General features: G+C 48.7%; 5 protein-coding genes and 1 long non-coding RNA gene across 6 annotated transcripts; 4 read left to right on the top strand and 2 right to left on the bottom strand.

Moving 5' to 3' along the window:
* The first annotated feature begins 8,495 nt into the window (after window positions 1–8,495).
* On the top strand, window positions 8,496–17,609 carry DRD4 (dopamine receptor D4). Its single transcript, XM_054276133.1, has 4 exons — window positions 8,496–8,726; window positions 15,969–16,081; window positions 16,429–16,976; window positions 17,407–17,609. Exons 1-4 carry the CDS (start codon window positions 8,496–8,498, stop codon window positions 17,607–17,609), a joined length of 1,095 nt encoding a protein of 364 aa, XP_054132108.1.
* Window positions 17,610–20,524: 2,915 nt separating this feature from the next.
* Window positions 20,525–39,510, bottom strand: DEAF1 (DEAF1 transcription factor). Its single transcript, XM_054275523.1, has 13 exons — window positions 39,279–39,510; window positions 38,405–38,502; window positions 37,929–38,058; window positions 36,943–37,089; window positions 36,001–36,140; window positions 35,346–35,411; window positions 34,288–34,414; window positions 32,287–32,415; window positions 31,467–31,595; window positions 29,320–29,570; window positions 23,458–23,523; window positions 21,686–21,775; window positions 20,525–20,655 (listed from the first exon to the last, which is right to left on the bottom strand). The coding sequence occupies exons 1-13, from the start codon at window positions 39,469–39,471 to the stop codon at window positions 20,551–20,553; spliced, it is 1,671 nt and encodes a 556-aa protein (XP_054131498.1). The 5' UTR covers window positions 39,472–39,510; the 3' UTR covers window positions 20,525–20,550.
* Window positions 39,511–42,112: 2,602 nt separating this feature from the next.
* On the top strand, window positions 42,113–45,836 carry TMEM80 (transmembrane protein 80). The gene is made up of 4 exons (XM_054275765.1): window positions 42,113–42,339; window positions 43,559–43,652; window positions 43,754–43,846; window positions 44,769–45,836. The coding sequence occupies exons 2-4, from the start codon at window positions 43,637–43,639 to the stop codon at window positions 44,972–44,974; spliced, it is 315 nt and encodes a 104-aa protein (XP_054131740.1). The 5' UTR covers window positions 42,113–42,339; window positions 43,559–43,636; the 3' UTR covers window positions 44,975–45,836.
* Window positions 45,837–49,951: 4,115 nt separating this feature from the next.
* On the top strand, window positions 49,952–97,040 carry EPS8L2 (EPS8 like 2). The gene is made up of 21 exons (XM_054275695.1): window positions 49,952–50,307; window positions 68,412–68,476; window positions 69,468–69,523; window positions 79,686–79,750; window positions 83,740–83,901; window positions 84,173–84,322; window positions 84,449–84,528; window positions 84,661–84,800; window positions 86,226–86,305; window positions 86,781–86,907; window positions 87,235–87,323; window positions 88,746–88,820; window positions 89,448–89,596; window positions 89,741–89,867; window positions 90,240–90,355; window positions 92,199–92,310; window positions 93,193–93,300; window positions 94,154–94,295; window positions 95,363–95,546; window positions 95,950–96,082; window positions 96,420–97,040. Exons 2-21 carry the CDS (start codon window positions 68,433–68,435, stop codon window positions 96,489–96,491), a joined length of 2,211 nt encoding a protein of 736 aa, XP_054131670.1. The 5' UTR covers window positions 49,952–50,307; window positions 68,412–68,432; the 3' UTR covers window positions 96,492–97,040.
* LOC128936622 (uncharacterized) lies at window positions 95,349–98,576 on the bottom strand. Its single transcript, XR_008482992.1, has 3 exons — window positions 98,220–98,576; window positions 95,487–95,626; window positions 95,349–95,400 (listed from the first exon to the last, which is right to left on the bottom strand). It is a non-coding gene; the product is annotated as an uncharacterized LOC128936622 (long non-coding RNA).
* A 15,039-nt stretch (window positions 98,577–113,615) lies between these two features.
* On the top strand, window positions 113,616–119,901 carry LOC128936668 (uncharacterized). Its single transcript, XM_054275810.1, has 4 exons — window positions 113,616–113,780; window positions 114,142–114,259; window positions 114,748–115,607; window positions 115,638–119,901. The coding sequence occupies exons 3-4, from the start codon at window positions 115,085–115,087 to the stop codon at window positions 117,164–117,166; spliced, it is 2,052 nt and encodes a 683-aa protein (XP_054131785.1). The 5' UTR covers window positions 113,616–113,780; window positions 114,142–114,259; window positions 114,748–115,084; the 3' UTR covers window positions 117,167–119,901.
* The last annotated feature ends 3,571 nt before the right edge of the window (window positions 119,902–123,472 follow it).

Consider the following 123,472-nt stretch of genomic DNA (forward strand, 5'->3'; position numbering starts at 1 on the left):
AGAGCCCATTTCCTCCTCTGGAACCTGCTCTGGTCCAGGCATTTCCCAGCCACTTTCCTCTCCTCTCTGAACCTGCTTTCTCCATCTGCAGCCTTCTGCCTCTGCTTCTGCCTGCAGTGGTGCTGGCACCTTCAGGTTTATAAAAGAGGCTGGACAAGATGTAGGGAGGTAAAAATTACTAATGTGATTTTCCTTCCTTTGCAGACAACCTCAGTGGGTCTGAAATGCCTCCAAGCTCTGGGGAAACTCAGTTTGCCACGAGAGGACAGAGAAGAGGTTGGAATAACAAAGTGGCCCCACGATGGCAGCAGAGGGTGTATGACAGGACGCTAAAAGGTTCTGGGGACTGGAAGAACATGAAATAAGTAACCTGATTAACTATTTTGCCACAAAAAATAGAGTTTGCCTCCAGCAGCAGGGGCAGAGTGAAAAGGTGATAGGGTAGAAAATGGTGTGGCTATGTCCAGCACTGCTGCAACTTAATGCAGATGACAAATGTGGGCTCGAGCTCTAGTGCAGCTCTGAAAGCCCCTGATGAGGATATTCAGGGCCATGAAGAGACTCAAAAGCATTTTCAAGCTGAAATTTATAACTGAATAAACCAGAGCCCAAACCAATTCCTCAGTCCTGAAACAACATTTGATTCCCCTTAACCAGAATTTACATCAAACTCTCATCAGGAGACATTATGGAAATAGGAGTAATAAAGAATCCTGCCTAACAATATCTGTTGAAAGGAGCTTTGTGAATTTGCACCTTGATTCTCCATTTGTGTGAACACTGCAAGTCCCAGCAGGAGAGTGGAGATTCCCTTTGCCTGCATCCAGCAGGCACAAAGCAGGATTAAATCACCCATTTAGATGAAATCTATAACCCATTATCTATGTGCAGCATCACTGCAGAGAAAAGCTTTCAGCTATTTTCCAGCTCTAAGAATGACAGAGGAAATGAGTGGCCTCACCTGATCCCTGCTGCTGTACCACTGCCACGCCTGCAGGTGTGGGAAGTCTGGGCTGGACTGACCCCAGCCCCTGGCTGCCCTGACTGACCTGTCCATGGCACAGGAATTTTAACAAAGTGCCACAAACAGGTGACACTGAGCAGTGCTGAGGCTGTGCACACATACTCCTTGAAGACAGCAGGGAGAAATGCCCCAGGACAAGATGGAGAAAGGATCTGTGAGCTTTGGGGCCATCCCTGAGCTGCCCTGGGGACGCTGCCAGGTATAAAGCCATCAGGATCTTTGTGCAGTCACTTGTGCTTAGGCTTGACACCGACTGACATGCCCAGCATGGAGAGGCCTGTGATGGGATGCATTAAGTAAATCCAGTTGCCATGGGTGCCAAGGCTATTCCCAGGAGCCACGCTGATGCCTGGGACACCCTCGTGCCAACAGAGAGCAAAGATTATGAAACACAGGGACCACCCCCCTTCAACACCCAGGCTCTGGTTACTGCTCTGTCTCAAAGGCATCAGAGCTGAGAATGGAACTGAGGAAGGTCTTTTTCCTCCTCTTTACAGTGGGAGGGGTCACCAAACCAGCATCTTAGAGTCATGTTAAATGCTTTAGCCCCAAATCTGGCAACATTTGAGAGAACATGTGAGCCTAGCCTTTTTTGATGTTGGAGGTAAATACAAGAAACTGCATTTCAGAAAAGAGAGGATTTCATCACAGAGCTATCCTAGCCCATAGCACAGGGAGGATGCAGGCAGACTCTCCAAAATCAGCACTCAGAGCTCTGGGAGGGGGGGTAATTATGAGTCGTGAAGGGGAAAAATTCCCATTCAAAAGTAATTGATGCAGGAGATCAGAAAATGTTTTTCTCTGGTGAAGAAGTGTGGGTGCATCCAGAGGCCTCCTCTAGAGAGCATTAAGAACATGCTGGAAAAATGCTGCTATAGTCAAGTGGACATAGTTGCTCCTGCCTTGGACAAGGAAAGCCCATCCAGCCTTTGGGATTGCTGTTTATTCAGGGCAATCCTTACAAAGTTTGCCCAATCCTTGCCAGCCTGTCCAGAACCCAAGACCCCAGGATCTGCTGGAGCTTCTCTTCTTCCTAGAGACACCTTGACCGGCCAAAACACATCCCAAAATCTTACAGCCATGCTTTACACCCTGGCTTTGGTATGGTAAAATGCACAAGGGTTAAGCCAGGCCAAGAAGGCTGTGGAAGGACCATGTCATGCCCCACACATGTCCAGCAATGGTGTCCCAAGTCCTGATGGAGCTGTCCAGGTGCAGCTGACCTTTGGGGAGCCCAGCACAGGCTGTGCCCCATGCAATGGCAGCACCAGCCCATGGCAGGGGAGTTTATTGAGGTCAGATGGGTCAGATGGTACTAGGAACTGCATGGCTAAATCCTTCCTACGTAAAATACCCTTTAATCAGCTTACAGGGTGTTCAAGAACTTCTACCTCCCCCATTCCTTTTTTCCCCTTCCTGTGTCTGTCAGGCCATGTGGGCAGTGGGGATTGGCTCTGTGTGTTTGCAGGTAAGCCTGGCCCACGCCACTGCGATGACGGCGATGCTGCTCCAGCTGAGAGCAGACTGGAGGTGATTCCTTGCATCACTCCCTGCTCTGTAAGAGAAAGGACCCTAATTGGAATAAAGGGATTGGAGGATTTAGCCTTCTAAATGCTCCTTTCTTGCACAGGATGCTTTCAGGAGTGGTTTTAATCTTTACCACCTGATTTCATGATTTTGGCTGTAAGAGTGAAGAGTGGGATGGAAGGAAGAGGCAAGTAAGGCAGCCCAGGTGGGCTTGGAAGAAGGAGGAAAATCACAATGGTCATGGAACCTCAGAAAAACACTTACCCCAATCTCAAAGGGGCAAATTAAGCTAAGAAGGTGTGTAGATCCAGGATATGTGTGTCTCTCTGTACCTACTTGCTCCTGAGGTGGCTTGGATTGCCTGTGTCTCTCCCCTGCTTTGTTTGACTGAAACATGTGGCACCTTTCTGGATTTGCACCAGTTTAAAACAAAAACCAGATGTGAGGGACAAAAGCACAAAATGTCACATACCTGGAGTTGTTCCTGCTTGGCCTGAAGTCAGGAGGGAAGGTGCTGAACATGCTGGTGACATCCACGGCTGGCAGCATTATCCAGGGGCAAGGACAGCAAAACATTTGTCAAGAGCTCTGGGTTGCGCTGGAGCAGATCTCAGTCATTTTGGTCAAAGCTGTATCTGCTTCCTGCCAAACCATTGGGTAAAATCTGCAGTAAAGCCCAGCGCTTTTGAAGGAAAAAAAAAATATTAGGTGTTTGGCTCATACTGAAAAAAAAGAAAAAAGTCCCCAAATGCTTGAAACATTTTGCTAAGAACCGGGAAGAACAAGGGAAAAAGTATCCTGTTGGTGCAGGAGCGGTACCTTGGGTGCTGGCAGGGTGCCTTGGCTCTCCTGAGTACAGGATAAGAGATAAGAGGTGCTTTGCAAGAGAGAAGATCCCTCTGAAGCAGGGATACGTGCAAAGCCAGAGGGTTCCCTGGGATGCCTCCCTAGGGATGCTGGATGAACCAGGCCCATCCTGCAGCAGAAACACCTCTGACAAGCCTTGAACCTGGAAGGGCTGCCATGAAGCACTCCCCTCCTACAAGCAAATCATAGAATCCTGGAATCACTGAGGTTGGAAAGGACCTCCAAGACCAAGTCCAACTGTGCCCGTCATCCACCCCATCACCCAGCCCAGAGCACTGAGTGCCACATCCAGTTGTTCCTTTGACACTTCCAGGGATGGGGTCTCCACCACATCCCTAGGCAGCCCCTTCCATTGCCTGGCCACCTTTTTCATGAGGAAATCCTTCCTGAGAAGAAATTCTTTCTGCCTGCTTTGGGAATGGGTACTGTAAGGGGAAAGAAGGGTTGGCCTACTGTGGCTGGCACTGTGATCCAGAAAAGGAAAAGCCAAGCTCAGGGCACAGCTTTTTTTACAGGAAGAAGGGAACTCTGTTTTCCAATCCTATGAGCGCATCATGGCTCTTTCCCTGTCACCAAGGAAGCCCAAAGTAGTTTTTAAAGACTAGCTGCCACCCCCATCAATCACCTGCTGGAATTTTACACCCCATGGAACTCCTTCCAAATCTCCCCAGGTTTCCCAGCCCAAGTGGGAAAAAAAATACCTTCCCTCTGGTTATGTTCCCAGGGTGGAACAACACATCCCAGTGCAGGCGCCACCAAAACTGCAGGAAAACCAAAAAAACTCCCCAGCAACATTTTTAGTGTTAGACAATCAAGGCATTACTTCATTCTGGTCAGGATGTGCAGCAGAAAAAATTTCATCCACACATTGCCTGGGTTGTGCAGAGAAAGCCATGCTTTGATCCTTTAACACAGGGACATGAGCACAGAGGATTGGTTGGCTTCTCCCCAGGCTGCTCTGGCCACGCTTGCCCTGCTGCCCAGCGCTGCCTCCTGCCCGGCTGGAAGCTCCCTGTACCTGCAGTGCACGAGCACTGAGCGCGCTCACACTTCCCTGGTGTCCTGCCTTATCACGGCTCTAATTGGCATCAGCGCTGTAATCTCAGCCTCCAGCTGTTTGTGTGTCTGGGAAGAGGAGAAAGCACTTCGGGGAATTAGTTTGAATTAGAAGAATTAGAATGTGCACTGTGGCCAGCTGCCCCAGGTGTGCCATCCCAGCAGTTCCTGACAGCTGCCTGGGCTGCATTTCAGCTCATCCCTCCCTGGCTTTGTCAGGGACCTGAAGGGACACCCTTTCCAGTAAACAGGAGCGGGCTTTGCCAGGATGAGCATGGAGGGAGGAGCACTTACAGGTGCTTGCTGCTCCCAGTCACGCCTTTCCCTGCCTTTCCTGCTTGTGTTGTCTTCCACTTCTCCCCCTGCCCAGGAAGTTTTTCCCAACAAATGGGTCTAATAAGCTCAGGGATGTTTTACACCCAGTAGGAGCTCTTGAGTTATATTATTTTGATCTGTCCTGTGGCACAAGCCCTTGTATCTCATCGAATCACCCTTGTGTGAGATCAATTATGTGGTTAAGCTGAAACCAGGCATCCACAAAAACATCTAGTTTTGACTCCAAGCAAACAGAGATGGAAAATGCAGCCATTTTCTCCATAGTTTCACCCCCCACAGATAACCACCAGCATTAGTTTTTACATCTTACATGGGTTTATCATAACTTACCAGAATGGTAAATGTCAAGAGATCCATTCAACATGTAAATAAATCCCTGCAGCTTCTTGGAGTCTGGAAAGCCCAGAGAGCTGAGCCACCTTCTTCCCTCCTTGCAAAAGCTCACCTGAGAGGGGGGATGCTGCCTCTGCCTCTTTTTTGAGAAATGCATTACAGGAGATTGGAAAGCAGGATGGCTTTGTTGCCTGTGAGTGTCTCACAGAAAATTGCCAGGCTGAATATAGCAAATAATAGGAACACGATTGGCCTTGAAAGCTCTTTGTTTTCCTCCCTTTGTCCTGAACCCGAAGGCAGCCAGGAGAGCTGATGCTATCAGGGCACTATTCATCAGCCGACTTTGGCACATCTGTCCTGAAACTTTGGCAGCCACATTGTTCCCCTTTTCTATTTAAATTTGTAGTGCCTCAGGTGTGAAAAATTATGGTGATAAAAGTTCCATCTCCTTGTGGAGACTCTGACAGATGTCTCACTCCGTAAACTTCCTGATCCTTTGAACTGGCTGGAAATCCAATCCTCCATTAATTTATCCTGGGGGAGTCTCTGCAGGACTCCTCCTGGCTCCTTGGCAGAAGACCAGCTTCCTTTGGTCAGGGACCAGCTCCACCACAGCCATAAACCACACTGCTTATCTCCTGGAGTTTCTTTTCCAAACACTCCAAAACACTCCAAAAAGGCAGCTCTCCCACTGGTTTGTTGGTTTGGGTGTTTTTCTGGTGCTGCCCTCTTCCTGATACCAGAAGCAGCTGTGGTGCTTCCACAGCTACTGTCCCAGTGAGATGGGGAATGAGGACACCGCAGGCTGTGCATCCAAACAAAAAAGGGTTGTTCCAAAACACCAACACATCAGACCCTCTCCAAAGGTGCTCTAAGCATTCCCAGTCCATCACTCCAGCAAAACTCCTCCTGCTTTCCATGAGGGTGACCCATGACTCTGTCCTTTGTCATCTGTTTTTTGTGCAGTGACATGACTTTGGATATGCTGATGTAAGACACACTTTCCTTCTCCTCTGCTAGGAGAGCAGCTCCTCTTATCCAAGAAAGGAATTGTGTTTAATATCTGTAGCGTGTTTGCCATGGAAGCACTGTCCTAATTAGTGGTTTGCATGGCTACTCACTTCTGGAAGTCAAAAGCACTATTTCACATTAGTTTAACCCACTCCAGGATTAAACTAGTTTAGGATTAAGGCCCTGTTAGTCTGGAATATGAGCTTCCACACTGAGAATTACGAGTCATTCAGCACTAACTCACAGGGAAAACTGAGATAATGAATGTAAATTAACTGTTAAAGGGGATTAGAGGAATGCCACTAATCCCTGTGGGAAGGCAGGAGGACAGCAGTCACATTGCCATCTTGCTCTCTTGGCTGTTCGGGTGGTTTAAACATAAATAAATTAAAAGTATTTTGTCCACACAGTTTCATTAATGAAACTGGGGGCCTCCTCCATTAATGAAACTTCAGGACCTCCTTTTACTACTTTGAGTTCATTTCTCAGAATAAAAAGGGCTCTAGTGAACATGCTTCTGCTGTCCCAGCCCCTCACTGAAGGAGGGCTGTGTCAGGAGTCAGTTCCCTGTTTAGGCAACAAAGCCAGATAGGAAAAGCTGTGACCAGATGATGGAAACCATCTTCCTTGTTTGAACTTGCCAGCAGATGAGGTATCACCGAGCTTCAAACCTGGCAGATGTGCAACCATGCTTGTGTCCACCTGAGTCCAACAGAAACCATTCCCAAAAGGAATGTAGAGATACAGGTATGTGAGTACCTATTCCAGTGCTGGTGACAGACAGATCTAGAGCAAGATGTGGTCTCACTCAGGCCAGGTGGAATTGTCTCTCCTGTCTTTGTACACTAGAAGAGGGAGATGACTGGAGAAACAAATCCACGGGTATTGGGATCAACATGAGGATGGGCAGCCTTCACTAGCATGGGAGAGAAGGGTGGTACAACTCTGTACTTACTAAAGACATGGCATTCTTGCTGGCTTTAGAAAAGACCTGGAAGCCCCATGTCTGGAGGCAGAATTTAGCCAACCAGACTGTTGTCCAAGTGCTTAAACCAAGGGAATTTTCTCCTACGCATGTATGAAATTGCAGAGCCACAGCAGCTGGGCAAAACAGACTGTGTGGATCAGCTGCTGTTAGTCCAGTCCAAGGAAGGACATGCTTGGATCTGTGTCCCAAGGCTGACACCAGGGCTGTGGCCTTTCCACACTGCACATGTTGGGGGGTAACTGTGATCCTTTCCAAAAAAGAGTAAGAGAACTTGGGGCAGCAGGGGTAGGGTTTGGAGAGAGGATTTCTACCCCAAGTGTCAATAGTTTGGGTGAAACTCTGATAGCTGCAGCTTATAAACAGATCTTAGAAGCAATTTGTCTCATAAAAATCTTCCAATAATGTATTTTTTTTATTTTATACACAGTATAAATGTCCTTTTACTGCTATGCCTTCTCTTCCCACCACCTTCCACAAACACCAGGCTGACCTGAATGCTTACCTGGCATTAACATCTGGGCTGAGGTTTAGTGGCACAGCTGCAGAGATGCCCACAGGGTCTGTATCAGCTCCCATATCTCCCAAGTCATCTGGGCTAGAAATGGAAGGTCACACCTCCCCATACCTCCTGATCCTGCAGGTGCATAGGTACCCCTCAAAGAGCATTTTTCTCTCATTTTCTGCAGTAAAACATCCCAGCCCCCATGTTCAGCTCACGACCTGCCACCCCATCTTTGCTCCCACACTTGCTGCCCATCTGGTTCCTTCCTGTATCCTACATTTCTGTAGTTGTTTATTCCTGCCCAAGCATGGATAAAGTGCAAAATTCCTTTTGAAGAGCATCCTGCATTTGCCAGCTTATTAAGAGCACTTTTAATCCCTCCTCTGTCTCCAAGACACTCTCAGCATCCTGTCTTGGCACTGTCTTTAAATTTCATTATGGACTGTCTGGATCTTCACTCAGCTTAATTACAAACTCCTAAACATTACCAGATTCCACACACACATCAGAATAAAATTTCCCAGTTATTCACCCGACCTGTACTAATTCCAATTCTTTCCTCTAACATTGCTTAAGAGAACAGCCCCGTGTGAGAAGACAACAAGACCATGTGAGAACGCAGCAAGACCTCTGCAGCGCTCGGGACACCGGGACACCGGGAGCCGGGACACCGGGAGCCTGCCCCCCCCCCCCGCCACCCCTTAAGCCGCTTGGTGACCCAGTTGTCCCCGCGGGGCCGGGACCGGGGCCGGGCGGGGCGGCGGCGGAGGCTCCTCCCGCGGCTCGGCGGGCAGCTCCCGGCGGCCGGCCCGGCTCCGTGCGCGGGGCTGCGGGGGCAGCGCCGCGGGGCCATGGGCAACGGCACCGCCGGACCCCCGCCCGCCGTACCCGGCCACAGCATCGCCGCCCTGGTGCTCGGCATCCTCCTCATCCTCCTCATCGTCGGCGGCAACGGGCTCGTCTGTCTGAGCGTCTGCACGGAGCGGGCGCTCAAGACCACCACCAACTACTTCATCGTCAGCCTCGCCGTGGCCGATCTCCTGCTCGCCCTCCTCGTCCTGCCCCTCTACGTCTACTCCGAGGTGAGACAGCCCGGGGACACCGGGGCACGGCGGGCTGGGGCTTGCGTGCCAGCCGAGCCTGCAGGTTACGAGGCAGCGGTGGGGCAAGAGACCAAGTACCGAGGGTCCAAGCTGTTCTCTGGGTTTGCTCCCCACCGCCACCCCGCCGGCACGGGAGTGCTCCCCCTCCCGAGACAGCTTTGCCCCCGGGATGTGGCGGTCAGACCCCCCGGCTCTTACCTGCGAGCATCACGGCATCCCAGCGCTGCGGGACCGCGGGCGGCGGGGAGCGGAGCCGGCTCCGAGCGAGTTCCTGGGATCCCCGTGCGAACCGCGCCGAGTGGAGACGCCCCGAGCGGAGGCGCACCGGGGTGCTCTCCCTTGGCTTGCACGCTGTCCCTCGGCTTGTACGCTCTCCCTTGGCTTGCACCCTGTCCCTTGGCTTGCACCCTGTCCCTCGGCTTGCACGCTGTCCCTCGGCTTGCATGCTGTCCAGTATGCAGTCAGCAAATGGATAGGAAGAGACAGGTGCTGTGTTCTGTTTGGCACACAGTGAGCCTTGGTGACCAAGGGAGATCTTTAGCATCTTTAGCCAGGAAGCAACTTTCCATGTTGGCTGAGAAGGAGAAGCTGTCTTTTCCGGGGGCTGGGTGGGATTTGGTCACCCTGCACCAAGGTGGCTTTGGTTGGTAGGTTGTTGCTTGGCACAGGCCTGACGCAGCACGCGATGGCAGTCGTGGAGAGCCAGCTCAGGGACATGGGGCAGAGTTGCTGTTCACTCCCAAAACCTGTTCACCCCTAAGACTGTGTGACAGCTGAGGGAAAGAACAACAGGCACTCCTGAGGCTGAGTTCTCTCTGTAACATTTACTGCCAGGGACAAATAAACCATTGTGCTTGCAGGGGGATGTTTTAGAACCTGTTAGTACCAGCTGGTGGCTCTTCCTTGCTCAAGAGGCTGAAAGCATCCACTGAGCCAAATAGCAGGTTTTTCTACCCATGCTGGTGGTAGCTGGTAGTGTGAATCTTCTTCCCAGCTGTGGGACAGCATCTCCCCTCTTGTCCTCTTTCACAAGCCATGCAGAGCACCCCATGGCTCAGCAGGCCCTGACTGTGCAGGCCTGTACTCCCCTAAGCAAGGCAGGCTGCAGATTAGAGCTTAGAATGGTCTCTACCTCGTCCTAGGATTTTGCAGGACACTGTGACCTCTCTGGAGACAGGTATTGTAGAGCAGCAGGTTCATCTGGGGACCCATGAGAAAAACCAAGGAAGAACTGGAGCATTAGGTCCCTTCTTTTTCCACTGTGCTCTTGGTTTTGGTGGATTTGCTTTTCCTCATTACCTCTTTTTTTGCTGTGGTTAGAAAGGCATATTCTTCATCATTCTTCTCAGCTACTTTTTGCTAATTGGGATCCCTTTTCTTCCTTCCTCTTTCTGTTGTCTCTCGATGCTTTCAGTCCCCAGGTCTCTCTATGGGCATTCATGAACACCAGAGTGGTTTCCTTTTGCCTGCAGGTGGGAGTTTTGCTGGAATATATAAAATACAGGTTAACATATTCTGGGGTACCTCTGAAAATGCTTCCACTGGGGCAGGAGTATTTCTTGAATACCACAGACATTCCACAAGTTCTGGATTCTCAGGTAACAGGTATTCATACCTGTATGAGCTTTAAAAACTGGTGCTGTTCAGCTTGTGGTGACACTTGGTACATTCACCTCCATGGCTATTCATAAACATCAGTTCTGTGAGGGAATTCTTCCATGTCTCTGCTCCCAGGATATTAAACATGGAGAATGAAGGTGCTGTATGACAGAAATCTTTCCCTCCCATCCTCTGCAGCTCCTGCAGCCAGGCAGGCATTCAGAGGCACAAAACAGCACAGGCACCAGGATTTGCACTCCTGGCTCTCAGAGGGAATGCATGGAGCAGGTGAGGGAAGTGTGGAACAGCTACAGAGAGAGAGAGAGACAGAGAGAGAGGGAGAGCCTCGAGCAGGCAGTGGGGCTTTGATGTGTAGAGCAACCCCACATCTAGTGTTGCAGCAGTTCCCATTCCATGCCTGGAAGCTTCTCTGGGCTCAGAGCCTGCAGGTGCCCATTTTCATTTTAATTGTCTCCGGTACACTGGTGCAGGATTTCCAGCTCATTTTGTTCTGAAATAAGGAATAGGGAGAGTAACCACTGAATCCATGCCAGAGGACAGAATTTTTGTGGTTTCTTTTCTTTGTTTTTTTTCTTCCTCGGAGGCAAAACTCAGAATTAGATGTTGGGATGCAAGATGCAGCAGTGATTGCTCTTTAAAACTAGCTTGGTTTCAGCTTGCACTCTGTACCAAAAATGGTAGCCACTGAAAATATGTCCTGGACAGTCCTGAATGTTCACCTCAATCTTCATTCTTGGTGTGGGGTTTTTGTTTTGTTGTTTTAAACTTTAGTACAACTCCTGATACAGTAAAGGTGGACTCTGAGGGCCTATTGGAAAACTTGAAAACCAGCTGAGGCAGTGGGTTTTTGCTTTTTTAGCAAAACCCACTGAGTTTTGCTAAACTGAGCATTTTTTCATTCAGCAGAAACTTGCTTATCTTGTGCTGTTTTCCTGTGAGGTAGCACCTTGTGTTCCAGTTTTGGAAACATTCCTTCAAGTCAGAGCTTTAGAAGACAACAGAAGGGACTTAACTTTTGAGGTGACATCTGACATCCTCACAAACAACAGATCTCCTCCAAGCCCCACTGAGGATGGGATTCCTTCCTGTGGGATGTGGGTGATCCTTTGCTGCTGTTCACCAAACCTGGAGCACAGTGGAGAGTCCTTGATCTTGGCTTTTATTTCTGGTTGTTAAGAAAGCTCATTTCAGACACTGGCAGCAATTATGGACACACACTCTCCTTCCACTGGACTCATCCAAATGTGGAACAAAGACATGTTCCAATGTTTGCAGTTGCAATTACCACACAGCTGCCTGCCCAGGTGGGCAGAAGGCACTTACCTTCCTGCCTGCTTGGGAATCTGAGGTCTTAGCAGTGTGATGGGGAGAGGCAATGGTAACTTTCACGGGGAAGTTGCACTGCTCTTCTGCCAGCCTTGGTTTTCTGATGAATGTGTCAAGTGCTTTCCAGCAATCAATCCTGTGCCAGAAAGGCAGGGGTGATGGGAAGCAAGGGGGAAGGAGATGGCCTGGAGCACTCTTAGGCATTAACTATTATTCCTGAAGAGCAGAGTTCTGCTTTCATGTGAAGAGAGGCCAGGAGAAGATCCCAGCGACTCCCTGGAGCATTGGTAGCACTGAAACAGGGGTTACCTGAGGAAGCAGAGCTGTGGAGTTACTGCAGGATATCACTTGGCTCTGGGTGGCTTTGGGAGGGAGCTGCGTGGCTCCACAGGCCTGCCTTGTGAGGCAAGCTTCCTCTTCCCAGAGACTGTGAAAATGGCAGGAGTCCCAAAGACTCTGGGATACTTGCATCCAGTCCTCACCAAGTGGAGGCATCCCAGCAATTATGGCAGGCACCAGGACAAGCTCCACACGTGGACTGTGCTGTGGAGCACACCTGTACCTGTACCTGCACCTGTAGCTGCTGCTCCTGTGCTCAGCTCTCTGCTAATCCCTGCCAAGCAGCAGGGCTGTGGAACAGGCCTGAGCCAGGAAGCTGCTGGCAGGAGCTGAGGGTGTTGGTTATGTAAACATCTTTGCCACTAAGACCTGTGTAAGTGATTACGGAAAAGAGGAAACAGTTTGAGGAGATTTGCATGTTTACCTGGCTCCTTCTCAGGTCAGGGAAGATGAGTGTTCCCAGCAGGCATGATGATGGAGCAGCCAGTAAAAACTTCATGAGCTATCTTTTTATCTTGCTGAGGGTGATGGGTTCTGCCCAAAACGTTCAGGGTGTCACTGGCTTGGTATCAAAACATCTATTTTGCAGTTTTTTTCTGTGTGCCTGTGATGGAGCTCTTCTAATAAGAGACCAGACCTCTACCCTCTCCAAATTTCCCCAGGCTCTCTGTGAATGCGTGTCAGCTTGTTTGCAGCAGGATTTGGGATTAGTCTTTCCTAGAATGCTACAGTTTTAGTGGAAATAGATGTTATTCTGGGCCTGGCTGATATCTGAGCCACACAAAGTACCAGAGAGGTGAGACAGGCCAGCAGTTACAAACCAGTGCTTAAGGGTTTTTTTCAGATACCAGTAATTGGGAGAGGTGTCCTGAAATTCTTGGCCCTCATAATGTCTCAGATGGATGATGAGGCTTTTTCATAATCTCTGAAAAACCTTGACCTCAATGATTTAAGAAACAACATCAGAGCAGACACGAGGCACCTCTGTCTTATGTCCCACTCCCTCTTCTTCCTCTCCCCTTGCAGGCTGCATTGTGCATTCTGGGGACTGTGACAGTTGTCACAACTCATGACAAAAAGCCCCAAGTCAGCTTCTGGTGGACATGGAGACAATTCTTTGGCTCTGATGCTGGCCTTTGCCCACTGGCAAGGACTGTTCCTCTTACAGCTCATGTCACAGCCTTCCCACTCCATGCCATGTCTTGGAGCCATGGCTGCACTGAGGCAGATACTTGTTCAAAGTCCAGATGGGCATCTCCTAATTCTCTTTCAGGCTCCTGCTGTTCCCTGCATGTGGCAGGAGTGAGACAAGGGCTGATATCAGAGGAAATAGAACTAAAACCTTTGGCTTTGTCTTGGGTCCTGCCCTCAGGAGCTCTTCTGGCATCAGGCTGGTTTAGAAGGCAGTTTTCCTTACAAATCAGCTGTGCTGAGGATACCAGAATGGGCTGACTAGGAAGGCAGCTGCAAGGGTTTGAGAAGCCAAGTCTGTCTCCTGCCATCCAGCATCCTATAAAAACTTCTGCATTGTATTCTGGAAAAGTGGAGAACCAAAAGAGCTGCTGGAGGTTCAGTTGCTCTGGAGCACTTAAAGGAAGCTTGAGCTGTTTGTGATCCCTAAATCTTTACACTGTGTACCTTGATGGGCTAATCTGCTGCAGCCTCCTGGAATTAGGTACTCCTTAATCACATGGCCCAGCAAAGCCTCTTATCCAAAGTTACTCTCCCATCAGAGGGGTCCTTGGCACGTTTTGCCAAGGTGGGCAGGTGACAAACACCACAGAATGGGAAGTTCTCTCCTAGCACCTCCTCCAAAGCTGAGTCTTGGGGGTTGGTGGGGAAAGGGAAGGGTTTCATAGCATTTTCCAAGTGCCCAACTTTAATCTCACATGATCCAATGGTGCTGCAAACTGAGAGCCTTTGTCCTTTTCAGAATCAATTAGTTCCCCCAAATCACAAATAGGTTTGGAAAACTGCAGCCCAAAATCAAATTTTTCTCTCTCATAAGCTGAACTGAACCTGTCAAGATCCCAGTGAGCTTGGCAGAAATTTGGCTTTTGATGATTCAGGTGCCAAATTCAGTTTGGAGTGTCTGCATTGTGCTAGAAAATAGGCTGACTGAAGCACTCAGGTCTGACTCCAGAGCTCCCCTGGAGGTATCTCAAGGAGATGCTGTACAAAAATAGCAAAACAGTTACTTCAGAGACTCCTTTGGCTTTACAGCTCCTCTAATCATAATCCTGTGCTTGACATCATTACTGGCTGATATTAATCCCTGCAGAGCTGCCTGCCCTGTGGCTGGCAGGGCCTGGGGTTCAGCACCTTCCAGGCGTTCTGTGGAGTGTGTTCCCCACATGGCTCTACTCTGTGCTGGGATGAATGAAACCAGAACTGTTGTTTAGCACCAGTACAGGAACAAATCCATACCTGCTTCCTGAAACCTGCAACATTAAAGGGCAGCAACATTAGACTCTATGAGCACTGGCTGGCTATTGCTATAGAGAAAAAGGTCCCTGGGATTTATATATATATATAATTTTTATGCAGCACATTTTCTGTAGATAAAAATATATAATAAATCATATATATTAGGTGATGCACATTATCTGTAGAAAAACATACATAGAAAATTAAATATATTACTTGCAGCAATATATATACTATAGCAATATCTATCACATATATTTTAATAAAAACCCATAGAAAGCACAGATAGTGCTTGGTATTTTGCAATATCAAAATAAAGTGTTTGAATCAGACATGTCAAGGGGCCATTGCTACTGAACACTTTTTTTTTCAAGCTAAAATCATACTTATTTGTACATTTTATTGGGTTTTTAACCTGTCTCTGCAGAGGGACCCAAAGGAATTTTCCTCACAGTCTCAAACTCTGAGGAAAAATTCTCTGCTGCCTTGTGGTGACAGCCTATTGAGCTACGTGGTTGAACCTGTGCAGGTGCAAGCAAACTGATAGGTCTCTGCCTCTGCTCAAGGAGCTCATGGGAATAATGGCACAGGAATGGGACTGAGGTGACCTATTTCTGCATCAGCCTAAAAAGTGCTTTAATGTTAAAAGAACAAGCTGGGTTTGTACCTGGTTGAGACAAGCACTTGATTGGAACAAAGTGTTGCAAGTAGTTTCTGGCTGTATGAGCATCAGCCATTGCTGTCCTTCTGTCTGTCCTGCTGCCTGTCCTGTGCTATGGGCTGTGCAGAGCTTGTGCTGGCTGGCTGAGACATGACCAAGCTGAAAATCACCAAGAATGGCAGAGTCAACACTTACAGGTGGTTTAGAGCACTGACACCGGTCCCTGCTGCTCTGCCCTGGTGCCTGTGACCATGGGGAGAGAATCAGAGGTTGTTACTCACTGCCTGGACCTGGTCTCCAGAGGCTGGACCTGTGCTTGGCCTGCCAGGGTGGAACAGTTGTGTAACAGAGAGAAACTCTTCACATAGTCTGCATGCAGGGGCTTGGAGTGGCTGGGACACAGAAGTGGAAGAGGAGCTTTGTGCTCTGTCTTCTGCTTGCTTGGGGACTGAGCTCAGGATGCTGTGCAGCCAATATTGCTTTGTTGGGGAGATCCTGAGGTCCTGGACTGGGGGTTTGAGGAGTTTGGGGGTACATGACCTCATCCAAGGCAGTGCAATGTCCTGTGTCCATTTCTCTGTCCAGCATCACTCACTTGGCTGTACTGATGGTCTGAGAGCTCAGTTCCCCAGACAGGCCAGAACCACAAGCCCTGAGCAGGCTGTGGGCTCTATGTGGGGCTGATTCCCATGTGTTGCTGCTGCACTGGGAGCATCGTGCTATGGGAGGAGCCCTCAGCTTTGGGCTGCTTGTTTGGAGCAAACATGAGTGGCTGAGGCACCCAGGCATGGAGGTGTTCCTGTCCTTTCAAAGGACACAGCATCTGCTGACCCCAGGGATCCTTTCAGTTCCAGGGAGGAGTGTGGTCCCTCAGCACAGTGCTGTGTGATGCCCTCATGACCATGGATGTGATGCTGTGCACGGCCTCCATCTTCAACCTGTGTGCTATCAGCGTGGATCGGTGAGTGGCTTCCTGCTCTGGCTGTGCCTGGGCAGCACACTGCTTCCGTAGGCCCTTTCCAGTGGAATCCTCCCAAGCAGGGAGGATTCTGCCCTCCCCTAAGGAGGCTGTTCTGCCCTAACATCCTCCACCATCAGGTTTGTGTCCCATGAGTGGTGGCCAAGCTGAAACTTGTGTGATGACCCAGAGCTGTCCCTTGGCTGTTGTGGCTGTAGCCCAGGCCTTGGCTGTTAGTAAAGTGAATTAATGGGGGGAAGGATGGTGGCAAGGAGTTTGGGGTCCCTTGGTTACATTACCACGATGCCACCACCACACCAGGACTGACTCACCCGGGGCTGTGTTGGCAGGTTCATCGCTGTTCAAATCCCACTCAACTACAACCGGCGGCAGATCGACCTGCGGCAGCTGATCCTTATATCCACCACCTGGATATTCGCCTTTGCTGTGGCATCCCCAGTCATATTTGGCCTCAACAATGTCCCAGACCGGGACCCCAGCTTGTGCCAACTGGAGGATGACAACTACATCGTGTATTCCTCCATCTGCTCCTTCTTCATCCCATGCCCTGTCATGCTGGTTCTGTACTGTGGCATGTTCCAAGGACTCAAGCGCTGGGAAGAAGCCCGGAAGGCCAAGCTGAGAGGCTGCATCCACGGAGCCAACAGGAAGCTCTATCACCCCCCAACCTTGATGGAGAGAGAGCAGACCCGGCTGGGGCTGCTGGAGTGCAGCCCCTATGCCCGTGCCGGCCTCCCTGGGGAGTGTGGGATGAACAGTGGGATCCAGACTGTGTCCTACCCACACCTCAGGTACCCGCACCCAGGGCACGGGCGCAAGCAGGCCAAGATCAACGGCCGGGAGCGCAAGGCCATGCGGGTGCTGCCGGTCGTGGTCGGTGAGTGGCTGTCAGGGATGGCTGGGGAGAGTGGGAAATGTGCCACCTTGTCATACCATAGCACTCAGACTGGCAGGGCCTGGGCCAATCCAGAGCAGTGCCAAAACTCACCACCCTTGGGAAAGAACACATACACATATAGACACATACAGTGTCTGTAACACAACCTCCCTCCAAGGCAAACCTGTGACTCCCAATATCTTACATTCAAAGCCAAAGCAAGACTAACTTAAGACTTTTCATCAAAGTTTAGGACAGGAATAATATCCCAATTTTTTGTCTGGGCATAAGCCCAGCTCCATGTGTTAGCACAACTGCTGCCTTTTCCCTGAGTGCCCAAGCTGTGTCTGTCTTTTTTGGCTCAGACTTTGTTAAATTAAACCCTTTTGAACATTCACATCACCTTCTCTCTTTATTGTCCTCCTGGCAGGTGCTTTCCTCTTCTGCTGGACACCTTTTTTTGTGGTGCACATTACCAGGGCGCTCTGCAAGTCCTGCTCCATCCCCCCTCAAGTCACCAGCACTGTCACTTGGCTGGGCTACGTCAACAGTGCTCTCAACCCCATCATTTACACCGTGTTCAACGCCGAGTTCAGGAACTTCTTCCGCAAAGTCTTGCACCTCTTCTGCTGAGCCCTCTGCGCAGGAGGAACCACTGGGTCATTTTTTGTATAGTTCATTAAAGATCTATTTCTGCCTCTGGCCTGCTGTCTTTGTTGGGGATGAGGGCCCGATGAGCAGAGCTGGCAGCTGAAGGAAGAGGCTCCCCAGGTCCTTGCAGTAAGGTGTTACAGGTGAGGGCCAGTGGATGCAGCCTGGATCCTCTTCCCAGCGGAACTGCCAAGTGTAGCCTCTTCTTTAGCAGTTGCTGTTTGATGTAAGCAGGGATAATAATTGTAATTTCTAATCTTCTGGCTTCTGGGGTGATATTAACAGGGCTGTGAGGTGACAGGGACATGAGTCTGGGGGAAAAAAAGGCTGTTTAAACTAATTTCCCAGACGTCCACATACCAGACAAGGGTACCAAGCTCATTTCCAGATGTCCATATGCAGGTGAGGGTGAATCTACCTATGCAATCTCTTTTCCCCTTATCCTTGATAATTTTAAACCCAAAACCTGATTTCACTCATGTTTAACAAGGGTCTTACAAAGGCATCATAGTGTTATTGCTAGTGCTCCAGAATTTCTTGTGAAGCCACACAATTCCTGCCAGGAACCATTTCCAGCCTCAGGAAAAAATCCTTCATACGTTTAGGTGAACCTGCATGCAGTGACAGCCACAGTGGCCAGTGGGACAGGTGATGCTTGTCGCTGAGGCTCAGAGGGGAGAAAAAGAATATTGCAGAAAATTACAGTCTTCTAAGTAATGATTTTGTACAGGATTGTTGTTTCCAGGAGGGAATTTGCTTGGAAGCAGAACGGAAAGGGTATGTCTAGAGTGTTCCTTTGACTAAAAATAGCAGGTGCTCAATTTCTCACCAGCAAACAGACTCAATTCCCACGATTGCATTGTGCATTTCTGAGTTGTTGCATGCTGGGTTGGGGCACAGCTGCCCCAGGTACCAGGGCACCGTGGGCTCTCCAGAGGTGCTGTTTCAGAGCTGTCTTTGCTGCATCTGAATGCAGGATGCAAGAAACCCTGTAAATGATCTGTGTTATTGTGGGCTCAATCAAGACTGCCTTCTCAATTAACTAACTGTCTCCAAGTTCTAGACAATGGGCAATCAGCATTTAACTGTGAGCAGAAACCATTCCCAACACTCAAGTATTACGTTGGAAAGCAGGAGTGAGCATTTTGCTGTGGGAATGGAAGGAGTTGCCTTTTCTTTCCTCCCCAGGAGTATCACAGATAATTTCTGTTCCCATCCTGCCTCAGTTCCTGCTTGATTTTCGTGGGAAGCATGGCTCCTTCTCGAAGAGCTGCACACTGTGGCCACCAGCTCCTGGTCTTCTATGGCACTGCAGTGCTGCCCCCTGGGCCTGCTCAGCTCTGTGTTAAGAGGAATAACTTTCCCAGGAAACAGCCAGGAAGTAACACTCACCACCTGCCACCGACTGTGGGAGCCCTGTCACCTCCCTCCATGGGAGATTGAGGACCAAAGTCCCTCAGGAGCTGGTGCTGCTGGCAAACCCACAAGGGCACTTCTGAGAGACGCCCCTGAGAGATGGAAAACCAGCTCCTGCTGCCTTGGAACACATGGAATGCAACCTAACAGACCTTTAAGATGTAAAGTGGAAGGAATAGATTTGTCAGAAACCTCTAGTCTTTTCCATGGCATTTTTCTCTGTTTTTAAGTTTCCTGTAAGTCAGGATAGAATTTTCTGTTTGACAGCGTGTGTGACGTTGGGTTGGGTCACTCTGTGGTTCAGGTGACCCTGCCTGGAGCAGGAGCTGAACAGCCATCCTCATCCACCATCACCAAACTGGAGCAAACAAGAGCCAGGACAAGTGACCCCTCGCAGGGACTGTGACCCCTCAACCAGAGCAAACAATAGTGACCCTTCATGGGGGTTGTGACCCCTAATGGGGGCTATGCCTGAAGCCAAGAACAAACCCAACCAAACAACCAGAGGCTTGTGCACCTGTCAAGACTCCTCTGAAATCTCCAACCACAAACAAAGGTTTAACTTAATTAACAAATAAAGGATTTAATTAACTATTAAAATAGTAGATTAATAATTAAAATTATTTTGTTGCAGTGAGCAAAGCCAGTAACTCCCTAATGGTCAGCACATCTCTAATTAGCAGCTCCTACAGGGCAGAGACAGGACAGCCCCATATCCACCTTTGCTCACCTTGGGTTTGATCCCATCTGACTCTGGCCAGCTGGATGCTATGAGTGACATTCCAGGCACACTGTGGAATGAAGCTGTGGAGAAAACACCTCCCAGGTAGACAGGGAGTACAGACACACATGCAGCTGTTGGTGCACTCACCTGAGCAGTTACCTGTACCACAAAGTGCTGCCCGGGGAATGAAGGGGAACAACTGGTCACACCTGTGCTTTCAGCCCATTTTATTTAACAACATGTTATTTTTCAACTACATTTAAGAGGAGAAGTCCAATGTGTTCCAGATTTTCCCAGCACAGAGGGAACACGGGAAACCCAAAAATTCTTTCAATGCCAAACTAAGAACTTGTACCGACTTTGTCAAGGCAATTAAATAAACCAACCAAAGGTTTGTTTCTCTTCTCTAATGAGAGGTAGGGAGGCCCCAGTAGAAGGAAGCACAGGCAGATCTCCTTGCAACACCTGCTTCAGATCCATCTCAAGAGAGATGAGGAGACTGCTGTAATCCACATGGTGGAGGATCCAGTCAGGCAAAGGCAAAGCCTCCCAAAGCCAGTCAGGGCTGGGACGGAAGGGAGAGGGTTCCAGATGAGGTTTTCACAGTCTCTGTATTATCCAAAGTTTTGGAAGGGGATTGGGAATAGACAAGTCCTGTCACAGTATCAAAAAATCAATGAAAAATGAGTCTGCTAGTGAGAAGAGTGCTGTTGGCACAGGACAGACCGTTCCCGCCGGTCGCCGATCCAGCCGTGTCCATGAACAGCTGCAGAGGTAGCGCCCTCACACGGTGACCTTCTCCATCACATTGCCTGGGACGTGCACCTCGTCCCCTTGCACCGTCACCGTGGTTGACTGGCCGCAGATGTGCTGGTGATCCTTCCAGTCCTGCCAGGGGAGAGCAGAGGGAAAGGCTGTGAGCAGAACAGGCCTTGGAGAAGGGCCCTCCCTGTGTGAGAAGCACTCTCTCTCCACAAACCAGACCAATGATGGAGGACAAAGGAGCCATGCACTGGATCAATGTAAGGGGTGGAATCGGACTAAGCAGAATGCTGCCACCTCCACACAAACCACAATCCAGGATATCAGTGTCAGTCAGATGGAAAATTTACTAAAACTGAGTCAGAATCTTGACTTAAAGCCTCTCCTCTCCTGAAAGGCAGCTCTCAACACCGAGTGCTCCTGAGGGACAGCGCTGTGCTGGATCTTAGCTCAGCTAGGACAGGAACAGACTCCTTCTGGAACTGACTGAATTCAGAAACAGCTGACTCAGCCTGAACCTGAACCTGGCCACCCAGCAGAGCTGTAATGGCTAAACTGAACCATCCTTCTCTCCAAGCAAGGGCCAAGGATCACTGTAAGGAATTGGTGTGAAACATGACACACAGCAGCTTCCTCCACTGTACTTCATACTGTTCCCACCTCCCAAGCTCACAATTGTAGAGTCTGTCCCACTGTAGCACCTGCAGCATCACAAATAATGGAAAGGAGAACTATGTCCTCAGTGCCACGGCAGGAGCAGCAGGGAAGGAAGGAAGCAGCATGAAGGGGCTGTAAAAGTGCTCCCATCTCCCCACAGATCCCAGTGAGGTGTCCATGCTTCATTTCTAGTGTTACTTGGATTTTTTGGGTCACCTTTAGGAAGGTGTGTGCAAACCTGGAGACCTTCTCTTCCCTTTTAACCCTGTCCTGCCTTGCAGACCTGCCCCATCACTACAGCCTTGTTGGTGATCCCACTGGCAGGGTGGGTTTGGAGTGCTTAACCCACGCAAGGCTCTGCTCTGACTGCATGGCTCTACTGTATGTTCCTCCCTCAGCACTGACACCCATCAGGTGGCAGCCCAAGCAGCCTGGCTGTCCCCAGGGTCACACAGCCCTCCCCAGGGAACTGAACCCCAAGTCACAGGCAGGCTGATACCTTCCGCTGGCAGAACGTGGAACAGTAGTTGACTTTGTGGCATCCTGTGCACTCGTTGGTGGCCTCCCGCCCGCAGTTGACGCAGGATTGCTGTGGGAAGGGATGGAGAGGGACAAGTCACACAGAGAAAAAACAGGGGCATCATCGAGCTGCAACAAGTGCTGTGATGGCTGGAATGCCAGAGCAAGCTCCCATTTCCCAAATTAGCCTCAGCACACAACCCACAACAAAAAGGCCCAGTGGCCTCTGGATACACCCTCAGAGACCCACTCTCCTTGCTCTTTTAGCAGGAAATGAAATTTCATTTGGAAAATGAAATGTACCTGTTTTTCTTTCTGTCGGGCAGGAAGCCCTCCCAGAATGTGTGTGGACACTGAGTGGTCATGGAAATCCATCCCCACCACCCCAGGGAAACCTCCCTCCAGATAGGTCTGGTATCCGTCAGTCAGGTAACTACAGGAGTCGGGTGTATCCCACCCAGACATGTCAGGCTGTGCACAGGCTATTGACACACAAGCTCTGAGGTTATCCCAAATTTAAAGGTTTAAAGGCAGATTTCAGTGGTGGTTTTGTTGGGTTTATAGTCCTGTGTATATCTAAGAGAAGGTCTGAGGAAGGACAACAGACTAAGAATACAGATGGGATCCTTCAGGTATTTTCCCCTAGTTTTAGGGAGGAAAAAGGCATCTGCTCATATGGGATATGTTCCTTGGTCCTTTCCCAGTCAAGACTATATAAGGAGAGTACCAAGAGGGAAACAGGAATCAAATTAAGAAGGCTCTAACAGAAGCCCAGGATTTAAATCCAGAAGCAAGGCAAGATGGGATACACAGGTGAAAAATCACACCTGCTTTTTAAGTGATGTTTTTGTGTCTATCGCTTTAATCTTATTTTGGTGACATCAATTAACATAACCTGTATATTTAGGTGGAAACATCATTGAACTACCACCAAAATAAGCACTTCACAGAGCATTCCACTTCCAGTTCATTAAATCCCTGACAAATCATTAGCACATCAGCAGCAGTGACAAGAAGTGTTGCTGGGCTGTGAAAGTATTGTGGGCTCATCAGTTCCTCCAGGCTTCTTCTCTCACTGAGCAAAACCACCCCAGAAATCAGGGCTCTGATTAACACCCTCTTTCACACCTTTCCATGTACCTGCAGCGAACAGCTGGTGACACTGAACTGTGTTTGTGCTCCTGATGTGCAGCTGTGGATTTGGAACACTAAAAAGGGCCTAAAGCTGTGATTTGGGACTTGCAAAGCCTGCCCTGAGGGGACACTTGACTGGGGCTGTTTGTAACTGGAAAATGTGGAAAATACACGGGGCATGGTTGTACCTGCAGATATGAAAGAGAACTGAGCAACACAGCTCTAAGGGCTTCAGTTATGGGTCCAGAGCTAACTCCCCTTCCAAATACCAGAGGAAATTGTGGAGTTATGAAAACCAGCTCACAGGACAGAAAGGAAGCAAATTCTCTTCCTGTCACAGCTCTGTGACAGCCACCTACCAGAGCTGCAGCACCACCACTCAGAGGTGAGGGAGACTGATGAACCTGGCCGGGTGAAGGAACACAGAAATCTGGAATGCTTGGGAAAGGGGAGACACTGCTTGGAGCACTGGCCAAGGGAAGGAAGGGCTCAGATCCTTTGCCAGAAGGCCAGACACAGAGCACAGGATTCCACAGCAATGACAAAACCTCTGAGTCTTTAAATGGAATAAGACAAAGACCAAAAGGCTCTTCACAACACGAGACACCGCCAGCCTACCTTGATGATGATTTCTGTCTTCCCATCCACATCCTCTGTTTGTTGGAATAACTGGCTCTGGTATTGCTGCAAGGAGAACACAGCAGACATGTCATTTCCCAGCCAGAGCACGATGTGAGGGGTTGGAAGGGTGCTGGGATGGAGGGTCCCCATGCTGAGCTGTGTCTGCCCAGCCCCACACTGCAGTTGCAAGAGGACAGGGTGGCCCCTCACTCCTCACTTCTAGGAGAGGGACACTGTCACCTGATGTGGAGACAGGGCAAGGAGCCTGTGAGAGAACAGCCTGAGGTGACAAACTGCCAGTTCAGTACAGCATTTCCTCCAAGCCCAGCTCCCCACTCCATCCAGCCACACACCTGCCCTTAAACTGGGGGGTTTAACTGCAACTCCCCCACACATGGGAACTGGAAAATCAGCACAGGAAACACGAGGAAAACACCAGGGTAACAGGGCCAAGTGGCAAATTCCAGGGCCAAATTTTGGGTCAAGTCCAGTGATCCTAATTCACAAAGAGGCAAAGGACTCTGGAGGGAAGGTAGAGCCCACCAAAAAGGATTAGGGGGAAAAATAAGCTGAACAAAATTAAGATGCCTTAGACTTTAGGAGCAGCACTAACCATAATCATTACTCCTCCTTGAAACAGAAGAGTGAGAGGGCTGTAGAACAAGTTGTGACTCCATCAGTCCTCTGGAGGTGATCAGAGCCCACTTTGGCTGCCTGGCAGAATCACTTCACACCAGCTCAAGCCCAACCAGGTGCTGCTGTACCTGCTGCAGCAGCAACACACTCAGCAATGAGGGACAGAAGTCCCAAACCAATGGCATCCAAACCCAATCCCAAATTAATTATGTGCTAACCCTGGCTTAAATGTATTTGGAACAGTTAAAAAGTCCAAAAAAGCTGAATCCCTTCCTCCAGGCCAAGCAGGTTCATCCAGGAGTTGACTCAACACATAAGGAGATTAAAGGCTTAATTTACAAGTATATGACCTGAGAGCACAGTATTTATTCTCCTGTGAAACCACAACCTTCAAAACCTTGATATTACCATGACAGAAATTAAATTAAAAAACTCCAGGCAGGCAGATGGAGGTGGAGGCAGAGAAGCCTCTTGCTGTGGCCTGCCAGGGGTGTGATTTGGTTTTGCCCTATTTGACAAGGCAATTCCAGCCATGCACAAACCATGGAGAAGGAAAAGGTGTGATAAGAGAGAGGAACAAGCCAGACACATTCAGATCTCTCACAGAAACAGCCCCACAAAATGCAGAATCTCCAATTCCCAAGAGTATCATTGCTAGTTTGGAGTACACAAGCCACTGTTTGCTGACCAGAGACTATTTCTTAACTGTTCAACCCTTTTTAGGTTAATTTCATACTCTCCAGCCCTGAATTGGTTTAATCTTTCTTAAAAAGCATTCAGATGCCCCAGCTGTTTGCTGATTTAATTTTCCACCTTGCTTTCAAACAGGCAGGGCTCCAGAAGCATCTCTGCTTTACAGAGGGCTATTCCAATTAAAACATTTGTGGGATTTCAACACTCATTCTCTTCAACTTATACAGAAAATACAATTAATACATTTCCTGAATCTCTTTATTATTCCCCAGCAATTCTGGCACAGAATTTAGTGAGTATGTGTAATGTCCCCATCCTAAAGTTTATCTGATATAAACACTGGATTAATGCACACTCAGAAAAATTACATTGCCCAAGCACACCAACATGTCAGTCCTGCCTTTAATCTCTTCATTTTGGGCCTGATCTGCAAATGTCAAATATCTATTGCAAGAGACACTGAGCCTTTGTTACTCCACTCACCCTAAATTCCCAGATGTCTTTCCCTTACCAAAAAATGCAGTAAAAACCAAATGGAGATATTAACCAGGGGATCAGACACTCAACCACAACCTAATTACTAATGACACTCCAGAACTGTTTCTTAACAGCCACATGAAATTCAGCCAGAGCAATTGTATTTAACTAATCCCACACAAAATGCTGCAATTCAGAAAAACCTTATAAATCTCTCCATATATCCATTTTTTGCAATATCATGAGGCATTTTGGAAGTTCATATAAACATGGAGCTGGAGGGCTCCTGGTTTGCTTTTCTTTTGGGATATCATTCCCCAGGACTTCTAAGTAACACAAATGTAACCTTACTCAGAGGCTCCTAACACTTTGCAAACTTGCACATGAGCTCTCTGGGAAGGAAGTGTTATTTTCATCTGAGGCACAGTGAGGCCAAGGACTTACCCAGGGACATCAAAATGACTTGTGGGAAAGATGGAAACAAAATTTAAAGGAGATCCCCTGTCTTGAAATTTGCTCAACAAACCATGACCCTTGAACAAATTTACAGAAATTAAGAAGTACAAAGAAAGCAACTGAGTGCATGTCACAACAGCCAAAATACTAAATTATGTGCTAAAAAACTTCCCTGCTGGTGAAGCCTTTATCTACAGCATTTGAAACAGTTCTTTCAGAAGGGATAAGGATGTTCCCAGCCCCTGACACAGGGCTGAGATGGTACAAGGTGGGAGGCAGAGTGCAAACCCCTCACATCAGACACACTTCAGAGCTGTGTGAGTCCCACAACCACCAACACTGCCCAGCACAGAGCACAGCTCCTGCTGTTTAAAGCTAAGGCAACCTAACTGCTGCTCTATGGGAGCAGGACAGCTCATTTGTGCTATTTAATGACTAGAAAGCTCATTAAATAATAAATATAATATTGAAACACACTATAGTGAGTTTCATATGTGAGAAACACAACGAGGCACCTAAGTTTGTGTATCCAGTTGGGAACCAGGCTGTTTCTATCAGATCCCTACAATACTGCTCTGTACTAAGTCACCCTTCCAGCAAGAGCTGAGTCTGCAGCTCTGTTACCATCTCATCTGCAGCCCAGCCTTGCTCTGCAGCTCTGACACAAGGACACCACCAGGAAAGGCTCCCCCTGTTTGCTCACCCTTGAAGTTCTATCAGTGGAATGAACTAAGTGCTAATTAAGCACCAATTTCCTTTGTAAAAAATGCCCTACCTGAAGGGCATGAAGGCCTCTCTGTCTGCCTCTCATATACCGTAACTGCCCAAAAAGCCACGGGACCACACACATACTCAGAGTGGGAAACTGAGTTACAAACCACTAGAAAACTGGGAAAGGCCCTTTGACCAACACAAAAGCAGAGAGCCAGTTCTTTGACCTTTAGTGTAATTGCTTCCCTGTATCCAGGAACACAGTTTTGTCCATATATGGAATTCACAAACAAGAATTAATTCAGAGATAGGTACTTGTGGTGCTTGTGATACTGCCTGGATGGTTCCAGCAGCCAGCACAGCTCAGAATGGTCTGGATGATAAAAAATATCAGCATGAGTATTGTGGTTTCACCACAGTGCACAAGTGTGGAGGTCCCCATTACACACAGAGAATGGTGAGACACAAGTGGTGTAACTGGGCATGCAGCAGTTCCTGGGAAAGGGGTTTTCTCTGGAAATCACGTGCTCATCCTTTCCATGTCAAGTCAGCTTTAGTCCATACACAGGAGGGATTCTAACTCCCATTCCCAGGACAAGAAGTAACTAGAAGAACATAAAAGAGAGCTGGTTTTGGATCAGAGGGTGTGGAGAAGGGACTGAATAACCATTCCAGAAACCACTGTGAGGATAAACAGAAGGGAAGATGCACATAGACTGGAAAAAAAGCAGAGTGAAGCTAAACACAAGCAGATGTTTATCACTCAACTGTGCCAAAGCTTCCAATATTTCAGTGTCCCACTCTGTGCAGCTTTCCAGCAGTAGCCAGCCCAAGCCTGGGCAGCAGCACCAGCACCTGTTCTGCAGGAGGGAGGCAGGGAAGGATTAGACTCCCAACATATCACACACCTGCACATCAAAGATGCATCGTATGGGAGAGTTTAGCATGACAAAGAATACCAAAGAGGCTGCAAGGACTGTCCTAGGGGTCCTCAGCTTCCAGCAAAGTCTTCCCACACCTTTCTTCCAGGCCTGTTGCTGCACACTCATGTCTATGGATTCAGTGGAAAACTGATGTTAGCACAATGCTGATGGCACCAGCAGGAAAGTGGTGTTTGGGAAGGGAGTTCAGCAGCAACTGATGGTTCCAACACTGCCCCCCACCTCTCTCTCCCTAGTTCACACCAGCTGTGGATCTGTGGGAAAGGGAGAGCACCTTCAGGATGAAGCTATAGTTGGGTGCATGCATGGAAGGATCCGAGATCCCTACCATGCATCAGTTACATAGAAGAAGAGCAAGGAGAAGAGGGCAGTCCTCGTGGATAATCCACAAGAGAGAGAAGATGGGAACCAGTCAAGGCTCCTGAGAGGACAGGCAGCCTGCCAGTCCTACCCCCAGGACTCGTGTGAGTCAGCTCTGCTTGCACAGTTCTCAGTAAAACACCTCTAAACTTTACTGCATATCTTTCTGAGAGGGATCAATCTGATTTTTATTTATGGTTCGACGTATGTTACACACGAAGTGAAGAATTCCTGTAAGGTATACATGTCTGTACACGTACTGGTAACCCTGTTCCGGCGAGGGCTCTGCCTGGCAGCCAATCAGGGCCGAAAAAACCTCCACGATCAGCCTGTCAGCGACCCGCCCCACTCGCCGGTAGGGCAAAGGCTCGGATTCCCATGAAGAATATCGGTACAATCGGGCTGTGGAAGGAGCCTTAGCACATAAAAGTGGCTAACTGTGACAAAATGGCGAGTCCTTTTGCTTTGGGTTTCTTGGAGGCATCAGGAGCTCGCTGGGAGAATCACCTTGGCCCTTCTTCCCCCCCACCCCTCACCTTTTCCTCCCTGCGGTCCTGCTTCCCTGCCCCTACCTGCTTTTGCCCTGCTTCTGCCAACCAGATGACCTTGTGCTCCGCTGCCTCCCCCACAGCCCGCTGCCTGCACCGCGCTCCCCAGGCACAGCTGCAGCCATCTGCACCGAGCCGCGGCCGCCGCGGCGTTTGCGCGCTGCCCGCCCCGCCATCCCGCCACAGCACTCAGCCCGGGAACACCAGCCCGGCGTCACCGCCTGCGCCCAGACAAGCCCGCAGCTGCCGCCTGCAGCCACCACGAGCCCGCAGCCGCTCACAGGAGCCGCGCAGGGCGGCTCGCTGCCGCCGCCGGGGACACGCTGCTGCTGCTGCCGCCGTAAGATTGCGGCCGAGCACTGACAAAAGCCGCGCGGTCTCGCCGCGCATGGCAACACGCACGCTCCGCCTCTGAGCTGGCGCTGACAGAGCACCGGCGTGCTTGCGGTAACGCTGCCCCTGTCTTCTGTTTCTTTCTCCGTCTCTCTTTTCTCCTCTCTGCTCTCTTTTCTATGCCCCTTCAGTAGGACGCTCACCCTTCTTTATATTCAGATACAATATTGCCGCATTTGTGCTTTATTTTCATCTGAGAAATCTATCAAAAAGAATCCTCCCCGACTCCTTCTTTTACCTTGGGACAGAACACTTCCCCATAAACTCTGTGTTAAGCTGTTCCACATATCCTATTGAAAGCCCAGCTCACCTGACAGCAGCCACTGCACTGCTGAACACTCACCAGCTTCCTCAGATTAGGACTCAGTGCCCACATCCCATAACTTTATGGACAGCTGATGGGAGAGCTCAGGATCGTGACACCAAACAGTCTGTACAACCAGCCTGCTGCCCACAGCTCCTGGAATCCCAGAGAACTTCATTCCTTTCCCCAGGATACAAATAACTTGGGAAGATTTCTCTCGCTAACATTGCTTTCAAGGCCTGGAGAAACAATTTCCAGTACCACTGCTCCAGCCAGCAACTACTCTGCTCACCACTCAGCCCCAAAGGTGCCCATGGCTGAGCCGCTGTGGCACAGTTACCTCTTTCCTCTCCACATCAGCCTGGATCTTGGCCTGTGTGACAGCAGCCTCATGGAAGGAGGAGCTGGCCTGCTTGGCCTGCTCAATCAGAGTCTTCAGCTGCTGAGCTGTGCTGAGCAGGGAATTGACCATCTCCTCCAGGTAGAGCCAGCTGCGCTGCTCCGTCACCTCCAGCCCGTTCACCACCGACGGCGACATGGCTTTGGTGGGCGTCGGGGGGGGCACCGCCAGGGCAGGCAGGGACGTCAACACTGGACATGAGGAACAAGAGAGAATATACAGACAGTTAGGGGGTTTCATTTCCATCAAGTGGTGGTGGTGGTGGTGGCAGGGTGTTGGGTTTTGTGGTTTTTCTGTGGTGTTTGGTTTCTTTTCTAAAATGTGGTTTGCAGAATTTCCAGCCAGGAAAGTGTTTGTTAAACAGATTATTCCTTCTGCAACATCAAGTGCACATCTGGGCAGAACAAGCCCGTAGGCACTCTCAAACCCATGGGACAAGAACACCTCCTCTTGACCTGGATGACCCTGGGAAGAGTTTAACACCTCCCAGCACTGCTGTGGAGAAGCACTATGATGCAGTGAAAGCAGCATTCCCAGGAACTCCTCCACCACTGCCAAGAACATTTCCCTCAGCCATGGCTAGGTAAGGTCAGAGTAAGTCACTCAGTGACCCAATACTTTACAGAAACATCCTGATGATCCTGCCCAGATGTCAATTCTCAGGCTGCAAACCACAAAACTCAAGTACTGATCCACATCACACTCTCTGTGCTTCCTGAATTCTGACCTTTACACAACCCTGGCCAGACACTGGACTTAACCCCAGACAGTCACCATTACCTCCACGTGAGTGTATTCCAAACATGGACTTCCCAAAACCATGCGTTGGGAAGCCCTTCAATAACCCAGCAGTTACTGTGTCACTGAACCAGTTACTTTTCACATTAGGTTTCTGTGTACACTGGGAGATCAGGGTATGACAAAATTAAATCCAGACCCAGAACTCCACCATACACAGCATAAACTCAGCTTAGGTTAACATTCCAGGAAGAAATGTTATCTGGCTTTCCTTTTCCAAAATGTAATTCTAGCAATAAATACTCACCATCTGCCATAAAATTCAGTCCAAGACATTCAAATCTACCAACACTGACCTCGACATTCCTCACTGAATTCTTTACTGGTACAAAGAAGGTACCATCAGCCGCAGGGTTGTGCAGACTTCTTACCTCAAAACACTCTTAATTAAAACAGTAATTTTAATGAATTTGCACATGAGTGGCGTGGAACTATTTGCACTTAGATATGAGTACGAGATAAACCAGTCTTTTTTATCAATGTCTGTTTGCACAAGAGCCTTTCCCACTCTCCATTTCCAGCACAGTATTTATCCCTGCCTGGCATTTGATAACAAACATATCAAAGAGGAATTACTTCCAATTCCTCTTCCAATTCCAATTCAAACTGCTGAAATGTATATAATGCATTTATATTTTGTTTGACTTATCCTGGCATTTTTCACTCCATTTCAACCCTCACCTAGTTTGGGTTTTTTTGGCACAAGTACATCAGGCAAGAGAAAATATTCACTGGTGAGAAAACAATCAATGTTTAATTAGTAACATCAAGATCTGACTAAGTCTTAAACACAAGAAGATCTGACTCTGGAGACCAGGAACATCCTGTGCCACTCCAAATAAATAAATAAGGGTCATACAGAGGGGATTGAAAACTCACACTAAACCTGGTCAAAAGTACCCCCAGCACGCATCACTGGAGTAAAGGGATGTCTAGAAAAGCTTCTGTGGCATGATTTTAATTGGGTTTGTTCTCAGATCGAACACTAAATAAATGTTCAGCCACAGTGCCCAAAGAGACAAAAGTCTGGAAGCAAAAACTTTAGGAACAGCAGGGGATGCAAGACAACTCATGATGCAGAATCACAGCAGCTGCCTCTGGCAGAATCAATAAATCAAAGCTCTCAATAAAGAGTGAAAAATTTCCCACAAAGGGGAAACCTGCTTGTCCAAATCTTAGTATCTGTAAAACTCACAAGCACAATAGAGGAAAATTTATTTTTCTGCCCCAGTCTTTACCTTTGTTGAGAAAGATGGGAGGAAATTGAAGCACAGGGAGAGCAAACATACCGATTTTGGGATGAGACGTTGGCAGTGCAGCCTCAGGGAAGGGTGAGATCTGGCAGTTGTCCTGGTAACTGGGATAGTGAGGCTCTGGATGAGACACCCGGCAAGGCTGCTGGACGTTGGTGTCCTGAACTGAAGGAGAACAAGGGCCTGGGAATCACTAACACACCTGGCAGGTGTTCCTTACACCCCTATGTTTTTATGTTTTATACAAGTTCCTACACTCTGTGGTAATTCCCAAGGGTTGAAAATGTGAAACAGCAGCAGGATCTCACACAGTCAGCAAGCAAAGAATCCTGGTCCTGGCTCCACCATGCTCTGATTTCACCTTTAGAGCCACAGGTTCCTTGGTTCCATCTCACATATTGAAATATCCATGATCATCACAGGGCTCCAAACTCTCATTCTTGGAGCAGGATCATTCCCCCAGGAGAGCTCATAACCCAAAGCATGACTCAGACTGAGAGAACTGAAATGTATGTCATGCATTTATATTTTGTTTGATTTATCCTGGCATTTTTCACTCCATTTCAACCCTCACCTAATTTGAGGTTTTTTGGTAGTATTTCAGGTTAAATGAGGAATTAAAAAAAAATATTACAGAGATGAACATAAATCCTAGGAACTCAGTAGAGGTGAACATTAGCAGCTGCCACACCTGGGCAAAGCTTCTCCTTTGGTGCAACTGCTAAGATTTAAGCAGTGTCTCCCTTGAGAAATAAATCCTTTGTGTTGCATTCAAAATGTTCCTTCCTACAGCAGTGGGCATCCAAACCTCTTTTCCTCCTCCCCACGGCTGTCTAGGAGAGAGCTGAGCTCTTACCAGTGGCTCCAGTGAAAACATCCCCCTGTGCTGGGCTCTCTGAGATGATGGCCGTGGCCTCCACGGTGGACGCGCGGTCGAAGGTCAGCGCCCCCGAGGTTGTGATCTGTCCAGAGGGAGTCACGGTGACTGGAAACATTAAAGCACTTTCATAATTAACACTCGGAGCAGAGGACATGCCTGTCCAGCTGTTTGCTGTTATCCCTGTGCTGCACCACCCAAGCTCAGGGGACTCACAGATCACCAGCCTGGGACAACCCAGTTTGGATCACACCTGTGACCAGTGCAGTTGGAAAGGGGAATAAAAGCCCCAAGGGGTTTCTGAAGGCTCTGCTGTCCTTCCAAGGCTCTGGGGGCACGAGGCCAAAATGTTAATTTACAACCTAATATCTCCCAAATCACCACACTTTCAGTTATTTTATGAACCATAACATAACACTTCCCATAAAGATTCAGTGAGGCCACACACCCCATCAATTTCTGGCTGCTTTATGACAATTTTAGCAAGAGTGTTTGTTGTTACTTAAATCAACACAACAATTTGTGGATTACAGCTAATTCCATGACAGCTGGGCAATTTTAGCTGTTTATCTACACAAAGTGCTAGAATGTGCTCAGCCAATGTAAGGAACAAGGCACAAAATCCTTCTGCATAATTATACCTGAGTGGCTTCTGAATGTTTAAAATCCATTTTAAAGAGGATTATTTAACTGGTACCATTAATTGGTGATGGTCTGATTCTGTGGCACACAATAATAAAATTTTAAAATACTGTAGCTACAAATTCCTGGCTGAAGTATTTGGCCACCAAAACAAGTTCTCTCTTCCAGAGCCAGCATGAGAGAAGGAGCAGCCTCACAGCACCTCACATAACAAACCAATACAGATTCAACCTATTTGGGGACTAAAAAAATCAAAGCCATAAAACAACTCTGCAGAATCCTTGTGTGTTTCTCCTCCTACTGTTGCTGATGATCTAATCTTACTTTTTTGTTCTTTTTTTAGATTTCTGTTGCTTCCTCCTTGACTCACTTTGTACTGTTACCTGCAGATGATGCCAGCGTGCCGAGAGCAGGAGGACAAATGGATGTGACTGGGGATGTGTGAGCTGGATCAGCTTGCAAATTAATTCCTGTTCTCACACAGATAATTTGCCAATCAAACCAGTAACTGACAAAGCTGAATGCTGGAGAGGGATGTGCAGATCAAAGCATCACCTTCTGCCTCCTTCATTAACGACTTTCAGGCTGGGGGTTTCATTCCAGCTGCTTCCAGGCTATTTTGCAAGGAATAGCACAAATCTTACTCCAGCTTCTAAGGGACACAAAGAAGCTCAGAGGATGGAATGGGGATTTCTGGCAGAGCAGAGAAGGGCCAGCCTCTCCCAAACCTAATTCCAACAGGAAATTTCTCAGTTGTTATTTGTGAAAAATCAACCTAAAATCCACTAAGGATCCAGGCCAGGATCCCATAATTCTCCCCCCACTGAGAGCAGGTTCAGGGGGCAATATAATCATATACTATAACCACAGAATCCTGAAATGCTTGGGCTTGGAAGGGACCTTAAGGTCATCTCCTTCCACCACCCTACCATGGGCAGGGGCACCTTCTACTAAACCAGGCTGCTCCAAGCCCCATCCAACCTGGCCTTGAACAATTCCAGGCACAGGACATAACTCAAACCTCTCTCAGCACAAAATATGAAACCTACTGTTCATGGCACAAGGATGTCACAATGCTTAAACCTGAGTCTCCCAGAGGTCTAGAGCTGCACTTTTTCCTATTCAACTTGTGTTCAGATGTGGCCACACTGTGCTACTTCCTATAAAATAGGAAGTGACACTGAGACAATAAAATCATCCAATGAAAAGAATGTGACCAAAAAATAGGACATTTTTCTCAGCTGGACAGTTCCAAGGGGCCACTAACAGACATAAAACACCTAGCAGGGCAACTCTCCAAAGAAAGGAAGCAATTTTTACCAGGAGAAAAGAACCTACACGTAGTTGCAGCACTGGCTGGAAGCAGAGTGATGTTTTTGGAACAATTCTTCTTCACTGGAGTTGCCGGTATTTCATTTTCTTTTTTCCGCCTTTTATATGGCACAAAGAGTCGTATAGGGCCACTCTGGGTAGAAAAACACCAGAAAGAAAATGAAAAGAAAAAAGGGGAAAAAAAAAAGCATTAGCTGAGGCACTTCTTTGGAGACTTTGATTTTACTCTCATCTTTCCAGGAACAGCAGCACAGATCCCTATGCATGATGTGTGGTTTGCAACAATAGACTAAAGCACTTAAAAGTTTTCCAAACAAAAAGAACTTTGAATAAAAAAGAAAAGTTAAACTCAGCTCCCTCCAGCTGAAGAGGCACAAATTCAACATCTTCCCACTATTATTTAAGGAGTAGATCTGGGCAGATAATCAGCTGCTGGTCAAGGTGGTGGTAGAAAAGAGAAAAAGAGGGAGGAGAAGAGAGGAAGAAGTTCCAGGCAAGAAAATGAGCACATCAGTCAGTTCATAGCAGAAAAGAAAGGCAAAACACCAGGTCAAGCTAAAGAATTCTGCTTCTGCTTCAGGATTTAAATCTCATTTTTGAAACAAACTAGCAAAAAAATCAAACCCCTAATCAACTAACAAAAAACCCCAGGTAGTTTTAAAATAAAAATACTGACCTATCGTAAGATTATAATGTTGCTTCTTTACAAAAATATTTTTCCAATTCAAAACATTGTGAAATTTGAGACAAAAATCATGAATAGCACTGACATCCCCAAAAGGCATTTTGCATAGATATATTAATTAGAAAATGAAAAATAAAGAAATAAAGCACTAAGTAGGATCTACTTTTACTGAGGGTCTGCAATAATGCCAGCAGTTCCTCATCTCCTTTCTCCACAGGGCAGGGAAAAATTCTTGTCCCTGAACACTCATGTGTCAGGGCACTCAATTCCCAGGACACTCATGACCTGCTCACCCAAGAGCTGAGGCAGCTTGACTGGTTAATTTGTCCAACAAGAATAATTAGTTCCCAAAGTAATGGATGTAAAGCCTCCCACTCACCAGGGTCATGTCGTCACAGCAAGCGGCACAAGTACACGAGGCAGCGTGGGGATTTAAAATCCCATCCTGGAATCAGAGGTCACCAGTTCAGCATGAGAGTCACCAAAATCACCCAGAGCACACCTTGATCCTGCTAAAAAATGTGGATGGCTCCCAGAGTGGTACCCATTCCCTCCTGGATGCTGTACGGTAACAGAGAGGCCAGTTCCCCCCACCAGTGCAATAGGGTGAGAGGGTCAGAGGAGAGCAATGAAAACCAAACCATTTCCACACCCAAAGGCCAGGATATATGAATTTGAGATTTGATTTCTGCTCAAACAGAAATCAACTGTCAGCCTAGTGGCAATGCCAGGAGACTCAAATAAAGGACCCAAATAATGAATGGTGAAAATGAAGAATGTGTGGCAGGCAGAGACATTGAAGGAGATCAGGACACTGAATTACAGTATCACAGGTGAGAGCTCAACTCCTGTGGCACAGCTCAAGGCTGGACTTCACCCTGCAGAAACTCTTTCCCAGTGTGCTTTTGAGACATACCAAAACCAATTCCCCTACATCACTGCCCCTCAACCAAACCAAGCACTGCTCCTGGTGCCATCGCACCTGGCTCCAGCTGCCCCTTCCTGCAGAAAGGAGGGAGCAAACTTAACCTTACGTGGATAAGGCACTGCAGGGGCCGCCCGGCGTAGCGGATGCTCCTCTTCCAGTCCTTGCTGCTGGCTCGCCCCGCCATGGCCTCGAACTCCGTGGGGCTGTACCAGTTGTCCCCTTGCTTAATGCACCTGCCCCGGCCTCCTGAAGTAAAGCAACAAAATACACTGTCAGCCCAGGTTAAGGATAATTTTGCCACTTTTCTAAAGAAGAAAATATGAAAATTGCTGGACAAAAGAGCAGTTAATCTGTAAGAACCACTAACTATGCCCATTGCTCTTGGGTAACTATGTCCATTTATTATCACGGCTGTGACAATGATGGGCATGTTCAGAGCTCCAACTCTGGGTCTCAAAAGGCTGTAAAAATTACTCCTCCGTAAAAAAGAAAAGTCTTTATTGGACAAACACCACAAATTTAAGTCTTTCCTCAATGTGCAATTAAATTTCTGATCTTTTTTGTGTTTGTGGTGGGTTTAGAAGAAAACTTTCTGCCCACAAAGCAAGCACTGCACTGCGCAGCCAGGCTGGCTGGCAATTTCTGCTGCAGCTTCCCCAGCTTCCCCACAGGGATAAAAGACAAGAAGAAGAGCTCAGAAGCCCCGTGAAGAGAAAAAATTATTTGCATTCCAGCAGGGATTCTTCAGAGTTTTGCAAAAACACAAGTTTACTTATGAGACAAAAAAATCATTAAAGGACTGAGCCTATTACTGAGGAGACTCACTGCATGGCCGCCTGGATATTTGCAGGTTTAAGAAAAAGTTAAAAACCCTCTGAAGAAAAAGCAAAACAAAAGGGAACAGTAAAATCAAAAGACTCTGGGCTGTCTTGGAAACTCTCTTGGTTTTTTTTCCTGTCACGATCAGCCCTTAAGAACAGCCTGATTAAAAGAAGAGTAGGGCAGGAAGAGAAGGAGCTGTGGCCCCCCTCAGCCTGGTAGCAGTTACCTGAGCCCAGCCTGTTCTTGTACAGAATGCCGCTGATGTTCCGGCACCGCACCGGGAGCTCGTTCTCGTACACGGACGGGTCCCAGTTGTACTTGGTTCCACTCTTCCCCTGGACGGCTGCCAGAGGGGTAGGAGGAGACTGTGGTCCTTGCAGGAAAGAGACAAGAAAGGTGTCAGCAACCAAAAGGCAGAGTGGTGTTCCATCCCATGCTCGGCTGGGTTGACTGGAGCAGCTGGAACGCCCCCACAATGAAGCAGCACAAAAAGCTCAGCCTGAACGAACTGAGAAGGGCTGATAATTAAGCAAAGAGGACCTGAGGAAACAGGCTCTAACAGGGAATAAACACTGAGACTGTGACCTGATCCTTACACCACGTGTAAGCTATGGTGAAAGGAGCTGGCTGGAGATTCCCCTGCCCAGAGCCCATCCTGTGGGAAGCTGGGGAGCACTGAAGGTTTGCTGTGCCATCTCGTGGGCAGCAAGGAAACTGCCAGGCAGCCCTGAACAAAACCTCAGCGACACAGACACTAAAGAATCAGCCTGAATGGACATGTAAATGTGTTCCAGGAGCTGTGGAAAGAACACATGCAGAACTGGGAGACTCAGATTTTTATTAACCATGTTAAAATTATCCGTGTGCCCTTGGAGGTGGGATGGGTGTAGAAAGCCTAATAACAGGGCAAGATTTTTCAAGCAGCTTCTTTGACAGGGTTAGGGCAAAGAATGAAGAAATTAAACACATTTCTGACAGGAAAACAATTTAAAAACAAAAAAAGGACTCTTTCATTCCCAAGAAATACACAAAATATTGTGTGAGGACTTGATATCTTAAAAGTCTTTTCCAATTTGAACAACTTTATAGTTTTTAAAAGAGGGAAAAGCATCCTTACAAAATTATGCACATATATTAAGATTCCAGAAAGATGAGTGGAGTAGAAGCCATCCCTGTAGGAGAGTGACTCACCAGAAGCAGACTGTCTAATACCTGGTGTGAGAGGTGCTGAAGGCCCCTTGATCCCGGTGGTTTCGACGATGCTGCCATCCGTGTGCACCACTATCAGAGTGGCTTTCTCAGGGTTCAAGCTGTCCCCAATTTGGAGGGCTGTTCTCCCAGACTGCAGAAGAAATAAAGAGTTTAAATTGATTAAAACACTTCAACACAAATAGATTTCACAGGCACCCCAAAACTCCAATCTGTATGGCAGTTGTTAGGTTAATTTTTGAGTCTCTGAAGCAAATTCAAAGATTTCATGTTCCAGGTTACCAGCTCTGTTACCAGACAAATATGTGGGGGAGGAAAGATAAAAAAGTTAGGAATAAAACCCCTGTATGTCCCCCAGCTAATGGGTTTGTAGTTTAATGCCTGGATATTACAATGAAAACAAATCTTTGACCTTAGTACAGCTCTTCATTTACACTGAGAAACTTTGTCAAGGCCCTCAAATGAAAGGACAGACTTACCAACACGTGTCCTGAAATTGAAGCTGCATTGGCCACAGACGTGGTGAAAACATTGTCTGCAGAGGCCCCCACGTTGGCTACTGTCACTGTGGTGACTTCTGGAATGTAAAACAGGGTTAATTTAATTTTCTGCTTCATGCAGAGAGCCTGATGAACATCTGAAAAATTCCTTCTTCCTTCCTTTCTAAATTAATTTTATTTTTCATTGCACCTGTAAGTTGTTATGAATATAATCATTCTGATTTCTAATGATTTTTGGGTTCAACAGGCTTTAACCTTCATGAAACCAGGGCAGTCACTATCAGTGTGTGATGAACTAAGGGAAAAATAAGTATGGCACCTGTACATGGGATACTCCGAGCTGTGGTGCTTTTATTTAAATAGGGGTGACTGGCAGACATCAGGATAAACTGAACAACAGATTCTGCCCCTGTCATGTATGAATTCCCATGGTGCCATGACCTGTGCACGTCGCCCAGTTAAGAGCTGACAACCGCACAGCCCAGTGCTCCTGCGGTGTTCAGCGCTTGGCCTGGCTCAAATCTCTGGGTTCCACGTGGGTGAGGGTGAAAGAACAACAGCCGCTGGGGCGGGCAAAGGGCTCTGGCCTCTGTGGCAGCGCAGCTCGGCTGCACGGCGCTGCTGTGTGACTGGGGGCGCTTGGCTGTGCGGACACGGGGCCGCGGCTCGGGCGCACCGGGCGCCTCCCGCTCTTTACTGTGTGTGAAGGGGCGGAGTGTGGGACTCGGCGAGGGGGTGGGAGCGCTTCCTGAGGGAGCTCGCTGTCCCAGCCCGAGCCGCGGGGGCTGTGTGGGGGCCGGAGCTCGGGTTGGGGGAGCCCCGGGCGGGCTGAGAGAGCGCTGCCCGCCCTGACCTGCGAAGGCAGCGGCGGCGGCGGCCTCGTCGGCGCTTGGCATTGGCGGTGCTCCCATCTCGATGTGCCCGGCGTCTGCCGCCATCACCGTTACCGCCTCCCCCTCCGCTGCCTGCGGTGGCTCCCGCTGCTGCCCCGGTCCCGCGGGCAAATCGAGCTGTCTGGCGGCCGAGTCGCCGTCGCGCTGCTCCATGCGCGGGGCCGGGGGTGGCCGAGCCCGCTCCGCCTCCCCCCCCGGGCGCGCCTGAGGGGGGTCCTGCGGGCAGGGGGGACCGGCGAGCCGAGCGCAGCCGAGCCTGCCCGACCGCTGACGAGCGTGTTCGGGGCCTTTCGACCGAGTTCCGATGAGGCCCGAAGCGGCCCAAGCCGCTCGGGCCCCGTGCGAAGGCGGCCGGCGCGCGCGCTCCCTGCCGGCTGGCCAATGGGGCGCGGCCGAGTCCGCGCGGCGCGGCCCGAAGCGGTACCTGACGGATCGGGTGAGACCCGAGCCCGCCCGAACGCGGCCGAGTCCCCGAGCGGTGCGGCCCGGCGAGGCGAAGAGTCCCGAGCGCGCTCGAGCGGTGTCCGATCTCAGCCGAAGGCGGTAGCGAGAAGCGCCGATGTGTGCCGAGTCCTCTCCGATCGCGCCCGAGCTCCGCTCGCCGGCCCGAACGGAGACGCCCGAACGGGCAGCGCCCGAATCCGCCCGAAAGCGACCGAACCGGGCCGAACACGCCGATCGCGCCCGAAGGCGGGTAGGCGGGGCGAGTGGCCGCGCGGGGGCTGCCGGGACGGCGGAGGACCGGCGGGCGGGGTGGGGGCGTCAAGATGGCGGTGCCGAGCCGAGGTGAGCGGTGTCGCGATAGCAACGCGACAGCGACAGGACAGCCCTTTCCGGGGCACCGCGGGGGGCTGTCTCCCACCGAGCTAGAGGTGATCTCTCGCGGGGGGACACGACTAGAGCGAGGCGGGGCCGAGGTCGAGCCCAGCCCCGTTGGCATATCGCGACAATCCCGGCACGCTGGGGAGATCCCGGTGGCGCCGCGAGCCGGGGCTTGGCGCATGTGCGGGCTGAGGAGCACCTTGACCCCGGGAAAGACGCTTTCCTGAGGCCGAGAGACGCCTCGTGAAAATCCAGATCTTTGCTTCAGTTTAGGAACTGCTGGGATTCAGAGGGGAAAAACTTCATCCTTAATGTGGTCAAAATCATTAGTTTCCAAGTCTTTCGCCGAGGTCAGAGTTTACTCCCAAAAATGTAAATTTTTGGCTGGAGTAGATAAAGGTGGCTGAGAAAATTTGTGCTGAATTCATTAAAAAAATCTCCTAATCCCAAAACCGTGCAATGAGGTACTCTGGGCGATGCTAACCACGTCTCTGCCTTTAATAAAGTTTTATGTTAAAAATGAAACCTTTCTGTTTGAAAATGGGCCATGTTCCACCTCAAATCCCCATTCTCGGTGTCACTCACTCTAAAATCAGCACCAGGCTGGGTAGATAACCAAGATTTCGGTGGGTGAAGCACTGAAATGATACATTCAGGCTGTTTAATGATCCCTCTTGGCTCTGGCGTGCTCGGGGGTTCGGGGTTTATCCCTGTGAAATGTCCCACTCGCTCGGAGGGAGGCAGCACATCCTCAGCATCTGCGGCTGCCATCCCCGCCTGGAGCAGCTGCAGGAGGCTCACTGCCCTCTCCGGGAAAGGATTAAGGAAAGAAGAGTTCACTTATAAAGATGGGGAACTGCCCTGAGGGAATTCACTCGGAGTTCCCTGTGGGAATTCCATGGCTTTGACTGTTATACAATTCAGTGTCAGTGTTGTAGCTGCAGTTCTGGATATTGAATGAACATAGAATTATGGAATCCTGGAATGGTTTGGGTTGGAAGAGACCTTGAAACTCATCCACCTTTCACTACTCCAGGCTGCTCCAAGCCCCATCCAGCCTTGCCCTGGACACTGCCAGGGATGGGGCAGCCACAGCTTCCCTGGGCATCCTGTGCCAGGGCCTCAGCACCCTCCTGGGAAGGATTTCTTCCCAGTATCAAAGCAATTCCCCCTTGTCCTGTCACTCCCAAGGGACAGGATGGGTGCTGGGAGCCCCCAGTCCCTGTACAGAGAGCTGAGAGGAGAGGATCAGGTCCAGGAGACATTTCAGATCATGGACACATGAATCACCTAAAATCATGTGCCTGTTCGCACTGTGTTCCCAAACTGGACACCTTAATTAGCTGCCTGGAGTTAGGGGGAATTAATTTGGGTCTAAATGCATAAAATTCTGAGGTGAAGAGGACGTTGAGCTCAGGAACACAGGGATGAGGATGGTGGTGTGACAATGATGAGCTATCCCTGAGCAGACAGATGAAATGGCCTTTCACAGGTTTTTCTCTCCCTGGAACAGAAATCCCAACTGTGCAATTCCTCATGTGTCTGAGAGGCTGAGCATATTAATGAGGAACTCAAGAGGTGCTTTAGTAGGTTGGTGCCATCCTGTTGCATGGGAATTTTATGTGATTTTTGCAGATAATAAGGAAAAAAGTGAAATGTGTTGGTTGGATCATTGGGAATACTTGCTTTGATTTCTGTGGGCCGTCAGAACACACTGAGGTTGGATGTGGAATGACTTTGTGAAGGGAACTGGTTTGGAGAGATGACATTTGGAGGGATGGTATTTAGAGGAACCCGGGAGCCCTGTGTTCTCCACAAACTTTCTCACAATTTACAAGCAAATGGATCCCATGTTCACCTCCTTCCTGCATAGTTAGAGGGGATGAAGTGTCATCTGCTAGGACAGGACAGGATGAACAAGTTCTGGATAATGTCTGTGCACTCCTTCAGGCTTTGAAAGAGCCTAAAGTTCCTCAATGAAAGTGGCTTTTCCCAGTAGGGATTTTCCCCAAATTATTTGAGACTTCATCTACTTGAAAAGGTTATTTTTGGAACCTGAAGTCTACAAAATAAATGTTCCTGGGAGATGAAAAAAGAGATTCAGAATTTAGATACCATTGTTAGAATGTTTCTGGATTTAGACATATTTTCTTCTCTTTGTTTTCTCCTTCTCCATGGAAAGGAAGAACGTCAGAGATTGTATCCTTTCTGTACCACTGCTCCCTCCATGCAAGACTCCTGGAGAAGACTGCCTCAAGTGGATTCCTGTCTTCTGTCCAGTAACTCTGCTCACTGCTGGGTCTGTGCTCCTGAATTTTCTGTCATTGTCATCCACAGGAAGCACTACTGGGACCACGTCGCTTCCAATGGAAGATGTTTGGTGCAGGTTTAGCTGGGATTTGCTCCTCATGGGCTCTGCTCCTGCAGAAGCCCTGCAGTCATGATTTAGCCCCCCTGCAGTCATGATTTAACCCATTTTCTTCAGAAAGGAGGTTAAAAATTGCATTTATGGACTGGTGGACACACCCCCTTCATCACAGCTCACAGGCAGCTGACACAGCTACCAAGGGGTAGTAAAAGCAGCCCTCAGCAGTAACTTCCTCCTCTCTTACAGTAAGTTACCCCACCTTTACTCCTGCCAAGATCCAAGTAACCTCCAAGGAGGAGACACCCTTGGCTCTGGAGATTTCCATGCTTAGAACCTATCTAGTAATTTTTTTTGCTCCACCTTCCTTCAACTGGAAAAACCCCCAAACCTGGTTCTGTGTTAATAAAATGAGCTGCTCTGGGAACTGGAATCCATCCACGGCGCGTGGGTGGGTTTAGAAGCGGGATGGGCAGTTCCTGTAAAAGATGCCTGGGATGAAATCCCTGCTTGGAGATATTTGTAGGATTTGAAAAAGTCTGGGGGAGAGAGGGGAGTGAATTAAGGCTGTTTCTTAGGAATTTGCATCTCAAAGCTGAGCTCAGACAGGTATGGAGCAAAGCATTTCCATGCTGTGGGCAGGAGCAAGGCCTGGCTGCTGCACAGAGCCACCTCTTCTCCAAACACAAGTTTGATGGAGTTTGCCAACTCTCTGTCAGCTTCCTCAAGGCTGACTGAGAAGTGTAGAAGTAGTCTGGGGCAGTGTACACATGCATCCCCCCTGCTTCCTCAGGCTAACGGATGCCCCACTGCAGTCCAAATAAAATTCCTTAAAAAGGGAACTAAAGCCAAGCCTGAAACAGCAGGCTTTTATCCCAGGCCGTGGTGTTCACAGCCTCAAGTTCCTTCCTGAACCCTCCCCACAGCCAGGCATAGCTGGACCATTCAGTATAAAGAGGGAGTGCAGTGTATTTTGGGGTTACTGGGAAATGGTGTTTTTATGGAAGAGACCCCACCTCATTGCTATGAGAAATCCTTAACAACAGTTCTCAGCTGTCATCGCTTCCCTTACACATCCTGCTCTATGTAAATGGGGTTTATTACATCTTCTACTTCTTGGCAACTCTTGCAATGATTATTTACAAAAGTAAGTTGCGAGTATTGTCCCCAGAGCAGGCTGTGCTGATGCACAGCTGAGTTTTGTCCTGCTGTGTCTTCCTGCTTTATTTACTCTGGTTTATTCTCCAGGTCAGGTTTTCAGTTATCCAGATGATTTTTTGGCTCCTGATCTTGCCGTGCTTTTCCTTATGGCCATTCTGGAAGTGCCTCGATTGTACTTGGGTAGGTCATGTTATCAGTGCAACTGGATTGTAATCTGTAAACATGAATCATTTGGAAATGGGGGCTGTCAGTTGAGCAGATATTTGGAGACCCCTGCACCTTTCCTTTCTCCCCTGAGGACACCTGCAAGCACCAACACCTTCCTTTCACTAAGACAGAAGGGTGGGGAGAGCCTCCTGACCTTGTCCAAAGCTTGCTAAAACTTCTTCAAGTCAAATTTTTAAAAAACCCAAATTACTATTAAAATCTGCTTAATATTCCAAAGGCATATTAAGGATGCAGGGTGGGGCCCTTGAATCAATCTGAGTGGCTTTAGAGCTGGATTTATTCCACTGCTTTAAATCTCTGTGTATTTATGGAGCCTGATCCATGAATAAAGAGGTAGGTTTCAACTCCAGTGTAGTTAAACACCAAAATCTACTGAACTGAGCTTGGAAATAAGCTGCACAGAAGAGAGGACAGCTTCTCCACAATGTCAGTCATCTGGAACAGGAATAGATTAGAAGGAAATAAGACTTGAAAATGAGGACTAGACTCCAGGAGTGCACCGAGGTCACCACATTGAGTGCAGGGCTGAAGGGCTCAGGAAGAGTTTGATGGTTGAAGCTGAGTGCTCAGAACGATGCAGCTTCAGAACTGATTCTCTGTGGTAAGAAGAGGTTCCCTGGCTGTGATTATCAACTGATGAACTTACTTAGATTAACTTTGGTCAGTTTTCCTGTTTTGAAATGGATTGTCCATTGATGTTGGGCTTGTTGTTTGATTCCTGGCAGAGCTTTGATTCAGGCTGGTATTTCAATACATTTTGAGCTTTTATAGGATTCAGTAAGAGCAAAGTCACAACTGGGGCCTTTTTTGAGCAGGAATATTTTCTAGTTACAGCTTGAGCTGTTTTGGACTTTTGGTTTCTGTTTCCTTGCAGGTTTCAAGGGTAACCTGACGGAAGCAGAGGGGCCTCTGGGGCTGAGCCTGGGGCTGACGGTGGGCAGCGTGCTGCTGTGTGTGTACCTGCTGCTGTGGCAGAGCTACGTGCTGTGGGCAGACGTGCTCCTCAACGCCGTGCTGCTCGCGGCCTACGCGCTCGAGTCGGGGCTCAAGGTCACGGCCATCGCTGCCTTTGTCAGCTGAGCCCGGCCCTTCCCACACCCTGCCACACATTCCTTCTCAGAGAGAGTGGGGCTTCATGTCCACTGCTGAATTCCTTTGTATAGAAAAACCCTGGAAAGCTTCTCTCTGGTTAAATGAGAAGTTTTGGGGACATAGATGTCCCGCCCAGGAGCTCTGTTCACCACTGGCTTATTTATGGGCAAAGGCAAGGGGTGAATCACAAAATACTTAACACTCTGGCATTCAGCAGGGGTCAGCACTAAATATCCATTCCCAGCACAGGACAGGAGGCAGTGCTGCTGGCATGGTGGCAGTTTTCATGGCACAGGAGCGACATGCAGCCCAAGTGACACAGAAATGAATCAGGCCAGGGCTCACTTGTGCCTTGCCACGCACACGTCCGTGTTTGAGGGCACAGCTGCTCTTCTGCTCTCATTTGTGTTTCCAGACCTCAGTGGTAATTTCCCTGACTTTAGTAGGGCAGAACCTGATGTATCCCAGCGGGGGAGAGTGGAACTGGGTTTTGTGCATACTTGGAGAGCCAAGCCACAAGGTTTGGCAGCCAGTTCTTACTATGTGAGGGGATGTTTGGTTAGACAGGATGGCTTTAAAATGAACAAAACCATTCACCATTCATTCTCCCTTCTGTCCTGTTTGAAAGTCCAACAGAATGTTGGCAGTTTTATTTCTATTCAGTGCTTATTTCTACTATTTTGCAAAAATTACTATATTCAAGTCTATCTTAACTTCTAACTGGTGCAAGTGCAGAGTTTTTTATTGTCTCAAAAATATGTGTTAATGGAAAGCTTTGGGAGTTCCTGGGTTTTTGAAGAAGCCCCTTTTATATTCAGAATTTCCTATTTTTGTATTTATTTATTCATTCAAATAAATAATGGTGTAGATCTAAGGAGTGTTTGAAATGCAGAACAATCTTGTTCAGATCTTGGGCTCCAGCTAAGTCATCCAAAGGAAGACTTGGGCAAGCCTGGATGTGTGTGGAAGCCTCTTCTGATCCTGATCCTGCTGCTGTGTGTGACCCCTTCTCCTGCCCTGGGAAGGTCTGAGCTAATTTGCAATCACCAGGGGATGAAAACTGTGGGGTGCAGGCCTGTGGCACCTCAGCCACACTGCTCTTTGCTTTCTGGTGGGGGTGGAAAGGCACAAAGACACACAAGTTCTGTGGAAGGGCCCAATTTCATCCCTCAGTCATTCAGTGCTTGGACTTGATCATCACAGAGGGCTTTTCCAACCTTAAGGATTCTGGTATCTAGAGGGGCTTACAAGAAAGAGAGGGACCTTTCACAAGAACATGTAGTGACAGGACAAGGGGAAGTGGTGTCAAGCCAAAAGAGGATTGGTTTCGATGAGATACCAGCAAGAAATTTGTGACTCAGAGGGAGCTGAGGCCCTGGCACAGGTTGCCCAGAGCAGCTGTGGCTGCCCCTGGATCCCTGGAAGTGTCCAAGGCCAGGCTGAATGGGACTTGCAGCAATGTGATTTAGTGGAAGGTGTCCCTCCCTTGGCAGGGGAATAGGAGGAGATGAGGTTTAAAGTCCCATCTAACCCTAACCTTTCTACTCCCAGGCCAGGTAACAGCAAGTTCTGTTCACATTCCACCACCTGGCAGTCACAGTCAGAGTCCCCACTGGCACAAATCCCCTTGGACAGGTCCTGCTAAGCCAGAGCCCAGCCAGCCCTTGCTGTTCCCACAGAAACATCACAGCAGAACTGGGGCTAAGGAGCACCCAGGAAATGGAACAACCAAATGTTTATGGGCTTAATCTGCCTGAATGGAGCCCCCACCTATTTGTCCTCCCAGATTTGCTTGGCATGATGGAATGTGCCATCACATGCTTGTTCCAAGGAGTGACCAACATACCGAGCTGTCCCTGCCCCATAAACGATCAAAGCACACAAGCAAAACTCTTCCTGGATGGGCACAAAAAAAAGCAAACTTTTCCTGGTGTTTGCACCTGCCTTACACGAAGGTCTGCCCACAGAACAACTGACAGGTTCTGAAAGGAATATTGCAAAGTGGAATTTTTACCTGAATGCAGGTGATACAGCAAACAGGGTCACACAGGTTAATGTTGAGTCACAGCTCCTGTGCTTCATCTTCTTGAGTGATCACCACAAACAAAATAAACACAAAATATGAATTATAAAACATGGTGAACCCTTTGCTCCCTTCCCATCACCCGGGTGAAAAACAAGGATCAGCAGAGAGTGGCAGTACTTGGTGATAGTGAGGCATGGGGTAAATATGCACATAGGACAACAAACATTAATTTTTTGGCTCGTTTCAGGGCAGGGCCTGATGGCTGCAACTGCTCAGAGCCCTGACTGGCTGTCAGTGCCTGCTAGGCTCAACTGGCACCAACCTGGACTTGCATTCTCGCAAGGGCAGGACAGCTCTGGTTGCAGTTTTCCAATTCCAGATAAAATTGTCCATGAACTCTTGTGGGGTACTGCTGCTGCTGACAGCCCTGTGCTCTATGATGAAAGATGAAGCCTGGAAGCTTCATCTTGGGAACTCCATCCCAAGTATTTCCAGGCTTTCAATGGGAATTGTCATTGTATTGGTGTCCCTTATTTCATGGTGGCATCTCTTGATGCCGAGGTGGTACAAAGACCCAAAATGAATCAGCTTCAGGAAGTTTCCCTAACCAGCAGCTCCTTTCCAAACCGTTCCCAGTGCTTGGAGAAGCAGGGCACACATAGTGAAGCCATTGATGACATTTGCCAGACATACAATCGCTGGAGCTTTTAATTACAAGGCCCAGCCCTTCTGAAACAGGACAAGCAAGTTGGATGCAAACAGCATTAAAAATTTAGAGGAACACATATTTTGAGGAGCTGGGTTTGGGTGGTGTTTACTCGACAAGTCTTTGTTCTCCAGCCATCACAGGGGTGTCTGCCGCCAACCTGATTTAAAAGGCTGATCCTGAGAGGCAAGTCAGCCTCCCGGGATTTCCAAATTGGAGATACTGGGAGATAGGGTGTTATGGGTCCATGACTTTATGATGTCTCTCTGGAGATAGGGTGTTATGGGTCCATGACTTTATGATGTCCCTCTGGAGTGGCCTGGTGCTCCAGTGAAGGAGGGAGGTCAAGGACATGCACTCACTCAATTGATTCCACACCTGGGAGCCACGCCAGGAACCACCACCACACCACAGGGTGATTTCCTCCTGCCAAACCATTCCATGATTCTGCAGTTGCCTCTGGCCCACCCCCACCGGCACCAGCTGTCAGGTGGGACAGCTGGGAAGGTGTAATAAGCTCTGCTGTGGTTTTCTTCCCTGCCCAGAGGAAAAGTTGCTGCCTCTGCAGAGCAGCTAAGAGATTTGCTGTGGGGCACAGCAGTTCACAGTAGCCCTGTCCTCATTGTGAATGTGGAGCTGGATAGGAAGCAGTGCCTTAAAACACCATCCTGTCAGCTCCCTGTTTGCATCCCAGGAAAGTCAGCCCAGCCCAGCCCAGCAGTCCTGCTGAAATACCCCCGTGATGCATTTTAGGGAGCGGGGATCTCCTGCACAAAACCTTCTGGCTGCTGAGGCTCAGAAGCCTCCAGCACAGCTGACATTCCCACTGCATTTCTCTTGTGTTGGACTGATATCCCTTCTGCCTGCTACAGCAGGCATTCCCTAAATCCTGCCTTTCCTAGGGCTGGCCATGTTTTCACAATCTGTCCCCGGGGATCCTGGCGAGGAGGATGACGGGGCGCTGGGTGGGAGTGTCACAGCGAGTATCGGTTCGTGTTCTCCCGCAGCAGGAGCGGTCGTGGTGCTGTCAAAGCCGAGCTGCCGAAATGCCGGCTGTCAGTGGGGAGCTGCTCTCCCCCTGCCCGCCCGGCTCCCCCGGCTGTCAGCCCGGAGCTGCTCTCCCCCTGCCCGCCCGGCTTACCCGGCCGCATTCCTCCCACAGGAACTCACCGGGGCGGCTCCTCCGGGCGTGCGGCGCCTGGACCCGGGCCAGGCCCTGCGCTGGGCAGAAGCCCCTCAAAGAAACCCACGGCAGCGGGGAACTCAGCAAATGTCAAGCTAAGGAGTTTGGGCTTCTCCTAGACCGCTGTCCTGAGGGGGAAACTTTTCCTTGTTTCTTTCCCTAGTGTCGCAGTTACAGCTGTTTCCTCGCAGGGCCAGCAACACGGGGTCTCACTTCACACGGACATGGCAGGGGTTCAACACACAGCGTGGGCATGGTGGGGATACCTGCACTTCCATAAAAACACTCCCAAATCCTCCGTTTTGGGAGAGGAATGGCTAACCAGAATGATCCCACCCTGCCATGGACACATCGGTACGACCCAGCTGATAACTTCCCTGCCAAGCACACCTTCCTCTATCCCAGGTTGTTCCAAGCCCTGACTTTGAACAATTCCAGGGATGGGGCAGCCACAGCTTCTCTGTGCCAGAGCCTCAGCATCCCCACCGGGAAGAATTTATTCCAAGTATCCCATCTAAACTTACTGTCTTTCATGGAGGAGCTGGGGCAAAACGAGGGGTTTTATGGCCACATAACCCCAAGGAGTGCAGTGCCACAGAGCGGGTACCCCAAAGGGGACTCTGCTCCTGATTGCTTTGGGGAGTGTGAGAGAAAGGACGCTTTGCCTTTTCCCTCCGTCTCCCAACACCTTTCCTTGCCGCAGACGTCGAGACGGAGAGCAGGCAGGGGCGATGCTGGAGGAAAACAAGCGGCGAGCCAGCGCTGAGGAGAGCCCTGGGCTGCACAAAAGGTGCCTTGTTCCCCCCATGAGGCGGTCGGGCAGCGCGTCCCCTCCCTCACCGGCGATGGAAAACTGAGCTCCAAGCACTCCTTCACCTCCCCTCGCCACCTTCACCCTTCCCATTGGGTACAAAATGTTCTCGGGAGCAAGCAACCCGAAGTTTAACACGTCCCTCCTGGGCTCTTGGTCGCCTTGCCTGGGGAGTGGGCGAAGGCTGCGGCAGCCCCCGGCGCTCCCGGGGCCAGCGGCTCCTGGTTATACAGTAACCTGTTGCTCCGGGTCCCAGCTCCACCTCTCGCTGCCTCCACATCCCTCCCCTCCTCTCTCCTCTGCCAAGGAACCTCTGTCACCTGCTCTCAGACACCCGCAGCGAGCGGCACCGGCAGGAAAGGGCAGCGGGGAGCCACGGCAAGGCTACCCCTAGCCGGGGTGCCGGGTGGGCTCTGCCTCCCACTCCCTCTCCTTCAGCCTTCGGGGCATCGGGCTCACAGCCTGTGCAGGCAGGACACGGAGCTTGACTGCTGGAGAATGGCAGCAGGATTTAACTAGGAAGGCACGGGAAACCGGGAGAGAACTCACGGGAGCCGAGCGAACTGCGGGAGACGAGAGCGGCTTCTCAGCACCGGTGAGTCCCTCTTTGCAAATCCTAAAATTTCATCCCCCTCCCCAGCTTTTATCCACTTCAAAAGTCTGTCTGATTCTGCTGTGGAGGGAGAATGGCTGGAGAGGGGTTGTGGCTGGGAGAACTATCAGTGTAGTTTTCTGTTGTTTTAGTTAAAAAATATGAAAAAACGTACTTTCCCCAGCATTGTGTTTTCTGAGTTTTTTCCCCGTCCTGGTGATTCCCCACCTGCTGAGATCCAGTAGGTGGCACTTTCTTGGCAGCAAAATGTCCATTTGGCACAGAACGAGGCATTTTTTCTGTTCCTAATGAAGTCTAGAGACGTAGTTTTGAGCAGCTGTTTGTATGCAAACCTCGGGGTTTCCTCTTTTGGGGAAATGTGTAGAATTTCAGGCCGTTCCCCTCCGGGCCCCTCAAAGAGCTGCTGGTTTTGGTGGGCCAGCTCTCCTTACTCCTCGTCTTGGTAGGATTTGCCACCCGATTTCAGCACTGAGGGAAGCTCGGAGCTGCCCTGTTCCCTCTCGTGACAGCTCTGCCTCCTGAGGAGATTTCATCTACGTTAACGAGTCACAGCATTCCCATCCCCTTTCTCTTATTTTCCTGGAAAATGCTGGTGCAAACTCCACTGAGGACAAGGCTCAGGGACAAATGATGTGACTGACATTATTTTCAAATACTGGAAATAACTGTGACACAGCACAGTAGTAAAATTCGTTGATTGCCCTGCTGTAATTAGGGCAACAGGGAGTTAACGCTTGTGTTGCTGGGCTGCTCCAAAAGCAGGGATCAGATCCATTGGTAGTTGCTCATCCAGGAGTGCCTGAACTTGGCTGGCATGTATCCCAAAAAGGACTTTTTCTGTGTTAAGAAGTGACAGACAGAGGCTCAGCCCCCGGCTGATACAGCAGGGACCCACGCATGGTTTTGCCTGCGGATGCCACAGGCAACAGCACATTCCCGGCTCTGTTTTGCTCTGTGAGTTTTCGGTTGATTAAGAAGGAAAATTAGTCCTTCACAGACAGAAAGGGCAGGCAGCAGTGCTGAACCAAGGAGCCCTTTAAAACAAGACTGGGAAGAGGGACTTGGGATCCACTGTGGGAAGGTGTCTGTGAGAGGCAAAGGTCGTTGGTTGGCCATGTTTAAAACCAAGGCTTGAGCTGGTGTTTGGGACAACACTACAGCTCAGATCCACTGTGGTCAGGCCTGCATTGTTCCTGCTGCTGGTTTCCGCAGCTGAAGCCTTGGGAAGGAGCTCGTCTTGTCCCAGCTGTGCCTCAGCTCTCCAAGTGGTCTAGAGCAGGATCTACTCTGCTGTACTCATCAGGGCAGGGTGGCTTTGTCATGTAATCATAGAGCTTAGAGGAACAGGGGATGTTTTTGGGCACCCAAGGAAAAGTTTGGCACCAGCATTGTTGAACTGGCTGTCGGTGAAGTCCCGGGAAGGGAGCAGCTGTGAGTGACGCCGGAGAATGGCTGTGACGTGCGCGCACTGCTCGCGCGGGGCCATGGAGCAGTTTGCCAAGACAAGCTTTGAGTCCTTGGCTTTCTGCCCCTCTGCCATCACCCCACATGTCAGGGTGGACACAGACACCATGAGAGAGGAGGGCAGCAGGGATCCTGCTCAGCACCAGCAGGAAATGTCTTCTGAGCCACAGGATAGGTATCGCAGGGGCAGACAGAATGTGCCTTCAGTGCCCACCTTTGCTGACTGCAAACCACTCCCCATCAGTCAGAGTGACAAAGCCCAGCCTTGAGCCTGAAATAGCCCTGCAGGTTGTTGCTCCTGGGTCTCCATCTGCCCAACTCCCATGGATGGAGTGATGGGTCAAGGGTAGGACTAGATGATCTCAAAGGTCTCTTCCAACCATGATGATTCTGTGAAGGACACTGCAGAGCGGATGCTGTCTTTGGTGATGTCACAGCAGCCACCATTTTGTCAGGCTGTGACAAATTGTCATGGCTGCCTGCCTGGATTCATCCAAGGGCATGAAGAGACAGGGAAGGGTTGTACAGGAAGAGCCCTGTCCTGCTTGCTCTGCTATGGTCACTCAGCCAGGCTGTGGATCCTGAGAGGAGACCCTGCTGGGGCATGGTTGCAGGGCCAAACCTGCCAGAGGTTTGTTGGCATCTGCCGCTGGATGAGATGGCTTGGAATGTGCTGGCAAACAAAATGCTTTTCATAGGGTCATTCTGGAAAAGAAAGATTCAGAAGAGACACTAATGCACTGTAGGACTGGGGAGGTTTCAGTCCTTGTGGCAAAAAGGAAAGGAGTGAAACAGTGAGAACAAATGTGTTGGCTTGTGTGGGCTTGAGAAACATCCATATGAAATAAGTCCTGAGTGTGTGGGGGACTCTTGGAGTATTATTCCCAGAGGGCTGGATCTGGGACTGCTGCTTTGGAGCACTTTCTGTCACACTCTTGGCTTTCTCCTTTCCATGCCATGGTCTCTCTGAAGTGCTGGGCCAGGGCAGGTTTGTGGTTTTGAAGAAGACTCAGTGTTTTAGTCCTTGAACGGGGCTGATCAGGGCTCATGACTCCTTTCCACAAGTGCAGTCAGCAGCGCTGCCCTTTCCTCCAGGGTGGACAGGAATGCACGGCCTTTAGCTTGCAAGTTTGGTGTCATTGGCAATAAAACAATCACCCTTGGAAAATTCTCCAGCCTAGCCTAGTGACCCCAAGCAGAAATGCCAAGTAAAGTCCACTGCTACAACTTGTTGGAGCGACAGGGATGACCTCCTGCACTCTGCTAGAGCTTTACCAGCAGCTCAGTGTCTGCCTGGCATGGCAGCTCCCATGGAGTGCCAGCAGCTCCAACAGCACTTGGCTCTGCCAGCATGGACTCCTGAACCACCTGTTTGGCCAAGGCACTGCAGGTGATCAGAAACACCCATCTACCCGCCCAGGAGGTGTTTATGTTTCCCACTGCAAGGGAGGGGAAGGGTGGAAGGGAAGGAAACCCTCCCTGCTCATCTGACTGCATTGTAGGGGAATCCTTGCACCATCAGAAATGGTGCCAGGCACTGTACCACACCTGAGAGATGCAGGAGATGAGATCCAACCCCCCCAAGGAGGCCCAGGAGGCCTGAGAGCACAGTTTGGCTCTGGATCTCCACCTGCCCACAAGACCATAGCTAGGAGTGCAGCAGAGCAGAAGGATTTTCATGGAGTGGGGAGGCTGTGAACAGCTTATCTGTCTGTTTGCAGTGGGTTTAATATGTCAGGGTGAGGGAAAAATATGCTGCCACCCATCCCTAAAATATTTAGGTGTTAAGAGAGAAAGGGGATCCAGGGAGAGCTGCTCCCACATGGACATTGCCGCCTCTGCACATAGGTGAGGGTTTGTCTTTTCCCAAGGCAGAGAGAGTTTTCCTTTCTCCTGGGCTGGCGACAGTACCGCCTCCAAAATTGAAATGCACGATGCCAGGGGGGTAACCAAAAAAGTCCTGGCATTTTACTTCCTGGTAATCCAGATAAATTAGGAAGAATTGCAATTAAGAAGGGAGGGAAGGGTGTGTAGCTGAGCTGGACTGGTTTGGAGATATTTCCCATCCACCTGAACTGCAATTCCCCAGGAGAGCCCAGCCCTTGTTCCCATTCCCCAAGTGCTCCCAAGGGCGTTTCTGCAACGTGCTCACTGCCACTGAGGTTCTGCCGAGGAACAGAACAAAAGCTTCCAACCCCCGGGAAGAAGTGGGGAGTCACAGGCTCTGCCTGCTCAGCTGCCCTGGGACAGGGACTGAAGCGCCCAGACAAGCTGCTGGGGCCCTGGTTTGGTTGGAAGCACCAGGTGAGGCCTGGAGGTGCCTGTTCCTGCAGGCACAGTGGGATGCAGGGACCCTCACAAGGGAAGAGGCTGGTGGCAGAGGCTGGGCTGCTCCAGCCTGTCTGGCACAGAGCTCAACCCTTCCTGGGATGCTCTGTGCCCTTACATCCATCCCTGCCTTCAGAGGAGGGTCCAAATCAACCCCTCGCACCAGCATCTCCCACAAAGGTTCTCCTTGTCCTGCTGAGATGGGCAAACACATCTCACATGTGGGAAATCCTCATCTCCAGTGCCAGGGGCACATTCCCCCATCCAGTCCACACTTGGGGTTTCACTGTCGAGGTATTAGCCCACCTATTCACCTCTTCTTTCCCACTCCCTGGACAATGCCATGGCTTCTAGCAGCAATTTCAGCTGTAATGGAGGAGCTGAGCACCCTCAGGGTGACAGGATGGGATTTTGCAACAGCCTTGGCTGTCGTGATGGGCAGGTGTGGCACAAAATGAGCCCTCATGGGCCTCCAACCTAGCCTTGCCCCAGGAGAAGGCAGAACTTTCCATGGCTGGTGGAACAGGAACGCTCCACATTTGTGGTCTGAGGTCTTTCAGCACTGCCTTGGAGTGGGACAGGAAGAATTTTCTGGTTATTATTTTTGGTTATTTAGTTTTGGTTTCTGGTTGGGGCACTGACTCCCAAAAGCTTTCATGATTTGAATTTAAGTTTAGTCCTTCCTGCTTCCTTTTTTCTTTTTTCCCTTCCTCTGTCTTATCAGTCTCAACTTGTCCAGATCTATATCCTACAAAGGTAAAGTGCAGCCCATCCAAATGGCAATAAACCAAAGTTCAGGCACCACAGCTGATTCAGAAAGTGAAGTAGTGCTGCTGGTGGGATGTGATTGGGATCAGGCTGAGTCAACACCACCCTCCCCCAGACTGTTTACACCTAGCTACCCTGTCACTCAGGATGGACTGAAGTGGGAATCATCTGGGAGCTGAGAATCTCTTACAAATGATGGCTGCTGGAACTAGAGCTGAGGGTGGCTCCAGATTCCCTCACCAGCAAATACAAGGTGGATCTCAAACCTGACCCACCTCACTGCTGTGGACATGCCAGTGGCTTGTCCTAGTCTGTCACTCATTCCTCATTGCCACCATCAGGACTCTCTTGGGTCAATCCTTGTCCCACCCGTGCTGCCAGCCGGAATTGTGACTTGTGGATACAAACTCTTCCAGGTACTCCAAACTCCCTTTTTCCTTGTGAGGGTGCTTAGGCCCTGGCACAGGTTGCCCAGAGAAGCTGTGGCTGCCCCATCCTTGGAAGTCCTCAAGGCCAGGCTGGACAGGGCTTGGAGCAACCTGGCCTAGTGGAAGGGAGGGACAGGGCATGGTCCATTTTCCATAAAGGGAAATGGAACTTTTTTCCAACCCAAACCATTCAATTTATGACATGATAAATCAGGTTTGAGGCTTTCAGTGGCGACTCTACGGAGGCAAAGCAGTGACTTCACTGTCTGTGCCGAGATAAACACAGAGGTGTCCATTTGCCTGAGCCTGAGACAATCCTTTTATCAGCAAATTCACTTCATAAAAACACCAGGGAGAGGAGAAGAGAGAAAGGTAATTTGCACCCACGATATCCCTTAATAAATCATAGGCTGGAGCCTACTCTCATTCCTGACACTGCTGCCTCTTAATTATAGCTGTGTTCAGCTGAGGAGACAGAGGAGGAGAGCTGGGCTCTTTGCAGAAGGGAGCACTAATTAAAACCTCTTTTCTCTGGGAAGATATTAATGTCTTCCTCTGGGGCAGAAGCAAATGGCCTTGTCTGTGGCCATTCCCGCGGGTTAACCTGTAACTCTGACTTTCACACAGCCAGGCAGTTTGTCCTGTTTTTGGTACCTGCTGCTCTCAGCATGGCTTCTGGCCTGAGATATGGGACTTTCAAAAGTCCTTGGAAAAGGAAGGGCAATAACATGTACCCAGGCAGCCTGTGCAGGAGTGGAGGTAAGGTTAGGTAGTAGGGGTGGCTCCTCAGTCCAGGAAAGGGTTTTGCACACTATCCCCTGATATGTGACACAGGCAGGATTTCTGAGATGGAGAGGGTACCCCAGACTGCACACAAACAAATCCTCTGGTTGGAGTTATGTGGACTTTAACAGGCATAATCCACTTCCCCATGAGAGGAGAGTCCACGCCCTCAGGCTGGTGGGGGAAGCAGTCTTGCACCACCAGGTACCTGCGCACCAGCATCTCTGCCTGATCTCCTGATGGGTTTGAGACTTGGTCATGCAGGCAGGCACATTTCTGATTCACTTCTGTTTCAGTTCAGGAGAGCAGAAACCCTGCCAAACTGTGGGAGGGGAGGGGTACATCTGAGCCATGGAAATGACACTTTGACCCACTGAAGTCAAAGGGCTGATTCCATGATTCTATCTATTTATTCTATGTTTCTGTGATCCCTAAAGAGAGTAAGTTAGGAATCTCCAGCTGCCCTGCAGAGTTTCCACAGCAGGGAACCCAACTGGTGAAGGAAGGCTCTAGTCCAGCATCCAGGTACATGCTCATGCCAACCTGGCATTCAAGCCTGAGTCAAAACACAAGGAAAATACTGGGTTGGATTTTTCCCCCTTGTTTGTTTTGCAACAGAAGGTGCAGGGCAGGAGTGTAAAAGTAGCATGAAAGACTCTCAGGGATAACTTCAAGAACCGTCAGGTTTGCTGTGAGTTGCTACTGCTTGGAAAATAGGTTGATAAAGTTTCAGAAGCTTAAAAAAAGCCAGAAAAGCTGTGCCTCTGTCAGAGAAGCTGCTGCACGGAGCGAGGCAGGAGCAGGTTCAACAGGATAAATTGAGAGCAAATGTACCAGAGCTGTGCTCATTGCTGGTCTCTGCCAGAACGAGCAGGTAACACCCAAGGTGTGGTTGGGCCATCGGCTGCCCGAGCAATCTCTTGACAAGGAAGCACCTTTTGCTGCTGCTGTGTCTGCTCTGAGCTTAAAAACAAACCAGGAGCAGCCCCTGTATCTGTGACTTCAGTCCTGAAACTTCCAGTGCTCTTCAGCTTGGGAGGGGGACACTGAGACGCTGCTCTCCTTGAGATCTGTGATCCAGCCTGTGGCATGGAGACAGGGAATGAGGGACCAGCTGCTTCCTGCTGACACAGCTGGGGGGCATCCCATGAAACCAGCAGCTGGTGAGTGCAGCAGGAACAAAAGGAGGTGGCTGAGAGCACCGTGCAGAGCCAAGCACGGAGCATCCTGCCACAGGCCATTCAGGATGGCTAGAGTTTACAGAGCTTGGGCAAATGCAGTTGGAGAAATTCAGGGATGGAAAAGGGCACCAGGAGCTCTTCACTCTCACTGCTGGAGGCTGGGAAATGCAGAGAGGCTTCCTGTGCTCCTGTCCTGCTCCTGGCTTCTCCTCCAGGTATCCATGAGTGCTGCAGCCATGTGTGTCCCCAGCCTGCCACCAAGCAGAACTAAGGGCAGGTGATGGGAGAGGTGATAGACCACCCCATGTTCAGGCAGCTGCTCCTGGCTCCTCTGAGCCAAAGGGAGGATGGAAGGGAGGAGAGGAGCTCTGGCCTCAGTGACTGCCCAGTGGAAGGAAATGTTGTACAGGTTTAGTCAGAGCCCAGGAAGGGAGGCCTGAAATGAGCCAAGCAGCCAAAGCCCTGCCACAGCCACGTGCAAACTAGACCAGACAGGTCCCAGAACATCTGCTCCACACCTGGCACGAGCCTGGAGACACTCCTGCTCCCTGATCCCTTCTCCCTGCCTGCCAACAGCTGGTGAGCAAACAGTCAGAGGTGAGAAGGATGATGTGGAGCAGGAGAAGGTTATGGGGGAGATCTGGGCTGCCACCATCCTCAGCAGTCCCTGGTATTTTCCCAGAGCTGCTTCCAACATGATCTGCCCTTGCCAGGTGCCTGTGGCTGCCAGGATGCTGCCCACAGAGGCCATGCTGTGCTCCAGTGCCATGTGGGTGATGGACACACAGCTCCTTCTCTTGGAATCCTCCTGGCAACTCAAGCTAAAGGAGCACTAGGGTAGCTCATGCCATCCCTGAGCATCCATGAGCTCAGCTGTAGGCCCCAGAGCAGGATTCAGGAGCACCTGGCTGGGGAGCACCAGGAACAGCCCTTTGTCCTTCCCAGACCACAGATATTCCTGTGCTCTCAGGGCCCCCTGTCCCTCCCTTCAGAACAACCCTCCCAGAATATACCAGGTTCTCCAGTGTGTATGTTCAGGCACAACTCTGCTCCTGCCAGCCTTTCTCTCTCCAGAGGGGATGCATAAACCTGTGGCTCATGTAAGGATCAGACCCCAGTGACAGTCAGGCCAGTAAGGAGAGTTCAGTGGTTTTAAACCCCAGGTCATGGTAACACCACCTGGCTCCCCTTTGGCTGCAGGAGCACCCATGTGGCCTGTGCTGGCCCCACTGCGTGCCAGCTGCCCTGATCCTTCCACACACACCTTGCACACCTGGCATAAAAGGGATTTCTTGCTCCTTTCACCTCCTCCTCTGAGGATTACAGGGTTATCCAGGCCAGAAGGCACCTCAGGAGATCTCCAGTCCAACCTCAAGCAGGGACAGCTCTGTAATCAGAGCAGGCTGCACAGTTCACTCCTGCTGTTCTTGAAAATCTCCAAGAATGAGATGGCACAACCTCCCTGGGCAAACCTGCTCCACAGTGCTGGGGTTCCCAGAGCAGAAACTCTGTCCTTCATGTGCCCTGCACAGCTTTAGCCTTTGGAACTGGAAATCTCCATGCCAAAGACCCTGTGGGCACACAGTAGTGGCCAGAGAAGCCTTTCCTCTCTAAGGCACTGCAGGAAACTCTTCTCTCCCCTTCCCAGCCCTGGAATCAGTCTGGTTCCTCCTGGCCCAGCTCAGACTCCCATCCCAGCCTCTGCATGGACCAATTGTGCTTTTTCCTCCTCACCCTTGCAAGAGATTAATTTTTTTTTTTTTTGTGGCAAGATTGTTAAAACAATTCTGCACCGCAAGATTAGAAACTGCCATTTGAATTATTTTGATAAACCCAGCCTCACACATCCTTCTATTCTATACAGAACAAAGGGCAAAGGGAATGGGGTTTATTTTGGTTTTGGAATGAGCTCTCCTGGGACTGTTTTGGTTACTGGGTAACTGGATGTTCAGGCTGAAAAACCCTTCTGTGGTCCCATCCACAGCTTCACTGAAAGCCCAAACATTGGAAATCAACCCAGTGATTTCCTGTGACTGTACATCTTGTCTTCTGACCCCAGAAACAGAGCAGGGCATCCTTCAGCTGGGTGTGAGTATTTTGAAGTAGAACGTGTTTTATGCCATCAGTGGATATTATGGTTCCTATAGGGCCTCTGTGAAAATCCAAAATTTTCAGCATTTTGCATGTAAAACAAATCAGTGATGGACAGCAGAAATCCCTTTGCATGAACTCCCATTTCTGCCTTTCAGAGGGAAGGGATAAATCACCATTTTTCCATTTAAAATTTTATCTACCATGATAATATATATGAAAATACCAACTACAGAAGGAAAAAGCTACAATAGACTACTACTAAAAAAGCTCAAGTGATGTTTTCAGACCAAAAGCTGACCTGAGCCCCACCACAACTCCAGGAGCCACCACTGAGCTGGTTAAACTGGATGTTTTCCTGCAGTGACACTCAGGGCCGATTTTCCATGTGCCAAGTTTAGCTCAAATGAATTGTTACAAATAGCCAAAAATACCCAGGCAGGATATGAGTAGGAAGCACAACATAGGATGGGAAGAGATAGCAGTGAATGTTGTCATCATTAGCTTAAAAAGGCTGGAAAAGCCTTAAATATCAAACGGGATTTTTAAGAGATGAATCTCCTCCCTTAATTCTTCTGCCCCACCCTCCCAACAAAAAGCCCAGGATGAGTTTTAGAGCAGGAAATGAAACTTCCCAAGCTCCAAACCCCTGTTGCTATGGACAAAGATTTGGAACAGGAGCAGAGTGGAATAGCTCCTCCCTGGTATGGGCAGAGGGAGATGGGCTGCAACCCTCTCCCTTTCTTTGGGGAAAGATGGGATGTTGTGACTTTCCTACCTAGGCAGAAAAGGATTTTCAGATCAGATTAACCAATTACTTCTGCAGATTTACCAATCTTCATCTAACCCCAGAGAGTTTGAGCTGACATTGCTGGAGACAAACTGAAGCTAAACCTGGCCCCAAAATGGCTCTGAGCCTAATAACAGCTTTTCTCTAATAGAGAAAAAGCTCTTGGCACACCAACAGCCCTGCTACATGCCTGAATTTCTGCCAGGGAAGTGAATCAGCATTTCAGGGAGTGACCAAAAATGCCCTTCCTTAGGAGGAGGTAGTGGAAAGGTCCCTTGGATCTCAGCTGCTCTGTCTTGCTCATGAACCAGTCAGCATGGGGAGTGCACTGACAAACAAGACTCCCTCTTGCCCCTCCTGAGGGGATGAGGAGCCAGTCACACCCCCAGCTTTGCTTGGTGCTTTTCAGCCCAGTTTGGGCTGGCAGTAGCAAGGCAAGGATGGTCAGGTGTATCATGCTCTGCCTGGGGCTAAAGGTTGGGAATTACTGTGGAAAATGAGTCTGCCTGCCAAATGCATCTGTTGGGCTTTACAGCTGTCCTGTTAGGGGTAAGGAGGCAGGAATGCTGAGGCTGGCTGTAGGGACTGCACAGGATTGATGTGAGGAGGGCACTGTGTTCTTACACATTACAGCAGTCATCTAATGGAAAATTAAGACACGTGAGTGATTAGCTCAAACAGCAAGGTCAACCTGTTCCCTACCTGTACACCCACACCTAATGAGAAATTATTGATCCCCACCAGACAAACCAGGACCACCCAAGGGATATCAGCATGGTCCCTGTTGGACCAGGCAGCTTTAAAGCTTCTGGAAGGAGCAATCTTGTTGTGGGTGCTTTGAATAAACAGAGCACCACCTTCCAGCACGGATGTCACAGTCCTGAGCTTTGTTCCTGGAAATCCCACCATGACAAACACCACTCCACTGTGCTTCTGTCCATCAGAGCTGTGACATTACTGCGGGAAGCAGTAGGGACACAAGAGGAACCCTCCATCCAAGTTTTAGCCCATCCTCACAGATTCTGGGATGGTTTGGTTTGGAGGGGACCTTAAAGCCCACCCAGCTCCACCCCCTGCCATGGGCAGGGACACCTCCCCATAGACCAGGGTGCTCCAAGCCCCATCCAGCCTGGCCTTGGACACTTCCAGGGCTGGGCAGTCTGCAATCCCCACCGGTGCCAGCCTTTCACCAAGTCTCCCAGCTGTTCCACAGATGCCTTCGAGCTTGGAAAAGCCATCAGAGAAATATTCCAGCTCTGCAGGAGGTGCACATGAGGAACAGCTCTGAGAGCTGATGCCTGCAGCCAGGAACACGAGCACACAGCCAGTTTCAGGATTTTGGTGTTTTGCCTGAACACAGATTAATGCCCTTCTCCAGGCTGGGCTCGGCTGTTATCCGTCCTGCTCTGGAATATGACACACACAGGCAGAGTCACTCCCTATTTTTACTGGCCTGATCTCTGAGTCCTGATTTCTAGACAGAGCAAAGAAAAAGCTTCCCTTTCATCAAAAGTATGAAATCCTTCCCATGTCTGAAAATCACAGCTTTAAACCCCTTGCTGCTGGTGGACCAGTGCCCAGAGTACAGCACCAGGCTGGGAAAAGGGGATCATTTTGGGGGGTTGTGAGTTGAATAAGGATGCAGAGCAGAGAAACCTTCAGCGTGACAACAACCAGTGCTTTCTTCAGCAAACCTTTTGGATACCAGGCATGCTACACCCACAGGTCCTGGCGGCTCTGGAGCCATCCAGCCTTTGCCTTGCATCCTGCCTAGACAGTCCCACGGCCAGCTCCAGCCTCCCACAGCTCCTTGGCTCCCACCTCCCAGGAGCTGGGTGGTGCTAGGGACAGGATTAGCTCACAGAAGGTGTGGGCACAAAACAAAAACAGGACAGAGGGGAAAAAGCTACAAATTTCCTCACAAAACTCCTCTCTTCCCAGGAAGCCAAGGAAACGTGTCATGCTGGTTTTTCTTCCTCGGCAGTACAAGTGACTCACATGACACTTTCTCCCTGTCGGGTAGTTTTGAACTGGGGTCTTTCAATTTAAACCATTTAATGAGGTTTTATGTAAGGAATGCTCATTCATCTTCCTCCATCTTTCCAAAGGCAGCCATTAATATTTAATGTGCTGTTTCTGGGCCTGGCTCTCTAGCTTTCTAAACTGCAGCCCAGGCATGGATAATGCTCACCTTGGAACCCTGGCAAGACACACAGCAAGCCCAAACCTGCTCCCTGGGTTTTCCTTCCACCCAGCTCCTGCAGAATTCCTCCAACAGAGAGGAAAGGTGTAAATCCAGAAGCTGTGACTCGGCACCAGGACTCTGCAAACAAGTCTTTCCGAGGGGTAGTGGAGCCAGCTTCCAGTTTTTTCCCAAGATCTTGAAAACTGTGGCCATTTGTGCATTTTCCCTGGGTATTTATAGAGCAGGGTGCTGTCCAGACTTGTTTTTGGTTGTACCTCTGGGAGGAAGGTTTTACTTTCTGGCAGGAATATTTGGTTGGTTCAGATCTTTCCTTTCCCACTCCAGCCTGTGGGCACCAATGGCCTGCAGTGCCACTGGACTCTGGACTGGGACCTAAATTAAGGTCTGCTTGTGGATCACCATGGACACATTCTCTCTGTAGGCACTTCATGAATCTCCAATCAGGAATATGTAAATATTGGCACTTTTGCTCTGTAGTGCCAGTTTGTGTTCCTGAGCTCCCAAGGCTCCATTTCAGCCCCTTGGAGACCAACAGGAAATCCAGATAGGATTCAAATGGGGGTCAAGACCCACCAAAGCTGGTATGGGGGTGGCTGTAGGTCTGAGCTGCCTCAGTCCAAATGAGCAGCTGCCACTTCTGTCGTGGAGGCTGAAGAACACTTGGTTCCTCTCTGCCCAGACCTGTTGGGCTGGGTTATATTTATCCAGGTGCTTGTCTTCTGGAGAATCTCCACAATGTGAACAATGTGATGTGCAGAGCAGGGAGTGTATCCTTCAGACACCTGGCAGGTTGTACCTGGGGACTGCCTCTGCTGGAATGTGGCACGTGCCACACACACCCTGGAGCTCCACTCCCCTCCTTCCACAGGCCTGTGTCTTTCCAAAGGGACCCACGATGCTGAGGGGCTCCATCACTATAAAGGTAACCTGAAAGGATGGAAGAAGGAAAAAACAGAGGACTTGCCACTTTCCAAGTAGTGTTGTTCTGACTTGGTCCTGCTGAACAACCAAGGGCTGATTTTGCAAAAACAGGGTTTGGAAATTTTGGATGGGAGAAAATCTTGGCTTGCTTCTCCAAGGAGAAACAACAACCTGTTCCTCTGTTTGCCTGTCAGCCTCTCTGCTCTGGATTTGCATTTCCTGATGCTTTCTGACTAACCCAAAGATTATTTTTTTTTATGAGCGCATGTTCCTGGCAGAGACCGTGAGTTTCTCCTGGTGAGCCCTGAAGGATCCTTATGGGCAGGTTCAGAAAAGAAACTAAAAGCAGGACAAGAGTGGTTCCAGGAGACCAGAGACCCATGTGAAGTTCTCAAGTCAACCACAGCTCCTGGGGTCCCTCTCACAACCACTTTGAGAGATCTAAACCAGGCTGTGTGAATTTAGGACTCCTGGTGTCTCATGAGGAGCCCTGAGCACACATATCCCAGTGCCTCACTAATGCCCAAAAGCTGTTTTGTTTAGTGGATTGATGTGGGATTGTGGCCTTCCCTACCTGCCAGCTCCTGCTACACCATCAGAGAGGGTAGGATAGATTGTGGGAACTGGTGGGATACTCCCAGGGGCTGGGGGAGCTGTCTGGAGCAGGAGCAGTGCAGGACACACACACAACACAGTGCCTGTGCTTCCTTTGCTCTCCTGTGAATCCAAGCACCCAAGCTTTACAGCACAGCCCCTCAAACACCTTTCTCCAGCGTGACATTCCTGTAGGAAAACACTCAGCAGCCCTAACAGACAGCTTTTGTGGGCCTGAGAAGCCTGAGAGATAACATCGTGTGGTGGCCAGCTCATGTTTCTTCCTGAGCTTTATGTTACTGCCAAGGCTGCTGCCAGTCCAGCATTTCTGCCTGGCCCATCCCCCTGGCACAGGATACACACACAGACAGCAGGGCTACATTGGACCCCTCACCCCAGGCAGGATCCCAGAGAGCATTTCCATCCCAGGGATCTCCCCCATGCCCAAGCCCCATCACCTCTTGCTGCAGAGATTCTCTTCAGCATGGCTGATGGGGAATTCAGAAGTCGTGTTGCCCCAGGCAGATTTTGGTGGCATGACTGATGGAAACACAGGCAAGGGTTAGAATATACTTGGAAAAACTTGGTGTTACTCCTAGTCACTTATTTGAAGGTTTTTGGGGGTTTTGCCATGTTTTTCTACTGTGCCAGCAAAAACTGTTCTGTTTTGACAAGCATAAATCCTTGCTGCTACAATCACATCCTAATATTCTCTGATACCAGCAAACCCAGTCTCAGTCTTAAAGGTCTTAGACCCATGAAGAGAAAAACCCCCAAACACCAGATGCTGCTGTTATTAACAGTGATGATAATAATAATAATAGCCCTAAAAACCCCACTAGTATTTCACATTTGCACCTTGTCCAATCTTTGCCCAGAATCCGGAATTTTTCATGTCCTTTCCATGCCCTATAAGAAGTCTGACCACAGCAGATAAGGGAGAACTATACCTAATAAAAATAAAGCAAAACAATAGCAGAGATCAGCCCAGAGAGGAGAAAGAGATATTACTTTTTCCCTTCACAAAGTGCTTCTCCACCCTTGGAGAAGAGGGATCAATGTCACAGCTCCCTCTTCAAAGAGACTCAGAGAAAGCCAAAACAATGCATGGCCAGCTTCCATTTGCTATAAAAGTACAGAAATGTGGTGCAGACAATGCCAGGCTCCTGTCACGGCTCCACGTGTCTTTGGGAGGATATTTGACCTCCAAGGATAAGACTGGCCGGAAAGTCAGGGAGTGGGGCTTCCTGTGCTTTAAAGTACAACATGTCTTCACCCACCTTGATGGCCTTCAGCACTGATTTGGGCTGGCCTCCCTAAGTCCCTCTGGGACCTCCTGGCCTCGGCCAGATCAAGGTGCTAGGCTTTAGCCATGCAGTTTAGCTTCCTTGTAGTTGCTCCAGTGGCAGAAGACTGAATTTGAGCCTGGCTTAGCTCCTGGAGTCTGTATCTCATTCCATACCATGCTCATGTGCAAGGTGACCCAAGCAGAGACTCTGCCCTGCACCAGCAAAAGGGTGGGAGATGGTCTTGAAATTGGCTTTGATTAGGCAGACTCAAAGTTAATACCTGCACAGCCCACACTGCATGGTGACACTTGTGTCTCGCCTCCCTTCCCACGCTGCTCCCGCTGGGGAAGGAGGAGGCAGCAGCCACACCTGCTGGGAGATAAGGGGGAGAGCAGAACCCTCTAATCAGGGCAGGGAGAAGACAACATCTGGCTGAGGCTGCAGACTGTGGGAGCTCTTAAGGATGCTCCCAAGGGGAGAGAGAACCTAGGGAAGGTGAGCCCACAGCTTCATCTCTCGTGTCTTGGTTCTGCCCACATTTCAGGTGAAGTGCTCTTAGCCCTCCTTCACCTTTCCCAAGCCCAGCTGCCTCTTGATTTAGCAGATTCATTAGAAAGTCTCCAACCCCTTAGGAATGTGCCCTTCCCCCCTGCAGTCTTCCAGTTCAGATTCAATTAATATCCGGCAATTAAAGCTGAATTAAAAGCTTTGGCATGGGGCTCCATCCTGGTTTCACCATACCACACCTTCACTGTGACCGGCACAAGGCTGAGCACAGCCACGGCCTGAATGCAGTGGGGAGAGCTGAGCAAAGGGCAAATAGGAAAATAGCAGGAATAAACAAAGAAAAGGGAGCCCAGCATGATAAGGACCTGCTGACTTGGCAGGTGTGTGCACTGCTTCCAGTTTCATGGCCTCTTTGGGACACAGGCACCCTGGAAGAGAGGAAGCCTTCCAGGCTAGCTTATCATTTGGGGACACCAGCTGATCCCATCAGGACTTTATTAATCACCATGAGATGAAGAATTCAGGGCTGGTCCTGCTTCACCCATGAAACCAGACTCCTCTGCCACTGCCATGGAGTCTGCACCTCTGGCAGCCACCCTGGGCTGCCCCAGATGGGCTCCTCAAAGAGCAGATCCCAGAGGTTTATTTTTTGGACACAGAATAGGAAGGAGAAATAAGAGCCAGGGTGACCTTAGCTGGATCCCTGTTTCCTCCTGGTGCTTCAGAGCTGGGGCTGGGACAGGTCTGAGCTCCATGGGCCAAACCTGGTGACACATTCCTGCTGGAGTAACCTGGATTTCAGAACATTAGGACATGGCCCTGGGGCAGTAACAAAGAGGGAGCCAGAAATATGACACTAATATGCAGAAACACTCCCAGCTATCATCACATGTGGGACTCAAGTGATTGGGTGGTGCAGAGTAAACAGAACAGAGCGGGGGTTTTTAAGAGCCCAAGTTCTCTTTTCCAAGTATCTTATGCTAATGCACAAAGAGATCCAGGAGATAGGAACAGTTTGAGGAATGTAAAAGGAAACCAGCAGACAGCTATTAACAGAGGAAAAATTCACAGGTATCCAAGCTTGGGCACAGGGATGGGTTTTATTACACTCAGAGGGGTTGGCAGACCACCAAGTTTCTACTCTAATGTGATTATGAATTTATATCTCCTATAGGTGTGCATAGAGATTTCAGTATCAACCACAAGAGAGACAAAAAAGAGAGTATTTAACATACTTGCTACTAAAATGCACTTGAGAGTCCTTTCTAGCAGTGTGTCCATGCTGAGTGTGTTACTGTGTCAGAAAACAGGCTGAAAGTTGTAAGGCTGAGCCCAGAACATGCTGGGCTTCTCCATGCAGTCTGTGTACAGCCAAGTACTACACCAGCATCCTCATAAATGCATCTCTCTGACATCCCACTGACAGTTCTGATAAGATCAGTGAGAAAACTCTCTCTGCCCTCACCTCAGGGTGAAACACACAGAGCAAAATACCGCAAGTGTTCCAACATGAGGAATAAATGCGGATACGTAAGGAATCTAGGGCAGCTCTGCTGATGATACAACAAGCCCTACAGCAGATAGTCAGCCTCCAGAGGGGAAATCCCAGGTGTCAGGGATGACTCCAAAGTGTTCCCTGGGGATTACACACACTTTAGCCTAGATTCAGTGAAGACAAACGCTTGGAGGAAGCTCCACTGCCTGCCCACGGCTGTCATGGCAGCCCTTGGCACATGCCAAGCACACTCAGCAGTTCCCTTGCAGGAAATCCCACTGAGGACACTGAGGAATTTTTTTCCTTTAGGCCAGCAACAAGTATTTCAAAGCCAAACCTTTGAATTCTGACAACCTTACCATGAGGTAAGCAGGGTCTGACCCAGGCACAGAAGTGCCCCTGAACTTTCCAAAAGAGACTTAAAAAAAATTTAGGACATTGCCTTGGCTTCCCTTCAGTTCACACATGCAGCAGAGGTGAAGAGCTTGGATACCAAAACAAATAATTCTCTGAGATCTTATTATATCTTGTTTTCAGGATTTGTCTCTCTTCCCTTGCAGTTCTGCTGTCAGAACAGTGCCTGGATCTCACTCACATCTTCTCCCACATTCTAATTCTCACTGGAAAGAAAAGGAAAATGATCCGTGCTGATCCAGTCTGCCTTTCACTAACCACTCACTGCAGTACATTTCCCTTCATCCCTGAGCTGCCAGTGGAGCAGCATTCAGTTATCCCATTTTTCTTTATGTGGTCAATCCCCTCGTAAAGATAATTTAACAGCTGGTGTAGAGCTTAACATTACCACATAACAAAAGCTAATGGCACTCTAGGCTTGAAAAATGACTTGGGACACACAGCCATGAGCACATGGGCACAGGCATCTGGGACAGACCATGGAGGCAAAGGGCACCTCGGTCCCTGTTAACCTTAAGCAGGACAGTGCTGCTGGAAAAAAAGATGTGCTGGAATGTCACAAAGTTGTGGTGTGCCTGGAATGGAAGAGCAAGAGGGAGGGGTGGAAATAGGTTTTGAAAAAGCATCCTGGGATGTGTCACCTTCAGCCTAGGTCGGAGCAGTGAGAGGTGACTGAGAACAGGGAGGAAACACCCTTGTACTCACCTGACTGCTTCATCTGCTTGGAGACCCCAGCTTGGAGGCAGGGAGGGCAGGATGCACACAGATAAATCACCTGAGAGCCTGTTCTATAACCACTGACCCTGTCTGTTGTTGTTCTGCTGCAGTTGCCTGGCCTGTGAAGCAACATGAGTCACAAGGGATCCCTCAACAGCAACCCCGGCTCAGCAAAGTAAGGATCTCCCTGCACCTTCCTACTGTTCAGGATACTCCCAGTCCTGCTCATCCCCAAAGTCCCTGGTGTTTGTTTCACCCCTCCTGGGCACCTCACAAGCTGGCATTGCCTCACACATCACCTGCCCCATGCACTGGGGTTTGATAGTGGCACATGAGGTGGAGAGAGCAGAGGGACACCAGGAGCCTCTCCACCAGCAGCCCACGGCAACTTCCAGTGGAGCCAGAGCCTCCAGCTCTCTCCCTCCTTCCTGCACTGGGTATGAGCACCTGATCCACTGCCTGCCCTCAGGGGGACATGGTGACAGAGCACAAAGCAGCCCCTGGGCACCCATGGGCTCACTGCTCTGTGCAGGACAGCCCAACCACAGCACCTCAGATCCAGAGAAAACTCTGTTATCTCCTGGGTGCTCATTCCTACCCATGACCCATGTACAGGGGGTGGCCCTACATGTGCTGCTTAGAGACTTGACACCCCAAAACTCAACTGTTTACACACAATTCCACCCTCCCTTACATGGGATATGTTTTATATCCAAGCACCTGCCTTCAAGGGGTTCATCTCCAACATGTCCATTGAGAAGGGATCATCACCTTGGCTGTTGTACTGCCTCAGGTTCAGGTGGCTCAGGGATAACATGGAGGGAGTCTCCCTGTAACTCCCACTTATGGCACACTGGGAGCTGCTGTCCTTAACCCAGCCCCTCCGAGTGCTGTCCTGCCAGGGGACACTGTGAAGGTAACTCTAGTGGGGACAGGCCTGGCTGGGCTGCTCCGTGTCCTGTTTCCACCGCCGGGTTCAGTGACATGTGCCTGTGGTGTGGATAACGGGTAGGGTTGCACCGGAGCCGCCGGCACAGCCCACAAGGAAATGCTTTGCAAGGAAGGGAAGGGCTGGTCCCTCTGGGCACTGCAGAGCTGCTGTGTGAAAACTGATGTTAAAAATATTTGGGAGCTGATGGTTGATTTGTACCTTCTTCCTTTTTCAGTGGCAGCATGGGCAAAGCCGAGGGAGCCTCCAAGCTGAGTGCAAAGGACTTGTATGGTGAGTTGTGCCTGCAAACATCCAAAGTTTCCCATGGCAAAGGCACCTCTGGAGAGCTGGATGTGGATGTTGGGGAGCTTTAGGCTGGAATTCAATCAAAGCCACATGAATCCAGAGTTCCATACGCAACAGGCTGGCCTGACCTGGCAGCAAAAACACACCTCACATCTGTGCTGACACCTCCCGCACTGGGGACAGTTGGGATTTTGTGGGAACAGAACGTTGCTTCCCTTACCCAGATCCTCTCCAGGTCTGTTAGCAAGATCACCTGATAAAGGGCCTCACAAAAGAAAGACTGTCCTCAGCAGGTTAATGATTATCCTCTCCTAACTACTTAGTGAACCATGAAAATTCCATGCCCTTTGGCTCTTTGGAAGTGCAGAGAATGGGCAGGATGGGTGTTTGTGCACAGTCTGAGAGGCAGCTTGTTTGGGTTCAGCACATTTAGGTATCAATAACAGTTATTCCTGATCTCAGCAGTATCCCAGGGGAAAATGTGGCCTCTGGGGTGGGCAGAGCAAGCATAAGTCATGTGAGAAATCACCTCCCCCAGTTATTTCCTGGGTAAGAAGTTGGAGGTTGTCTGGGCTAACACAAACAGTTTTTGGGGTGTCCAAGCCTGCCAGCTCTCCCACCTGAGAGCTGTGGATTTAGCTGGATGATGTTTAACTGGGAAGGAACAGGCTGTGTGTGCTTTTCCTTGGATATTTTCTATTTGATCAGAGATTGTCTTCAGTGGCTATGAACTGCCAGTGTGGTTTATTTGTCCCTGAGAAGTGACTCCCTTTGCCCAAGGCTGGAGGATTATCCATGTGGAGTGGCCTGGAGCAGTGTTCAGAGAGGCCACCCTCACCTGGGGACAAGTGGGATGGCAGGGGCTGTATTTAGTGCTAAACAAAGCCACTGTTAATGTCAATTAGCTCCCAAGAAATGAAACACGAGGGTAATGGCAGAGCAGAAATTTGGCTGTTTGTGGCCTGGATGGTGGGTGGGTGCCAAGCAGGGGTTTGAACTGTGGCAGTCACTTCTGGACATGGAAGGACACATGATAAAGAAGCAAGAGGATGAGGTGTGGGAATTTTGGGTGCACACAGGGCTGCTAGTGCAGACAAACTCCTCCTGCCTCCAAGGCAGTGCACATTCCTTTGGCTGTGCACTGACACTGTGGCACATCCTGTCAGGGGCAGGAGGGCTGCAGGTTCCAGATAAACAGCCCTACAGAGATGTGTAAAAATGACCCTGGGAGCTCACAACGGGATTAAAGCCAAGCAGATTTGCAGGCTGGCACCCATGGGTGCAGGAAACCCAGGGCTCCAGCCACCAGAATTCCAGAGGGGGATCTAATGGTGCCATGGCACAGGGAGCGCCCCTCAATCCTGTGCCACAAAAGCCAGTGCAGGGAAAGGCTGACAGATTGCCTTGGAAACAAACACAGCTCTCAAATAAGCACTTTTCAACACAGAATTTCATCTTCCACATTTTTTTGTATGAACACACCTCAAAAACAAATTCACCAGGGCTGGGACCTCTCTGACCAAATTCCAGCAAACCTGAAATGAGGACTGTATGTCCCTGGGCCAAATCCTCAGGAGGAGTAAAGCAGCTGCCTGCTATTTCCCTGCCACTACTGAAATACAGATTGAGCTCTGATTCCCTGCACAAATCAGTGCCTCTTGGCCAGCCCAGCCCCTGGCATGAGCACATCCAGAGGGATTTTGCTTGGCAGCACTTGAAACCCACCCGCTAATTCAGCAAAAGACACTCAGCACGTGTAAACCAATATTTAAATGTCTTGGTCCCTTTCCCACTCGGATTCTCCCTCCCCCAGCATTAATTTCTGCTGTGAGCTGCCACATTTGGGGATAGAGGGCAAGCAAGAACTAAAAATCCAGGGAGAATTATGTTTCATAATGAAACAAATCACACCAAGCTGAGCTGGCCTTGATTATGTGATTACAACACTGCTGAGGGATGTTTTGGAGCTGACAAGACTTTTCATATTTCCACTTTCCTCCCGTGCAATCAGGCTGGACCCTCAGCCTGTGTACACTGCCAGACCTCCAAGAAGTGAGTGCAGTGTCTCCAAAATTCCTAGCACACGGGCATCCAATCCACTCATTTAAAGCTCTCTGGGTTATGATGGCTCCAATGCACACAGGTGTCTAAATATTATTTCTAAATGAACAAGGCCTTTGGTTTACCTTTCTAAAGATGCTTTTTCTACAGTAATACTGGCTTAACATGACAAGGGTGCCAACTGTGGGTACAAAAGTGCTACCTGAGGGCCAAGGTGTCCCCAGTATCAACAGGGACTTATTGGGAATATTAAACCCACCTCAGGGAGACCCTGAAGAGGGATATTTAAAATTGTTGTGGTGAGGCTGGAACACAGCAGCAGCTTCAGGCCGTGCACAGGAAAGCACCTGGATGGTGAAGGTGGAGGCTCACTCTGGGGGACCTCCAGGACATAGTGTGAAGGTGCTCACAGGACACAGCCTCATCACACGGCTGTTGATGGATGGGGAAGGCTCTGGTCACATTTGGCCTGCTAAAATGCTTTGATCACCAAATATGTTGCCTACCACTGTGTATTCTTCACTGTGGTGAGCACACAGGGATGAGGAGAGATGACCAAAGGGAATTCTACAATGAAAGTGACTTAAAACCCCAAGATACCCTCCCCTGGCTCTGTTCCTAGCAGAGTTTGATATGCTTTCCAGCTGCTCTGCCATCCTCAGTGGAGTTTCCTGGCTCTTGTGGGAGCAGGACACTCATCCTTTCCTCCCCCCTTAGTAAAACAGCACCACATTGGTTCAGCTCCACATTCTGGAGGAGTCTGTGGCTGCAGGGAGCAGTCCCACCTCAGCTGGCAGCAGGGAATGGCTGGCCCCTCTCAGGTTGCCACCTCTCCCCACACAGCCACCAGCTGAATAAATGTTAATGCACACCATAAATAAATTAGGCTGCTTCTCTGCTTACGGCCGTCTGTTCTGAGCCCAGATGAAAGCCTGGGGGGGGGGCAACCAGGCTCCAGCAGAACCCATGGGAAGACTGGCAGGAAGTGTTTCTTTCTGCACAGCATTTCCCACAGCAGGAAAGCTGCTGCCACCCCTTTCTGAGTGACTCCGGGTGGGCTTCTGCAGGTGTTCCCCTCAGCTGCTTCCAGAGCTGTCAAACAGCACTGGCTGGCTCTCCTGATGGATTAGGCAGTGTAGCAGGAGAAGTTCAGGGCAGTTTGATGATTGCAGTGATTTCTCACAGGGCTGTGGGGAGGAGCAGCTCATTTCTGCTTGGTTGCTGTCTGTCCCTGCCTCCTTCCAGGGTCTGTGAGACCCTGCCAGCTGGTTCCAGCCTGTCCACCCGTCCTCCATGCACTCATTTCTGGGAAAGAACCAGACTTGATAGGGCACAGAGCTGGAAAAGGGGTTTGGGAGCAATGAGTTGGGCTGGAGAAGCGCAGTGCTGATGCCGATCACTTGACACTGCACGCCCGTAACCCAAGCCAGGCTGCGGCGCTGTAACAGGACACGAGGCACTGGCACAAAGAGAGGAGCCACTTCCTGCCCAGTGTGCCCTGCACAGGGATCATCTCCCTGGGGAGCCACGGGCAGAGAGGCTCCTCTGGTGCCAGCATCACCCCTGAGCCACAGGCAGCTGCTTGGCACTGGCCAGGCAGAGCACACCAATGGAGAAGAAGGAGCTTCCCTTTAATGGTCATGAACCAACTCCTGGGGGTTCCACAGATCTGCTTGTATCCCAGCAGGGCCTCCAGCCCCAGCCACATGGAGAGGTCCCTGAGATGAGGCCCTCCAGCCCTGAGCACAATGCCCAGACTGTAATTCCCTGCTCCTGGCTCTCCCACACCCTGCCCAAACCATGAGCTTGTTCACAATCCCAGCTGGAGGCCACATGGCTGTCACATCATTATTGACACGAGCAAGGAGGGACTGTTCCTTCCCCACAACCTTTAGGAGAGGATTTGTGCAGGATTTAACACACACTGGTATTGTCTGCAGGAGACAACTCTGGCAGGAGCAGTGGCCTGCCAAGCCTGCTCAGCCACACTGCTGAGTCAAGATGACCAGGTCCATACCTAAATCCACAGGGATTCAGAACAGTGCCACTCACTGTCCTGTCTTGAAAGATTTCATCATACTGGAGAACAGGCCTGAGGTTCAGCAGAAATCCAGCCTTCTTGCCCAGGTCATTAATTCCTCCTGTCCCCTCCTGCCAGCCCTGAATAACTCCCTTGTCCTTCCCCTGGTCCCTTGGTGCCATTCCAGCTCCCTTCTTCACATCCCCTTTCCCACCTGAGATTCCAGCTTCAGATTACCCTGCTCCCCTTTGACACTGTGTGTGTGGGTGACCCTTCCATTCAACGCCTTGGACACTTAATACACCAACTGGAAACAGGGCTGGAAGAAAGACTGGAAGCCAACAATCCTGTTGGTTCCTGCAGATCAAGCCCCAGTGGTGGGTGAGACAGGGAACACATTGGCTCAGTTCAGCCCTAACTGGAGCTACTGGGAAGAGCAGACGCTGCTCCAGGTGCTGCTGGCCAGGAATTTGGGATGGCAGTTAGTGACAGGGATGCTGTGAAGAGGGATCTTCCACCTCTGATGCTGTTCAGCATCTCCAGTGACACTTTTTCTCTGCCACCTTGAAACTGCTGAGCACAAGTTCTCACCTTTCATGGAGTAACTGCTTAGAGCTCACACAGAGGAACCTTTTCTTAAATGGAAATGGGGTTTTGGATATGCCCAAGTAGCTTGGGAACTAAAGTTGTGATAGTTCACAAAAATAACAACCAAAAAAAAGATGAATTTTTCATTACGAATTTTTTTTCAAGATTCAAAGAAAGCTAATTAATTAAATCAGGATTCCCACAATCTTAGTATGTTCTGACATTCAAAAAATGTCATTACCAGCTACAGAAAACTGAGAAAACACCACTTTGGGCTTTTGGGTGAAAAATAATTTATCTGGTTGTAAAGGCAAAAGGGAATATCTCTACTGGTGAACTATAGCTCTCAATGCCCTGATTATCCTGCTCCAAGCAGCCTGCTGGACACACTGAACACAAACACACACTGTTTCTCCATGTACTCAGTCCTTGCACAACCCAGGAGCTGTGCCAGGTTTTTATTTGCTTTCCTAGAGTGGGTTGTGTCTTCAGCTAATAAAGCAGGAATGTGAGCACTTGGGGCTGAGCTGTGGCAAATATGAAGCATGCCGAGCAGGAATTCAGCCGTGTGGAGCCCAGAGCCGCTGCTCCCTGCTGCCACAGCCCATTCACACCTCAATGAGAGCTGTTCATTCACTCCAGGAGCTTCCAGATCCATCTGCTCACACCGGCCATGAGGGAGAGCTGACCAGGCAGACATTCCCAGTGCCACAGGCGCCAGTACAGACCAGCCCCAGCAGTTCAGCAAGTACCACAGATCTAACAGCAAACCCAGGGAGCTTGATGCTCCCTAGACTGCAAAGATATCCCAAAGTGGAGCTCTCTCTGTGCTGGCCATGGAGAGCAGGGAAGGAGCAAGGCAGGACCTGCAGATTCTCCCCTGTCAGGTATCTCAGGCACAGAGGTCAGTGCAAGGCTCAAAACCAGATCCTTGACTAACCCTGGGTAACCTGGAGCAGGAAGCAGGAACCTGGCAGATGCTGTGTTCAAGTGCCACATCTGGCCCCAGGCTGGGATCCTGGAATGGAGGTTATTCCATACTGCTGCTCTGTAAGCCAGCCTGGCAGGTTTCTGTGGCTGCCATGAGCACACAGAGCATTTGCTGCCCCATTTCTGCTCAGCAGGCTGGTCCTGACCTGCCATTTGGCACAGAGCAGCTCATGCTGTGCTGGCAGGTTCCTATAAACAGTGTGTGCACTGCTAGATAATGTATAGATAATGTAAAGATTATATAAGGAACTGGCAAGCTCCAGAAGTAACCACCAGGACTTCCCTTAGGCTGCTGTAATGGATGTGGAGGCTGGGGAGGTCAGCAGTGTGATTCAGGGAATGGAGGAGAGCTCCTTGGTGTGGCACTGGCAAAGAAAACAAATCCAATGCCTCTCATTCCTCAGAGACTGCTCTGTACTTGTTCATACATCCCCCTGTCTTCTGCTGTGCCTTCTGCCCAGCAACAGCTGTAAACAAATGTGGGGAGGGACAGGGAGGATCAGGTAGGATCCTGTGTGGTAAAACTAATTAATCAGAGGAGGATGTGCCTGGAGGGGAGGCAGAGGCCACTGGCAGGTTGTAGTGGGGGTGCTGTGCCCCTCTGGCTTGACAGAGGCTGTGCATGGAGAAAGACAAGCCTGCTCCTGCCCTCCTTGGCACTGCTCAGCATTCCCAGAGACCTTAACCAATGATCCCAGCTGTGAGCTGGGCCCACGGGCAGTTTATCCCGCTAGCTGATCTCCTGTGCTCACTGAACATTCACAGCCACATCCCAGCTCCCTGCTAAATAAGGTTTTGCATGGAAATGGGGAGGGAACTTGGCACTAAAGATGTGCTTTGGCTTCCTGGACCAAGCTGATAACCCCAGCCCTCCCGGATGTGCATCCATCCTGCCTTTTTTTCCTGATTTATTACTCTCTTGCATCCTTTCCACTCCTTAACATAAAGCCAAACAGGACTCTTTCCCTGCTAGCCAAGATTTTAGTATCATTAGTGGGATTTCAGCCCAGCACTGTTTTGAGCCCTCAGGTACCACCTTGTACCTCTGCAGTGGTCTCAGCTCTTCCCATTTCCTCACTGGTGCCAGTGGGAAACACCATTCCCACAGCACTGTTTATCTGTAAGATACCAGTGGCAGATAACATTTGTTGCCATTTTGCCCCTCCTCTGGGTGTGAGGCAAGATTAAAGCTACCTGGTTAGTAGAGAACTGAAGTGAATTCTGTTAAAGAACCATTCATAGGGTTTTTTTCCCCTCAAAGGATTGATTGTCTTGGGGATCACTGGGCCAGACCCTGAGAGGCAAGAGATGAGACAATTTACCAGAGGTTGTGTGTGTCCCACGTGTTATCCATGCTCAGGGCATTCAAGGCTTTCTGGATTCCCCATCCCATACATACAGCAAGTGTCTGGGATCAGCACAACTGCTCCTCAGGCCACAGGGGATCCACCAGCACCTGCCACGATACCCATGCTATGAGCTGGGTTTTTTCCTTGCCAGACACAAAAAGGACAGGACAAAGCTCTATTGTTTTCCCATCTCTTTGGCTCTCTTGGCAGGCAAAAGGGGAAAAGGACAGTGGTCACTGTAGGTTCATGCCAGCTTTATCACCTCTGGATGTTTGCTGTACTGGTGCCACAGCCCTGGAGCTCTCCCTGCCCTTTGCCTGTGTTATATCCAGAGTCCTTCCCTGCCACAGACTCTGAAGGTCATAGCAGGAGATAAACAGAGGTGCAGATGGGTGTCTGAGCTAATTTGGGGAAATCATCACTATATTTCTGCAATGCTTATCTATCACATAGGGATTATGCAAATTCTCCACATCCTGGGGCCGGGTTAGGGTCAGATAACACCTGAAGGTACCCAGGTCCTGTTGCAGGACACTGTAGAAATGCCAAGTGTCCTGGTGTGAGGTGTCAGATGAAGCAGAAGGAAATGAGCCCCTCCTGCTGCTGCTGCTAACAGGCCAGCATGCACTCATACAAAATTCAGCAGGTCAGGGACAAAGCTGTGCAGAAGGGCAGGGTGCAGCCACACAGGACAGCTGACCTGCCTTCTGAGGTATGGCTGGCTAGGGAGTTCACCTGGGCCAGGCAAAGGATCCCCCTTGATCAACGAGTCAAAGAGCCACAGATTTTGCTATAGGCATCATTTACAGAATGCCAGAATGGTTTGGGTTGGAAGAGACCTTAAAGCTCATCTCATTCCATCCCCTGCCATGGACAGGGACAACTTCCACTGTCCCAGGTCACTCCAAGTCCGGCCCAATCTGGCCATGGACATTTGCAGGGATCAGGCAGCCACAGCTTCTCTGGGCAACCTGTGCCAGGGCCTCAGCTCCCTCACAGGGAAGAGCTTCTTCCTAAAAGCATTTTCAGATCAGCCCAGCCCAGCCAGAGCCAAATTTAATCAAAGACAAATAATGATGCATGTTGGAAAGCCCTGCAGTGTTTCACCATATTGTTTTGAGTAAATAAACCAAGAAACACTCATTTTCTTTAAAGCACCCATGCTCCTTGGATAGATGTGGCCCAAATATGACTCTCTCATGATCAGCAACCTGGTTCTTTAATTCTTCCTGCGTTTAATTCAAAACCAAGTGCTAGAAAAGAAGGAGGTTTTGGTGTTCTGGCACCCTGCTGTGCCCAGAAACTCTGGCTGGTTCCAGACCTCGTGGTCTTATTTGCAGATGCCAGCAGGAAACACAAGACTAAAAGTTTCCATGGGTGTGGGGGCCAGGTAGAAGCCAAGGAGACAGAAGGGATTTCAGGAGAACATGCAGAAACACCCCATTTCTTGCCCTGGGCAGCTTCTGGGACATCACTTGAATGACATCGGGAGACAAAATAGAGGCACTTTGTTCTAGTTTCTGTGGCTTGTGGAGGTAATGCAGAAATTCCCCCAGGGAAAAATCAACAGAGGGAGGGGAAACATCTGCATTTCTCCCTGTCCCAGGGCTTGCTGCTGTCTGAACAAGGCTGCAAAGGGCTAAAGAGGCCTTTGCTCTCTTGCAGTCACTGAGTGCAGGTGATGGGAAGTTGGACTATGCAGAGTTCTGAGGTTTTGGCCAGCCCCCAGAACTTCCAAGGGCTTCTCTGAAGATTTTCTCAGCAGTGCACACTGACATCTCCCCTGACTGCGACACGTGCAGCTTCTTTGAGCTCGGAGGAAGGGGAAAAGGCACTGGAAGGGATCCCAGGGAGTCTGAGGGCAACCAGCTGCTGTCCTGACCACTGCTACAGCTCTGTGGGCTGTTTTCCTACCAGGAACACAGACCTGTGCTAACCTCCCACTGGAAACCTCATCCCCCTGGTATTCCTTCCCTCCCTCAGGGACTACCAGTTCCCCACACAGCTCCTCACCCTTCCTCTCAGGGCTGGAGACATTTGCCTGTCCGAATGTAAACTCCCTTTGTTTCCAGACCACCCACTTCAGCCTTTTCCACTCCCTTTGGAAAAGGAGGGGATGGGATGTCTTAAAACTCAAATCTGTCTCCATCCCACATGAATGCGGTGTTCTCATTTCCATCAGTGTCATCTATTTACATGAGAAATGCTCAGGGAGGAAATTGAGGTTACTGAGAGGAAAAAAGTGCCTCACATCAGCCCCAAATCCCTGTGGGATGCGCTGCCTGTGCCCTATCCCAGACCTTGCCCCACATTGCAAGTAGGACAGGCTGCAATTAAAGCCCCCAGCAACCAGAAAGTGCCACTGAGCCTTTCCTGCCAGCCTGAGGTGGGAAGGGGCTGCGCTGCAATATTAATTTGTTTATTCAAGGTCACTCTGGAATGGCTGAGCAGGGAGCTGGGCTGGGTGTCTGAGGTCTTTCCCCTGAACCATCCTCACTCCACCTCTGAGCTGGTGCTGGTGGTGTATGAGACTCAGGCTCAGAGCCCTGCAGTCTCCGTTAATGCCTCTGCCAATATTCTCACTAATAAATCAATAAATCACTTCTGCTGGGGAACATCCACTACTGCAGGGCTGTCAGCAGTCAGGCACAGAGGCAAAACACTGCTGTGTTTTCAGCCACAGGCAAGGAGCTACAAGTGTGAAGTACTCCTGTGTCCTGCCAATCGATGGCACAGCCTAAAGAGTGGTAGGGTAAGTGTTAAAAAGCTTTAGAAATCGGCTTGAATTAACTTCTACGCACCCTTGCCAGGCTCCAAAGAAGAGCAGTGGCATCTTTTCATGAACCTTATCACTGGGATATCTCCGGGTGCTCAGTACGCTCCCCAAGCCGTGGGCAGGATTGTGCTCAGCCCCGTGCACCAAGAGGAGCTCGATGTAAAAGCTCTTGGCTGGCCAAGGAGAAAAGGTGAAATCCCCAAGGCCAAGCTCAAGGAAAGGCAGTGCTTGTTCTGGAGAGACCCCTGCTGGCAGCGCCCGCCGAGCCCGAGATGGAAGCTCAGGAACTGTGAGAAAGACTCAGAGTTGTAATTCTCAGATCCAAAGAAAAACAACCAATGCTTCTTTTCTTGTTTCTTACAGAACAAAGGAAAAAATACTCCAATTCCAACATCATTATGCACGAGACGTCCCAGTACCACGTCCAGGTGAGCACACACACACACGCAATGGAGCGCTAGGGGGCTGACAGGGTCAGTGATGGGTGCCTGCGGTGCAGCGTGTTCCCTGTGCTCTGGACCTTCAGGAGGCCAAGGGCGAGTTGGGAACCTCCTTACCATTAAACTCTCAAGTCACTGAGTAGAGGAGAATGGGGGGGAAAGAAGATTTCAATAAACAAGGGGAATTCTGTACAAGGAAAGAGGAAATGGAGAAGCTGTTGTCTTCTCCCTCCTCTGTGTCTGAAGGAGAGCATGAAATGCTGTCTGTCCTGTCACCCTGTGCTTTAAGCCCTTCTGATCAGCACAGACAGGTTAAAAGCAGAGTTCCCATGGTGGTTACTGGAACTCAGCTTTCCAAACAACAGAGACCACATGGACTATCAGCTTTCAGCTCTCCTCGGCTACTGTGTCCTCTCAGGTAACACAAACCCTTCACACAAGCCAGGCAATAAGCCAGATCCATCTCCCACTGCCACAGACACCCACCCAAAAAGAGCAGCCAGCCTGGCCATCCTGAGCTTGGCAATTCCTGTAATGCAGCTTGGTGGTGCAGGACTCCATGGAGGAGGTGGGGCCATTCATCACTGAAAACTGAGCAAGGCAAGACAGGAGAACACTTCCTCAGGTTCATATTTAGGAGATGGGGCCCTTTGAAAGCCTACATTTAGACTTGTAAAGTGCCTGTTTGGAAAGAGGTCCTGGTTTCCATCGGAGAAACCAACTCAGTGGCTCAGAAGTCACTCATGGATGCAGAGAAGGGACTTTAAACAGTGACATGTAAATTAATTCTTTATTAATTATGCCATAAGCTACCTGTTTGTCAGTCTCTCCCCTGAACTTTGACCAAGGCAAACAGGATTGCAGTGGCAGGCAGTGAGATAGAATGAGGTTTCCTCACAGGAGGCATTTTATACCTTTTGAAGTAATCAGATCAAAGTTTAATGGTGGGTGGAGTCATTGCCCATTCTAATAAAAGTTGCTGTATTTAAATGTCTATCTGGATGAAAACAGGTTTTTAAGGGATAAAACAAAGACAGCAACAAGCTTCTCCCTCTCAATCCACCCATATTTACAAAAAATGGAAAGCAGAAAAATATTCTAATGACTGAGTCAGACAAGTAACTTCCCCTCCATGAGAACTGACTGAACAGTAAACAGCAAAGGAATTTATGAAGCTTGTAAAAGTGGTTGATAAAATAATAGAAGAGATAAAAATGCCTGTCATCTTGAGTAAGCCCATACCCTCACTGCTCTGAAAGAAAAGGGCTTGTCACCTCTGCACAGATAAAACTGACTTGGCAAATACCTTCCCATGCACTATTTTACAATTACAGTAACATACACCCAGCATGTTTTTCATTCGTGATTGCATTGCTAATCTCAGCTCACACACCTGCCAGGAGTTCTGTTTAGACAGTGCCTCACCCCATACCTTTGCTTGATGAACACAGGAATGGGCCTTGCATTGTCCTCTGCTCTGCTCCTTTTTCGAGTCTTTGGAAAACATCTAACAGCAAATGGGTCACCACAAACCCTATACAGCCCTAATGCCCAAGAGCATGTTTAAAAATTTTCTGCAAAGTCTACCAGTGCTTTAAATCCAAGCCTTTCCCTGCATCCACATTTTGTGGAGCCAACTGCAGCAACAGTTCTTGCCTGTGCTTCCTCACAACCATCCAAGGCTCTGAGATGGAGTGCACACATCCTTCTCAGGTCCATCTGGTCTGTGCCAGACTCCAACATCCACAGCTTCTCCAAATCCCACAGCAGGACATGCTGGAGCAGCATCAGCTTTTGCTGCCTCTTAATCTGCTCCCCAGTTTGCATTTACTTGGGCTTTTACAAGGAGAAAGGAATTCTTTCCCAACAACTTTGTCATCCTCCTCCATGGCCCACTGATGCACATGTCAACTGTGGACACAACCCACTGGGTTACTGAATCAGCTCATGAGTGCATCAGCCCCAGAAAGAAGCTACTTGATCCCTAGAATGGTTATTTCTGATCACTGGGAGAAAGCAGGAAGATACAGGATCAAAGGGAGGAAAAGCCAGGCAAAACTCATCCTGTTACTACAAATTTCCCATCAATTTAGTACTTTAGCTTTAAAACACCCCTGTTTTTCGAGCTGTTGCTTTGAAACCAGGATGTGTGCATCAATGAGAAGCAGGCATTTCACTGCTGCCCTCCCCACAAACTCTGAATGCCTGGCAGGACCATTTTTGGGTGGCCACACGCTGTCCCTGGCCCCCCAGGGCAGTTGTACCTGCAGCACCTTGTGATTCCCCTGCTCCAGGGGTTAATCTGCCACTGGCTCTCCAGCTTAGCCACTGCTGCTGAAGTGCCTGTTCTGTACCCTATTGAAAAAGGAAACCAGGAGGAGAGGGTTGTGCTGGTGGATGGCCTTTAATACTCCAGGGACAAGAGAAAAAGGTGAGATCTTGTCCAATAAGCCTCCAAGGGTTGCAGGCCCTTGGACTGCACAGATGCCTTGGTCAGACCTGTAACTTATCCATGCAAAAACCTGATTTTCTCTGCTGGAGAAAGTTGGTACAGACAAGGAAAAGCTTCAGCTGCTTTTTGACAGGCACATTCCCCTTCCCCTCTTACCAAGAACATAGCTGGCCAACAAAAGAACAAGGTGAAACAGAACCCTGCTCCTTCCTGAGGTTTGTTTTTTTTTTCCCCTTCCTGAGGTTTTTTTTTCCCTTCCCTGTTATCACCTGAACATGCGGCCTGGCTGTGCTGTCGCTGCCCCGGGGCCAACAGCTGGGCAAACAGCGTGGCTGCTCCGAGTCCCAGCTTTTCCTGCCTCGCAGTGCCCTCTGCTGGCACACAACCAGTTCTTCCATACGCAGGGAGCAGCACTTGCTCACCTGGACTTGTGGAGTGGCCTTCACCCACTGCTGGTGGGGACACAACGTTTGGATGTGACACATCTCTCCTTTCCACAGCTGCCTCCCTGCCCACCATTCCCTTCCCATGGAGTCCCAGGGGGCCACCAAAGCTGCAAGTGCTGCCCCATGACACAAACTCTGGTGCCAAGTGCAAGGCTTGGATCACCACACACAAGCTGGGAAAGCAGCTTGGATGGCTGTGCTGTAGCTGAGCTACTCCTGGCCCAAGTGCTCACACAGGGTGGGGAAAGAAGGGAGGACAGGACGGAATTCTGGCTGATGGGAGAAAACCATGGGCTGGGTTTACAGGATACGTGAAGGGAGGTAGGAATACCAGGATAACCAAGCAAAACCACAGGGCAGGACAGCAGCAAAAAATCCTTTCCTACAGTCAGCAACACCCATTTTCACTACTATGAGGGCTGATTTGGGTAATTTTGGGGAGAAGGTAACCCCAACCATACGGGGAGCTTAAAGGGCTGGTGTAGAGTGAGCTGCAGGTTTGGAGCTCCTGCAGTCTTTGCAGCATAGAAACTCTTCAGAGTAGCTGTTCCCAGAGCATGGGACCCCACACATTGCATGGATCCCACTTGGCACAGGGGACCAACACTTGTCCATGGTCTGTGTGAGCTCTTTGCCTGGCACAAATCCCACACAAGCAGGTTTGCTACACAAGACAAGCAAAACACAAGTGCTTTTATAGCTTGGCAAGCAAAGCAATGGTTTGACGGCCACAGTTCTACTTCCAAGCTAGATTCAGAGGGGCCTGGGAAGTAACTCATATGTGTGAAGCATATGAGTTTGCCCTGCTGGATGGGGATGAGAGCTGCTGGAATTGATGAAAGTAATATGCAAGTGGTGAAACTGGTTATGAAAACCCATTATGAAACCCAAATCTTTCATCGCCATAACAAGGCTGATACCAACAACCAAAACTGTTTTGTGCAGCAGCAACTTCATGCCTGAACTCTGAGAAACTACAAACAGTAATTGAAGCCTCTAGAGATGCTTTCATCACCAATTTGTACACCCCAACAAACATCTTCCACCTGTTTTTATCTCCTTTCTCTCCCCACCTTCAGCACTTGGCCACCTTCATCATGGACAAGAGCGAGTCCATCACGACAGTGGATGATGCAATCCGGAAACTCATCCTGCTCAACTCCAAAGAGAAGATCTGGACACAGGAAATGCTGCTGCAAGTGAATGACAAATCCATCCGGCTGCTGGACTGTGAGACACAGGTACCTGGAGCCCTGTGGGGCTGACCCCAGACTGAAGTGTGGGGTGCAGTGAGCACCCTTTCCATTCTGCCTGGGAAAGGACAAGTTCTAAGGAGCACAAACAAGAGTGAATCACTACCAAAATCCTCTCCTGGATTAGAGTCAGCTCTGCAGCATGGGAACAGGATGGTTTTAGCAATGACAAATTAAGGAAGACCAGCCCAGGCATCCCAGGAGTTCCTGCACAGCACTATTCCCTTCATTGCCTGACACCTTCCCCCTTCTCTTGCAGGAGGAGCTGGAGGACTTTCCCCTGCCAACAGTGCAGCACTGCCAGACAGTGCTCAATCAGATGCGCTATTCCTCCATCCTCCTGCTCGTGTGTCAGGATTCTGAGCAGCACAAACCTGACATCCACTTCTTCAACTGTGATGAGGTGGAGGTAAGCAGAGCCCTCCTGCTTGCTGTGAAACAGAACAAAACACACTTCTTGCTGTCTGCCCTTTCCCCCTTCCTCCAATCCTTCCTAAAGCCAAGCCCTTAAAAACATCCCTGTTCTATCCTTAAGGCGGAGATGGTTCATGAGGACATAGAGAGTGCCCTGGCAGACCACAAGCACGGGAAGAAGATACGGCCACAGACACTCAAGTAAGTGCTGCGGGATACAGCTGGGAGCAACAACAATAAACCTCCCTTTCCAGTGGTTTAGTCACACTCCAGTCTCTTGGAAAAGGGATCTGCAACCACTGATGGGTTTGTTCTGTGTCATTTTCTTTGCAGGGCAAACCAGGAAAAGATCAAGCAGAGACAATCCATCCTCCCCCCACCTCAGGGACCGGCTCCCATCCCGATCCAGCATGACATGCGAGGCTCAGCGATGAACAGGAACAGGGTGGCACCTCCTTCCCAGCATGATCCAGGTACTGGGAGCACTCAGGAAGTCTGTCCTGGGGATGGGAGACTAATTAACTCAGACAGTCAACCTTCCTGAAGTGCTCTGTGGTGAAAATAAGTGTTGTACCCACTGGGCATCTCCTGCTCAACAAATAAAAGCTCCCAGAAACTCCTTGTAACAACACCCTTATTTGGAGGATACAGAAATGCCAAAAAAACAAAAACCCCTCATAAGCCATCACATGAAATTTGAACCAGGCATTGGTGATCTTAAAATTGGTGTATAGACAACACATTTGGTTAGAAAAACAAATTCCTGGCTCTGCTGACTTCACAGGAGACAAGATTTCACCCTTGAAAATCAACATGCTTTCATGAATTCTTGTAAAGTCAAGTGTGGAAATGCAGATCTGAACTCACCCCTCTTATGTGCTCATCTAAAGTCTGATTCTAAAACCATCCTGACTACAGCCCATTTGAGTTGGCTTGGAAAAACCTGGTATTTTCCTTTGGAGAAAGAAGTAACAGAAGTAAGTTCCTAGGAACAGAAACAAGCTCTTTCTCTTACAAAAGATCAAAGTGATGAACAAACTGTAAGCATTTTTTACCCCTGCCTATCATAACACCTTATCTTAGCATTCATTTCTAGTTTCAAGGAAAACAGGTAATAGGATACTATAACACATCCAAAACACTCATTTGCTGGGATGGCTTCTGAAGCCAAGCAACTGTTCTGGCTCCTGAATGGAGAACTTATTTCAGGCCCAGTTCTGCATCATAAAAGGAATATCTCTGTTTCTCAGCTGGACCATGAATAAACATCTCTATTCTGGTGAAAAGCAGCCACTCTTACCTCTGCCCTTCCAAGGGTGCTCGCATCAGCAGAGCTGGGAATTCCTCTAGGCAGGATTTCTGGCTCTGAGTGCACAGAGCCTGGCAGGAGAGCAGATGACAGGAGAAAGTCTTGAGTGATGCCTGTTTGCTGAGATTCCTTCTCCATGAAACACCTTCCTGCTTTTCCTACAAAACCTGTCCTGATGGGGCACCTCATCCCCACATTTACAGATGCTCTGGACTTGTCATGGTTCTTTGCCAAAACTGCCTCCCCAGTTCTCCCACTTGGCAGATCCTGCTGTGCTGCCCTTTCCAAGCCCCTGCCCTGAGCTGACAGTGTTTGCTTTGCATGAGGGGCCAACCCAGTGATTGCTCCCACTGGAATATCCCCCCCCACACTGGGTGTGTGGCTTCTGGAAGCCAGGTGGTGCCTCGGGGTTGGGTTTTTTGCAGGATGATTGGGATTTAGCACCTGTTACAAACGTTATTCCTGAGGTGCCCTCACAACCCAGAACAAACACCCAAGATCAGAGCTACCATCCCATGGACCCCTGCCTTTTATGGAGCCTATTTCCAACCTCTAGTAGTAAATCTGTTTTTCTCTCCCTGGTTTGCAGACTATGACCGACGAAGCTCTGGCTCTCATGACCATGAGGAATCCCGCGCCATGTTAGCACAGAAGATTGAAAAGGAAACGGTGGGTGACAGGGACACTGCACAATCCATAGGCAGGAGCAGAGGCAGGGAGCAAGGGAGAGGGAGCAGAGGCAGGGAGCAGACATTTAATGCATCATCTAGGCATTTTTCCAATTGATACCTGCTGTGCATAAAGATAAGGTGGCCAAAAGCAAGTCTCCATCACTGCATCAGTGACAGTGTCCTCTGATCTGAGGCAGCTCTGCTGATTCCAGCTCTGCTCCTCCCCATCCCACTTGGGTTATTTTCCAGCTGTCCATTAGGAGGGGTCACTTGTCCCCTTGGTAAGGACAGCACACAGCCAGGCCCAGCAGCTCTGTGCTAGCAAAGGGAAGCATTGAGCTGCATTTCATGCCTAGATTACCCACTCGTGTACATTCTCCTGGGAAATGAAGCAGGCCCTGGGATTCAGGCTCCCAGCTGTGTGCAGCCCAGGCTCACTTTCACGTTGGTCCTTTGGGTTTCTGTCCTCACAGCAAATCCTGAACTGCACCCTGGATGACATTGAAGTGTTCGTTGCCCGGCTCCAGAAGGCTGCAGAGGCATTCCGACAGCTCAACCAAAGGAAGAAAGGGAAGAAGAACAAGAAGAAAGGGCCAGCAGGTGCAGTGCAGCAGCCACAACAAATGGGGAGCACAGGGGGGTCAGGGATGAAGGTGGGGGGGACACCTCAGCTCCTGGCCCAGCAAGGCTGGATCGATGCCATGGCACAGCCACACATCCAGGCACACAAGTTTGGGAGGTGCCGCTCTCTGGGGGCACCTCTGGCAGAGCACACAGAGGGAGTTTGCCTTTCCCTGAACCCCTGATTTTCAGTAGTTCTGGTCTCAACACCCATTTCTGCTGTGCCTTTTGCATGGCAGGCAGATGGAAGCTTCCCAGAGGGGATGCTCTCACTGATGTGTCCTTCTCTGCCCCTTCTCCTGGCAGAGGGAATGCTGACCCTCCGAGCAAGACCCCCGAGCGAGGCCGAGTTCATCGACTGCTTCCAGAAAACCAAACTGGCTTTTAACCTCTTGGTAAGACACAGAGGAGTTTCCATCCCATGCAGGGACAGGGCTTTTCCCTGTGAATCCCAGTAATTAGTGTTTAGAGTGAAACTTGAATGGAAAACACTGACAAGGGACAACAGTGTGAATTCCAGGTTCTTCAGAACTCAGGACAAAAATTGTGTAAGGCTTGTGCAGGTTTTCTGGGACAAGCTGTTAAACCAAAACTAGAAGCACCAAGTCCAGGATGGGACAGAGCAGCAGAGGGTTGCAGCACCCAGATCTTTTCAGATCCAGGCCTGGGGCGTCTCTGCTTGACAGTAACTGAAGTCCCCCATTGCCCTGATATTCCTGACCCCTCTCTGCTCTGCCAGACCCTCTGTATTGTGAAGGAGATGAAAAGAAAGAGCATAAAGATGTTCCCAGTGCTACCAGCTCTGGGAGGCTAATAAGGCAGCAGGAATTCTGTCAGTTGTGACCAAACTTATCCAGCAAACACATCCTCCAAGCTCCTTCCTGGGCAGTCATTAATAAGGAAACCCCAGAGACTGGGTTTGCAGGACACCAAGCTCCAGCCTTTTCTTTGAGAAGCAAATATGGATAATTTGTGTCTGCTCAGGATCAGAAGGAACAGCTTATCTCCTGGCAAGAGCCCAGGGTTGAGGTGGAGCAGAGCTGCGACTCCATGGTGGATCCATGCCACATTCCTCACCAAATAGCTGCTAAGTCCCTGGGAAGTGCCCATTCACTGAGTCACCCCGCTGCCAGCAGTTGTTTCTCACTTCCCACTCCACATTAATGCTAATCTCCAGCATTTCAAATGCTTTGCATTTCAGTAGGAGCAGGGAGCCTGTCTCTCATGGCAGCATGCCAGGAGCCCAGGACAGGAGAAGGATCTTGAATGGAAGCACAAACTGGAGAGATTTCTCACCACAGCTCTGCTGATTGCTGCTCCCAAAACCCAATTCTTACAGTAAATTAATGCCAAGTGTTTGCTCCTCCATTCTGCCACAGTTCACCTGAAATTAAACTGGATTTGGAGCCTTTCAGTGGCCAGGGCACCTCCAAGTGCCACAGGCAAGACCTTGGTGGAGACTTTCCTTTGTCAGCAATTGCAAAGGGACCCTCAAAACACCTATCCTGTTTTCATTCGTGGAACTAGTGGGATTCTCAACCCTGCAAGAGGCAGAAGCAACCATAACTCTGGCGTTTTCTCCCTAGGACTTTCAAAATAAGCCAAGGTTTTATGTGTGTGTTCAAATTACCTTCCAAGGCACTGATTTAACAGAGAGAAATTAATCAGGAATTTGAAATGGACACAAAATTAAATTTTAAATGATTCCTGTTCCTCCATCCCTTACTCTTCTCATCAGCCAGCAACACTCCCCCCATGTGACAGAAAAGAGAAGAAACCTAACTCAGGTTAGGGTTAAACTGTGTTTCTCTTTCCAGGCCAAACTGAGGAAGCACATCCAGAACCCCAGCGCTTCGGAGCTGGTGCATTTCCTATTTGGGCCACTGGAACTGGTAAATCTTATTCCCAGGTCTCACTGGGAACTCCCTTTTTACTTCACACTTACAAGCAAACAGATTGTGCAGAAGGGTTAGAAAACTGCTCATGCCTGGCCACAGTTTTCTCAGGAACTTTCAGAAGTGATGCTGGTTGTTCCTGGCCTCTGATCCAGTTTGCAGCTTGAAGTAAATACAGGAACCCAGCAAATATGAATCTTTCCATCCAATCAGTAAAGCTTTACTGTGAACAAAAGGGGCAGTGAGTTGGGGTTCCCACTGGGAATCTGTCTGGTCTCACCATCAGGCAATTGCACTGAAAATGCTTGGAAGCAGAAATTTCAACTTGGAAAAGGAGCCAGAAGGGACACAGGAATAGCAAGATACTTTCCATTTTTTGCAGTGTCAGCTTGTGACAATTCACTTGTCTGTAGCAACAGCTCATTTATAGATCAGATCTTACTTTTGACTCTAATTTAAAAAATTTCATGTTCCCCTGAACTGTCCAGTCTCCTTCAGAGACTTAGGTTGATGTTTCTTGAGGTGGCTGAGCTGATCTAAGGATCAGCTTTGTCTTTGATTCCTGCTTCTCTCTGTGTCCCTGGTTTGACACTTTGACTGTTGTGTGGTTTGTGTGTGACCCAGATCATCAACAGCTGTGGTGGCCCCGAGCTGGCCCGGTCTGTCCTCAGCCCACTGCTTTCTAAAGATGCCACCGATTTCCTGAGAGGACACCTGACACCCAAAGAGATAAATCTCTGGGATTCCCTGGGGGAGACATGGACCAGATCCAGGTGAGGACAGAGCTGCCATCTCCCCGGGCTCCCCAGGCAGAGGGGATGCTTGGATGCCCTGATGCTCCTGCTTCTCCTTTGGGAGGATGTTCCCAAAGACACATTCCTGAGAATGTCACCTGATATTCCCACTTTGTGTCCTAGAGCTGAGTGGCCCCGAGACGCGAACATCCCCACCTACATCCCCAAGTTCCGCAATGGCTGGGAACCACCCACAGAAATCTTCCGTGGAGCTCCCTGGGAAATAGACATCGGGCACTTGCAAGAGGAGGTTAGTCCTGTGTCCTGGGGATCCTCTCTTCCCTCTCCCTCCCTCTTTTCCAGAGAAAGGAGCTGAGGGAGGTGTGGTGGTGTACAACAAGTAGTTGGATCAAAACTCAGTTGGATCTGGTCGCTCCAACAACCAGAGCATAAAATATGGAAAGCAAATTGTGAGGCTGGAAAAGGGCAGCAATAATCAGCCTCTCCCAACTCAAGGCAACAGGACCCTACAATGTCACTGAGCTCCAGGGACACAGGCTTCCCTGAAGAACATGTTGACCAAAAGCTGCCATGCCATGATTCATCTCCCACTATTGCTCTCCTTTTCTCTGTTCAGCTTTCCCCTTTCCTGGTAACACTGACTCCATGTCTGCCTTTCCAGCTCTCCTCAGCCAATGGATATCCTTACCGGAACTCCTCACTCAAGCGTGGCCAGACGGCTGAGCAGACACAGCCTGGGGATGCCTTCAAACAGAATGTCACTCCACATGGAAATAGGTAATGGATCTGCACCCCTGGAGCTTCAGCTCCTACCTTGGAACCTCATGGACACACACAGACACATATGGTGACACTGGGAAACTTGGGCATCCTGGAGACGACTCCCTATCACTATTAATAACCTTCAAGAGAAGATAAAGATCAGCTGAGGGATTATCCCTGTGAGCACTGTCTGCTGTTTAACCCCCTGCAGCTCTGCAAGGAAAGGAATCCCAGGATCTTCCACCACAGGAGACAAAAATATTGGCTGACTTCATCAGCCCATCCATAGGTTTTGTTTCCCAACCAAAGTGACCTTCAGGATCAGGTGCCAAAGATGCTGCACTGTGCTTTGGCTCTCCACATGTGTAGAGACGTTGGAATCATGGAATTACAGAATGGATTGGGTGGGACAGGACCTTAAAGATTACACAGTTCCAACCCCCTGCCAGGGCCAGGGACACCTTCCACTATCCCAGGTTGCTCCAAGCTCTGTCCAACTTGGCCTTGAACACTTCCTAGGATGGCGCAGCCATGTTTTCTGGGCAATCTGTGCCAGGCCTCCCCACCCTCACAGGGAAGAATTTCTTCCTAATATGCATCTAAACTCACCCTCTGGCAGTTGGGAAGCCATTCCCCCTTGTCTTGTCACTCCAGCCTCTTCCTCAAAGTCCCTCTCCAGCTCTCTTGGAGCCTCTTTAGGCACTGGAAAGGGCTCTAAGGTCTCCCTGGAACTTCCTCTTCTCCAGGTTGAACATTCCCAGCTCTCCCAGCCTGTCTGTGTAATGCTCCAGCCCTTGGAGCACTTCCTGGCCCTTCCTGGCCTCCTCTGGACACCCTTAAGGATCTCCACTCATCCCAGAGCCACCACAGGCTGCAGACAGAAGCTGCCTACAGGGGGAATCTGCCCTAAGGGAACGGCACACACAAACCTTGCCCTGTTGGAAACACAGGGAAGAGTGGCCCAAGCTCCCAGCGCTGCTGGAAACATTCCAGCTGAGGAAGGAGCTTTGTTTCACTGGAGACAGCAGCTCCCTCTTGGCTTTAGACACAACCAAAGGCAAACCCACTGATTAGAGGCTGAATAAAAAAATAGATTCAAGTCTTTCCCACCTCTCCCTCAGGGAACTGACAAGGTGCCAGGTCCAGACAACTCTTCTTAATGAGACAGAATTCTAGAAAATGGAGAAAAACCCTTTCATCAGAAGTCTCAGAAAGTTCACTTCCAAACCCAGAACCAACCAGGCCACTCTTTTGCCTCAGGTTTTTTCCCAAGGGAAAGATGGCTCTTCCACCTTTCAACAGCTTCAATGCTCATTTTCCATCACCAGTTACTCCTTGGTACAAAACCTTCATCAAAGTACTTTTAGTTCAGAGTTTAGAGGCTCCATCTGCTTCCTTGTTTACATGAGCTCACACCTTGAAAATTGTCACATCTCTTGAGTGTCACCAAACTCTTCCAGACTTCCACATGAATCCTCTGTCGTGACTTGACACATCACTTTGCAGGGATTTGAGTCAAGGTTTCAGCTGACCATCCATTTCTCTGTCACCAGCTCTAGTCTGGGAAAAAAAACCCTCAAGCCAGACTGTTTTTCCATGGTTTTCTGTTCTAATCTAAAAGATTTATGAGCTTTACTACAAGAATTTAAATCCACAGCAAAAGACCTTAAACCCAATTATATCAGCAAAATAATAATTTTTTTTCTTATTTACCCTATCACTGGTCCTGGTAGGAACATCAGGTGGTAGAGATGCAGTGTGGAACAGGGAAAGGACAATTTCTCTTCTCCAATTTCAATTTTCTTGGCCTTGCAATTGGATGGGCCTCCACTAAAACTCCAGTTTTTCTCTCCTGCAGGAATTTTGAGGCCCAGGGAGTGGCTGTGCCCAGGAGATTTGCCAAAATCCGCTACGATTTCACTGCACGAAACGCCAACGAGCTGTCGGTGCTGAAGGATGAAATCCTGGAGGTACGTGAGCACTCCTGGGAAAGGTGTGTCCCCTCCCCTTCCAGGGGCAGCAGAGAGCTCAGGATGGCAGCCAGCACCAGCTCCTTGTCCCTGGTGGTGTGTGACAATGACACAGGGCTCAGGATGGCAGCCAGCACCAGCTCCTTGTCCCTGGTGGTGTGTGACAGTGACACAGAGCTCAGGATGGCAGCCAGCACCAGCTCCTTTGTCCCTGGTGATGTGTGACAGTGACACAGAGCTGTGCTCCAATCCAGGCTGGCACAGGCTGCCTGTGCTGGGCTGTGTCCCCTCCTCAGCTCAGACACATCGGTCCCATCCCAACCACGGTGAGGGAAGGACAACAACAACTCCCTGTCCTGCCCTGCTCATCCCCTGCTGGGTCTGTGCTCCTTATTACCACTTCCCCCTCCATGAGGAATTGCTTTCTCTGAAAAATACCTTTTTCATAACCTTTCTCTTCCTGCAGCTGGATAGTGTGGGACATTACTTGGGCCAACACTGATCTGTGACCCGGGGAAAAGGTTTCTGTGCAAAATGTCAATTTTAAAAAAATTATTTATTTATTTTAACACAAAAATACACCAGAAACTCAGTCATTGGAAAAAAAAGATCTGGAGAAACAGGGACATTACATAGCAACTGAGTTCTTCAGCACCCAGAGGTTCTCTCCTCTTCATCCTTATGATAAATTCTGATGCCTTCCAGGAAAAGTTTCAATCCTGGATTACATCTAAGAGGAGCAGATCTAATCAGAGCTCCTGGCCTCAGTGATGTCCTTCTGACAACTTCACCTTCTGGGTGGTCCATCCCCACTGTATCCTGGTTCTCTATGCCTGAAATCCCATGTTCCCACTAACAGATTTATTTCTGTCCCTCTCTCAGGTGTTGGAAGATAATAAGCAATGGTGGAAGTTGCTCAACCGGAGTGGCCAGGCTGGTTACGTTCCATACAATATCCTGGATGTGGTGACACTGGAAGAGCTTGAACAGGTCTGTAGTCAGGTGGTACCTGCCTGGTACCAGCTGCAGGGCACAATCTGCCTCTGGGAATAATCTTGTCATTAGATCTCCCTGGATTTCTTAGGATACTATGCACAAGTCAAGATGAACCCTCAGAAATAGACAAAGTCAGGAGATTCCTGAATCTCCTATGATAAAACTCCCATTTTGCCATGACCACCTTCCCAAATAAGGCCTATCCTTCCCATTTGTGCAGCAGCCTCCTGTCTTCCAAGTTTTTCCATGTCAAGCTTTTTGCTGGGGATTAAATTAAAGATGGACACTTCCCTCACCCAGTTCAGTTCAGCAGCAGGAACACATCACTCCAGTGGAGGCAGATGGAAATGCCATTTAAGTGAGAATTAAGTGAATACTGCAACTTGCACTACAGAAATGTGGAGCTGGAGTGTTCTGAACACCCTAGGGAAGCATGGAATTGCTTCCCAATTTTGGTGTTGCAGAGTTTGGACAAAGCCAAAGGGGGCCCAGCAAGCTTCTGGATAAATCCTTGCTAGTTTAATCAAAATGTCAAAAAACTTCCCAGTCTGCTCCAGGCCCTTGGCAGTGGTCACGCTTCACATCCCAGCTATGGAGCAGTGAGGCTTTGCCTTCCAATGGGATTGAACATGTTTGGCATGTTTAGAATTCCCTCATGCAAACTTCAGACTTTGCTTGGGGTTCTTCATTCCCAGAAATTAACTTCTTCCATGCAGTTCCACCTGAGGTCTCACCAGCCCCACATCAGCACAAGGACAACATCACAGTTTGTCTCTTAAATGAAAATGAAAAAAGGCAGAAAAAAAATCTGACTTTTTTTTTTTTTGTCCCTCCCCTTTCTAAGCAGTCTAACCAGAGGTACAAAGGAGACCTGAGCCCCAGGGGCTATGGCCCATCCAGTCCAACTCACAAGCTGCCTGCCAGCTACGCCGGGGATAAGTGGGGCAGCGAGATGTTATCACGCAACTCTACCCAGGACGCCAAAGAACGTACGTGTGTGTCCCACCCTGTGTCCCACGCTGGGGTCCCCTGGGTTTGGGTGCTCTGGGGACCAGACCTACCCAAAGGGCTCCTCTGCACCCTTCAGTGATCAGAAACAGAACAGCACCAGGTCTGGAGGCCATTGCAGGTAGGACGAGAGCCAAGAGAGCAGCCCTGGAGCTTGTGACACCTCCCAGGCTCTTGGGCAGCCCGGGACAAGCAAGGCAATAAGTGATCACCCCACTCCTCCTTCCTCCAGCTTGACCTTCCTCCTCCTCCTCCCAAGGAGAGAGTTTTCTTTCTCTTTCAAAGCATTTAAATGTGTCTAAGGAAGAGCTCAGGTCAATCCCTTTCTCTCCTTTCCTTTTGCTCATATCCTGCCACACATGCAGTGCCTGCCGGGCTGGTTCCTTTATGTGGTTCCACAGAATTCCCAGCCAAACAGGAGATCCACGTCCCTCCTTCACCCTGGACATGTTGTGGGGGTCACAGAGCAGGAAAGAAACCAGGGGCTCCACTCTCCTCAGCCCTTATCCCACCCTGTCCACTCTTGGAAGGAGGAGCCCTTTTGTGACGATGGAAAGCCCCTCAATACAAGGACACCAATCTGTTCAAACACCCAGTTATTCTCTGCAGTCCTCAGGAGTTTCATGGGGAAAGTGACACTGGATGAAGTGTCACTGGAGTTTTCCCAGAGTCACAGGGACCTTCAAGCTCATCTCATCATGAGTGTGCTCCTCACTCCCAGTTTGTGCTTCCTGCCACTTCTGTTCCACTGTGGAGCAAAACCTGGAGCTCTGGGATCAGCAAATCACTGACTAGAAGTAGCAGAGAGGAGAAAAGGTCTCAATCCCAACTCTCCAATTGTAGATCCTCACACATCTGTCCTTCCACACCAGGCAACAGCCCAGGGGTGATGGGAGGGCAACACTGGGCTCAGGAAAATGGGAACCACCTTTCTGGGCGGAATTTAAATAATATTGTGGGGCACACCCCCATTTTCCTTACAATTTCCCCACCAACACATTTAATGGGATTTTTGACTGAAGATTTCATTCCCTACCTGTTTCTGCAGAACTTATTCACCAAATGGATGAGCTGAACGACGAGCTGCTAAAGAAGATCACAAACAATAAAATTCAGCCTCCCCACAGGAATTTCAAAGTGGAAAAGCCTCAGCAAGTTTTTGTGCCCCTCACCTTTGAATCCAGCACTGAAGAAGTCAAAGCCTGGCTGGAGGCCAAGTCATTCAGCAAAGAGTAAGATTTGCTCTGTTACCACATGAAACGCTCGTCCTTCCCTGGAGAAGGAGCTGGGGAGGCCACTGGCACCATCTCACCTGGGACAAGTCACTGGGATTTACCTACAGAGCCTGTGCTGTAAATTAGATTGCAACCCTATTAAACCCAGGCTCTATAACCAGCATACCCAGAGCCCAAACTCACTCCCTTTCTTTCTTATAAACATTTTCTTGGAGAAAAACAATCCACGAACTAAACCCACGGCCTGAGATGCCACTGGAATCACAGCTGCCAGCCTGGCACAGCCCCAGGGCCTGTGACACGACCCCAGTGCAGCTCCCAGCCTCCCATCTCCCACTCCTCACCTCTGGCACGAGGCCACTGCAGCACAACCATCATCCCCCACTTTGTGTCTCCCCAGGACCGTGGAACACCTGGGCATTCTCACTGGAGCTCAGCTCTTCTCCCTCAACAGAGAGGAGCTGAAGAAGGTGTGTGGTGATGAGGGGAACAGAGTGTACAGCAAGATCACGGTGGAGAAGAACCAGCTGGAGGTGAGTGTTTTTCTGGGCAATTCCTGCTGGAATGGGGGGCTGTACCAGCAGTGGCACATAGCTCATTAAACACACATTTTAAGAAACACAACTGGGGGAAAAACGAATGCAACCAAACCTACACAAGCAATAAAATACACATAAAAATTCTGAAGTTCTTTTAAGCTAGAAGGCCCCAAATCCATAAGATCTCCCTGTTTCCACTAATTAATCTGCTTTTTACTGATATCACCTATCCCTTTGAAACTAGCCCTACTCCCACAGCATTCATTAAATACTGTAATTTAACCACAGCTTCAAGTTCAAATCCAAACTTGCTGTTTTGTTTCCATTCCAGAAAAGCAGAGGGGAGTCAGAGCTCCAAGAGATCATGAAGCGCCGCCAGGAAAGGATTGATTCTGCTAATTAAAGTCTCTCTGCTTTATTTCAGCTCTTAGCCCTCAGTAGTGCAGAAAAAAGGGAATGAAAGCAATGATTGCCGGCCCAGGCCGGAGGCAGCAGAGCTCCCCTTGGGCTCCAGCTGCCATCAGAGTGACAATTCCTTGAACACTCTGGGGAAGGGTTGGCAACAAGACCATATCCCACTGGGAAAGGTGTTTTAATTTTGCATGAAGTATTTTTTTTATAACTATGTATTTTATACTGAGATTTTCCGTGCATGCGATCGGAGCAGGATTCCCGCGGGGCTGGATGGACGACAAGGGCTGGATTCAAACAGAGACCCCAGAGCTTTTCCCCAAGGGCTGTCCCTGCTCCCAGCCCTGGCTGGCAGAGCAGGGCTGGCACACAGCTCAGGAGGGGCCAGCTCAGGGCCTGGAGCCTGCACCCCGAAAATGAGGCTGCAGGAACAACCCTGCACTGCTTTGGGTTCAAGGAAAGGACATTAAAGCTCATCCTGTTCCCCCCCATCACGGGCAGGGACGCCTTTCCCAAGCCCAAGTTGTTCAAATCCTGTCCAGCCTGGCCTTGGACACTGCCAGGGAGGGGCAGCCTAAGGCAGCCCCACTTCAGGGCAGGTGTCCCCTGCAGCCCACGAGCACAGCCCGGTGACAACTCCCTGTCCCCCTCCTGTCCCCTGTGCCCCTCACTGGACAAGGCTGGAATGGCAACACACATTCCCAAAGTCTGGTTGCTTCCCTAAATCCACAGACCAGTTGGTGCTGTCTCTGAGCAGCTGAAATGAGCTCTCAGTGCCTAGGAAGGAGCAGGAGTGACAAACAAAGGGATCTGAACGTGGACATGGGTGAGCTCCACCTGCCCACTGCTGCTGATGCACAGGCCTGGGCTCAGGGCAGCTGTGCAGCCCTTCCCTGGGCCACTGATCCTGCCCTGGAATGCTGTGGGGCTGCCAAACCCGGCCTCAGACCAGGAGAAGATAAGCCCTGACCATTTGCTCCTGTCCCAGGCACACCCACAGCCCTTCCCAGGGTGTTGGTCACTCGTCCCCACCTTCAGCTTTTCACTGTAGAAACTCAGCTGAAGTTATTCCCAAATAGCTGAAACTCCAAAGCACACTGGGAAAGGCAGGTTTAACTCCAAAAAATGGGCACAAGGAAAAAAAATCTAATTTAGCACAGGGTGTTGCTCTTGACTTCCTGTTTTCCTTCATAAAGTTATGTGCATTTCTATATAACAATCTGTAAATAGGGGGTGAGGAAAATCTCTCTCCCTGGAGGCAGAATTAGTGATTATGCTTCCAAAACTTACTCACAATTTCAAAACTCAAGCTAGCAGCGTACTTCCTGTCCACAGCAAGTTTGGCACACTGCATTTCTGTCTCTGTTTACCTGACAGACCAAGCTGATTGCAAAGCAGTGAAGCAAACACAGCTCCAGACCTGCCCACAGCCCAGGGACAGTTGGCTTTTCTCTCTCAGCACTGCTCAGTCTTTGCCCAAATTTGTGTCTGTCCTTGCACATTTAATGGGAAAAGCTTTAACACAGCGTTGGGGAACTCGTGTCTCGATCTGAGAGCACCAGAGCACCTCAGGTTTGCTTTATTCCTGACTGTCTCCCATGGATAATCTGTTTTCTTCATCTGAAAGAGGACGCTGCTGGCAGCAGCAGAATCAGGGTGCAGGCAGGGGGGGATCCTGGGTTTGGTCACAGCCCTGCTGGGATCTGAGAAGGGCACTCACCTTGTCAGGGAGGGATGAAGAGGACAATCCTCCTGAGAAGCCCTGGCTCTGGAAGAGGATGAAGGGAAGCAGGATGGCAAGCACAGGAGGCAAAAGAGTTTCTAAAATGAAAATAAAACCAAATGTTGAGCTAGGAAACACCCCACCTTCTTGTCCTGGGGTGTAGAGGAAAGCAAAGCACAGGGAATTACAGTTATCTGGCATTTTAACAGGAGTGTACACGACAGCTCTGTAAAGCTGGGAGCCACAGGAGCCCTTCCCAAAACAAACTTCTCAGCAGGCCTCACTGCAGAGGTCACTTTTACAAATTTCCATGCGACTGAGCTGTGCATCTGTTCTGTTTGTACTGCCTGCAGACTCTGCTATAAAGTACTGTACATTGATGTATCTGAGCGAAGGAGACAATGATATAACCATGCACTGTACAAGAGTTATTAAAATAGTTAAGTTATACTTATAAATCCATCTCTGTCTCTTTCACTGGGTTTTGTAAATCCATGTCTGTCTCTTTCACTGGGTTCTCATAATGGTTTGTCACTGACAGTCTGAGAAACTCAGCAAAAGCTCTGAAACCACACATTTCCTTTTGGGTTTGGGGATTGACATTCAATAGGAAGGGTGTTATGGCCTGGATAGCTGAGTTTCAAATACATGGGCAAACCATGACAAGGCTGTACAAAAGCAGCAGTTGGACCCGATGGTCCACTGGAACACCTGAACAGGTCCTGGCAGGGGCACAGCATTGCCACCAGGTCCTGCAGCACAGCTGTTTGTACTTCAGGGCTTCTATGTTTTGGTACAGATCCACTGGAATTTAACCTCATAATTTGGCAAGAATTAACATTAACCCAAGAGTTCGAGGGCATCACCTGTGTGTGGTCTCAGTCAGTATAACTGGGTTTTGGGGGAGAAAAACTGATTTAGAGGTGTGATCAAACCTCTGTACAACCCTGTCAGGATTAAGGGCACCAGACCAGGCATGTTGCTAGAAATTACAGAAATTATTTACTTGGATTAATAACAAGGACTAAAAGACCTTAATTAATCACACCTGAGCATAGGGGCTGTAAGTGCTGGCACAGGGCACCCTGTGTGAAGGAATATTGCAGCAAGGACATTCAACGGCACCAATTACCAGGACAAACTGTCACTGACCCAGAATAACAGCCAGAGGTAAATCTCCATCTCTGCCCGGAGTAGGGGCCTCGGGCAGTGTCTGCCTCAGAGGGGCTCTACAGACTTGTGCTGACACAGAGCCTTTGACCGACACCACCATGTCCAGAAGAGGCTGTTTGTGTTATTTTCTCGATCATTTTCTCGTTTCATGTCTTCCCCAGGCTGAGGCCACGAACGATCTCCCCGGGGGCCTGACGCAGCAGCCGCTCCGGCCGCTCACCGGGGCAGGGCCGGGGTTTGGGGTTCGGGTTCGGCGTGGCTCCCTCAGAGCCGGGCCCGTGCCGTGCCCGCTCAGGGGGCCTCTCGCCTCAGCGACCGGCACAGAGGCTGCCCCGGCACTGCCTGCCGCCGCCTCCCGCTTGCCCGCGGCGCCTCTGATCAACACCGCCGTCCCCACCAGGACGCCTGTCTGGGCATGGGGTCCATTCTTGGCGCCATTTTCTCCCTACTCAAAGCGCGTGCGCGAAACGTCGCCACATTGGAAAGGGCGCGATACACCTAACCCGCCATGTTAGGTGTGGTGATGTGAGTTCCGCCCGAACTCCGCCATCTTGTGTGCTGGCAAAAGTCACTTCCGGTAAGGGCCTGCCATCTTATGTGTGGTATCACGTGAGTTCCGCCCGAACTCCACCATCTTGTGTGCTGGCAGAAGGCGCTTCCGGTAAGGGTCCGCCATCTTAGGTGTGGTATCACGTGAGTTCTGCCCGGACCCGCCATTTTGTGTGCTGGCAGCAGCCGGGTCCGAGCCGTTCCGCCACCTCCGGCCCGGGCCGCCCTCCTGGGCGTTGCCGATTCCATTTGCGGCCGTCTCCGCCGCCGTGGGAGGGACGATTGTCGCTGTCCGTCACACACGCACAAACGCACACTGACATCACAGCCCCGCACAGCTCGACTGTGAAAAACGCCAATCACTTGTTTTTAAAATTTTTAAAAGTTTAATAGTAATAAAATGGTTATAAAAAGAGTAATACAATTAGAGTTATAATAATTTGGACAATTTGGATTAGGACAATATGAGACAATAGAAACAGAGTTACGGACGTCCGGGTACCTTTTTCTGGGCAGCATAAGCTCGAAAAAGGACACACGTTAACAGAGGACTGACCCTTAAAAACAATAGTCTGTTGCATATTCGTACATCTCACACATGATGCATAAATTCCATTCAAATACATTCTGTCTGGTCATCGTCAACTTCTTCCTCTTAATCCTAACGGCGTCGTCCCGATTGAGCGAGGCGGGAAGTTACTTACTCCTGATAATAGGACAATAAATTCTCTTTCTCTGAAAGGTTTAGGTGTCCTGTGACTGCTATCTCGGTGCGAGTCCTTTCTTTAGAAAAAAGTATCCTACATAGCATAGTTTCTATCTTAACATTTTGTTATAACCTAAAACTATATTTAAAACACTACTTAAGAGAATTAATACAGCATCACTTTCTAACACAACACATATAATATTAATTTTAATATTTGCCAAAAGCCAATCATAAAATACGCATTTTTCGCATCGACCGGGCCCCTCTGGCACCGCCTCGCCCCTCCTGCCATCCCCAATCCTGGGTCTCTCATGAGTTTCTTGCCCATTTCATGCAGAAACAACGTCCCACCAACACTATATCACAGTTCGTCTCTTCTGTGCATACAAAAACTTCATTAGTCACAAGCATCACAAAGGCCTCCAGAGTCTGTGAGTCAAGGGCAGATGTGAAAAAACCCTGCTTTCTGCTCATTCAGTTTTCTTTATGACAAATATCTTTGTCATTGAGCACATTTCCAACAACAGCAGGCAGCTAATCTATGTTCCTGGCAGGATATTCCTGTCCAAGTCCATGACAATTTCTTTTTGCAGCTGCCTCATACGTCAGCGTTTGCAGATCCTAATTGTGATAAATAGGTATGATTCGTGCTGATAAAAATTGAAACGGTAATCAATATTGATACAGTAATTAATATTTGAGAACAATAAAATAGTTAAAAATTGTAATGCCAAAGAAGAGAGGGAGAGGAGGGGCTCCACCCCCCCCTTCCCAGCAGATGTTCTCAAGGACCACAGGAAAGAAGCTGAAGATACGGTTGCTAAAAATGAGCAAAGAACCTGGTTGGGTCCCAGAAAATGCTAATTATAAGGGATTTATTGCCTTGATATGTAGATATAGTGATATGTTAGTCTTGGCTTACATTGTACTGGCTTGGTGCGCATGTGTAACCCAAAGGTGAATTAAAGGACAACGAAGAAGACTACAGAGCCTTCATCAGTGACGACCCCCAAAGACTTGTGCGACCACCAAACCGAGTGGTGGCGCATGCGTGGTAAAGGTGGTAATGAGGGTGGAGATAGAAAAGTGACGAACCGAAAATGGGAGGAGATGGTATTGACACATGGCATATAAGGGGTGACTTTCACTTGGCAAGCTTGTACGTGAGGTGACAAGGGTCCCAGAACTCTGCCCTCCGTACCCCGCGGTATCTTTTGCTTATGCGCTATGATTTGAACCAAATTATCCCTTATTTATAGATTTTCTAAACTATTTAATTAAAATTGCTGCTACTTTAAATATTGTTTGGTTTTTTTGATGGGATAATTGGGCAAACATAACACTAATGCAGAGGGGAACAGGACACCTGTAGCCTTGAGACCCTGCAGATGCTGGATTTGATGAAGAGCTCAGGTCTCAGAGAGGCGAACAGGCAGTCCCGGCTCATTGCAGTTCCCGGCAGGAACACGAGGGGGTGCTGCAGGACAGGCTGTCGGCGTGCGGCCTCTGCCGGCGCTCACCCTCTGCCCCCGTTGTTTCTCCTGAGCTCTTCCCTCAGCCCTGTCAACGAGCAGGAAAAATCTTGTCTTACTTCCCGGTCGTGCTCCGGCACTGGAAGCAGTGATGACATATTCATAAAATCATGGAATGTTCCCGATGGGAAGGGACCCTGAACCCATTCCATTCCACCCTCTGCCATGAACAGGGACACCTTCCACTATCCCCGGTTGCTCCAAGCCCCGTCCAACCTGGCCTTAACGCTTCCAGTCACTCCAGGCTCCTGTGTGTTACTGCAGCCTATCAGACGAATAAGTTGTTTCTTGGAATGCTGTTGGAGAGAAGGTAGTTTATGAGCCTGAGGATCACATTAACACATACACTTCTGGGAGCGGCAAACTATGTATTTTTCGCCCAAAAGATGAGGGGTTTTTGTGACACCAAAGCAGAACTCATCTCCAGTTGCATGAAGTGAGTGCTTCAGAAAAAATGATGGGATGAATTTAAGACAGAGAAATAACGTGGAGAGTCAGCAAGTACCAGCGGTTAGCAGATTGAAAGGGCGAGAACACACGCGAGCAGGAACAGGAGTATGCCTTTCAGATGAGACTAACTGCGAGCGCATTCATTTTAAAATGACTTATTTTTCCCCGCCGGCTGGCGCCGGTGAGATGAAAACTACATTTCCCATGATGCTTCGGGGCGACGCAGGACGGCGGACCCAATCACGCGGGGCGGGGAGAAGGGCGTGGCCAATGGGGAGGCGGGAGAGGCTTGAATATTAAGGCTGCGGCAGTACTTGGCTGTTCGGCTGGCGCAAGGTGTTGCGTCTGCTGTGGTGGTTTGCGCGGCCGGGGACTGTGTGCGGTACGTCCGGCTGGGTGGGAGGCGGGTCCGGAAAGGGTTGCCGGAGCCTGCAGCGCTCTGGGCTAAGGCGGTTGGAGGAGCTGTGGGGTCCGTGCGGGGGTGAGGGCTGAGGTGTTGTGGGCTTAAAGGTATGCAGAGCTGAGGGATCCATGGAGGACTGAGGTGGTCTCAGGGGCTGTGAGATACACGGGAGTGAGGTTTGTGGGATCCGTGAGGGTTGCGCGCCTGTGGGGTCGGAGATGGAGGCTGAGGGGCTGTGAAATCTGTGAGAGGCCCTCGAGTTATCAGTAGTGTCTCTGAGGGGCTGTGAAGTTCGGGGAACTGATGGCTGCCGTGCCCTTGAGAGGCGCTCGGGGAGCCGTGAGTTGTGTAGGGCTTGAGAGGTTGTGGGGGGCTGAGGCATTCTTGTGGGGCTCAGGGGCTCCGAGTACTGAGGGGCGAGGCACTGGCGGCTGCGGGATTCGTGAGGGGCGCGGGGCTGAGGGCCGTGGGGTGCGCGGGGCAGAGGGACACGGGGAGATCCGTGAGGGGCTGTGAGGTGTGTGGGGCTGTGGGTGTCTCTGGGTGTCCATGAGGGGCTGTGTCTGTGTGGGATCCCTGAGGGGCTTTAGGGTATGAGGTACTTGGCTCTCGTATTTTCCTGCCCGGCACGGCGCTGGGGCTGCCCGGCCAGCGCCGGATGCCCGGTCCCGGCGTGCGGCGATGCGTCCCGGGGCACCAGCAGCCTCGGCTTGCGCCGGTGCCAGCGGGGAGTCCCCGGTACGAGCCGAGGCTCGGCTGTGCCCCCGCCTGCTGCAGCCGCTCGTCGAGCTGGTGAAGGACCAGAGGGTCCCGACTGAGCCTGGCTGAGGCTCCCCCTGGCCGGAGCGCAGCCGTGGGCAGCCCCTGTGAGGAGGATGGGGGAGGTCTCCGGGCATGGAAAAGAGCAATCACCGGGGAGGGAGATGGCCTAATCTTAGTGGCTTTTGCTGCTAATATTGGCTGCTTGCGGTTCTTCATTGTCAAGATGGGCACTTTTTTAATATATTTCCCGTAGGGGGGAGTTAAACCCCCAAGTCCCTCTAAAAGTTGGGTATCTAAGTGGTGTGTTTTGGCTCTACAGGAATTCGGGGTGAATGGGCTTAGGAAAGCAGTCTCTGTCAGGTTTCAGGTCAGTACCCAGCTGTACAGGTGTCCATTTCTTTTTAAACGCAGGATTTAAGGAGAGGTGGTCGTGTCCCAGGAGACAGCCACTCCCTCCTGAAAAGGGAGAGTGTGCAGCTCCTCTGACAGGGACAAGAGATGTCCAGCCTGCAGAAAGAAATCGGTGCAGGACTTTAGAAATCCAGCAGAGTAAGGTGGCTGAAAATGAATGGGGAAAAGAGAGGAAGGTGTGTGGAAGTTAATGACTTCTAAACCTCGAAGCAGAGGTCCCCCTTGCCTGGGGTTTGTGTCTATTGCAAATACAGATTTAATAATAAAATTGTGAAATTGTTTGGATTAGAGAGAATGTTATAGATATCTGGTTTCACCTTGTATTAGCCCACGTTGCTCCAAGCCCCATGCAACCTGGCCTTGGACATTCCCAAGGATGGATCAGCCACAGCTTCTGTGTGGCAACCTGTGCCAGGGCCTCAGCATCCTCCCAGGGAAGAATTTCATCCCAATATCTCACCCAAAGCAACCCTCCTTTGGCTTAGGGCCATTCCCCCTTGTCCTGTCACTGCATCCCTCGTGAATGGTTGCTCTCCTAAAGAGTCCCTGGCCATGTGTACTCTGTTCAAGTTTAGCAGGCTGATATTGTTTGAATAAGGTTGAAAAACTCTCTGGGGAGTTTTAAACTCAAGAAAAGGAAATTCTTGCTCAAGAGAAGAATTGGCAGAGGTGGCCTGCTGAAATGTTTGGAGGGCAGAAAAGGAATGTAAGAGGTAAAATATGAGAGAAGGCAGGCATTAGTTAAATGTGTAAGAGAGAAATGTAAGAGTTGAATTATTTTGGAAACTAGAAGCTGAAGGAAGAACTTGTTGGCTGCCTTGTGCAAAGAAGGGCTGTGCAGCTTTCTGCAAGTCTTGTTTTGAAGTGCTTGTGAGGAAAAGAGAAGAGCGCAGATCAAAAGAATTCAAGAGCAGTATCAATGGAATATTTATCCTGGCAATTGGATGACAGAGAGGAGCTTCCAATGGCTTCAAGTAGACATCAAAAGGAACAGCTGTGCTACAGGTGTTCAGGCTGTTGTAGAGAAGTGATGGAAGAGCTTGTGTGAAGGGAATCAATCCTGTGAGATCGGGTTTGTTTCACAGGTGCTTGGATAAGCCCCAGTGTTGCCATGTTCTCTGTAGCTGAGAAGAATAGAAAGGCACGAGGCTGATGCCTGGATGCCCTAGGGTGACTTTATGATGCTTGTGTTATAAATAATAAATGATAAACCCAAATCAATCTATAAAAAATTCATATTTCATGACCAGGATTCTGTCTCCGATAGCCACAATCAAAGGGTCAGTGTCGAGCCCGGGATTAGCTCTTGCTGACCACAGCTCTGAACTCTCTCTGTTCACCACTGCTGCCTCTGCTGGGCTAATTTTATACTCGGGTTTTTCCTTCTGGGCCAGAGTTTCTTCTATTCTTGTCACTTCTCATATTCGTGTAGTTTCCTTTTCTCTGTGCTGGGCTGGACAAAACAGTTTCTGGGAAGGGATGAATGCTGATTGTCGAGTTAAGGGAACCTGGTATTGGGATGCACACCTTTGACTGCTCTGTCTTGATCGTGGATACTTATCGCGTATTCATAGCTTGGGTGTCTCTGCACTGTCCTGGAAAGGGCCCATCTCTGCACAGAGCCACGTGGTTTCATTTACTAATTAGGTTTTTTCTCTTTGCTACCACCTGTGATTTCACAATTGGTGAAGCAATCTCTTTCTCAGGCTGCGGCTCGTGGTTTTAAATCTTTAAGAATTTTTCATACAAGCACAACTTATTTTGTGTTTATTTTACACAGGCACAAATTATTCCATAACATGTTTCACACTTGTGTCCCCTGTGGTTTGTTCTGTTGGTCATGTGCTGGAACACAAACTTTTCCAGACCATGTTAGAATGGTAATGTAAAAACAAAGCTTTCCTTGCAAACCTTCAAGGATACAATATGATAAAACCCAGCTCAGAATTCAATCCTTACAGTTGATGGGATTGGGCAGTTGGAATATCAGGCCAGTGTTGTCCAATGAGAGAAGCAGTTGGAGAGGTAATCTCCTCCCTGGCTTCTGCCCTCTTCAGCTGCCTTCATTATGCCAGCGATTGTGTGGTGCAAAATAAAATGTGCTTGGAGAAGTACCAGGCAAGAGATAACAAAATTTTAGGAATGTGTCAATAAGGGCCTGTTCCCTGTGGGAAAGAAAGGTGGAAAAGTACTGGAAGTTACACTGAGGCATTTAACAGTCTACAGAACTCCAAATACATGAAGAATACATGAAAGCTAAAAACTTCAGGTATCGAGGTAACAAATGTATTTTCCTCTTTTCAATGTGGACATTGTTGTAAGTGGAGCTTGGTAAGAAAAACTTGAATGAGGGAGGGATGCAACCAGGCTAAAATTCTTGGAAACTCCAAGAACATTCTTTTCAGATGGAAAGCAGTTTGGTTAAATGTGAGAAACTGAGCCCACTCTATAAGAGTTTGATAAATTATTTGGAAAGGATAAAACATAAAGCAATACATGCAAGTGCCTGAGTGCCTGGTAAAGCCAGTACCCTCTCCCTTCTTCAGCCCAGGGTTGTTTATAGCATTGCAGGTGCATCACTTCCTCAGTTTTTGTTGTACATCTGTTTTGGGCTCCTTGACCTCACTTCTTACTTCAGGTTTCCATTCCTTTTGCACAATTCAATGATTGCAAACTTCAGCAGTTTACAGGGTTCTTCTGAAGGTCTGGTGTTGGCACTTTAAGCTTGGTGCTTCTTTTGTGGTTTTCCTTCCTCTACTTATGCTATTTTAAATGTATGTTTTGCAGCAGCAAGCATATCTTAAAATACATCTTTTGCAAGCCCACTTACATCTTGTGAAAGCCTTGCTTCTCTGATTGCATTGCCCATAAGCTATTACTAATTTTTCCGTACTTTAAAACAGGTTAAAACTTAAAATAATTATTTTGCAAGGAATTGCAATTCTCTAATTAAAACATATAAATAGCAGTGAGAGCCAACTACCAAATAGCCATTTATAACATTAAATTAGTGGAAAAGTTCAGTAAATCATAAGCTTAATATAGCTGAGAAGAGTGAGGAATTATAATATAAAATTTATTTTGCCGGTCTCTTTGTGCTGTTTAAAACATTCATTCTGGTCTCCGAATGCTTCCATATTTCTTTTAATGTCTGCCCTTGGAGTAGTCTCTGCTCCCCACTTAATGAAATTTCTTAGATTTAATTAAATAAAATATCCTGTTTCTGGCAGAAGAGGCAAGGATGTTTAATTCCACTCCATTGAAGGGCAGTGCAAGAATAACCTTTGGTGAATACTCTGACATATTAAAACCTGCACAGGGAAGAAAGGATTTCTCTTACTGCTGATTTCAAGATGCCTCAGGAAGCAGTTTGGGAAATGATGGAAAAGAGGAGTGAGTTTGTGAAGGATTCCCACCATGTAACTTATTTTGTGCTGAAGAGTCTCAGGGAATTGAAATAGGCAGATGAGAGTAGTGTGTTGCCAGACTAAATTCCACCTCTTCTCTTTACTAAGGGACCTCTGTGGGGGACAGCTGAGCAGTAGAACAAAAAGCACTGCACAGTCTGTCATCTTGCACCTGGTGGGCCCAAAGCCCTGGGAACAGCAAACAGAAATGTACAAGAGAAACCAGAAAAATATTGTGCTTTGTCTAAAGCAAATCATGCAAGTCTGTGGTTAAGCAATGTTACCAGGAAACATAAATATTGTGGTTATCACTTTGGCAGTGGAAAATTCCACCTAAAGCTGTAAGAGTACATAAACTGAGCTGTAGAACAATAAATTGGCTTCTTGCTTGCACCAAGCAGAGCCCCTCTCCCAGTCATTGTCAGATCTCAGAAATGGCCAAGGAATTTTTGTGGTGCTGCAATGGCCTCTGATGAAAAAAATGAGAAAAAACCAAACTCCAAGTCTGGAGGCTCTTGGTGGACAGGATGATGAATATTCTAGAATTGGGACAATCTTGGCTGTAAAATGAGGACTGTGTGTGATAAGTGGATATGATTTGTGCTAACTAAATTGTAACTCTATCAATATTTTAGAAAATAATTGTTATAAAGTTATAAAGTAGGATTGAGATAAGCAAGATCCCAAAACAGAATTGGCCTTGGCATGAACAGAGTTCTTTGTTACATGTGAAAAACAGGATGTAATACTGAGATAAGCAAGATCCCAAAACAGAGCTAAGTTGAGATGATTCCAGGTGAGGAATCCAAGCTGTGGTTTTATCTATGGAATAATAAGGCTTGTTTGGAACATAATGCTTACTTACATAACACACAGCTTAGTGTGCCTGTGCAGCCTGTGAGGTTATTCAGACAACAGCGAGGAAGGCAGCAAGCCTGCCCCTGAAAAGCCAGGAGACCCCCTAGCAACAACTGCAGCATGTGCTGTCTATGCAGTATAGTGACATGGATTTCAGGAATTGAAAATAGGAGAAGATTTATGGGAAAATACTGATGAATATGTATTGGCACACAGTATGGAAGTGTAGTTTGGATTACTTTGTTTTGTACTGGGTCAGGGTGAGAAGCCCTCCCCGTACCCTGGTCGGTTTTGCTTATGCTTTATACAAACCTTAATCATACTTAATTAATCACAGCCACATTTTTATTTGCTTGGTTATATTTAATACACTTGATTGTGTGATGTCGATGGAAGGAGACCCGGACACCAGTTGGTTCATCGCAGGTCCCCTTTATTGATCGATACAGCGGGTTAAATACAGTTCATAATAAGCTTCATACATATTGCAAAAGCTGAGCTCAGGATTGGTTAGTTACATATCAGCAACTACGCCTACTTCTGCATTCTTGAGGTTAGTCTTTTGATACTTTTTGCATATTTTCAGCAAGAATCTCTCTTCCCTATCCTCATGTTGCGGCAAGGGCATCGTGTCCTTGCGTGTCATTGGTCACTGACTGCTGACTTCCCTTTCAAGCTTAACCAGCGGCATTATGTCAACATGGCCTTTCTCAGCTAACCAACTGTTAACAAAACTCTCCACATTGTGATATATGTTAGGGAATAATTCGTGCCTGTGTAAAATATTCATGAAATAAGTTGTGCTTGTACAAAATATTCTTCAAGATTTAAAACCACAAGCAGCCCCCTGAGAGATTGCTTCACCAGTTGTGAAATCACAGACTGCAGCCAGGAGAAAAAACCTAATAAGCAAATGAAAAGACGGGGGCTCTGTGTGGAGATGGGCCCTTTCCCAGGACAGTGCAGAGACACCCAAGCTATGAACACCTGATAAATATCCATGATCAAGATAGAGTAATCGAAGGTGTGCATCCCAATACCAGGACAATCAGCATTCATGCTTCCCAGAAACGGTTTTGTCCAGCCCAGCACAGAGAAAAGGAAACTGCATGAATATGTAAAGCGAAATGAGGAATAGGAGAAACTCTGCCTCAAGCAAAAAAACCCCATATAGTTTTTGTATTAATTCTCTTAAGTACTGTGTTAAATATAGTTTCAGGTTATAAAAATAGAAACTATGCTATGTAAGATACTTTGTTTAAAAGAAAGGACTTGCAGCGAGATAGCAGCCACAGGACACCTAAATCTTTCAGAGAAAAAGAATTTATTGCCCTCTTATCAGAAGAAATGAACTTCTTCCCGCCTTGAAGGCAGAGCCCGGTAGAGGCATGTTATAAATAAGAAGCTTGACTAGGCCAATATTCAAGCAGCAATCAATTTATTAATTAATATGGTAAAGTATGAGCAATACAGCGCTGAGTACAGTTGGGGAATTTTTCCCTCCAACTGCACACTGACAGTTAAAGGTTACAGGTATTTATAGGGGTACTCAAAAGCTTTCTCAACAGTTTCGGTTCTAATTTCTACTCATCAGCAGTTTCTAGTCCCAATTTTTATGTCACAATTCTATACACTATTGTGATTTAATTTTTCTCAGGATGTATCCTGAGAAAAGGAGTATCCCCAGATGGTGGTGGTCTGGTTTCCAAAAGAGGAAAGACAAATCCCATCTGGTGGGGTCCAGCTCCCCAGATGTGGGTACACCTTTTGATTGCAGAGACTATAAATCTCATAACAGTGATGTCCAGCTTCGCTTGGTCGAAACTATAAACCCTTGAGGTGATGTTCATCCTTTCTCAAGCTGTTTTTCTCTGCTTTATTAAGGCCTGAGATAAGCATATTTCCTTTATATATATTCCAAAGCTATAGTTTCAAGGATACAAGCAATATTCTAAAATTATACTTCAAAAGGTTATTATTGCAGAACTCTTTAAGGATTAGCTACAAGCAAAAAGCAACACCCTTAAAGCTTTAATTCCAATGCTCCTAAATCAACCAAGGTTAATTGCAAACAACAGATATGTTCAAAGGCCTTCTTCCATACTTTACTTTCCTCAGATGTTATTAGAATTCGCAACTGTCCCATTGTTGGTCTCCACACATATCACAATCACAAATGCACACATTGCCTGTGTGTGCCTGACACGAAACACAGCTTTGTATTTCACAGACAGCATTGGTGAGCAGAGGGGATCCCCAGCCCTCGAGTTCGGATCTGTGTTCCCAGGCTCGACGCTGCCCCTTTGGTTGCGCCTATCGGAGACCGAATCCTGGTCATGAAATAAAATTTATTGTTGATTTGGCTTTATAAATAATTATCTATAACAATTGTATTCATTTATATAAAATTGCAGTTCAATTGAAATTGCTGCTAAGTTAAATTTTGCTGTTTATTAGTTAGGCATACAGAACTTCATTCATAACACTGTTCAGGGATTTTTGTGGTGCTGCAATGGCCTCTGGTGGGAAAACTGAGAAAAAACCAAACTCCAAGTCTGGAGGTTGTTGGTGGAAAGGGAGTGAATATTATCATAGAATTGCGACAATCTTGGCTGTAAAATGACAACTGTGGCATCTGTGGCAAATAAGGAATACCCAGCCTGACCAGGATAATGTGTGTATATATATCTCCCTCAATATATATGTGAAAAACGCCAATCACTTGTTTTTATAATTTTTAAAAGTTTAATAGCAATAAAATGGTTAAAAAATAGGAACACAATTAGAGTAATAACAATTAGGACAAATTGAATTAGGACAATATGAGACAATAGACAAAGAGTTACAGACCCCGAGGTACCTTTTTCTGGGCAGCAGGAGCCCTAAAAAGGACCCCCGTTAACAGAGGATGAACCCTTGAAAGCAACAGCCTGTTGCATATTCATACACTTCATACATGGTGCATAAATTCCATTCACATACAGGATTCTGTCTGGTCATTGTCAGCTTCTTCCTCAGAATCCTAACAGCACCTTCGAGGTGGGAAGAAGTTAATTTCTTCTGATAAGAAGGCAATAAATTCTTTTCCTCTGAAAGATTTAAGTGTCCTGTGGCTGCTATCTCACTGTGAGTCCTTTCTTTTAAACAAAGTATCTTATGTAGCATAGTTTCTATTTTAACAACTTTTATAACCTAAAACTATATTTAACACAGTACTTAAGAGAATTAATACAGCATTATTTTCTAACAACACATATAATATTCATTTTAATATTTGCAAAAAGCCAATCATAAAACACATGCATTTTTCACAATATATAAGCATTCCCTCAGAATAAGAGGAGCTGTGGCTGGTGAGGACGTGCAGGAGGAGCCTTTTAGGTGCCAGTGTGCAGCTGGTGAGCTGTGACTGTGTCAGAAGGGAATTAATTTGGAAAAGTCTCCATCAAGTTTAATTTTCTATGTAAGAAAATGGCCAGATGAGCAGTAGATGAGGGAAGGGAGATGCAGAATGCAGAGGGATGTGGAGACTGAAATGAATCCCTGTGTTGTTGGTGTTGCCTTTCCATCCACAGCGTCCTCGCAGGACTGGCAGCTCTGGCGTGGAAGTGCCCCCCCCAGTGCCCAGTTTCACCCCCTATGTGGACGAGTCAGCTGAGCCACAAATGATGTGAGTTTGAGTTTGGGATGGGGGATTGCAGCTGGGATTCTCAAAGCTGCTTCCTGAAAGTGGGACTTGTTTTGTGAGTACTTAAGCCTCTCTTGCAGCTGGGAGAATTTAAAAATCTGTCGGGCTGGAAGCAATTAGTGCTGCAGCTTGAAGACAGAGGCTTGAGCAGAGGTTGCATAAGGACATGGGGAGTGTTCAGTGCTGCTCATGATGTGGGGGCCTGTATCATATTCATATATGCTAATGAGCTTAATAGCTTAGCTCAGTGTGTTTACACAGAAGCACAAGCTCTGTGTCTTAGGGTGCTGTTTGCTGTGGAAGAGCCCCAAATGGAGGCAGATTTGTGGCTGTTTTTTTTCTGTCTTGGGAACTCTGTGCTCAGCATATCTGGAGTTTTATTCTGAAATAAGCTATCGGAGTTGCCATGCCAACAGTGTTGCTTAGGTCGTGGCGCAGTGAGTGTGCTGCTCGTACAGTGCTCCCTGAAATGCTGATAAATCCCAGGAGATGGGGTGGTTTAGTTAGAGCAGAGGGAAACACATTCTTTTGCAAGGTTGCTCTACCTTTCTGTGGCTAATGATGGCCAGGGAACAGACAGGCTCCTTCTGAGGGAGGAGTGGCAAAGACTGTTTGGTATTACAGACAGTTCCCAGGGGTTGGAATTGCATGGAAGCAAGGAATGCTGAGGAGTGGTGAGCAGCAGGGATTGCCTGTGCACTGCAGAGTGGCTCTGCCCGTGGCTGTGCCAGGGTTTGGCTGACAAATGTGTAAAATCTGCATTCCTGTTAAACTGGAAGTCAGTGATGCCACATCAGAGGGTAAATCTCTTGGCATGCCCCTTTCTCTGGGATGGAGATTTGTTACTTACCAAGGCAGCAGCTTTTCATAGGAGGGAGAGGGATAGAGTGGGTAGAACTGAGCACCAGGCTAAGTTATCTCTAAGGGACTTAGGCAGAGACTTGGCATGTAGGTTTAAATTATGTAGTTGAAATCTTATAATGTCACAGAAATCTTTTCTGAAAAATCCTTTCTTTAGGATTTTTCCCCTTTATGAGAAACTGTGGCCTCAGCAACAAAATGTAAGCAATGGTTATCTGCTGCTGTGGAATGCAACAGGTGCACCTGTGATTGGTCTTGGGTGAATGTTTGGATTTGCTGGCCACTCACGGCAGAGCTGTTCTTGCTTTCTGCCTGGACACAGAACTTTGTGGGGGAGATTCCTTTTCTATTCTTAGTAAGCTTCTGAGAACTTTTCTCTCTATTCCTATTAGCATAGTAATAATGTAATATATATCATAAAATAATAAATCAAGCCTTCTGAACGTGAGGTCAAGATACTCACCTCTCTCTTCACCCTGAAAGACCCTTGCAAGCCCTGTAACATTATAAGTACTTTTTTTTTCTGTCTTTGAATCCATTTCCTCATGGTACAAGGGACACCTGCTAGGGACAGTAGTTTTAAGACTGGGTATTAAGTATTTTAGGTAATGTTGGATATGCTGTATTGGAAGAACTGTGGATATGGTAGAGTCTCTTGTTTTTTCTTTAAAGATGTAGGTCGGCTTCCCCCACTGGCTGCTGTTCCATTTTTCTCCATATTTATGAATCTCTTCTTTGACAAATCAGAATACAAGGTAGGATTATTGAAGACCTGGATTTCAGAGGGAAGGCAAACGCAAGCATCAAACCCTTGCTGTAGTAGCTGCAATAACTGTTAGCTGCATGGATGGGGAGGGGGGTGTGTTTTGTGGTAATTTTTATTGGATTAGTTGGAGTCCCTGATGAGGAAATAGTCTTCTGTTCTTCAAACTAGAACTATTTAAGCTGCTCTATGAACTAGCTATATTCTGGGGAGCTGTATCTGTGGCTTAGTGCTAGTTCTGTAGTAGAAATTGGTTGATTGGAATGATCAATAGACTTACACTCTTGAGTGGAATTTGTTGGAGATGGGCAGCTGCTCTAATAAATATGTAACTGGCTGTAACTTGCTCTTAGTTGTTCAGCAGATGGTGCCCATGAGAAAAGTGCCCGTCAGCCTCTCGCTGTTGGTGATCCTGTGGATTCTCTGAGTGCCAAGGAAAGCACGGCAGCAGCAGCAGGAGCAGGAGCCTGTGTAAGGAAAGACTTGGGGCCATGGCAGATTTCCTGCCCAGGAGACACCAAGGCAGCCTGTGCTGCTGTCAGGCTGGGTCACTTGGCTGGACTGGCATCACGTGTGAGCAGCAAGGATTGTAAACTGCTGCGTGGCATGGCAGTAATTGAAGGGGGTGATGGTGAGCTTGTACAGGAAATATCCTGTTGTGGCTGTGGCTGCCTTGTCCCGGGAAGTGTTCCAGGCCAGGTTGGATGGGGCTTGGAGCTACCTGCACTTGTGGAAGGTGTCCCTTGCCATGGGGAGGGGTGGAAGTCGATGGTCTTTAAGGTCCCTTCTGACCTGGGCCATTCTGGGATTCTGTGCTAAATTCCTGAAGGCTGAAAGTCCTGTTCATGTTGGAAGGTGGTGGAGTGGAAGAAAGGGAAGAGAAATGTTGGGCTTTTACATAAAAGAAAGATTTGTCATACAGTCTGGAGGCTTTCACTGTGTTTTCTGTTTATTTCCAGGATGAGCTGAATGGAATTGAACGCTTGAGTGAGGATGCAATTGTGACGGGCTCCTACAAGAACAAGACCCTTTGTGCCAACCCAGAGGACACGTGTGACTTTACCAGGGCTGCCCACCTGGCCTCAACGCCCTTTCACGGGGTGGGAGCTCAGAGAGTCCCAGCTCCTGCTTTCTCTCAGGGTGAGCTGAAGGAAGATAGTCCAGAATCCGAGAGTTCGCCTCTGACTCATAAAACACCTGTGGGTGCAGGGCCCTACAGTGAAGCGTAGAGAGCTGTAAGCGGCGTGGTGAGCTGCAAAGGTCAAGACTTAAAATTAAGAAGGTGATCCACTGGGGATGATGGGATCTCTAGTGTCAACCAAAGAAAAAGCTAAAGTGTCAGCAGAAGAAAAAGCTATAGTGAATTTATGGAGCCTTATGTTGGACCGCCGAGAGATAAAATATGATAAAAAGGCTCTGCATAGTTTATTGCAGTGGTGTAGGAACCATGGGGTAGATGCCACCATAGAAACTGCATTTCTTGTTAAAATCTGGGAACGGGCTGGTGAATTGATTTTTGAATCAGCCTTTCGAGGTGATGACACTGCTAAAAATATTATGAAAACTTCGAGGCTGGTGCTGGACGCCTTGAAACTGCTGGAACTTGAGCAAAATGCAAAAACAGCAGCTGAGGCACCACAGACTCCACCTGCCAAGACACCCAGTGATGGTGGAGCTCAGGAGGGAGCGGTTGGAGGAGTAGGTGCCACATCAAGTTCACGAGTGAAAAGGACGGGTGAAAAGCCAGAAGGGAAGCAGCTGTCATCCACGCCTACCATCCCTGCAACTCCGCCTGCGCCGTGTGCACCTGCACCCCCACGTCCTGCACCCCCACGTCCTGCACCCCCAGTTAGCACAAAGCCATCCTCTCCTCCTCTGCCTACGGATGAGCGGAGTGATGATAAACTTCTGCCGACAGCCCCTCCAGTGCTTGATAGGTCCAATCACAAGCTCGGCATGGAAACAGGAGCCGGGAGCCGTGCGGCACTTGGTGCTGACAGTTCCAGCAGGGAGCTGCCAGCACCCAGAGCGGCAGAATGCCACACCTCATCGTGTCCACAGCCAAAGCCTGAGAAGCCCAAGGAATCCCCTCTATTAGTAGATTTGTGGAATCCTAACAGGGGAGGCCCAAGTTGTCATCCCCCTGCTGGCCCTCAGAAGGATGATTTTACTGTGCAACCAGTGTCAGCTACTATCTCAGGATATGACCGGGTTAGATTTTGTCAATATCGTAAATTAGAGGCCGTTGCTCGTGGGAATCTTGAACTTGCTGAACGACTTCCTGATCCATATCCCCGGCTGTTCTTGAGTGGCCAAGAGCATGTGAGTGGGACGACTGGGGCTACTATCTCAGCATACAATCCAGTTAGCTTTTGGCAACGTATGAAATTAAAGGCATTTGCTAATGGAGATTATGAAGTTGCTGAACGAATTTCTGTACCTATGTTCCCACAGTCCTTGGATGACCAAGAGGGGCAAAACAATGGGACTGCATACTATATACGAGTCGCCTTAAAAATTCTCACCCAGTTACGCCAACTAGCTACCCAGCATGGCCTGGGGTCTGTGGCTGTAACAAGGATGTTACGGCTTCTAGCTGAATGTGAAATGACACCCTTTGATGTCAAGCAAATAGCGGGGTTGCTCTGTACCCCAAAGGAATATGAGATGTTTGAGTCCACCTGGAAGCAAAACGTGGAAAGGCAAAGGCTGCGTAGTTTAGCGGTGCCGCAGCAAGATCCATGCTTTGGGGCAGAGGTCTCTCAGCTTCTGGGATGGCCTCCTGTAAATAACCCTCAGTTGCAAGCACGCCTAAATCCTTTGATATTGGCCCAGGCAAGAGATTTAGGAATGCAGGCCCTGATGGAAGTTGGAAAAATGGGATTGGTGATGCCAACTCAGAGTTGCATAAAAATTAAGCAGGGCCCCAAAGAGCCTTATATGCAATTTATAGAACGATTAAAAGATGCAATAGAAAAGCAAATAGCAAATGATGAAGAAAAACGTATGTTGATACAGGCATTGGCACAAAGCAATGCAAATGAAGACTGCAAGAAAGCTATAGACCAATTACAAGAAATAAATCCATCCCTAGATGAAATGATTGATGCATGTGCTGATGTTGGAACTGTATCTTTTGAAATGGCTAAGTTGGCTGGTTACTTGGCAGCTGCTCTAAGGCCGTATGAATGCTATGGATGCGGGCAGCTAGGCCACATAAAAGCAAATTGTCCCCGTAGGTACAACTCATCGGGGGCACGCCAGAAATGGAGAGCTGTGCCTGCAGTGGGAAACTGTTACCGGTGCGGAAAACCCGGTCATTTTGCCAAGGAATGCTGGTCTAAATTCCACGCGAACGGACTGCCTCTTAGTGGATAGGGAAACAGGAACAAGAGTCCTAAAGGGAGATGCTTACAGGCATGAGCACCTTCCCGTCCTCCAGTGCAGGCCAATGCAACCAGCTTACAGGGACAAGAAGAGGATCTGCTGATGTGGATGTGTCTGTCGATGGCATTATAACTTACAGACTTGTTGAAGGTATATAAAATCCCCCTCGAGGCCCATGAGCCTACTGGGGAGGGATTAAGTACATTAATATTAGGATGATCAAGAGCAATGTTACAGGTTTTTTTTGCCCACCCTGGAGTTACAGATACAGACTATACTGGACAAATATGTGCTATGGTATCAAGACCTACTCCTCCTGTATCCATTCCAGCTAAAAGTTGTATTGTTCAACTTGCACCTTTTAAGTCTTGTGTTCCTGAAACAGACTCAAAGCTGTGAGGAAACTGAAGCTTTGGCTTTGCTGGGGAGCCTGAAGTATACTGGACTCAGGTCATGTCTGATCGAAGACCAAACGTGGTTTGTACTCATACAATGCCTCAGTCAAATCCATCCCACATCAAGGTCAGTGGGATGATAGATACTGGAGCAGGTGTTATGATCATATCTGCTTACACATGGCCTCAGTCATGGCCCACCATAGCTGTAGGATCTGGCCTTGGAGGTACCACACAAAGTTACTTGAGTAGTAAGCCTGTGTTAGTTGAAAATCCAGAACAGACAGGCACGATCCATCCCTATGTTACTGCTGTGCCACTCACCTATGGGGAAGGGATGTCTTGTCAGCATGGGGGGTTTGGCTGGGAACAGATTTTTAACAGGGGCCACTGTGCTGAAGGGCATAAAGCATCCTAGATTAGCCTTAAAATGACTCACTGATCGACCTGTGTGGGTTGAAAAAGAAAAACTGAACACTCTTTAATAGTTGGTTAAAGAGCAATTAAATCAAGGTCATATTGAGCCATCAGTAAGTCCATGGAACATCCCTGTGTTTGTGATTAAAAAGAAATCAGGTAAATGGAAGTTATTCCATGACTTTAAAAAAATGAATACAGTTATGGAAAGTGTGGGTGCTTTACAGCCTGGAGTGCCATGCCCTGCTATGATACCTGCTACCTGGGGCATTCTGATTGTTGATTTAAAACTGTTTCTTTACCATTCCTTTATGTCTTGATGATATCCCAAATTTGTATTTACAGTGCTCTCTGTCAATCATGCAGCAAAGAAGGCCTTTTACAGATTCAGCCAAAACTGATGCAAGTGCTGCAAGAGTTGCAGTTGCATATTGCACCTGGAGAGGTGCAACAACAACCCCCATGGAAATACCGGGGAGTTAAAATGTTACATCAGACAATACAACCACAAACAATTAAATTTTCAACCAAGATCCAAACATTAAATGATGCACAAAAACTTTTAGGTATCATCAGCTGGATATGACCCTATTTAAGGTTAATTACCCCACATTTATCACCCTTGTTTAATATTCTTGAAGGTGTCCCTGACTTCCCTAGTGTTCTGGTTTAGCATAGCTTATTTTTTAGTTAAAAGCTGTTTTGCCCTCCTCCTAATCCTTATCTCACAACAGAAAATGAGTAAATAGTTCTAGTGGGTACACTGGCATTTGGCCAGTGCTAGACCCACTTCATTAATTGGTGCATTGGCCAGAAAACTCGGATTGGCAAACGAAAACCATTACACTTAATTGATGTTTTTGCCTGGTTACTGAAACCACTGCATCTTTTGGTGGAGAATACAGGCAATTGGTGAAAGCTGTGAGATAATTAGGAGAAATAAAGGGCAAAGCAAGTATTAAGCAATAAGTTTAAATAGAATGATAGTGGAAAATTTATATTGTTATTATAGTGAAATGTCTAGGGGTGGAGGTTAGTGTAAGCAATTTTTTCCTTCTGTTTAGTTTAGTATTTTTTATTGTTCTAAGTAGAAGTTGCATGTTGAATATAATTTTGATAATTTTAAAATGTGTATTCACAGAGACTAGGGGTGGTGAATGTTGTGGTTTAACAAAGCTTGGTTTTTAGGTAAAGAGAAAATCCATCAGTTATGGAAGTGATTCTCTGTGAGGACTGCTAAAAGCTTCCTCTGGGCCCATCAGAACCAATCCTCTGGCTGGTTTTGAATACTGACACCTTGTTAAACCACTTAAGGAAGCTGAAGACGTCCCTGTGTAATCACATTTAAAAACAAACAAAACCCAGGAAAAGCTGTCTTGCTTCCAGCTTCTGACCGGGTGACTGACACTGATCAGGCCCACACTTCACCACGTGGCCCACATGACCTGGTAGGGCTGGGCTGGGCCTTGCTCTGCTGCAGTGCTGGCCACACCATTAAATTGATAATGGCCCTGCCTGCATCTCAGAGAAAACTCATCAATTCTTGCAGTTATGGGGCATGTCACATCTCACTGGCATTCCTCATTCCCCTACAGGCCAAGCCATTGCTGAGCTTGCCCATGGCACTTTGAAGGGCATTCTTGAAAAACAAAAAGGGACAATGTCTGGTGAAACCCCACAAAGTAGGGTGGCCAAAGCTCTGTGTACACTGCATCGCTTTATGATATCGCCAAACTCCCAAAACCGTCATTGCAGTCCTCTAGTGCCATCCAGTTGCCCAAGCCTGAGGTGTGGGGCCTCATTAGCAGCAAGTGGGAAGGTCCTTGGGGCCTTCTGCTCCAGGCTCTGCTCTGGATCACAACCAGCAGCACCTCCCTGAGGGCCCCTCAGCTGACGCTGTGGAACAGAAACAATGTTTGGGTATCAGTTGCTCTCTGCAGCTGATCAGATTGAATTGTGTGGAGAGTTTTGTTAAAGGGAAGTCAGCAGTCAGTGACCAATGACACGCAAGGACACGATGCCCTTGCCGCAACATGAGGATAGGGAAGAGAGATTCTTGCTGAAAATATGCAGAAAGTATCAAAAGACTAACCTCAAGAATGCAGAAGTAGGCGTAGTTGCTGATATGTAACTCACCAATCCTGAGCTCAGCTTTTGCAATATGTATGAAGCTTATTATGAACTGTATTTAACCCGCTGTATCGATCAATAAAGGGGACCTGCGATGAACCAACTGGTGTCTGGGTCTCCTTCCATCGACAGAATTGAATCAGAATTGTCTATGGCACAGCCAGAACAACCTTTTCACTCCTGCTTAGTGGGGGTACCCTTGAATGGCACACAAAGTATACAAGTAACACAAAATGTTGTCAAAATGCGATGCTCTTCCCAGAACATCTTGTAATACTAAAACCCCCTTAGGAACTATGGGATGTTTGGGATAACAATTTACCTGTTGCTTCATGTGAACCCCAAGAGTCAGACATTTTAGGGACATTATCAGCAGAAGGGTGTGTATTTTTTAATTACACACCAGAACATGTGTTGGACAGAAGTGGAACAGGAAAGCAAAATGTTACTCCCAATAGTTTCTGGATTAAATAGGTAGCTTGCTTTGTAGCAGAAAGAGTAAATGAAGCTTCCTTAATTTTGACTGCTATGGCTGTAGATGTAGATAGCATGTGGCATGCTGTTGATTTTCTTTTGTTAGCTCATGGACATAGATATGAAGAGTTTGATGGCATGTGTTATATGGAGGATTTTCTGGGAGAGATCACTGGCTGGAAGAGTTAGGTTTATCAGGCTAGGTGAAGAGCCTCATTCAAACTGGGCTTATAATTTTTTGTATTACCATAATTGTTTTGTACATTGTGCCATGTTTGTTATCCTGTCTGCAAAGGGCTCTGAGAGGATGATAAAGACCACCTTGGTAGTTGAAATACAAAAAGGGGGAACTGTGATGGCTAACAGCTGACCTGAAGGCCTCACAGACACAAGTAACCATGACCTTGACTTGATCAGCCTGTACCTGTGAGAAAAGGAAGACTTTAAGGAAGAAAACAATGAAAAGCTGAAGGACTTAACTGCAAGGAATGGATGCTGGCCAATCTTTGGAGCATGTATGGAGGCAGCTATTGGCCAGTGAGCTGAATGGCAACAAGTGACCAGCCAATTGGGATTGAATGTGCTGCTTTTGAAAACCCTATAAATATGAGCTGTGAACAATAAAGATCACTCTTCCTGCTTGAACCTTGGCATGTCGTGTCTGTCTCTGCTGTGATACAAATGGATGTGGGAAGTGTTCAGTGCTGCTCATGATGTAGGAGCCTATATCATATTTATATCTAGCAATTAGCTTAATAGCTTAGCTCATTGTGCTTACACAAAACCACAAGCTACCTGTCTTGGAGTGCTGTTTGTTCTGAAGCAGCCCCAAATGGAGGCAGACTTGTGGCTGGTTTTTTTCTGTTTTGGGAGCTCTGTGCTCAGCATATCTGGAGTTTTATTCTGAAATAAGCTGTTGGAGTTGCTATCCCAATAATGATGCTTAGGATGTGGCATGAGATGAAAAAGGACTCTGCAGATACAATGTGAATCAAGAAAAAGCCGCTTATTGTGCTTCTAAAAAATATTTATAGATACTTCTTATCATGCTCTACACAGTCATGCATTGGTAAATTGGTAGCTCTGCTTGGTCCACGCATCTCTTGATTGGGAGCTCTACTTTGCCCACCAGGCAGGCATGCATTTTTTGTTAATCTAATTGGTAAATGCTGGTAAGTGTCGTTTTACTCAGGTGGACAGCCCTATGTTTGTCAGTAACTTTGCTGCTGCTTTTTTCTTCTTGCAACATCATCTTTTCTATCCACAAAGATGACCTTGTTCTTTAGTTCCAGAAGGTTAGGCTGGTTCATTAAACACATGTCCATTTTCCTGAAAATATGATCACACAGTGGAGGAGTGAAAGTCCTCCTTGTACAGTGCTCCCTGAAATGCTGATAAATCCCAGGAGATGGGGTGGTTTAGTTAGAGCAGAGGGAAACACATTCTTTTGCAAGGTTGCTCTACCTTTCTGTGGCTAATGATGGCCAGGGAACAGACAGGCTCCTTCTGAGGGAGGAGTGGCAAAGACTGTTTGGTATTACAGACAGTTCCCAGGGGTTGGAATTGCATGGAAGCAAGGAATGCTGAGGAGTGGTGAGCAGCAGGGATTGCCTGTGCACTGCAGAGTGGCTCTGCCCGTGGCTGTGCCAGGGTTTGGCTGACAAATGTGTAAAATCTGCATTCCTGTTAAACTGTAAGACTGTTTCTTTCTCCTGGAAGTCAGTGATGCCACATCAGAGGGTAAATCTCTTGGCATGCCCATTTCTCTGGGATGGAGATTTGTTACTTACCAAGGGAGCAGCTTTTCATAGCAGGGAGAGGGAAGGAGTGGGTAGAACTGAGCACCAGGCTAAGTTATCTCTAAGGGCCTTAGGCAGAGACTTGGCATGTAGGTTTAAATTATGTAGTTGAAATCTTATAAGTTCATTTTGTTTTTCTGTCTTTGAATCCATTTCCTCATGGTACAATGGACACCTGCAAGGAACAGTATAGTTTTAAGACTGGGTATTAGCTATTTTAGGTAATGTTGGAAATGCTGTTTTGGAAGAACTGTGGATATGATAGAGCCTCTTGGTTTTTCTTTACAGGTGTAGGTCTGTTTCTGCAACAGGCTCCTGTTCCATTTTCCTTTATATTTGATGAATCCTCTACTTTGACAAATCAGAATTTGTCTACAGTAGGATTATTGAAGACCTCAATTTGAGAGGGAAGGCAAACGGAAGCATCAAACCCTTGCTGCAGTAGCTGCAATAACTGTTAGCTGCATGGATGGGGAGGGGGGTGTGTTTTGTTTTGTTTATCTTGGTATTTTTTATTTGATTAGTCAGAGTCTCTGATGAGGAAATAGTCTTCTGTTCTTCATCTTCAACCTAGAACTATTTAAGCTGCTCTTCTTTATTCTGGAGAGCTGCAGTATACTACTGTTCTGTTGCTTAGTGCTAGTTCTGTAGTAGAAATTGGTTGATTGGAAGGATCAATAGACTTACACTCTTGAGTGGAATTTGTTGGAGATGGGCAGCTGCTCTAATAAATATGTAACTGGCTGTAACTTGCTCTTAGTTGTTCAGCAGATGGTGCCCATGAGAAAAGTGCCCGTCAGCCTCTCGCTGTTGGTGATCCTGTGGATTCTCTGAGTGCCAAGGAAAGCACGGCAGCAGCAGCAGCAGGAGCAGGAGCCTGTGTAAGGAAAGACTTGGGGCCATGGCAGATTTCCTGCCCAGGAGACACCAAGGCAGCCTGTGCTGCTGTCAGGCTGGGTCACTTGGCTGGACTGGCATCACGTGTGAGCAGCAAGGATTGTAAACTGCTGCGTGGCATGGCAGTAATTGAAGGGGGTGATGGTGAGCTTGTGCAGGAAATATCCTGTTGTGGCTGTGGCTGC

This window comes from Melozone crissalis, unplaced genomic scaffold (assembly GCF_028551555.1).
Source record: "Melozone crissalis strain CALT ecotype California unplaced genomic scaffold, PUWL_Pcris_2 ptg000018l_1, whole genome shotgun sequence".
Classification (NCBI taxonomy): domain Eukaryota; kingdom Metazoa; phylum Chordata; class Aves; order Passeriformes; family Passerellidae; genus Melozone; species Melozone crissalis.

Coding starts and splice junctions, on each gene's coding strand:
- LOC128936668 (XM_054275810.1), top strand. CDS start 115,085: ATGATGGGATCTCTAGTGTCAACCAAAGAAAAAGCTAAAGTGTCAGCA. Junction 115,608..115,637: donor GTGTGCACCTGCACCCCCAC/GTCCTGCACCCC, acceptor CTGCACCCCCAG/TTAGCACAAAGCCATCCTCT.
- DRD4 (XM_054276133.1), top strand. CDS start 8,496: ATGGGCAACGGCACCGCCGGACCCCCGCCCGCCGTACCCGGCCACAGC. Junction 16,082..16,428: donor TGTGCTATCAGCGTGGATCG/GTGAGTGGCTTC, acceptor CTGTGTTGGCAG/GTTCATCGCTGTTCAAATCC. Junction 16,977..17,406: donor GGTGCTGCCGGTCGTGGTCG/GTGAGTGGCTGT, acceptor TCCTCCTGGCAG/GTGCTTTCCTCTTCTGCTGG.
- TMEM80 (XM_054275765.1), top strand. Junction 43,847..44,768: donor AGTGCCTCGATTGTACTTGG/GTAGGTCATGTT, acceptor GTTTCCTTGCAG/GTTTCAAGGGTAACCTGACG.
- DEAF1 (XM_054275523.1), bottom strand. CDS start 39,471: ATGGAGCAGCGCGACGGCGACTCGGCCGCCAGACAGCTCGATTTGCCC. Junction 37,090..37,928: donor TTCAGCACCTCTCACACCAG/GTATTAGACAGT, acceptor CTTTCCTGCAAG/GACCACAGTCTCCTCCTACC. Junction 21,776..23,457: donor AGACAGAAATCATCATCAAG/GTAGGCTGGCGG, acceptor CCCTTCCCACAG/CAATCCTGCGTCAACTGCGG.
- EPS8L2 (XM_054275695.1), top strand. CDS start 68,433: ATGAGTCACAAGGGATCCCTCAACAGCAACCCCGGCTCAGCAAA. Junction 89,868..90,239: donor TCGGGCACTTGCAAGAGGAG/GTTAGTCCTGTG, acceptor CTGCCTTTCCAG/CTCTCCTCAGCCAATGGATA. Junction 95,547..95,949: donor GCCAAGTCATTCAGCAAAGA/GTAAGATTTGCT, acceptor GTGTCTCCCCAG/GACCGTGGAACACCTGGGCA.